Genomic DNA, 144,179 nt, shown 5'->3' on the forward strand with positions numbered 1-144,179 from the left:
ATTTAGAATACAGCTGAAATTGGGCACAGTACACATGGTGAATATAGACTTACTCCCTAAATAAGAAAGCAGAAACATTGGTGTGATTTTTGGCAAATAATTCTAATCCTATCAAATTTATTCTCCACTTTTATCCTTATTATGTCTAGTTTGTATGATGGTTGTGACATTTTATATTTTTTCTTTTTACAGAAAGCTTATTAACTGAAAGTCCTGTCCTCTGAAATAGTAATAATAATATTAGCACCTAGTACATAGTATACTTAAAACTTTTCATCTATAATCTCAATCAGGAGTCACAGCTCAGGAATTTGATGAAAGATATGCTAAAATGTAAGCCTCTAGTATTTAAACAACATGATTTATCACCCGGCATCTGTCAGTGACTCAACCAGCATTTAAAATCAAAATTCATATTCTGAAAAGGTAAAAGATGCTGCTTTTCTTCCAATGGTGCAAGCTTTTAAATGCAAAAAGGGCCACTTATTTTTTAGGAAAAGCTGGATGTTTTGTGCTTTTCCCTTTATTAGTCACACTGTGCTGTTGAGACAATCTTTTCTGAACTGGGTTGACTCTAAAAGAGCTTAAATTACTGAACTACAGACAAGTCTCATCTTGCTTTTTGAGTAACAAGAAAACTACAAAGAACTATATCTCATCATATTTTGATCTATTCTTGATAGTGTTCCAGTTACTCCTGAGAGATGTAAAGCTGTTTCCCCACCTTTCAGAAAGATGCTTCCTTAAATAACTGTCATTAAGGATTCAAAAACGCCTTGGAACCCCAAACCAAAACACTTTTTAAAGTAGACTAACATCCTCATATATTTCACCATTTTTTTGGAAAAGGTAGTGGAATAATGTTATATAATTATGTTTAATTTTTACTGACTCCTGGTTTCAAATCTCTAATCACAAAGACTTCCAGCCTTCTGCGTTGTGTGTCATTCTTCAGTTCTTCCTGAGTCCTGATTTTGCATTTCTAATGAAGCTGAACTGACAAAGCGTGAAAGTGGTCGAAAGGGGAAAAACAAAGAAAGCAACCCTGTTTTTACTGTGCCAAGACTAATCAATATTCCAGAAGCTCAGCTATTTTCCCCCCCTTCAGTTGTGTTTTTTATTTTTTTCCAGAGTTGGATTAATAGTCTCCTCCCCTTTTCTTAAGTTGCAGTGATAGTAAGTTGGTGTATCCGGAGCACATGCATATTGTCAGTCTTCTCCTTCTCTTGCTCACTGAATTTTTCATCTCTGTTGTACCTACTGGGAAATTTACCTTGTTGCTTGTCTTTTGTGCTTGGAACATTGCAGAATTTAAAAAGGTGAGTTTGTTTACTTTGTTGGTGTTTTTCGCTTTTCATTCTCTTCCTTTGTAAAATACTTTTCTAGGTCATTTGATATAATGATGCTTTGGGGGTATACTGAATTTTCTTTCTTCTTAATCTTACTTATAAAGTGTAGATTGGGATGATATTGTGTTAAATGATCATGGAGGGAAAAGGGGGCTGGGTGAATCTATAAGCTTGTTACAAAATACTGCAAACTAATTTTCTGAAGAAAACTCTTTCAGAGACACACACAGCAGTCACACCTCCAAGATCAAAAATACCATACACAATACATTTAGCTCAGCCTAAGAATTTTTCCCCACTCTGCAGCCAATTAAGAAAAGACTAATTACCTATTATAGCTTTTTCCAATTTAAAATATACATTTGTTAAAAAAAAGGAGTGAGGTGAGACAGGAAAGGGGGAATGGGAGATGTGTGTGTGTGTGTGTGTGTATAGACAATCTTCTTTAAAAAACATATTACAATGTGTTAAAATGCAGGGGAAATAGTATATTAGCATACTAGTTTTAAACATATATTTAACTCCAAAAGCAAGACCAAATCCCATCAAAAACATTTTCTTACCTTTTTAAATAACATGATAGCCCCCCTTCAATCATCCCTCTTCTAAAATTTGAACTTTCTAAATGCTTTCTGCAAAGCTAATTAGGCAATAGATGTAGCAAGGCAGAAAGATATAAATGATCTATATAATTGAGAATGGATTTCAGTGCTGAAGCCAGCTATATCCATTCATGAATTTGTGACCCTACCAGAGAAATATTGAAGTAGGTAGCAGGCATAGTTGTGTTATCCAACATTGTGGAAAAGCAGATTCCCACTTTGCAAAATAGTTTTGTGCAGATTTAATTACAGAATAAATTAATTTCAAGCAGTCAAAAAAATTAGTGTGTTTGAAATAAAAAGTAGATTATCTTGCGAACATATCCCAACTATTTTAATGAAAGCTTTTAAAAAAAAAAACTTAAAGCCAAATCTGTAGTGTGATAATTATCAAATCATATCAATGCTTTGCCAGGCAATGCAAAGCATTATCTTGTAGTGTGAACTTGTAACAAACATGAAGTAACAAGCTAACTGGGTTACATCTTCTGATGTTTTACAGATGTGTCAGAGTAGCTTACACACTTCAAAGATGAATGTTACTATCAAAGGCATACCTCCTGAGTAGTAAGTAAAGAGATAAACTATTCCTGCTGTGTTTTGCCATATAACAGGAGAGAAATCAATGCAGGACAAAGCATTAAAATGATCTAAAAACATCTGAAATACATAGTATTCTGAATACTATGATTTAAAAAGATATTATTTATCAGAAGTTTCATTTAGAAGGTGGGATAGGCAGATTCTGTTCAGATAAATATGTGCCTGCTAAATAGATGAAAATGATCAATAGGCTTGATCAATAGTTATAGATATTCAGCATCTGATTCTCCTGTGACATTCATTTTACATTATTGTAACTCCATTGACTGCAGTGAAGTTACTCCTCATTTATACCAGTGTGAAAGAAGAATCAGGCCCATTCCCTGCAGACCGAAAAATACAGATCTGAACAAAATCTGTACTTTAAACTCAGGTTTCCACCAAACGTTGCAGTTATTTACCACATACTGCAATCAATTAATTAATCTAAATAATCCAAGTCTGATTGTTATATGATGAGTATTTGCCTGCATGTGCAGATATTGATCATTCCTCTGAAGTTTAACTTATTGTGACATTTGATATATCTTGTCTTCTAGCTTCCTCCTGCACTTCCCAAGGAAGAAGGTCTTCTGTCTTTCTGGGGAGATTTTAACAGCAGTAAATTATAAAAGAAGAAATCACTTTTCAAAATATAAATGACTAAAAGTAACGGAGAAGATCCAAGATCTGGAAATAGGATGGAGCGCTTTCAGCAAGGAGTCCGGAAACGTACACTACTGGCAAAAAAGAAGGTGCAGAGCATAACTAAGGATGATGTTAAAAGTTACCTAGTGAGGAATGCCTTTGTGCTCTTCACCATCATTGCTGTCATTGTTGGTGAGTAATTTGATCAATAGGGATATTCTGTTTCTCCATTGCATTTGACAGCCTTAGAAAATGTCACTTGGCCTCAGCAATTAGCATTCTGAAAGAGATCCCAAATTCTTCTCCACTGATAATAACTTGCTGGCTTGCAGCATTTTTGGCTATGAAAGTTGTATGTTGAAGTTTTGGAGAAAGTATAATTTTAGTTATTCTAATATTCAAAGAGGTGAATCATTTTGGTGAAGGACATTAAGTCAGCTGTTTTATTAACTCCTCTATTTAAGAATCAACCCTGCTATAACAGAATCAAAAGGAATGAATAATCAAACAAAATCTGTTTCTGCCAAAAAGCAGTTGCAATACAATGCCACAGAATACAATACAACTTTCCACTAACCCATGCAATTAACATGTTGAAATGAGAGAGAGAAGTCCCCAATATTAATTATAGGATCATTTACTTCTCAGACAAGCCAAATATCAGAGATCAGATCCCAGAGTCTAAACCTTTTGTGTTTTCCCTTGGCGAATATAAAATAAAACACAAACCTAAATCCAAGGTCGTGCTTTCTCAATAACTCTTATTCTTACACTTGCATCTTTCAGATACAATCTGGGAGACAATGAGAGTTCTACTTGCTCACGGACTGCAGGATGGTGCCTGATTAGACATTTTTTTATACATGGTGGAAATTCAGTAGATCAAACAGCATGCCCGAACTTTTCAGCTTCCATTGACTTCAATGGGAGTGGGTCTGGCCTGCAAAATGAGCATTGCTGGATTTAGAATGTGTCAAAATTTTAAAATATTCTTTTAAACTATTTTTAGCTACATAAAAGATTGGTTTGACGGAAAGACTTTTTATCTGAAGACAATGAATTTTCACCAAAAAGTGCTCTATATAGAAATATTTTATCGTTATTCATAATTGTTATTTTTCTTAACTGAAACTTCGCTATCTAAACAATATAATTTTGCACTGAATAAAACAATTCCTTCTATTGTAGAGCAAGTAGATTTTGGTTCTGTAATAAAAAAAAACTGTGATCAGATTAATTTCAAGCCTAAACATATTAACCCGCCCACCCAAATGCCAAATTTTAGAGTTTACAAATGAGGCCAAATCATGCTTGGGTGAGCAGTCCCATTAACACCTTGTAGAAACTGCTGTAATGATGCTTTCTTATGTGGATTTGATTGCTTCATTTCCTAAGCTGCCTTAGGAATCAGACGTCATTGTTGCTTTTAAAGGTCCTCATATCTGTAGGATTATTTGTAAGAATTCCCATTTTACTGGTGGTAATTGGTTAACAGTGTTTTGATTTCTAAGTAAGAATTTGCCACAGTCAACAAAAAAATTAACTAATATCAGTAACATAAAACAAAGTGTTTTTAACTGGTTGTCCCCTGAGAAAGGTGCATTATAGGATCTAAAGTTAAAAAATATGATCTAATTCTAAAGCAATCTAATTCTTAGACTGTAATCTGCTCACAGCAGGGAATCTGATTAAGTCTACACTGAGGCACTAGCAATTCTCCCAGTGTTGGTCTAGCAGCTCCTCCAGCACTACCAATGGTGGGAACACTAATATAGGCTCTCATGTTCACTAGGGCATCCACCATTGCTAGCACTGGTGGAGCAGCAGTGGTGCTAGAACTGCTGAAAATTCCCAGTGTAGAAAAGGTCATTGTGACAAATTATGACTACACGTACACTGGTATATCTGGAGTACCTCTCACTCCAGCAGCTTCAGAAGAGTTACTTTGGATACACTAGTGCAATGGAGAGCAGAATTTGCCTATGTTTGTAAAATGATATGTAAACTTACAGTATATGCATGAATAAAGGGGAGGCATATCTATGGCTCTCAATAAAAGAGCAACTTCACTCTTTAGTGGTTATAAATAAGTAGACCTCCTATTACTGGTATGCTGAGGTAGAAATATATATTAATAAGGGACTGGATGGCTTAAGAGTATGGACATCTCTAAATTGTCACTCTGAATCTGGCTCAGGTTGGTAACGACTAAATTTTGTTACCATCCATCAGTTGTTTGACAATCTACATAAAATCAGATGGTGGGCTTGGTTTAGTTCCTAGTGGACAATAGTCCACATCACAAAACTAATCACTGTTAGCATGAATTGACAACCTTGTTAGCTGTCTCAGTAAAAGGACCAAGGTTTGAATGAACATGAAAACTGAACTGCGTTTTTCTGCCATGGTAGGGTTGAAACATCACCAAGGGGTAGCAGGCAGAGCACATTTGAGGAAGCTTTCATTGCTGACAGCCCAGGCTCTAACAATTAGATAAATAAACCAAGGGCTTTAGTTTCCAGGGCTGTCAGTACAGCAGCTTTCACAAGGTCTGAATTCACTAATAGTAAAATCAAAGGTTAAAAAAGAAAGTATGAATGTTGGTGTACCAACACTTTCCTGCAGGCCTTTTTTGTCAAGGTGAGAAAACATGTTTAATATGGCGCTTCCCAGTTCATTTGCTAAGCGGGACTGATTCTGGTAGAGGTTAAATTGGTAGGATCATAGGTCTTAGCCCACAATTTCAGGACCATAGTTTCAAATGGCCTTCTGAGTTCGTGTAATAATTGTTATGAATGCATAGATATATATTTGCTCATACCAAGTGGATACACATTTATCTGATTTGTGCACATATATTTTGTTGACTTAACTGACATTACCTAGCACTCACCTATAAGCAAGAGCATAGTGTACAGGGAAACAGCATCATGATCCTCACAAGATAAGGCGAAGTGTATCTATTACCTCTAACTTCAGGTGCTACTGCAATGAAAATTGAAGAGAATGAACAGAATTGATTAAAAAGGATGGGTGTATACATGCTATTGCAAAGCATGAAATATGAGAGAAGGCAATGCAAAGTGCCAACTATCTTTGAGGGGGAAGCACAGAATCAATGGCTAGGGTACAGATAAAAGGCTTCCATAGCTGCTGAAATAAAAGCAAATTAAAGTAAAAAAATTTTGGCATCAAATTCTGCATGTATGGTCTGTGGCCAGGAGATCATTATTACTATTATATTTTTATAAAATTGGAGCTGATTTCAAACAAGCTATCTTTGAGAAATATGATGTGGAAAAAAATAGGTCATTCTAAATTTTTGAAAACTCCTGGAAGTTTTTTTTTGTCTGCAAAATGAGTTGTCTAGAAACTTTAAATGAGCTTTTCAGTGGATCTTGGCAAGATCTAGGGTACAGGACCTATTCTGAGATGGAGAAAGGCATATTTGGGAAGTTGTTCACTAGTGAATTGAATATGACAAAATGACCAGTAACACTTCTAAGGTGTGCTGCAGGTCCTGATGGCTTTTGGAAAGTTTGCAGGAGGTGTTACAGATTTTGAAATGTTCACCAAAAACTCTGGCATAATCTCAACGGCTGTTCCATTCCCCATGCTTCCCTCCTTGTATAGTCTCTCCTGATTCCTGCTGTCCATCACCCAGTTTCCAAAAGTCCACAGGAGTCCAGATTTTTTCCAGAAGAACTCCGAAACCACACAGGAACTCCCATGGAGTTTGGTGGCTACACAAGGGAAAAGCTCAAGTCACACAGAGGTTATGAGTAGAACTCTTGTGAAGCTGGTCACCGGGGAGCACTATTAAAACTGAGAGGTCCAGTGGTGCTAAAGGAGAGTGGGGAGTACATAAGATCAGCAATAGTTCCTGCATATTTTGTGAGGTGATCATGACCCTAATGAACTCTCTAGCTAAAATCTTTTCACAGTGCTCAGCCTAACTAATCTGGCTGTGCATTGGGATACTCCATGGGGGAAAGGGAAGGAATCCACTCCTCAGTCCAGGGAGTGAAAGCGGTGCTGCTTTGTGACTGCTAATTGAGCCTAATGGCTGGAATAGGTGAAGGACCAGAGCATGTGCACAGCAGAAGATTCTCCTGCCTCACCCCACAAAAGAGTAGAACACAGGTGATGTGCACCCCAGCATGGTGTACCCAAATTTTACCTCCCTGGTGTGGTGAAGCTGCTCCTCAAGGGGCCTCTGTATCCCAGGAAGAGGGGTATAATTTTCCCCATGTAAGATGCACATGACCCAAATAGACACTTTGTAAGTGCCTGAGATAGAGCTCTTAAAATTCACATGGGACCAAGACATCAGGCTACGATAGTAAGGAACCCAACAAGGTGTGGTTTTAGGTGAGCAGGCATGAGCACCTCACATAGGGCACAAAGGGTTCACCTGGAAGCAAGCAAAAGGGACAGAGACACATAAGAAGATGGCAGTGGTCTATGAAGAACTGAGATCCACTCATGCAGAATTCAGAAGCAGTAGAGCAGTCTCTGTGCAGTTCCAGTGTTCTGCTGAAGAAACTGCACAGTTCACAAGCTCCTCACTGACTCCTCTCACTGAGTAATTCCAAACTTTTCAAAAACACTTCAAGCATATTCCCAGGCAAACACTTAAATTGGAGTTAAGATTGAAAAAAAAAATCACTATGGGAAAAAAATGTAAAAGATCACTTTAATTTTCTTACAACAGAACAAAACCTGAAAGTTCAAATGTACCAAGTTTGATTTATCAGTTACTTCTTTTTACAATACTACCATAACTTTAATTTTGCAGTTATTGCACACTCATCTTTTGAAATGAAACAGCATCCAAAAATTCAAATGACTACTATTTTATTTAAAGCCACATGCAGTACAGAGAAATCACATACTTGGTCAATTTGGGAATCAAAAATGTACATATTGGGGACAGATCAACCAAGGTACAATTGCTCTTAGATACATAACTATATGTACAAACTTCCTATGCGCCAAACCCTGGAACTATCATAGGGTAGAATAGTGCTGAAAAATAACATTTTGGAGCTGTCACAAAATCTGTGTGCGGAAGTACATATTTACTGCACTCTACATACAAATTATGCTACTATCATAACTTTTTCTAAATAGAAGATGTCAGAGAGCTGCTAAAAACTCAGTCTAAGTTGTTTTAAGCTGATTGAAGACTACTTACAGACTAGATTTGAAGGCTGTGTTGCATGGAACGTGAGAGGTTGGCATGAGCACAGTGTTAAAGATGTTTGTGTGGCTTTAACCATGATTTCAATAAGAAATTCTCTATGTGAAAAGATAGCAGGACAGGGCAAAGGCTCTATGAAAAAAAATATGTTAATAGATGTTCCGGTCACCCATTCTTTTGTCTGAAGGTCATTTTATGGGCTGCATATTTGCATGACACTCAGCATATGCCTAAAGGGGATTAAAAACACTATTTTAGCAGGAGCTATTGTAAAAACTACTGTTAAGGTTGCTTGACCCTTTCTAATCTATGATTCAGTTGCTTACAAATTTCTGAAACTTTCATTTTTCAGGCTGAAATTTTCACTATCATTTCTTTAACATAACCTGGAATCTAAAAGATTATATGAATATTTAAACCGTATTTCAGGGTAATTCCAAAGACACCATGATATGGCAGATTAAATAGTGTTTTATATGTAGCTATTATGTTTACAGATGAATTGGGGGAGAAAGTATTTTGGAAAGTAAATAAAGGCCTCCTGGTTTTAAGGATTTTAGTATGAATCATGAAAAAAAGGAAAAAGAAAATTGTTAGATTTCTGGGACTATCTAGTATATCCTTGGCTACATAAGATACACTGAGAGACAGCCAGTGATAGCGAACCAATAGTAAAAAGATGTCCAAAATAATTGCATTTTGAGGAAATTTTTGAAAGACGTGATTTGGGGCAAAGGAAGAGGTGATAGTTCTAGGTGAAAAGTACACCTGGAAAGAGTTGCAGGGTTGTAAGTAGGAGAAGAGATAAAGGAAATTGGAGGTAGTTCAAACAATTAACATTAAATCTTCATGTATAGAAGAAGTAGGTGTGTTTTCTATGCATTTTCTTGTTTGATTTTTTTACAAATCTGGAGATTGGCTATTGGGATGGGTTCTAGGTCATAAATAGAAATCAGTCAGATGGTCTTATCCTTATTCTCAGTAGATATTGGCATGGTTTCCGCATTTCTTTGCAAAATGGCAGAACTGACACAATGGTTGTTCAAGAAAGGTATAAGATTGAATAAGAGATGCGTTGTGCATCCTGGTTGATATGCCTTAGGTGACATACTGTATACAGAGAAAGTTAAGGTGTCTACTTATACCGCTAACTGCATCTAGTTCATTATATCTGTTCCTCAATTTCATGAGGACCAACTTTACAAACAAAAAACCCCAAAAAATGCCATACACCTCTCTGGGTATCAATCTATCAAGATGCTACTTAATCAGATATTATTGGAAGTACTGAAAAGGCAACTCACATATGACACTGTCTAGTGCACAGATTTTGGTGTTTCTTACAATTATTTTCACCTAACCTTTTTTGCCATTAGGGTAGCCTTTAGGATGAGTGAGTTGTAGCCCTTTCTGAAAAATGTTTAACAGATCAGGAGATTTATTTGCAGATGCCATATCTGCAGGTAATGTGAATATACATTCATTAATCCTGTATGCAACAGGATTATAGGATCATGATTCATGGACCACCCTTCCTAGAGGTGTGATCCTTCAAGAGGTTGAGCACTAAAGAGAATGTTGGGAAGATACAGATGAGAGACTCTGAGGTTGAAGTGTCAACAGAAGTGCTGTAACAAATAGATACATTAAACAGACTGTACTGTCAGTAATACTGGACAGTATTCATCCAAGAATTGTTAAGGAATTTAAGAATGAAGTGGCTTAGCAAAAATATGCAACTTATTAAACATCAGTTACTACACCAGAGGGCTAGAAGGTTGCAAGCGTTGTACAGGAACCTACCTATCTTTTAATAAGTTGCTAGAGGTGATCTTGTGAATTACAGATCAGAAAGTCTTACTGTACTTCAATACCAGGAGATATGATTGTAATGATCATTAAAAATTATAAAAACACTTAATAAGCACAATATAATATATAATAAGGACAAACCAGCCTGACTTTTGTGAAGGGAAATCCTTGCTCTAACCTACTCAGGTTATTTGTGTGTGTCAAGAAATGTTGGATAAAAGAGAACTTGGAAATATAACTGAACTGGATTTTCAAAAATCCTTTGACAATGTCCCTCACAAGAGTCTATGTTGCATGAAATGAAACATCTTTACTCCCTAATATTTACAGGCATAAAATACTTTTGGCACAAGCAGAGTTGGATTCAACAAACATTTGTTTAGCACTGTGACAGACACCTCAATTACACAATTAGACTACCCAAGTACTAGATTTCATACATTAATGGGTAGTCATTGCAGGAATCAGGAGTTATGGTAGGTCTCTACAGAGATCATGTATTCTGGATGTTAAAGTGCTATGCATATTGCAAGAGCAAACAGGAACTAATTAAAATAATGAGCATATTATTTATAAATGGGATTGTGACATGGTGCCTATGACTTCCTCCCAATAGAGTTAGAGGGAGTGAGTGATAGGAATTAGAGTATGATATGAAGCTTGATGTCATATGAAGCTAAAGCAATATTGGAACTAGTAGCAATTATATTTGAGATAACTGAGGATTGGAGAAGGGCAAACATAGTACTTATCTTTAAAAAGTGGAACAAAGAGGACCTAGGGACTGGTCTGCTAACTTTGATAACTAGAAAGATACTGGCATAAATTATTAAACAATAATTTTATAAGCACCTAGATGATAATAAGGTTATAAGTAATAGCCAACATGGATTTGTCAAGGACCAATCTAAATTTCCTTCTTTGACAGAGTAATGTGTAACTGACATGGAAAACTGTCCCTCTACCTCAAAACAGATTTTAAAAATAGGACAGTATTATTCTGCACTTCTAAATAACTTCCATCTGAGGATCTCAATGCATATTAATGAACTATGTTTTATAGCAGCCCTGAGAGTTCTGACAGAATTATTCAGTTCATCAAAATTGAAACATCCTGTGAAGATTATTCTATTTCAACAAAATTCCAATGGCATTCTGCCTGCCAGGCAACTTTTGAAACGTCTGGTTTCCTGCCAGCTTGCTTCTCAGTCCCAGGGATTCCAGGGTCCACAGCCTTGGGGCAGCCAGCCAGAAAACCTGCTCCAGAGTTGGGGTCCCAGGATCCATGGCTCAGAGGAAGCCAGACAAGTGAACTGCCCCTGAGTCAGGGACCCCAGGTCTTCTACGGTCTGCAGTTCTGAGGAAGTGAGCCAGGTGGACTGGTCTGGAGACACAGACTCCAGGACTTTCCTTTACACAGATTTTCAAAATTTTTAGTTTTCATTCCTAATCGGAACAAAATCAAATTTCAAAATATTGAAATCCCCAGTGAAACGGAATTACCTTTCTCCACACAAGTCTATTGGCTAGGTACAGTTACTGCATTATTATCCCTATTTTGCAGATGAGGAAACTAAGATACAAAGAAGTCATGTGACTCACAAGAAATCTGTAACAGTCCCAGGAATGGAAGCCACATCTGCAGATTCCCAGTCCTATGCTTTAGCCACATGACTCTCTTTCCTTGCAGTTCATGTAAAGGAGAAATCATTGGTGAGGAACCAATGTAAGAAGGATTAATGGAAGAAGAGGGTTTTTAGGAGAAACTTGAAGAATGATAGAGAAAGCATTTGGTGGCTAAGAAGCAAGAGAGTATACAGGTTCTAGGTATATAGGGTACCCTAAAAGAAGTACTGAAGCCAAAAAGTAAGGAGAGTGAGGTGGATGAGAGATCTGAGAATAAACAAATGTACAGCACAACTCAGCAGGTAAGGAACGTCTGAAGGTAGCAAAGGGTTGACTACAGTGATTGTTTTTAAAATGTTTATAGTTGCAGCTTGCAAGTAATTAGCCTTATCATGGCACTTGCAATATCACCCAATACAAATAGAATTGGCCAATACATGAGTTCAGGTTCACAGGAAATTTTGCTATTTTAAAATTTCCTGAAAACCAAAATTCCAAGAATATTTTGTTTCAGAAACACCAAGACATGGTGTTTCTGAAACTAAATTTGCTCCCAAGGACCCTGACAGCCGCTGAGTGAAATTGATGTCCTTGACAGTTTCACTCAGCAGCTGCCTGGAGCTCCCAGGGTCTGTGGCTCTGGGGAAACCTCGACATGTGGGCTGCCCCAGACCAAAGACACTAGGGCTTCCAGACTCCCAGGCCAGCTGGCAGCCTGAATCATCAGTAAGCCTGAGGGTCTTAGGCGGTCCACATGGCAGGTACCCGGGGACTCAGTAGCACATTTCTGGACTCCCAGGCTCCCAGCTCCATGCAGGGCAGTCCACGCAGTGAGGCTGCCTCAGAGCCACAGATCCTGGAATGGAAAGAATCAAATTTTGATAATTTGAGATCACCCATTTGATATTAAGGAAGATTTCAAATATACCGATGTTATTAGAAAGCATCCAGGTGATTCTGGGAGCACAGAAATGCAGGAGGTCAAACAGTATTGAGAGTAGACGTGTTTGGGGGGTTTATTGTTTGTTTGTTTGTTTTGGTTTATTTACTGTGGGAAGAGTCTCTGATTAAATCAGGAATTAAAGGTCATATCTGTGATAGCTGATGTCCTGCGAGATAGTTTCATTTTTTGGAACCTGAACCTCTAGTGATTTTTACACCCTCATCATGGAGGAATCTGCAAAAGATGAGACATGCTCTTGGTCTCAGATGAGACATACTCACATGTAGAGAGAAAAGGAGTACTTGTGGCACCTTAGAGACTAACAAATTTATTTGAGCATAAGCTTTCGTGAGCTACAGCTTACTTCATCAAGAAAGGGGAAAGGAACAAGTAAAGGAAGTAAGGATGTCATATAAATGAGTAACCAACCAATCCCACAGCAATAAACACTAAATGTCCACAAACTAAGTAAAAATAACAAAAATGCCCCCATAGTCTCCCCATAGGCTATAGTTGGTTGGTTGGAGATCAATGAGAACTAAAAGGCTGCTGGTGTCTCTAGCTCTTCCTTCTGGCTGGAGAGGGTCCCTGGTGGCCACAAGCCTTGGCCATCCCTGGTTTCTAGTGCAGGGGAAACTTATCAGGCTTGGGGGGCAGGCAGTCCTCACAGGCACAGTGGAGTGAGAGGATTCAGTCTCTTCCCTGTGGAACTGTGGGCTTTGAGTCAGTCTCAGGTCCTCTGGCTGAAAGAAACAAAACAGCATCTTACCCTTGGGTTGCTTCCCCTCCGACTGCTGTAACTTGTCACTTTGCAGCCAGTTCTATCCCCACAAACTGTTCCTGCTTGTTCTCAGCTCACAGGTGGGGAAGTCCTAACCATGTGCAGGCTATCTGGGGCCTGCAATTCGGTGCCTGGCTTGTTCATAGGGTGGCTGGTCTGGCCCCCAAGCTGTTTCTGTCTCTCAAGCAGAGGGGAAGCAAGCAGTCCCTGTTTCAATTCCCTCAGTTTCTGCTCTGTGCCGCTGTCTGTAAGAAGTGCTGGGAGCCACTTCTATCAAGCCCCCAACTGGTAAGGGACTACACCCAGATAAATTAGGAGGATTATACTACCAAGAAAATATATTGGGTGATATTCTGTGCTGCATCTTTAAAAGAAAATGCACAGATCTCTTAGCCTAAGAGAACGGGAATTAAAGTGGCTTTAAACTATCTTAACACTCTCCCAATTCTGGGCTGCTCCAGGGGCTGACATAACCCCCACATAACTTAGCCCTGGGGGCTTGTCTGAATTACTGCAGTAGGTCCCTGGCTGCCTACAGGCATCAGTGCAAACACTATGTCCTACAGTCCTACCCCTGACAATCCCCTCCTGCTCCTAGCCAGTCCCTGGCATGCCTCATACTCCAGAGCTTCCAGCAGACAGCTTGTAGAAGGAAGACAGCATCCTCCTGCACTAAGGGAATACTCCCCTGGCTAGAACAAGGACATTTAGAACCTATTTAGGCTATTTCACCCCTTTTACCTGAAATTAAGGGGCTGAAGATGGGGTTAGAATCTCCCGCACTGAGCACACACTATGAACGGAAATCAAAGAGGCATAATAAAGCAGTAATAATGGGTGATTTCATACCCACATATAAAGTGGTCATATGTCACAGTGGAACAAGGTTTAGAGAATCAATTTCTCCACAATTTAAATGATTGCATGATGGAACAATTAGTTCTCATGCGCACAAGAGGCAAGACTATACTCAACTGAGTCCTAAGGAAAACTAGAGTTGGTTTAAGAAGTAACTATAGTCGAGCCACTGAGCAATACTGATAACAATATGATCAAGTTAATCTGGAGGTGAGAATCTAGTCAAAAAGTTCCTAAAGTAAAGAGTATATTAAAATCCTTAGGTTCATCATGCCATTTACTTAAGTATATCATAATGGAGTCACAGAAAGTATGCTGACCCCTAAATAACAAAGGAAACAAGAAGGCAAGAAAAATAGTAATGGGGTTAAATGGCAATGTACAGGAGGTCATTTCAGATGAAAAATCAAGCCTATATGAAGCCAATAGAAAGGAACATAAACTAGGGCAGATAACATGTAAGATGGAAATAAAAAGGGTAAATAAATCAAAGTCTTTATATGCAGTGTTGTTGTAGCCATCTTGGTCCCAGGGACAAGGTGAGTGAGGTAATATCTTTTATTGGACCAACTTCTGTTGGTGACAGACACAAGCTTTTGAGCTTACACAGAATTCTTCTTCAGGTCTGGGAAATGGACTCAGAGAGTCACAACTAAATACAAGATGGAATAGATTGTTTAGCATAAGTAGTTAATACATATTTCAAGGAACCATTCAAGGTGAAGTAGCCTATTAACGCTTCTCCAGTCATAAGGGAGAAAAGGGGGAGGGAGCTGTGAGGAGGGTTTAAGTGGGTCATAGATTGTTGTAATAAGCCATAAATCTATTCAGACCATGATTTTTAGTATCTAGCAAATTTATGAATTTAAGCTCCAAGACTCATCTTTTGAAGGGGTTGTACAGGTTTCCTTTGAGGATGAGGACTGAGAGGTCAGACTGTGATCACTTTGTGAAACATGTTCACCCACAGGTGATATAATGGTTTTGTCTTTTATCATTTTTCTGTGTGAGTTCATTTGAGAGCATAGCAACCATCTCATTTCACACACCTAGTTGTTATTGGGCCATTTAGTGGACAGGATGAGTTACACCACATGTGGTGATAGGCATGTGTAGGACCCATGGATCTCAAAAGGTGTGTTGTGGGGGGTGCTGATCATCATAACAATGGGAGCTAGGTCCACACATTTTATATTTGTTGTTCTGGCAGTGTCTGGTGCCATTTTGAATTGGTATGCCCTGGTCTGTGGGGAGCTAGCTTCTGATGATGAGCTCGGCAAGGTTGGGGGGTTAATTGAAGATCTGAAGAGGGGGTCCAGGAAAGATTTCTTTCAGGATGTGGCCCCTATTGAGTATAAGTTGTAATTGTTTGATGATACCCAGTATGGGTTCCAGTGTGGGGTGGTAGATGACAACCAGAAGTGTGCAGTTGAAGGAAGTTTTATTTCTATATCAACACAGGTTCTATCAGGGCATTAGGGTGGTCCATTCCATGATGCAATCTACTTCTCTCATGGAGCGTTGTTTAGTGAAGTTGGTTTTAAGTGTGTTAAGGTATATATCCTGGAATTTCTCCTCAGATCATATTCTGTGGTATCTGAGTGCCTGGCTGTAGATAACAGGTTTCCTGGCATGGTTGAGGTGGTTCCTGGATCTGTGAAGGTAAGGATGGTAATTCGTGGGTTTCTTGTATATAGTTGTCTGTAGGGTTCCATTGCTGAAGCTGATTGTGGTGTATGGGAAGTTGGTGGGAGTGTTCTAGAGAGGGATTAATGGATGGGTGGTGGCCACTGAAGTTGTGGCGGAAATCTACGAGGGAGCTTAGGTCATCTGTCCAGAAGATGAAAATACCATAGATGTTTCTCAGATATATCATTGGTTATGTGGTGCATTTGTCCAGAAATTCTTCTTCAAGGAGGCACATGAAGAGGTTGGCATATTGGGGAACCATCCTAGTATCCATGGCTGTTCCCATGGTTTGTTGTTGAATGTAAAATTTGTATAGGTAAGGATGAAATGGATGAGTTTGGCAATGTGTTTGGGGCAGATGTCTGAAGGTTGTCCATTATCTTGTAAATATTTGAGGCAGGCAGCAATGCTGTCATAGTGAGGCATATTGTTATATAGGCAGGTGACTTCCATGGTGGCAAGGATGGTGTTCTGAGAGAGGTTGTTAATGTTGCAGAGTTTCTGGAGGAAACTGGTTGTGTCCTGGAAGAAGCTGGGCCTTTCTGCTGTGAGTGGTTGGTGGATGGTTTCTAGGACTCCTGATATTCTTTCATTAAGAATACGGTGGCCAGTTGTGATGGGTCTGCCTGGCTCCTCTTGTTTGTGTATCTTGGGGAGCATGTAGGAGGTCCCTCAGATGGGTTCATAGGGAATGAGGTTGTAGAGCTTTCGTGAACATTGCATGGAAAGTAAAGTTAAGTGGGTGCATTGACCCAAAAGATGCCTACACATATGACATTGTGTATCACATTGAATCCTACACCAAGAATGTATGTAATGGGTTGTGTCAAACGGTAAAAAGTAACAGAAACAAATACCCATTTTTCTACTGCACCACAGCTGAAATCATTAATTGCCTTGAAAAGGCTCAAATGGATGGGGAAGTGGTGTCAATAGCTGATGCAGAAGCTAAGTACAGAGAAGAATGTGCTTTGAATGGCACTGAAGACAAACAAATGCTTACAAGAAAGGCTCTTAGAGCATTTATTGAAGGTGAACTGTGGGATAGGGACGTATTTTTTAGCAATCCTATCTGCAGAAATGAATCACAATGCATATCCTTAAAAGCTGCAAAAGATGTGGCTCTATCAAAAGTGGCAGAAAGCACTGATGTCAACAGTAATATGAAGACTGTTTGCAGCTGCTAAATTTTTGTGGAAAAGCTTTTTGTCCTGCAGTATGTGGGAGTTTCAGGGATCAAAACCTGATGCCAAACCTGAAAAATAATACCATATGACATGTACTACTTCTTGAAGTGGTGCACTGGTGATTGCAGTGACTTCAGTACCAATGAGAATGAAAGTAAGCAAGTGGAAAACAAGGCCGCCATTTTATCAGAAAGCCTCTGTCATAAATATAAAGGGAAGGGTAACAACCTTTCTGTATACAGAACTATAAAATCCCTCCTGGCCAGAGGCAAAACCCTTTCACCTGTAAAGGGTTAAGAAGCTAAGATAACCTCGCTGGCACCTGACCAAAATGACCAATGAGGAGACAAGATACTTTCAAAGCTGGGGGGGGGGGGGTTGGGGAGGGGAACAAAGGGTCTGCCTGTCTGTGTGATGCTTTTGCCAGGACCAGATCAGGAATGCTCTTCAGAACTCCTGTAAAAAGTTAGTAAGCAATCTAGCTAGAAATGCGTTAGATTTCCTTCTGTTAAATGGCTGGTAAAATAGGTTGTGCTGAATGGAATGTATATTCCTGTTTTTGTGTCTTTTTGTAACTTAAGGTTTTGCCTAGAGGGATTCTCTATGTTTTGAATCTGATTACACTGTAAGGTATTTACCATCCTGATTTTACAGAGGTGATTCTTTTACTTTTTCTTTAATTAAAATTCTTCTTTTAAGATCCTGATTGCTTTTTCACTGTTCTTAAGATCCAAGGTTTGGGTCTGTGTTCACCTATGCAAATTGGTGAGGATTTTTATCAAGCCTTCTCCAGGAAAGGGGGTGTAGGGCTTGGGGAGATATTTTTGGGGGAAGACGTCTCCAAGTGGGCTCTTTCCCTGTTCTTTGTTTAACACGCTTGGTGGTGGCAGCATAGGGTTCAAGGACAAGGCAAAGTTTGTACCTTGAGGAAGTTTTTAACCTAAGCTGGTAAGAATAAGCTTAGGGGGTCTTTCATGCAGGTCTCCACATCTGTACCCTAGAGTTCAGAGTGGGGAAGAAACCTTGACAGCCTCATATACAAGTGCTTCAATGCAAGGCAGGTTTCCAACACATACATAACTGCGCATCATATGTATAGTCTACCATGACAAGTAGCTGTTGGTTTGAGAGAGAGAGAGATCTATCAGTGTTACATATGCAGAGCATTGGCTTCTCCATTGACTGTAACAAAGTATTCTACCTGGAGACTGCAATTGCAAACAAAGTTCTTTGCTGCGTGGAACTGAATGAAGGTTGTCCATTCCCCCAGACCTCATCAAGGGTAAGTTTATATTTTGTGCTGCCGATAACTTAGACTTCCTTGAAGATACAACTGATGGCAACGGTACTCTTTATGCTACTGTTATGGTCAGGAGTATATTAATGGGAACCAGTCTCAACCTCAAGTGTTGTAGGGACTATCAAAGAACAATTCCTTGAAGGAGCTTCCTGACTTAATGACTCACTTTCCTACTAAGGTCCAAAAAATCTGAAGCCAAGAAGTCCAGTTTTCAGTGAAGCAGCAGTTAAATTGACTGTAATAGAGTTTTCTATATTCACTATCTTTGATCTCACTTGGTTATTGTGCAAAACTGGGATGCACTCCAGAGGTTAAAAATCATTGGGTATGGCTTCAGATGAAGAGACAGAAGACATACCATCAAATGATCTAGACACCCAGGACATATCATACCAAACCATTTAAGGAGAAAGGTACATTCCAACCTGGTCAGCCTTTAATTCAGCACCATATGAGGTACTGGAGCAAATGACCTGTGTATGCATCCTGCCAATCATACCTGTTAGCCCCATTGATCGTTCAGTTCACTCAGCAAAATTGCCACCAAGAAGGGATGCATTTATACCTGCTTCAAGGGAGCAAATTATCAAGCAATGGAATGGCTCCAGGATGATCGAGTTCATCCAAAACTACCCTCCCCTATCAGGCATGGATGGGTCTTGAAAGATGGACCAATGACACCAGTTATGTGTGAAATACCATGTGCTTCCAAATCAATCCTGCAGCTAATCAAATCCAAATGCTCACCATGCAGCAAATGTTTAGCCAGCAGCCTACCTTGTATGGACCTGTGTGAGTGTAGCGTAGACAAGGATTAGTGTGACAATGTGTCTAGCAGTGATGTCCTAGACAGAGATGACATTGAAGATGATGTTAATGAATAAATGTTTTCAGTCCTACTTGTCAAGGCTAACTTCTCTAGGATTCCCAAAGACCTTTTTTTTAATGTAAGCAATACAACCCTGTGTTAAAGTACAATTTTTAAAAGTTGATGTTTAAATATTTTCTCAAATATATCTACATAATTCTTTTAGATTTGTCATGTTTGGTACTACTGTGTTCATGTGAGAAAAGACTTTCAAATGATACCAAATTCAACCCATTTCCAAAGACTCTATTATCAAAATGTCTATGAACTGGAGGACTTGGAGCTGGGAGCCGGAGGTGCAGGATAGGGGGAGGCAGCAAGCCCTCCCTGCCACGCCCTAGACAGTGACACCATTGAAATTATGATTCTGTAGAAGCTAACAAATCAAATGACACTTCCCTTAGCCTTCTATTAATAACTTGCCCATGGAATGAGATTTTGCTACATTATTCTCCCAGACTACAAACATGACAGGACAGGGACAAACTAGCATAGCTTTAGTAAAGGAAAATCAACTAGAAAACCTTACACATGCTAAAAGAGGGGAAATAGCACGTATAATTCATCTGACCTTTCAAAACCTTTGAGTAAGAATAATTGGTCAATTTTCAGTAAAGTAACAGATTAACAGCAGGGTGCCCCAATATCTTGTACTGGGGCTGGTGTACTATACTTTTTAATGATCTGGAAAAGGAAGTAAACTACAACATATCAGATAGTCAGACCTAGAGAAAACTGTGAGGGTTTCAAAAAGACTTAACAAAATCTTGGTGAATGAACAATATGATGGCATATGAAATTTAGGTGCTGACAAATGCAAAGTAATTGGAAAGAATAATGTGAACTATTCATTGCTAGTTCTAAATTCAGTGTAAACCCCAAGGGGAAAGGTCTAGCGGTGAATGTGGACAGCTAATGTGAAAGCTTTGCTCAGGTCACAGAAATAGTAAAATATATATAGAAAGGGTCTATAAAAATTATTTAGAGGCATGGAGATTTTCAAACACTAGTGTGTAGTTCAGAGAGGAAATGAGTAAGAGAGAGAGGACAGGGTAGAGGTATATAAAATGATGAATAGTGTAGGGAAAATAATCAAATGCTTCTAATGCTGTTGATCAAGCGCTCCTATTTGTCTTCTTGTAACACAAGAACAAGGGAATATTCAACAAAAATGAAACACATTAAAATTATTAATAGAAACACTTTTTATGAAATACATAATCCATGTACAGAATTCACTGCTACAAGATATCATTAGATCCATGAGGTTAATGGAAGTCAAAAAAAGGATTACACATTTATATGGATTGTGGAAACATCCACAGTCATATAAAATATAGAAATTCTCAAGCTTCAGGGCATAAACCGATCACTAACTTTTTAGAGTGAGAAAGAGGTTTATTGCATTCCATATATGTCTCTAATTGAGAACTTGCACCATCCTCAGCAACTGCTTCTGGTCATTGTGAGAAACAAAGTACTAGACAAGTGCTCAGATCTGACCTGGCAGGTTCCGTTACTACCCATGTAAATCAGTGGCATGCAGTTGTTCATTATGTCTTATTTGAAACAGAACATTATTCCCAGAATTGATGCTAAATCAGCATTAACAGCCACCCTCAGTTTGGTGCGTTATTTTTACCTAGTAGAAGAGTAAGAACGTCTGTCTCAGTTAGGTGTCAGGTTTTGGTGTCTTCTGTTTGCACCAGGAAGGAAAATTCAGATCTTGTACCTTGTAATGGAAGCACTGTCTAGTAATTTTCTTGCGGAATACATGTTGATGTTTTCAGTTTAAAACAGCTAGGTCTGGCTTTTGATCATGTCAAAAATAAAAATCATTTATTTTTATATTTTGTTCTGAAATATTCCACAAAGAAAGTTTATTTAAGAAATGTGCACTGTAAATAAATCTACAGTCCTTTATGTCCACAACTGCATGCTTCTGAAATAGAGAAACAGGTTAGGGATTCACTATTACTTTTAAAAACTGGAAACTCAATGGTTTTACAAAACTGAGTTCCTGTTAATGTTCATTTCAAAATTGTTTGTCTTTTTATCTTTGAGAATTTCTGTGCTAGTTTCAATATTTCAATTATTTCAGGGGAAGAAATCTATTGAAGCTACAAGACTTAGTGAAGGACCCAGCCACAAAGTTCAGATATCAAGGTGATGAGCTCAGGAAAAAACCCAGCATTAGAGAGAAGATTAGATTTAAATTTCCCTAGAATTCAGAAGTGCTTCGTACTGGGTTAGGGTCGACCTCTAATTTTCTAACTGTGACCAGATGGTTCTACTGATGTAGAAACTAAATCCTGTTTGAAGGTGTGTGGCCTGCCATCCATCCCATCTATACAACACTATGAGCCAGGTGCTGAAACAGTTTTCTACCATTTCAAGACCAAGCCCACACTGAAGTATAGAAAGGACTATAAGAAGTTCTTTATCTGCTCGATAAGGGGATTTTTATGTTCCTTTTAAAATTCATTTTACAAAATGATGCATAAATTTTGTCTTTCAAAATAAACTGCTGGTGCTTAGATTCCTCTCGTAGAATCTCGGAAGACTCCTTTTGTTTTGCCCACATAGAAAAATATATCCGTTATATTCACTGTTACTCAAAGGAAAAAGAATAAGAATCATTTTAATAAATAAATTATTCTCAAAAATGCATTAGTTAAAATGTATTAATTTTAATTAATTAATTGGTCTCCCTTCTAACAGAAAGTTTAGTTGTAGCACACTAAATTACTCTCCACCTGGTGTTTATACCTTTTGGATAATTATAGATAATTGTCACGTTTCCTAGCCACTAGAGAAACAGGTATAGTTTCTAAGATATGAATAGGGGAAAATGGGCACTCTAAATTTGTTACATCTTCTTGGTGCGAAAGTGTCTAGAATTGAATGCAATATTCCAATTTTAGTTTCACCAGAGTCATGCTTCTCCCTGTCCTATGATATCATGGCTCTGTATAAGCAGCCCCAAAGCACGTTTGCCTTTTTTTGATGCCATTTGTATTATAAGATCACATCTAACTTGTTTACCCACTTTCATCCCTATGCCACAGTCAGCCTTATTAATTTTTTCTTTCTATGAATAATTTGTGTTTTGGACCATTTTGTCCATTGTGTTTAAACATGCTGAATCTCATTTGAATATAATCACTAAAAAAAACTGCAATAAAATATTCCCAAGGCTTGGTCTAGGATTTTGTAAGCCCCACGTTCTTCATGGCAGATTTACTCTCCTTCCTCCCCTCCCAACCATGTTTTCATCTTGTATCTCCTTTCTTCAAATTTACTCTTCCTCATGTGTCCCAGGGGAAATTGGGGCACAGCATCAAATTCCCTCCATCCCCACATTCTAGTCAAATAAAGGAAGAAGTTCTAGCAGCTGGGTGTTTTCTCACAGTTGGCCAACAGAGATCACACTGTCCTCCGCACTTTTAGCACTGTCTATTGCTAGGCCATTAGTAAAATGTCAACTAATGCAGAAAGACAGCAAAAGACTCCACCATTGGGACTGTCCCACAAGCTGGGAGTTTTCCAGGAATTCAGTTGCATCTGTGACGGGTACATCCTAAAACCCGTCTCTGATTATTCCTAACCTCAGTTCTTTCTGTTTACAAGAATAACTGTACAATTCAACCAAGGGTCTGGTTTTGTTGTAGTACTATAGTTACCTTTTAAAATTCCACTCACTGACTTTAACAAACAGTATTGATTTTTGTCTTGAAGAAGCCAAAAGATTCTGTTACTAAATGGTTCTCCACTACAATGCAGAAGTGGTGCACCATTTTACCATTCAGAAAGTTGGGCTTCTGATATCATAGATTGCTTGTTCTTTACTTATATAAAAGGTAGAGGAAAAACCTGTGCAACAGGTTGCAGGAACGTTTTATGTGAGGCTTTGTTTCAGTACAATGTTCAGACGGAATCAGAAACCTGAAACTCTTACTGAAAAAGGCTAGCTCCAGCATTCAGCCTCTTCAAGCCTGATCCTGCAGGGTACTAGAAACTGCTAAGAGGTGTTAAGCACCCTGCTTCACAGCAACACTGGATCAGGCCCTGCTTCCTGATTTGATTTTGATAGATAGCCTTATCACTATACTTTATCTTTAAAGGTCCACTACATCGATAAGCTGCTTTGTCTCATTGTTTAAGACTTTTAAAAGATAGCACTACAGACTGAATTGAAACAAGTTAAGAAAATTTGCCATATCCTTTTCAGACTTATTAGTCACTTTAAAAAAACATTGTAAATATGTTCTATAGCAAGGATATAAAATGTGGTATTTAAATATTTAAAATCACTACTAAGTTCATGTTAAATATCTTTTTTATTTTTCATAGATTTTAAGGTCAGATGGGATTATTATGATCATCCTGGACTGACCTTCTACACAGCAGAGTCCATAAAATTTCACCCTAGTGACTCCTGCACTGCAGGGAATTATTCTTTTAAATACTTTCCTGCACTGCTAATAACATTATCTGACCATAATTAATCCTCAAAACAAACCTTTGCAGCATGTACATTATGTATCATTATACCAGTTTTACAAGAGGGGAAACTGAGATCCAGAGAGGTTAAATGACTTGCCTCAGCCATACATGATGTCATTGGCAAAGCAAAGATTAGAGCTCATCTCATAGCTCCCAGGCCTCTGCTCAGCCCTAGATCATTCTCTGCATCTCAGAAGTTCTGATTCCTTCTACTATGTAATGCTGGACAACCACTGTAATATTGCATACAGTGGTTTACAGAACAGCATAATAAATAACACAGAAAAATCAGCAGAAATTCTTGGCATCTCAAAAAGAAAAGGAGTACTTGTGGCACCTTAGAGACTAACAAATTTATTTGAACATAAGCTTTCATGAGCTACAGCTCACTGCATCCGATGCATGCAGTGGATGCATCCAATGAAGTGAGCTGTAGTTCACGAAAGCTTATGCTCAAATAAATTTGTTAGTTTCTAAGGTGCCACAAGTACTCCTTTTCTTTTTGCGGATACAGACTAACACGGCTGCCACTCTGAAACTTGGCATCTCAAGTTTCAGGAGCTGCAGTAACTGCTTTCACATTCAGATAATATTCATAGAACTATTCACTGAAGCAGGCTCATAGTGGGGCCCCAAGTCTCCACTATGTGCAAAAAATGGCCTTAGTGGACCAGAAAATATAGCCCTTATAACACTGTATAAGGTTTGGATCCTGACATGCTCACAGACCCTTCCTTACTGATTTCTGTGGGGCAAAAGGAGGCCTCCATCTGAAGATAATTACAGGATCAGAGCCTAAGTAAGAAGCCCGTCTATTCTACTTGCTTATTATTCAGTACGGTGCTTATTAAGTGTAGAAATGAAGTGTCCACATACATTACTCCAATAGATTCTTTATGCACAAGAATTGTGTTTTCCATACAAAGAAGAGAACCATAGACAACTCATGCCTCTCCATACTGGGGGGTGGGGGAGCACAATCTAAAGGGGAGAATACATGACTGCTCCATGTGTCTCCTCTGCGCAGCGACACCCCCCGCACCCTAAGCCCAACCCAGGCCGCTGTGTTCTCCCTGCCCCACATTACCTGTGGGGGAGAGGGCTCTGTCCTTCTCTCCCCGCGCTTCACCCTGGCACATTTGGCCGCTCTCCCTGGCAGCCGGGCGGGGAGCAGGATAGAGCTGCTTCTGCCTGAGAGAGCCTGGCTGGGAGGCAGCAGGGATCCCCCAACCCGCCCCGGCATGCTTGTCCCTTGTCCTCAGCAGACGAGCCTGGGTAGGGTGTGGGCTGCCACTGCCTCCCAGCCAGGCTCTCTCAGGGCGAAGCAGCTCCATACCGCCCCCCACGCGGCTGCCAAGGAGAGTAGCCAAACATGCCAGGGAGGGAAGCACAGAGAGAGAACAACAGAGCCCTTTTCCTCCCCACCCCCAGCAGGCTAATCTGAGGCGGCACTTGACCCACATGTACCCCCCCCAGACACATCGCCTCTGAAGAGAACAATCACAATCATATTGCAGGAGAATTTAAGGACAGCTCCATCCACAGAGCAAGGTGCCGACTCTACAACATGCTTTGTGACCAGGTAACCTCATAGATTCCTTCTCTCCCCAGGCCATATGACCTACTATTCAGTGCATTACTGTTTTTTATTTGAAATTGTATATTTTAATATTGTAAAGGGACCTGGAGCATTAACTGGGCACCTAATGACTGAATAATATTTTCTATAAATCTAATAAATAAATAAAATTATAGTGCAAGCAATAAGCCACCTTCCGATACTCTTACTCATGTTCAGAAGCAATTCCATTGACCTCAATGGGACTACTCATTGTGAGTAAGGATATGAGAATCTGGTCCATAATAAACTCTGTATGTTCTACTGAGACACCTAATGGCAACTACTGCACACACATTTATGTTCAGATTATGTTACTAGTGCTTAACCTAGAAAAGTAAGTCATGCTTTTTGTTTCCCTCAGGCATAATCCTTGGATTTTGTCTCCGACCATACAAAATGAGCTACCGGGAAGTCAAGTACTTTTCCTTTCCAGGAGAACTACTGATGAGAATGTTGCAGATGTTGGTCTTACCACTCATCGTATCCAGTTTAGTTACAGGTACAAAAGCCTAATCAACTTTTTAAAAGTTTTCTCTCTTCTCCATGAATTTGTTAAAGATAAAATCATGAAGTCATAAAAAAATGTGCACTCCATAATCTAGACAGACATGACATTGCAAAGCTATACAATAAATTATACTAACCTGCAACATGAGGTATTGCTCACAAAAAGGTAGATCAACACTCAAAAAACAGCCAAATGATCCAAAAGCTGGATTTTTCAAATGCCAAAGTCATTGTAACTACACAAAACAACATATCTACTATCAAGTTGCAGTTGGCTGTACTCTTCTTCCTTGCCCTTACATCCTGCCCAGAAACTGTCTTCCACAACATCCTACTGCCATCAAGGGCAAGAGAATAGTCTATATTCCACTGTTGTTCCAAGACTCGGTGGAGATTTAAATTACTCTGTGCTGAGTTTGGGCAGGTACCTCTGCCACTCCCCTCTCACATACTTGTCTATCTCCAGTCTGTTCAGTGGCAGGATGGAGGCCAGGAAAATATGTATCTGTTGTGCAAGAGACTTCAGCCTCCATTCCATCACTTGTGGAACTTCCTCCTCAGTTCTGGTTTCCCTTTTCCACCCAATAGGCTCTTCTAAGCCTCAAGACCCCATTATTAACTTGCTCCTGGTATTAGTCAAGCTAGTGATGATGAAGTTGCAGATAAGGAGAATAATAAAAATAAATAATGCATTGTCCATTTCTAGTGACTTTCTTACAAAGTTGAATGTTAATTAATTAAGGCTCACAACATATATGTGAGGTAGGAAAGTATTATTATCCCTATTTAATAGAAGAAGAAACTGGGGAATAGAGAGATTTACGATTTCTAATGTTACACCACAACTCAGTGACACAGCTAGGAATAGAACCCAGAACATATGACTCCATTTTATGATCTAAGCACAAGGCCACACTAGCTTTACTGGTATAAGATCCATAAATAGGGTGACCATATTTCCCTATGCTGAATACAGGACACCTGGTAAAATTACTCATTTTCAAGCGAGTTCAAAGGAAATCAATCAGAAGTATGCAGTACAAATGTTCAAATTAACATCAAGTTGATTGAGCCCTTGTTAAAAAGAAATACTGTGGAATTGGATTCTTTTTATTTACCTTCTTATCTTTAAGGTTCACACAGGGAGAGGTAACAAACACACTCTCCCATACACCTCTCTCGCACAGGGCAGGTAACTGACCAACCTGACCCTCCCTGCCCTGCACTCTCTGCTCTCCATGCCTGGCTGAGCCCCTGGGACACACCTGCCTCTCCTGGTACCTGGCCCCACATCTTCCTGAGGCAACTCATGGGGGGAGGGGCATGCAGGGTCACATGCCTCCCTCTCCAGATTTCTGCCAGGGTTCACACCAGAATGTGGCCAGCGGCAGCCTTTCAGATGCTTCCAGCCGCAGGGGTGAGGAGTGGGGAAGGGATGACCTGGCCCATATCTTTGCAGAGCTCATCTCTTCCCACCCCTCCACCCCACTCCCCTGTTTCCCTGTGACTGGAAGGAGCTTGTCCTTTCCTGCCCGCACAGTGTCAAAAGGCAGCTAACACCTCCAGGCTGCTGCTGGCCACTGACATAACCGAGCTGCCTCCTGTCCCCCGGCTACAGCACGGGCAGGAAGAGGTTAAGCCCTAAGGATGAATTGTGCACCTGGACCCAGGGAACCTGACTACTGGGGCTTCAGCGAACCCAGCCAGAGAGGTGGCTCAGCAGGGACAGGTGCCTAGGGGACCGAGCAGCCCATCATTCCCTGGGGGGCAGGACCTAGGACGGGGTGGAGGGGCGGGTGAAGAGGGTGCTAAGCCCCTGCCCAGGGCACTTCTGTGGAACCTGCAGGGTCGGGGCACGAACAGGCTGGAAATTGCTTCCCCCCATCCCCCCACCACTCCAGAGCTTAGCTGAGGGGTGCCAGCGCTGTGCAGGACTTTGTCACATCCAGGGTTCGGTTCTTCCTGGCCAGTGCCCTGGGCCGGAGGGTCTTGGGCTTTCCTGGGGCGCCAGCCCAGCCAGAGGCAGTGAAGGAAGGAAGAAGCCTGCCAGCCAGGCTGCTGGTACGCTGAGCACTCCGACCAGGGGCTGGTTCTCTGCACAGCGCTGGGAGCAGGACGTGCCCCGCCGAGAGGGATATGGAGGAGCAGCGGGGTTGGGGGGTAAAGGGGCAAAGCAGGGAGAGGACAGCAAGAGGGAGAACATGTAAAGGGCTGATGGGTGGGAGCCAGAGGCAACACATAACGAGCTGCTGCCTGGCTCCTGCCCACACTCACCAGCCACCACAGCTCGCAGTGCAGTGCCAGCCAGAAACAGGATGGGGGACAGGACTCTGGTGACCAAGAGCCAGTCTGCAGAGGGGGCTGCACAGACGGACCAACAAGGGGAGCGTCCGACCCCACACGCAGCAGCTTTACTCTGCCACCAGCCTTGCAAACCCTCCCCCATTGTCGGCCACTGGACCTCCCCTCCCCCCCCCACTCACCGCTGGTGGGCAGGCAGCTGGCAAGCAGGGATCCGGCCAGCAGCAGGACCTGCTAGTTCTGATGAGGGGGAGACAGAAAATACGGGACAATTTGCCTGTTTTTAAGAAAAAGTTGGGACGCCTCCAGGAGGGCTTAAATATGGGATTGTTCCTTTTAAAACCGGATGTCTGGTCACCCTATCCATACACTGAGTACAGCAATCTTCTGTTCTAGTGGTTCTTAAACTTTTTACCATGAAGACCCACTTTTCTGAAAGCAAATGAGCACAGACTCCACCTTCACAAGTGCTAGAGAATTATGGGTTCTTTTTGCTATGGGGCAAAGGGGGAATTGCACCCCTTCCTGACTTTGCATAGCTCCTCGCCAGCTGGCACTGTGGTATCTCCCCCCCCCCGGCCCATGAGAGCTGCTGTGGGACAGGCCAGACCAGAGGCCAAATCTCCACGATGTCAGTATCACCCCACGGTCCCCATTAGCCAGACAGGAAGCAGCAGCGGTGGCCTGGGCTGGAGCTGAGCAGAGAGTGACCCAGGCCCCGATCCCTGCCATGGAACAGCCATCAATGAGACACCCTCCCAGCCCTTCACCCCCTGGGATAGGACAGGGACGCCACCTCCACCCACCTCCAGGTTGGGAATGGCCTGCTAACTCTCTACAATGAGCCATAGCCTCAGTGGAGAGGTAGAAGTAGGGATGCTGACACAACTTTGCACTCCTTGAATTTTTCTGAAATAATGCCCAGGAGACAATATTCATATATATCAGCTGTTAATGAAAAACTAGATTGCTAAAGTATGTAGTGTTATAATAGTGTTTATTTTGACAAATGTTAGTGAGATAGAGGAGTTTGTTTCTATGTACATAGGTTATACAGATGTGGAAAGTCTAACCCAAAGTGAAACTAGAAACTGAGTTGTACATCTCCCTACGGGAACAGGGATCCTGTTTCCTTTGATTCCCGTTTCTCCCAACCTGCCCTCCATCCTTCTGTTGCCCCTCAAACTCTGTCCCTTTCACCTCCTCCCACCAGCATGGGAAGGCACTGAAAGCAGAAGAGGAGAGTCAATCTCCCTGCCCTCAGTGCTGAGACCACTGCCACCCCCAGTGACTTGGATGAATCACTGCAGGAATAAAAATCCTGCTCAGTCCCTGTATCCCTTCGTCCCTGCTGGGTGAGTGAGAGAGACTCTAATTGGAGCTGGAACAGCAGAGCAAGACATTTGGAAGAAAGCCCATATAGTGATTTGCATTGTCTTATTTTCAAATGTGTAAATAAAAAAGAAAGAAGACAGATTGAGAGAGCCTGTTCTGCACAACGTCCATGGCCTCAGTAGAGGCTTTTGTGAAACAACAGTCTTTAAATGGGTTCTCAGCCCAGTGTCTTCTGAAAGAACCTTACATCACCTGATATGAGCAACTCCTAGTTTTATAGATCTTCATGGCTGATATTTTTCCTGTTACACTCCTCTGAGCCTTGTACTTTTTTTAGTCTTCTCCTTTTCATGAGAGGCATTAATATTACCACATTTAAAGGTTTTGGCTAAAACTGACAAGCTATCCATCCATCTAAGGTATTTATATGGTCGCCATCACTATAGGAGCTAAGTGCCTCAATGTATTTATCCTCACAGCACTCCTGCGAGGTAGGGCTAATCCATGCTCTATGCTTTGAACATAAACTAAATATATAATATAATTAATATAATATATAATAAAACCCCACTGTACCTCAACCAGGGTCGGGAGAAGAGCAGAATACTCCATGCAGGCCACAAGGGACAGATTTGATTCTCCAAGGAAGTGCTTATATATTTTTATTTTTTAATAAATTCATTGGATAATATCAGTGTTTATATTTACGCATTTTTTCAATTTTTATCAATTTAAACCAGTGGTTCTCAACTATTTACCATTGTGGGCCACATATGCAGCTCTCTATGGTTATGTGGGCTGCATCCACACGATATATATACTCCCCGTATGGCTCTGAGAATGTCACATAGGCTGCAGCTGTGTGCTGACTGGGCCGCAAGCAGCCCCCCGGTTGAGAACCATTGATTTAAACTTTCGCAGTGATACTACTTGGTGCTCTATTGCTACAAATAACAATATACATAGATATTTGGTGCAACATTATCTAAACTGATAGCTCTGCAAATTGTTTGCATAGAGGTTTTATAAACATATACACATGGGGATTTGGTGCAGAGTTAGACTCAGGTAAGTATGCAGTATTTAATTTATAAATGATAGATTATCATCTTTCTAGATATAGTATGATGTAATTTTTAATTAAATTCATATTTTGTGTATTATAAGTAACTCACTAGCTAAAAGCCTAATGCTTCTCAAACCAGACTTGGTATCATATAATCCAAGCTGTTATTGTTAGTATTTTGAATATATACCTTTGCTCTTTGTAGATTTGGGACAGAGTCTCACAGAACATAATGCTCTGGGTTTCTGCAAACTTTTATGTATGTGTGACCAAAATATTTGGATGTGTGGACAATCCCAGGAGGTGAATATGGTGACATAGAATCATAGAATCATAGAATATCGGGGTTGGAAGGGACCTCAGGAGGTCATCTAGTCCAACCCCCTGCTCAAAGCAGGACCAATCCCCAATTAAATCATCCCAGACAGGGCTTTGTCAAGCCTGACCTTAAAAACTTCTAAGGAAGGAGATTCTACCACCTCCCTAGGTAACGCATTCCAGTGTTTCACCACCCTCCTAGTGAAAAAGTTTTTCCTAATATCCAACCTAAACCTCCCCCACTGCAACTTGAGACCATTACTCCTTGTCCTGTCCTTTTCTACCACTGAGAATAGTCTAGAACCATCCTCTCTGGAACCACCTCTCAGGTAGTTGAAAGCAGCTATCAAATCCCCCCTCATTCTTCTCCTCTGCAGACTAAACAATCCCAGTTCCCTCAGCCTCTCCTCATAAGTCATGTGTTCCAGACCCCTAATCATTTTTGTTGCCCTTCGCTGGACTCTCTCCAATTTATCCACATCCTTCTTGTAGTGCGGGGCCCAAAACTGGACACAGTACTTCAGATGAGGCCTCACCAATGTCGAATAGAGGGGAACAATCACGTCCCTCGATCTGCAGGCTATGCCCCTACTTATACATCCCAAAATGCCATTGGCCTTCTTGGCAACAAGGGCACACTGTTAACTCATATCCAGCTTCTCGTCCACTGTAACCCCTAGGTCCTTTTCCGCAGAACTGCTGCCTAGCCATTCGGTCCCTAATCTGTAGCGGTGCATTGGGTTCTTCCGTCCTAAGTGCAGGACCCTGCACTTATCCTTGTTGAACCTCATCAGATTTCTTTTGGCCCAATCCTCCAATTTGTCTAGGTCTCTCTGTATCCTATCCCTGCCCTCCAGCGTATCTACCACTCCTCCTAGTTTAGTATCATCCGCAAATTTGCTGAGAGTGCAATCCACACCATCCTCCAGATCATTTATGAAGATATTGAACAAAACCGGCCCCAGGACCGACCCTTGGGGAAGTCCACTTGATACCGGCTGCCAACTAGACATGGAGCCATTGATCACTACCCGTTGAGCCCAACAATCTAGCCAACTTTCTACCCACCTTATAGTGCATTCATCCAGCCCATACTTCTTTAACTTGCTGACAAGAATACTGTGGGAGACCGTGTCAAAAGCTTTGCCCATATAGTATAAAATAGATTGGGGCTGTTTAATTTTGTTGAGGATTACTGAGGTGTAGAAGAAGTTACAAGAGTGTAAAACTGAGTCATAATTACACAATAGTTTCTGGCTGTTACACAGGTAATAGATGAATTCAGAAATTGAAGGGTTCTAATCTTCCGTCAATACATCTACATAATTCTGAAAGTTATACACATAAATTCATGGGAGAATAAACTTCAAAGGCTGAAGACAACATATTGGCTGTACATTCACATCCCAAGACTATTTTGGTCTTTTTCCAAAAGAAACAATTCAGAACCTCCTTTCTTTGGCTATTGTAATATTTAACAGAAATAAGCATATATGGATTTATTAAAAGCAATTTTATTGACCATATACTTTGCAAGGGTCATTAGTCTTGCAATACTTTTTATGAGGATTATGTACCAACATTTTTGAGACATTACATCAGGATCACCATGCAATTAAAATGCCTACATTGAAATATAAAGCTTTAAACTTTGCCCTACAAGATTTGTCTGAGTATTTCAAACAGGGAGACAATTATTCAATGTGCAATGGTGTCATAGTGAGGTATGGTTTAATGTCTAAGCCACACATTTCTGAGTGAAAATTCACCCAAATTATTCATGAGCAGTCTTTTTAAAGAACATAGTCTCTATGCAGAGTCGGAGACAAAATTTGAAATCCAAGGAGTTTTGTGAAAATTTCACTGCAAACTTTTGCAAAGCTCTAAACGTATCCCAGACTGGTGGAGCCTCTGGAACTCTTTCCCTTATATTTTTGTAGTAGTTTGGGATTTAGTTATACAGACATCATTGATTTTTAAAAGTGTTTTTTGTGACTAAATCCTTGTAACAAAAAAGGCCTTTTCCCCTGCTCACTGCCATGCCCACAGTTTCTGTCCAGATTGTTTTACTGTCCAAACTTAGATCAAATCAACAAAAACACAGTTCCTCAGCCCACTCTGGGCTACATCTCCCAAGGGTGTTTCCCTCTTTAGTTCTCAGATTCCTTCTGCCTTGTTAAGTCCTGGGGACTTCAACAGATCGGCTGCTTCTGCTTCCCAGCCTTCCCTCCCAAGGGACTCTGACAGTCCTGCTGCTCTTCAAGACTCCCTATTCCCAAAGAGCAGGCAGTGAAGGCCATGTCTGCTCTCTGCACCCCTTTCTTGACTGTCTCTCAGGCTCCCCTTCATTAGATTTTTCTCTCTCTCTCTCTCTAAGCCCAGGTGCTCTCTTTTAAAGCTCACCTGGGGGTCAGTTGGCCAGTCACAGGTGAGGAGCAGGGCCAAAGGGCCGTTGCCACCCTTGTGACAAATCTGTGCAGCTCCCTAAACTTATTTAGGGATTATCAAAAGTGATATAAAATACTAAAAAAGCACTAAGAAAAAAAATTAGTTTTTTTCTAAAGGTAACAATTCTAGATTCTGCAAAAGCTCCACAGGCCTACACGCTTTGGATTTGCTCCAAATCCTACGGAGACTATTACTGACATCAGTGAGCTTTAGATCAGGCTTTTACGGTATTGTAGACCTTAATCTTGAAGATTCTAGAAAATGGAATCAGGAATCAAAATAATGTCCCTATCTGCTGCAGCACTTCAAAGAGTACTGTAGAACTGACAGGCTCAGCAAACATATGGGGAAGGTTACTAACACCAGATGACACAATTATTTCATGATCACAACACTGTGTTCAGCATTGTACAAACATACTTGTGATTGAACTGAACGTGTACTTCTAAGAAAACCCAGGATGTCAACACCACTGCAGTCATTTGCCCTTAATGAGCCACATACAATTTCCTATAATTACATCTAAAGGCTCTGCTAACAAGCATTTCAAAATTCTGGACTGTGATGGTCAGAACTGTGTCCTTCCCTTCCTCACCCTCCCAAGACACTTTAAGTGTATCTTGACCTCTCTTCTATTTGCCCCACAAAATCACAGCATGAGGAAAGAATTAGACAGAATGAACATGTACAAACATTATTTTTCCTTTCTCCAACTGTGAAAGAACATCCAACAAAAAGCAATCAAGACAAATCAGGTTATGACGCTTTGGCTGTTTGGTAACTTCAAAGCAAGTTCACAAGTAGTATTTTGGGAATTGGTCCTCTGCTACCATGGGCTTCCAAGCATCTTCTTCATAGATTTCCCTGTCCTCCCGTGTTGAAATATCCTATCTTGGACACAAGGGTGGCAATGAGTGGGCCCAGTAAGGTGACCAGATGTCCCGATTTTATAGAGACAGTTCTGATATTCAGGGCTTTGTCTTATATAGGCACCTGTTGTCCCCATTTCCCTGCCCAATTTTTTACACTTTCTATCTGGTTACCCTAGTGTCCAGATACAAGGAGACATGCAATAGTAATATGGCTGTCTAAAGAAGGAATGACACTTGTAGATTTAAACAGCATGCCTAACTCTTCACAATCTTTCACTAACACTTAGTATTATTTATATGTGTGTTATAGTAGAGCTAAGGAGCCGCAATCAAAACCGGGGCCTCATTGTGCTAGGCATTGCACAAACAAGTACTGAAGGACAGTCCTGCCCCAAAAAACTTACCATCTAAATAAATAAGACAAACACATGTGGAGTTGTGACAGAGGTACAGAGAGGTGAAGTGACTACCTGACATTACACAGCAGGTCAATGGCAAAACTGAAAATAGAACCAAATCTCCTGACTCCCAGTCCCACTGCCCTCTCCACAAGATCAAAATATTTCTCCAAATGCTATAGAATTCTCTTAACCCAAAGATACTTATGTAACAATGCAGTGTAGAAGATTGGGTATGGAAGGGTTATCCAAGCATACATAATCATCTTGATTGCTGTTAGCTGTACCCAAATTCCAAAACAAATGGACTATCTGAACAAATGTGATGAGCAAACAGGTAGAATGCTCTCAAATGGTTTGGCACATAAGATCATATATGTTCATATTATTCAAGTAAAAAAAAGGGAACATTCACATTTCACTCTGTACAGTAGACAACAATTCATACATCAGTATGTGGTGTAGTTTTGGTTTTGCAGTTTACTGGTATAATTTTTAAGGCTCCTAGTTCTGTGCTCAGGAGCTATCTCATTCCGCATTTACTCAAATAATCTAGAGTTGATGGGCTATTTTCTATGCTGGTGTAAGCGAACAAAACTCCATGGACATCAATGGAGTTATACCTATTTATGACAGAGAATTTGTCCTGGTGTATCTTAGTACCAGGTCTGCTGCATCTCTGTCCAAATTGGTTTCTTTTACTAATTCCATTTGTCTAAGGACATTATTCTAAAAAGGAGCCATCAGACAATCATGCATCATATGTATTAATTTAGTTTTGATAACATTACCTTTGGCATCAGGCAATAAATATGCCTCTAAGGCTTAACTGGATGAAACTCCACTCCAGTAGGTTCTATGGATGACACCTGTCCTGGGCACTATCAGCAGCACCCTGATCACTGACATTGCTTAAAGAAAGCTGCAGGCCCAGTTGGAGGCAATTATACACTTTCTGTTGGGGGATTGTGAGCACCTGGATGGAAATCACCAAGATAATTGGGAGAATATAAGTGGAAGAAACAGGAAGCAAGGGGCAGCTCAGAAGGAGACTCAGAGGGTTAGCCTGGGCTGAGGAGTGAGGGTTGTAGGGAAGCCTACCCTTGCTGTAAGCCTATTGTGGGGACCTGCACGAAGACAAGAGATCCGGGCACCATGAACAAGATACTGCACTGGCTAGTGGAACAACAAAAGGAGATGCAGCGGACCAGCAGGTGGAGAGGCAAGCACTTCTGAGTTGGCAGGCAGAGCAGCAGCGAACGTTGCAAGAATTAATCAAGGAGCAGGCTGAGGTACAGCAACTGCTCCTGCAGGGGCTGGTTAGGGTAACCAGATGTCCTGATTTTTCACACTTGCTGTCTGGTCACCCTAGTTCCAGTGAAGGAACTGGAGATTGAATGGTTAGCCTGTGATTATGTAAGGTGAATGGGGAACGGCCCCAACACCTTTTTATTAACCTTTGAGTGGGTAGCTACTAGCGCCAGAATGGACAAGGGTATATGGACACTTTGGCTAGCCTCTTATCTGGCCAGCGAGGCTCAGGAAACCTATGTGGTCCTGAGCAAACACCAGGCCAAAGACTATGATACACTGAAGGCTGCTATTTTGAACAGGATTGGCCTGTCAGCTGAGAAATACGACCAAAAATTCAGGACAGCCAGATGGAACAGCAGGATACATCCCAGGGCCTTTGTGCAGAAATTGTCAGCAGGGGCCACACAGTGGTTGCAGCCGGATAAACAGGACACTGAGGCCCTAATTGACTCCATTATTCTGGAGCAGTTTACACAGAGCCTACTCAAGATGGGTTCAGGCACCAGCCAGAATCATTAGAGGTGGTGGTGAAATTAACAGAGTATGTGGAAGTGGACTTTTCATAAAAGAGCTGGGTACCCCGATGACCAAGGGCAGGGAAAAGAAGGCGGAAGAATCTCATACAGTGAAGCACAAGAAGGGAATGCGGGGAGCAAATGATGGTGCCTCAGATGCCCACGCAGTAGTCTGCTACCAGTGTGGGGACAAAGGACACATAAAGAGTGACTGTCCCTACATGGACTACAGGTTCTAAGAGTGGACAGGTGTCAAAAGGGGACTTGGGATAAGAACGATTTCTATCAAAGTAGGCAGAAGAACAACAAGGGGTGTTGTGGATTCAGCGGCAGCATGTTCCCTTGTATGGAGTGCCCTGGTAAGGCAGCAGTGATGACAGGAGGGGGCGATCATAATGATCTATTGTATACATGGGGAAAAGAGCATTTATCCCGTGGCCTTAATCCCCTTGGAAGTAGCGGGGACGTTTAGATGGCAGGAAGTAGGGATAGTAAAGTCATTGTCTAACACAGTAATGCTAGGAACTGACTAGACCCAATTCCTCTTATGTAGAAAGTGGGAGAAGGGACCCTAACTGATGGGTCAGCATGAAAAGCTCACGAGTGGACACCCTCCAGGGAGTCCTCCAGGTCCAGTGTGTGATAACCCTAGATGTAAGAAAACAGACTCAGAAAGACGTATTACACTGGAGGACTCGGGGGGAGGAGAAAAATGTGAGAGGACAGTGAAGCCGGGATGACAAAGCAGTGACACCTAGAGGACAAAGAGGGTGGAGGCTCAGCTAACCCGCCCCCCCCCCCCCCCCCGAAGAACAAGCTGAATTGAGGGAAGGTGGGTTCCTGACAAGGAAGCCTTAGTGGGCCAACCCACCCTGGCAGTCCCAAACCAGGGGAAAGATAAGGCAGGGGAAGAGAGGGATCCCAAAATTATGGCCCTAGAGGGACAGTTCATGTGAGTAGATATAAGCCCAGAGCCAAGTAAACTGGAGCAAACACTTGTGGGATGTGACTGGTGCAATAACCTATGGGCTGAGGTGGAGCTGTAGGGATAACCTCCATTGTCAAAGTGTATTTTTTGCGAATGGAAGGCAGGAGACCCTCACTGGTAGTCCATGAAGGGCTATCCCCAAAGGGCACTGACACCCCCAGTACAATCCTAATCCCATAAAGACGGTAGTGCATGGGCAGCAAAGAGGACCTCTTTCAGAGGCAAGAAAAGACCTCACGTGAAATAAGGGGGGAGGTGTGTGACAGGGCCCTATCGGCAGCACCCTGACACTGACATTGCTGCAGTCTGAAGAAGGCTGCAGGCCCAGCTGGAATTAGTTATAGGCTTTCTGTTGGGGGATTGAGAGTTCTTGGGTGGCAATCACTGAGCTAACAAGGTAATTGGGGGAATGTAAGTGGATGAAACAGGAAGCAAGGGGCAGCTCAGAAGGAGGCTGAGAGAGTGAGCCAGGGCTGAGGCATGAGGGCTGCAGGGAAGCCTACCCTTGCTGTAAATCTGCATTGCAGTGTGTTACTTTGTAAGAAAAAAACCCAGTGTGTGTTTGTGACTGTGAAACTACCTGAACTGGCCAGGAAGTGTGGTTCACCAGCTAGCGACGGAGGTGCCCTGTGACAGTCCTCTAGTAATTTTTTATAATTCTGACAGTCATAAATATCCTTTTCTAACACAGGGACATGAGTATTAGTAGACAACATAAAGGAACAGATTCCCCCCTCCTAAGCAGTAACATCCTTGAGTGCTAAAGAAGGCAAAAAACTCCAGGATGTTCACCTTGTGATGTTTTCTAGGAATCAATCCATCAAACAAGGAAGGCAGGGAATCTTCCTTCTACCCCCAGATCTGTAGAGACTGGAGCTATGCTGCATGAGTTTCTACCCTTTTATGTAGCTCTGATGGTTTTATCTCCACCTGGCAACAAGTCTCCTTGGAGAAATCATGCTACTATTTGCTAAGGCCCGCTGCATCTGCTTAATCTCAGTCAAAACAGTTAATGCTGCTTTAAAACAGATTTTAACTCCCTCCTTGATTTCCATATATAAATCCACAGATTGAACAGAATAGAGCTTGTTTAGCCTAACCAAAAGAAGGCTGAGGGGAGATATGATTGTTCTCTATCAATATATAAGAGGGATAAATACCAGGGCGTGGGAGGAATTATTTAAGCTCAGTACCAATATAGACACAAGAACAAATGGATATAAACTGGCCATCAGGAAGTTAAGACTTGAAATTAAATGAAGGTTTCTAACCATCAGAGGAGTGAAGTTCTGGAACAGCCTTCCAAGGGGAGCAGTGGAGGCCAAAGACATATCTGGCTTCAAGACTAAACTTGATAACTTTATGGAGGGGATGATATGATGGGATAGCCTAATTTTGGCAATTAATTGATCTTTGACTATTAGTGGTAAATATGCCCAATGGCCTGTGATGGGACACTAGATAGAGTGGGATCTGAGTTACTACAGAGAATTCTTTCCTGGGTGTCTGGCTGGTGAGTCTTGCCCACATGCTCAGGGTTTAACTGATCACCATATCTGGGGTTGGGAAGGAGTTTTCCTCCAGGGCAGATTGGCAGAGGCCCTGGGGTTTTTCACCTTCCTCTGCAGCGTGGGGCAGGGTCACTTGCTGGAGGATTCTCTGCACCTTGAAGTCTTTAAACCACGATTTGAGGACTTCAGTAGCTCAGACATAGGTCAGGGGTTTGTTACAGGAGTGGGTGGGTGAGATTCTGTGGCCTGCGTTGTGCAGGTGGTCAGACTAGATGATCATAATGGTCCCTTCTGACCTTAAAGTCTATGGGTGCCTGCTCCAAAACTCCATAAACATCCAGTCCCAGGAGCACTAGTGGAATGGCATCCACAGGGTTTCAGGGAGGGAGATCCAGGGCCATGCAGCCAATATTCCTCCTCTTACATGAAGGAAGGAGGCGTTGCACTGCAATAAAGTTCCTTCCATGCATATTTGTGGAGGAGACCATTGGCTCTGTATGCTGCATGTGTAACAGTTTGGGTATTGAGAACAGAGATGGAAGCTAAATATATTGGAGCACCACTCTGTCCTTGCCTTCTGTGTTTCAGGTTAAGAGAAGCTAACATTCCTACTCCAGCTCATATAGTACATATATGAAAACTGAGAAACACCTGGGTAATATCTTGCCCTGTACAGTAGGTCATAAGAGTGATATATGTTTCACAGACTTCTCACATATTTCTTTTATAGGCTCTGAAAAAACTCCCTAAAAAAATATCTAAGTGTAGAGTCAACTGAGAAATAAAATACCTGGTAGAGAAATCCAATTGTTTACTTATCAGAATAATATAAGAGCTGTTTATTTTGTTTGTTTTTTGCTTCAGCTTCAGCATGTGGAGTGTTTGCCAGTTCTACTGAAAAGAATTCTCTTTGAAATTAATATGGTTTTATGATCTACATACTGGTCCCATCTAGGAAGAGGAAAGACAAAATCCCATAATTTGGAGCCTTCTGGAATGTTATAGGCTTTAGAATTTACAATATTGGGTCAGATTCTGACCCCAGCTAAAGCCCTTTGTACTGTGCTGCTCATATAAAAAGTTGGCTTTATCAACCAGCTGAGAATTCCCAGGGTGTAGGAATACCTGAGTTGTGTAGAATCTCCCCCAATATGTACACTTATCAACATCAAGATTCTGGACATCTGAATCTTGGTGCTAATCTATACACTTGTATGATTATTTGAATAATTTGATTTCTTTCATTCAGAATCAGAGAATACAAAACATAATTTTCTCTACTTCAAAGCCCTTCAAAACTCTACCTCTGCCTGCATCTCTACTCTCAATCATCTGCAATCCCAGCTGCCAAACTGCTGCCTCAGAAGTCCCAGTTACAGTCATTCCACTATTGAATCCTGCCTCACTTCTCACTGTTTTGTTATTTCACTCTTATCTTTGTTTTTTTAGCATGCCATCCCCAGTGCTCTTCCAATCTTCTTTCAGAGTGGTAGCCGTGTTAGTCTGTATCAGCAAAAAAAGCAAGGCGTACTTGTGGCACTTTAGAGACTAACAAATTTATTTGGGCATAATCTTTCATGGGCTAAAACCCACTTCATCGGATGCATGCAGTGGAAAATACAGGAGGAAGATATACACACACACACACAGAGAATATGAAAAAATGGGTGTTGCCATACCAACTGTAATGAGACTAATCAATTAAGGTGGGCTATTATCAGCAGGAGAAAAAAACCTGTAGTGATAATCAGAATGGCCCATTTCAAACACCAACCGTAACAAGACTAATCAATTAAGGTGGGCTATTATCAGCAGGAGAAAAAAACCTTTTGTAGTGATAATCAGGATGGCCCATTTTTTTTGCCAATCTTCTTTAATATCCTTCCACAACGCCCATTAATACTAATCTTGTGACCCATTATAGGTAAGAAGGGAGTGAAAGCAGAAAAAAATTCCCTTTTTTGAGTCAAATTCTGATTTTAGTTAATGCCTTTACCAGATCTACTCCAGATTTACAGTAGTGTCTTAGGGCCTGAAACTCCTGGGAGGCTTTCTGCTGGGTTTTTAAGAGCAGGATCTCTAAGAGCAGGATCTGACCCTATAACTAACCCTTCCTTTGGGTCTCCCAATGTGTTTTGTGTTGTCTGCCTACTTTATAAAGTAAGCTTAATCAGCCCACTGACAGCACAAGTAATCAGTGACATGATAAGGTCTGAGACTATAGCAGACACACAAGCCTACAGTCTATTCAACCACACTAGATGTCAGTATCCACAAAAATTGTCCAACTTAGAGTGTATTCATTTTTTAACACATTGTAAATTAATTAATATACAACAAAGTGTTTTAAAATGTGTCTTGAGAAAACAAAAACATAAGGTATTTAATATACTTTTAACTTCCGCCTACCCCACCGCTACAATATCAGTATATTCTCAAGTATTCCATAGCTGTAGAAACCAAATTGTCAGGCAGCTTCTGTTTTGTGTCGTTGTACATTTTAGGGGCATATACATTTCTGTATGTGCACAAGCATTTACTCATGCAGTTTGCATAACTGGACAATTGTACTATTTGATCTGATTGTCCAAATGCTTGTTTGTGCACACACAGAAATGCCTGCATTTGCACAAAATTGAAGCCAGGTAAAAATCTGGCCATACAAATCTTTTTGTTTGTAAAGGACCCACTCCCAATCTTTCTTTAAATGGGACTATTTGTGGGAATAAGAACATGTGAAGAAAGGTTGCTAGGACTGAGTCCATACTCTGTAGCAATTTCTTTGCAAACTAGCACTTTTATAGCAGCTTTGACTTGACAGTAAGGAGCTGAAATCTACCAACAAGACTTCTTATGCTCAGCTGCTAGGCTGCCTGCCTGCTGGGTATAAGCAACCTTTTGGACCTCATTTCCATGGAAACAGAAGTCAGACGGATAAAACTCCATGGGCAAAATTACACAAGAACACAGGGTTTGCAATACCTGTTTAGACCAATAGTTGCATCAAGTCTGGTAGTCTCCACCAATGATTTGATGTTTCAGAAACAGGCAACAACCCCAACATTCTACAATGCACCTCTTGACGTGTGCAGTACTGTGCATGGTGTGGGAGTGCTGAACTCTAATGATGATGTAATGAAAATCCCAAGATGTACCCTAATTTGTCACAAGTGTTTCACTCAGTGTGCTGCTTGACAGTGGTAGAAAATGGCAAGATAAAAGCGTTGGGGAATTTAAAAAGGAGTCCAAGAAGCACTAGTATTAAAATATTTGGAAATTAACAAACAGCTCAAGATCTCAGTCAAAGCAAGCTGGCATGAGTGGGGGGCTGTCCCATCACTCAGTGGCCATATACTTCCAAAGCGCTGACTTAAAATACAACAGAATTACAGGCAGATTGAAAGAAATGCTGGAAAATTATTTGCTTATGGGCACTTTCTTGAATATGTTTAGGGGGCAAAATTGACGAAGGTGGAAAAAGTATATACCATTGAAAGCCATATTACAGAAATCATTATGTCCTGGTGTTGAGTGGAGAAGAAAGGAAGGAGAAAAGGAGATGATCAGGTCAGGGACACCTGAACTTCAAAAAAAAAAAAAAAAAAAAAAAAAAAAAAGGAGGAGATTTGATGGGATTTGAAATGTACTCAAGGGCCATCAGCATTTGGGATTTGAATTGCAGGGCCATCACTAGCGAAAGACTTCCAAAATGGGCAGGGAGGAGTAGGATAGGGCACAACTTTAGCTATGGCTAGAATTCTGTGTCAAATTTCTACTGAGGAATATCAAACCCCAGAACGATGGAGGGATATGACAATATTTTGCCAGAGTTTCTGAAACATCTTGGCACCAATGCCTGTCCATGGTTGTTAATGAGGGTGGCCTGCCAAGCATGGGTGCTGCGTGACTCCTCCATATGGGGAGGCTGCATACTCCTGAACCATGGCCCTGCCCATGCCCGGCCTCCTCCCTCCAAAGCTGAGCCCATGCTCCACCCCCAGCCCTGTTTGGCCCCTTCCCTCGAGGCCCCCCCAGCCCGCTGCTCATGCCTCTTTGCCGCCTCCCTCAGGGTCCCCCACTTGTCAGCCAGCCACTCATCGTGCGCCTCTTCGCCCCGTCCCCCAAGCTCCTGCCAGCTGGCCGGCTGCTCACCACTCACATGCAACTCTTCACCCCCTCCTATGAGGCTGCCATGTGGGTGGAGTGGGGATGGGAAGAGGCAAAGGGAGGGCAGGATCTCTGGGGGGAAAGAGGATGGATGGGAGCAGGGCCTTGGGGCAGAGCCCAGGCAGGACCACAGTCAGAGCTCCCTTTCGCCAGTGCGTTCCAAAGGTGGCGGGCCAGCTGTTTGGGGAGGCTTAGCTACTGACCAATCTCTCTGCTATCTTTCGTCTTTAAAGTCCTATAGTGGCTTATCCTCCAGCTTATATCTCCAGAGGTGAGGACAATTCTCAGTGTCAATCAAGCTGGCTTCCAGAAGGGTCAAAGTGTATGCGACCAAGTCCTAGTCCTCACTACATATATAGAAAATGGGTTTCAATAGAACTCGAAGACAGGAGCTGTTTTCTTGGATCTGACAATGGCCTACGATACAGTATGGCACACTAGTCTTCTGGTAAAATGTCAAGAGCTCTCCCAGCATAGGTGGTGGTCATAGTTGAACTTCTACTTCATGACAGGCATTTTCATGTATCTATGGGTGATAGAATAGGTGCATGAAGAAGACAATCCAATTCCTTACCCCAAGACTCTGTGCTTGTGCCTGTCTGTTCAATATGTACACAAATGGCCTGCCACTGACTCAGTCATGCAAGTTTATTTATGTAGATGACATCTGCTGCAATATCTAGTAGCACTCTTTCACCAAACTGGAGAACATCTTGAATGCTGACCTGACCAAGATGGGAGCCTACTCTAACAATTAGCTCCTCCAACCAAGTGTGACCAAGACAGTTTCAGGCATCTTCCACCTCCACAATACAAGCATGAATTAGACATCTTCCTCAACAGAAAATGACTGAAACAAGAGGCAAAACCGGTCTACCTTGGTGTCACACTGGACTGCTCTTTGACTTTCCACTACCATCTAAAAAAGACTGTTGCCAAAGTCAGGACCGGGAATAATCTAATCAGCAAATTAGCCAGTTCAACATGGGGTGCAAGCACATAGACACTTCACATATCTGCTCTAGCACAGTGCTATTCTTCAGTGGAAAACTGTGCCCCTGTGTGGCATCATTCACCTTACACTAAATTGTAGACGTTGAATTGAACTCAATCATACATGTTATCAAAGGCACTCGTGCCCCACTCCTATCCCATGGCTACCAATTCTGAGCGACAAAGCTTCTCCACACATTCATCACAGAGCGTCTATAGCCAGACTAGTAGAAAACTTGTGCCAATCCAGGTCTTTCACTGTACACGGACATTTTCAGTCACTGCAGAGCATGACTTACATTGAGGTGTCCATTGTGGTCTCAACTGCCAAACCGGAATCTGTCAGCAGCAACCATATGGCATGATGAGTGGTTGGCTAAAGACCTTTGGAATGTTTCCTTGTCGCTGATCCAACCATTTGGCTGCCAGGATTTGACCTGCCACATCACCTTTGGACTCTGCTGAACAGGTTCTGAACTTGCCAAGGAATATGCACAGCTAATCTCAATGTATATGGTCTGTGCAACAACCCACTTAGTCAATGGTGCACACTATTGACGAGTGTTGACTGACTAGATTTCATGGTGGTCTTAGGGCTCTTCATACTGCTGATGAAGGTGCTGTCGGGTGACTCAGCAAGCATTGCAAATGCTAGAAGAAAAAGAATGCCAGTTTTGCACCACTGTTACCCCATTTACTTCAGTAGAGTTATTCTTCAGCTATATGGTTGTGACTGAGTGCAGGAAGAGGCTCAGTATGTTTCTTATTCTGCTTGAGATCAAGCAGAGTGAAAGAAGCCCAAACAAACATGGATTTGATAGAGCTGCTTGTGGTACATGAAAAAGCCACATATATGTGCCTCTAGGAGGGCCACTGGTTAAAGAAACACTTAAAGAGTCACCAAACTAAATGCTAATTATCTGGAAAAAAGTGTTCCAGTGATTTTTTTGGACACTTGAATTCAGCAATGGTAAAGAGTATTTCACAGGTCTGTTCTCATTGATATATGAAACAGGATGTGTGATTATACTGTATTATATATGTTTGCAATATTTTTTAATTTTATGGTCTATCCCAGGCCATGATCCTGAAAACACTTACAGGTATGTTAACTTGAAGCACATGAGTAAATGTTTGCAGATTCAGGGCCCTATCTTATCGTAATCCCACAGACAATTGTGGTTATGTGCTCAGATTTCTCCAGAGTGGGAGGTAATAGTTGGTTATCCAATATCACCACTTTTCACTGGTGCTAGTTTAAAAAAGGCTGTGATGCCATCACTTTGGGCACCAATACTTATCTTTCCCCTATTGAAACACCACAATTAATAAAGCAAAATTCAATAATTACATTATTAAAGCCATTTCACCCACCTACTCCTAGTGTACATGCAAATATTTTGATAGTATCAGGGATTCTCCAATGAAAAGAGACTCTTTTCAGAGCTAGAATAAAGTAGGTTTTGGTCAAAAGTTCACTTAATGAATGGCCATTTTATTAACAAAATGTTCTTACTCCAGTAGTCTACTTTATTTCATATTCACAACTGCAGTGAGTTTAACCCTTAAATCACTCAAAACAACTGATTTGGAGAATTCTCAGCTGACTAAATGTAGCCCATATCTGCCCTTTTGCACTGTACAAGTGATGCAAAGGGAGTGGATTTGGGGAGAGAATCAGGCCCTCAAAATCAAGATAGGATGTTTAAATATTGCTTTTTAATGTTCAATATCTTGAAATATGCGAAGAGTCTTCCTATCTGCTCTGCATAACTTCAGAAGTCTAATAATAATATTGTTCTAAAAATATATTCTCTTTCATCTGTTTTCCTCAAAAATCACCAACTTTTGGGGGGACCTCAGACCCCCTAGAACATCTGATCCTTTACCCTGGCCTTAACTGGGTCCTGCATACATGGCAACATGAACTGTGTAAGCCAAAACATATTTTTCAGCCCTATTTAGCAACATCAGGACCTGGAGAGAAGCTGAATAATACCGTTAAAAAGCACTGAATGCTACTGTCATGCATTCTGGAGGAAATCTCATTTCTTCCCATTGCCTCCTACAAGCATGTGCAGAAAGATAAAGCAAAAATGTAGGTCTTTGATCATGTAAGGCTTTGACTGCATTAGTGACCTGAAGTTCAAGGGTCACTAAAACAAAGAATAGGGGAAAATGAAAACAAAAGCCCATTCACAGAAATGTCAAGCTTGCACTTTTGTAATGAGTTCTGCTAACAGTATAAACAACATTACTGAGTTACAAAATAACTGAAGTATAAGTGCTGTTAGAAAAGTAATGAGCTAAAACAATGTGACACCTTAGTATTACTGTGGCACATTGTCAGACGATCTTAACCACAGAAATAAGAAACAATTTTCTTCTAAATCCCATTTGATCATTATCAGTTGAAAATACAGTGGGGTTGTATTTGTAATTTACTTATGTGGGCTGACGGGCGTGGGGGGGGAAGGAAAAAAGAAAAAATGAGTTAGGTGCAGGACATCTTGGTTATTTACTACTAAGAACAGCCACTCGGGAATCTGAACTAGTGTTTTGTTATCCGACTGTCTTTGGTAATAAACTTTAAAGTACATAAGTCTTCTCTACAGTACATTTTTTTCTTCAAATGTCACACCATTTCACTGAGGACTAGGGCAGCTTGAAGCTTAGAGTTTTATAACTTGACAAGTGGATTTTAACCAATGCACCAGGCAAATGAAGCAAAAGAAAAGTAACACCCTTAAAGATAGGGCGCTGGACAATGTTCCCTCTAATTTTTGACAGGCTGTGTGCACAAAAAATTTCTTCTGTGCAAATTTTTGACAGGCCGTGTGCACAAAAATTTCTTCTATGCAAATTGTTGTGCTTCTGTGCAAATTTTTGTGCACACGGTGTTTCGCCGTGTGCGCAGGGTTTAGGATCTGTGTGTGGATTGTCTGAGGACCTCCAACAAATCATGATGCACATAAAACTGCCGTGATCAATGATGAGCTGAAATGACACAATGTGGATATTGCATCCCTCCAAGAAACATGGGTAGCATCAAGTGGATCTCTCAGGCAAAAAGACTACACATTTTTCTGGCAGGAGAAAATTGCTGAAAAAACACAAGAGCATGGAGTGGGATTTGCCATCAAGAACTCACTTCTGGGGATGACTGAGCCACCTACAAATGGATCAGAGAGAATTCTGGCACTCTGCTTGTTCACATCTGAGGGCCCAGTCAACCTTGTGAGTGTTTATGCCCCAACACTCTCCTCGTCTTCTGAAATCAAAGATCAGTTCTGAGACCAGTTGAACACCACTATAAGCATGATTCCAAAACATAAATATGTTTTCCTGCTAGAGGACTTCAATGCAAGGGTGGGAGCTGATCATGAAGCATGGACTGTCTTGGTCAACACGGAACGGATAAGATGAATGTAAACAGTCGGAGACTGCTAGAATGTTGTTCTTATTATGACCTCTGTGTAACAAACTCATTCTTCCAGACAAAGCCACAACACAAAGTGTGTTGGAAACATCCCAGATCTGGCCACTAGCACAAACTGGATCTTATCATCACAAGGCATAACAACCTTAACAGCATCCTCATTACCCACAGTTATCAAAGTGCTGATTGTGACACAGACCACTCTCTGGTATGCAGCAAAGTTAGACTTAAACCAAAGAAAATACAGAGATCTAAAGCAAAAGGATGTCCTCATATTAATATCAATAACATAGTGGACCAAGAAAAGTCACAGCAGTATAAGAACATACTACAACAAACCCTTGATTCCAGATTGTGCCACAAGCGCCCAGCAGAAATGGGAGCAACTAAAAAACACAATCTAAGATGCAGCTCTGTCAGTCTTTGGGAAGAAGGAAAACAAGACTAATGATTGGTTTGACGCATATTCCAGTGAGATGACAACAGGCATAGAGGCCAAACACACCGCCCAAACCAACTACAAGAGAGACCCAAATGAAAAAACCTTACAGCCATTGAGAGTGGCAAGAACCAAGGTAAAATAAACTGCTCAATGTTGCGCAAATGACTATTGGCTGCACTTATGCAAAAGAATCCAAGTAGCAACCAATACAGGCAACATCAGAGACAAATATGCTGGGATCAAGAAAACCTTGGGTCAACTTCAAAGAAGACAGCCCCATTGAAATCAACAACAGGGGAAACAATCAATGACCGCACCAAGCAGATGGATCACTGGGTAGAACACTACTGTGAGCTTTACTCTCATGAAAATATCGTTACAGACGCAGACATCATCACCATCGAAAGCCTGCCTGTTATGAACCAACTCGATGATGAACAAACAGTCAAGGAGCTTAGCCTTGCCATAGATCGCCCCCCCAATGGAAAGAACCCAAGAAAAGACTGCATACTGTCAGAGGTCATAAAATGCAGAAAACCTATCCTACTGCAACACCTTCACGAGTTGTTCTACCTGTGCTGGAAAGAAGGTGAAGTACCACAAGAAATGGGAGACACTCTGTATAAAAACAAGGGTGACAGGAACAATTGTAACAACTATCATGGCATTTCCCTTCTTAGTATCATGGGAAAAGCCTTTGCCCGAGCCATCCTGAACAGACTTCAGACCCTTGCAGACAGAATCTATCCTAAATCACAGCACAGCTTCAGAGCCGAAAGGTCTACTATCAGCATGATCTTCTTGCTGAGACAACTACAAGAGAAATGCAGAGATCAAAAAAAGCCCCTTTACGTAGCCTTCATCCCTCTCACAAAAGCTTTTCACCTTCTAAGGCAGTAGAAGTGAACTATTTGCGCTTCTAGTAAAGATTGGATGTCTCACCAAGCTCTTAAGCATGATTTAGTCCTTCCATGAAAACATGTATGGCACAGTCCAATATGATGGCTCAGTTTCCAAGGCTTTCCAGATTCGTAGTGGGGTCAAGCAAGGGGGTGTACTTGCCCCAACTCTATTGGGGATCTTCTTCTCCTTGCTACTGAAACAAGCTTTTGGTTTCTCAACTGTGGGAACCTACTTGCACACAAGATCTGATGGAAAGCTGTTCAATCTGAAGACTCAGATCTAAAACCAAGACTCGGAAGGCCCTCATCCAACACCACCTCTTCACTGACGATGCAGCAGTGACAACCCACACAGAAGCCAATCTCCAAAACCTCATGGACAGTTTTTCCAAAGCCTGCCAAGACTTCGGGCTTATCATAACCCTAAAAAAGATAAACATAATGTGCCAGGGAGCTGAAGAACCACCCTCCATCAGAATCAACACTTATGAACCTGAAGTGATGAACAAGTTCACATACCTGTGGTCCACTATCGCAGGCAACCTCTCACTTAAAATGGAACTCAACATCCGCATCGGAAAAGCTGCCACAACAACATCTAAACTGAGCAAGAGGGTATGGCCAAACAAACAACTGACAGAGCACACAAAGATCTGCGTGTATCGTGCATGTTATCAGCACACTTTTGTATGGGAGTGAGTCATGGACTGTATACTCTCATCAGGAAAACAGGCTCAACAGCTTTCATACATGTTGCCTTCATCAAATCTTTGGAATCTCCTGGAGGGACAGAGTCACCAACACCGAGGTGCTCAAGCGGGCCAGTATATCCAGCATGCAAACACTCCTCAAACAGAGATGCCTCCGCTGGTATGGGCATGTGTGCCAAATGAATGATGGGCGTATCCCAAAGGACATCCTCTACAGCGAACTGGCATCTGAAAAAAGACCCAAAGGATGTCCAAAATTGCATTTCAAAGATGTGTGCAAGTGAGACCTCAAAGAAATGGACATGGATGTGGATAACTGGCAAGATCACACTCAGGTCCGCAGCCTTTGGAAACAAAAGCTTAACAAAGGTCTCTGGATTTACAAGAGGAAGCTGTCCAGCTTAGCAGAGGAGAAAAGAGCTTGCAGAAGGCAGAGCCCAAAGGGTCAAAACACCACCTTTAAATGTGACAGATGCAGCAGACGTTGTCTCTCTCGAGTGGATCTCTTCAGCCACAGCTATGGTTGCCATAAAAACAACTGAGTAAATTCTTGACCTCTCAGGGGCAGATATCCATGGTCTCTTGAGACTAAAGGATGCCTACTACTACTGTTGCTACTACTAGAGTAGCTCAACTGGTGGCAACAATGTATCCTAGTGCAGACAAGGCAGCAGCAGCCACTGTCATTTTAACAATTGTGTCATCTAGAACAACTGTAAATGTGTATTTATATTCCCCTTTTTCATTACGGACCTGTTCCAAAGCTTACTGAAGTCAATGGAAAGACTCCGTTAAGGCTGCCTCCTGAGGTGCCCAGTGCAAGTGCCAGGATGGGAGGGGCACGTTGACATAGGGCTGCAGCATGCAGCCCATAGAACAGTGCAGGGAGACTGCTGTAACTCAGGACCCCAGAGCTGTCGAAGTTATGCTAGTGGCCTCTCCAGCCTCCGGAGCAGCCCAGGATTGAGAGGACACAAAGGGTTAAGGCATAAACCCACTTTAGCCCCTCCTCCTCAAGAGCTGCAAGTTCTGTGCTGCGCCCCTTAAGATAGAAAGATTTGAAGGTGCAAATGGGAGGAGGAAACAAAGGGAACAAGATATAAGGAGTGGGCAGAGTACAGGAGGTAACATGGGGAGAAGCAGCATATAAGAGATGATGTACTCAGATGCTGAGCTGTGCACAGACCTAAAATGAGGATAAGGAATTTGTATAGAATTTAGAAAATCACAGAAAGTCAGTGCAGGGACTTGAAGTGGGCAGAATGACATGCTGAGAACAGTAAAAGAGGAACTTTATTCTGGCTGCTGAATGTTGAAGAGGAGAGAGCTAGCCAGGTCAGAGTTATAAATGTCCAGGAGAGAGAGAACCAGGTCGTAAACCAGGGTTTCAAAAGAGGGATGAGGAAGAGGTGGATTTTTAAAGTTATAGAGAGGGAGAAGCAACAAGACTTCACGAGAGACTAAGCCTGAGGACAGAATGAAAGAGAAGAGACAAATATAACCCTAAGAATTTACATAACATAACATGAGGTCAAGTTAACAAAACCCAAGGAATGGGATAGCATACGTTCACGTATTAACAAATCCTGTACTGATGAGAAACTACAATTACACCATTAAAAATCTTTATGTTATATTTGATTCCCCACTGAGTGGTAATTACTAGAATCCAAGACTCAAGTCTGTTGGATTTAATAAAGACATTTTCACAAGAAAACATGGGTTAGGGATTCACTATACATAATTAAACACCACCCTTGGGAGAAAATGTAGTTGGGAGAATACGTGTACAATTCTCAGCACCACACTTTTTTCAGGTCATCTTAATATTGTTAAATTACAGAAGAAAGGTGACATCTTAGAGCTTTATTAGTTTCATCAAGAATTAAACTCTGGAAGTAGAAATCCTATGGCCAAATTGTAATCACAGTTACACCAGCTTTACACCAACACATATTAGATCATTTCAGTGGATTTATTCCTGGTTTACAGCAGGATAAGTGACATCAGAATCTGACCCAATATAGAAGATTCAGAATTACTTCGCTTCCGGGTGAAGAGTCTACTTTTTGGACGGTAAAATTGTCCTTTGTGTAAACTCAGAACCAATGTCATGGTTGACATTAATTAGCTTAAAAGGGAAAAATGGCTCTGCATTTGATAATGAGATACAGACCCTTCCTGCTCTAGTTGTTCAAATCCTGATTAAGTCACTTGTGACTGAGCAAAAGATCCAATCTATGGCTGTTCCGTGAACTATGTAAAATGAGTTTTAGTGGTGTCAGTCCAGTTCCCAGTGGACAAGCAGCCTCGCCAAGGAAACTGTCACTACAACTGGAAGATGCAGCAAAGGAGACTTGACAACGAGACTGAACTAGCTTCTCAGCCCTAAAGTGGTCCCTCAGGTCAGAGCTGAGGCGAATTAGGATAGAGTATAGGAAATTTTGTATGCCTGTACCCCACATACATATCTTTTCTTTAGAAAGAGAATCTCAGTTTCCTTTCAATCAGCACCTTTCTGAGAAGCACTGAATTCATTTCATTTTTAAAGTAATTTAACATAAATGTATGCTAATATATGTATCACAAAATAAAGATCTAAAAGCAAATACACTTTTATATTATAAACATACAGTAGGTACTATTAATTTAGGAATACATTAAGCTCACAATTGTATTAGAAATGTCACATTTTGTGATTTCATCATGAGTTATCTAGTCAGATAACCTTTGCACTGTCTATTCCTAGAATGTCATGCTTCATATGTTCAAAATGTATTGTGTATCATATGTGTTTAATTTTCCTTGCAAAATAAGTTTTTTCTTCACACTTTCAGGTTCAGCTGTTGAAATCCAAATTCAATGGGACTACATGCATACTTAAAGTTAAGCTCATGCATATGTCTTTGAAGGATCAGGGCCTTAATTTGCCAGAATCCAGATCAAAGTCTTAATAGATTAAATCTAATACCTTGAACTGCATTTAGAAGCCAGTGGAGCTTGTGGAACACAGGTGGAATATGCTTAACACAGCTGGGAAAACAAGTTGCCTACATCTTCTTGAACAGTAGTATCTTGCCAGAATATAAATGCGTTATTTTTGGCAATGATTTACAGAATAAATGGAAGGCAATATTTTTCATTTGGTTATTTTTCATACTTCAGATGTTTCTTACATTACTGGGATATTTATTTTTGTCTTATAACTACAAACTTTGTGGGTTTCAAATTATGTTAATGTGCTTCGCCTTGCCAGTTACTACTATGAACTTACTTCTAATTAAACTGAAGTAATTTACCATGTTACATCATGCTTATTTAACATTAGTAGAGCCAAACAAATCATCAACTGGCAATCCTTTTTCTGAAGCAAATGTTCTCTGGTTGATTTTTTGCCACTGTTCTAGTGAAAGGGAAGCTTTAAACCTAAACAGAAAAATCACATTTCTAGGAGAACATACTAGTCTTGTCTTTAATGCTTTTTAGAACTGCACTACGCAGGTAGCAGCAGTGTTTTGTTACCAACAAATATTTTGAGCAGCTATTTTCTGTGTTCCTGGGTTTCTGATTCTTGGCACTGGGACAGTCAGTCCTTTGTACTCTGTTATTACAATGAAGTAACCAAAGTAAAAAAGAGTCTTGGTCTGAGATTGTCAGCTGTTACTAATCACTGCTTCATGGCTTGCTGTGAATCCCCACTTGCTTCTCCCTCCTGCTCTGCTTAGCACACATAAAGAAGATAAATTACTCCCTAGTTTCCCTTCAAAAACCATATTGTTTGGCACATTCCAATACTGTGAGCAAAGGACGGAATAATGCAAAGAGTTAAATGGGTATCTAAACAGCCCCACAGCCGGGCCCTGTTCTGGCAGATGTGGGTTTCAGGAAATGTACTTCAGCATTTGGTTATCCAAAAGTTTTCTGTTACCTTGCAGCACTTCGAAGTAAATCATTTCTGGTCTGCAAAACACTACAATATATTCCTGCAACAGTTGCACTGCAGTTTCCTGCAGTAACACGAACATCAGTTACATACAATGAGATGCAGCATTTGAGAGCACTGTATATACAGTATACCCTTCATTTAACTGAGAGGTAGAGTACTCTAGTTTCAGATTAATTACTTCATAATACCGGTCATTCCCTGGATAGGTTTATTTAACTTTCCCCTGCCTTCATTAATAGATTCTGTCCTGATGAACATATAACAAAGAACTTAAAAAAATAGTTCCTTATTTATTTTATGTACAGCATGCACAACTCATGCAGGAAAAATAGAAAGAATATTTAATTAAGAAGCTGCAATATTCAAACTGAAACCATTTCCAAGCAAATCATGCACTATTGTCATTGTAAATTACTATATTAAATGAACAGGAGTACTTGTGGCACCTTAGAGACTAACAAATTTATTTGAGCATAAGCTTTCGTGGGCTAAAACCCACTTCATCGGATGCATGCAGTAGAAAATACAGTAGGAAGATATATATATACACAGAGAACATGAAACCATGGGTGTTCTCACACACACTATAACGAGAGTGATCAGTTAAGGTGAGCTATTACCAGCAGGAGAGAAAAAAAAACCTTTTGTAGTGATAATCAAGATGGGCCATTTCCAGCAGTTGACAAATTGATTGTTTTCTTGCGTTGACACCAAACATGGTTTTATAAGATTTACAGTCCAAAAAGAAAGTAATAACGATGTTAAATGTTAATGGTCAACAACAACAACAAAAATACTTTTATTGCATTTAATTTTGGTGTGGTATAAAGTATCAAAAGGCAAAAAGCAGCATAAAACCACTTGAGATTTTTTTTAGTGCCTACAGTGTACATTCAGTCACTCATGTCTTGCCAATATTTTAAGAAGAGGCTACCACACAAGTGTTCCTTCCTGTGATAAAATTCTGTGTAACCAGGAGTGCATGTGTTTGCAGACATGAGGGATGGAGGACTGGGAAATCTATTCAGATGTTTAGCCATTTAAACATTTTCTCATAGCAATAACCAACGAGGGATGGATGAAACGCCACTTGGCAAACCACTCTATATTAGGCATACTTGCTACTGCAGCAGTACTTTTATTGTCTGACAAAAAATACTGAACCTATTAATAGCAGAGCAAATGTTCTTCCTACTTGTGTCATGTGAGATGGTGTGTGTGTGCGCGTGCGCACATGCGTACACTTTGCAGAAATATCCAGAGATATCCATTGCTGGCAAAAATATCTGGCATTTAGTGCAATCTGGTGCATTTAAAAGGAGTTATTCAAAAGTACTTGTACAATCATCAGGGATTAGTCATCTCTGCGAGGGATGATTTAGCAGCCTCCAGAGAGGGGGTCACTCCATCATATGCAGGGAATCATCCCAATGATCCCTTTAGTTTGGTGGTGGAAGGGACTGAGAGAGTCACTTAGCGCACATCACTCTACTTGGCTGCTCATCTGGGCTTTTCCACACCATGTCAATTCCCATGGTTTTCTTACGGTCTTTTCTTTCTTTGTCTCATGGAATGGGACTTCTTCTTACATGCCGTGGGATTTTCACTGGCAACCCCTGCACACAGTTATTAGGTGGGCAGCTGAATTAGTCACAACCATGTTGTGTGGATTGAATTTACTTACATTACTTTAATACTATTTTTTCGTGAGGCTTTTTCTTATCCAGTGTTTGAATAAAGCTGGCAAAACCTATTGAAATGTGTAATCTGATTATTAAAACTTCTAGCTACGTAAAGATAAGGGGAATTGAGAAATTCAAGGGTCCTGTCAACATCTCTCATCATGAAGCAGATCCACACAGCAAAAATCACACAGTGCTGCATTTTAGACACATCTTTTATGTGAAATTCAGGTTGTCATCAACTGTATTAATTTTCACACTGCTGAGTTAATGTGAAGCTACAGTATTAAGTATCTGCAAACATTAACAATGTTGTACTTCTTTGCTATTTCATTATTTCCTTCTATGTTGATTAATTAGTTTTCTTAAGTCTGGAGTGTAGTTGTGTCTAACTCTGTATTAATTTAGGGCCTGATCCTGCAAGGTGCTCAGCACCCTCCACTCCCATTGTCTTCAGTGGGAGTGAGGGGTGGTCAGTACCTCCCAGGAGACACTCAGTGGCACTGAGGATCAGGCTTTCTGAGCCCAAGCATGTTGATTACAGTCAGACAAAAATTCCCACTGGTTTCAACTAACTAATGACTTTGCTTTAGAACTTTTCCAGGCAGATACTTGCTCTGATCTTGTTATTCATTCCGCATATCGTCATCATCACCCACAGTGGGAATCATTCTTATAGTGTGAAGATGTCAGCTTACTCATCCTGCAGTGCTCAGAAGGATGTGAGGGTTAGAGAGTGGTTTACATGTAAAATTTAGGCTAACATAGCTATGGTGGCATTTAGGAGTGCAAAAAATCCACACCCCTCAGTGCTAAACTAACCCCCAAGCGTAGAGGCAACTAGGTCAACACAAGAAATGTTTCTGTCAACCTATCTTCCAGTACTCAAGAGGTTGTGTTCCTACAACAACAGAAAAACCGTATGACAGACTGACAATATCCTGTAATAACCTGAACAAACCTTACAGAATTAAGATAAACTTCACTGAACTCATTTAAACCTTATTGAATTAGGGTTAATACCTTTGGGGTACATTGTATTAAACATGTAGTTGTGTGCGTGTTATTGTCGGATTGTATGTATGCACCTTCTGTAAGAGACTGACTAACGCTATTTCTGGAAGGTATTAGGAATTTCAGAAGACTTTGGAACAATACCTGTGAAATGGATTTCCTAGGAAGTACCTGGGGAATGCAAATGACCCACTTTGAATCCACCCTTTTGAAGCTAAGCTCTGGGGAGGAAAATGTATTATCTTCTAATGACCTGCTCCTGACAACTTTAGATCAACCCCCCCCCCCCCCCGAACTGTATAAAGGGAAAACTAAACCTATTATGAGGGTGCTGTGATGAACTTGTAACCACAAGGAATCCTCTGGGGTGGGGATTTGAAGGACTGCTCTCCCAGAAGCCATCTTAGAATGGGGGTGGGGGGGAAAGAATTCCTCTGATAAGAGCATTAGCATGTGTGTAGGTTCTTTCATTGCTTTGGTATGTTTTCTCTGTTAATATTTATTATGTGTTCTCTTTTTACCTCAGGACTAAAGTAGGCTTGCTCAGAAAGACCTGTGTGGTAACTATAATTGTGGGTGTCACACTGTTACCCATTTCTGAAGAGGAAGCAAACAGGTGCCCTTCAGCAACCTGTCTGTGCTGTGAATAACATAGTGAGGGCAGGGAATTGTGCAGCCTGGAAATACCCCAGTCACAAGGGAGAGAGATGCATGTGTCCATTCTGGGAAGCTGGAAGCCTGTGAGTGGGTGCCCTTGCTAGACCACTGAGGGGAAATATAGGAGCAGTTGCCTTGAAGTGTGACAAACCCCTTCTGTCACTGTCTACTGTGTCTACATTAAGGGGTTAAGCCAGCATAGCTATCATGCCACAGCTTTACTGATACAGTCCCTGCATGGTAGATGAGGCCTAAGACTGCTTTTTAGGGAAAGACAACTTTAAAAAAAACAAAATTAGGGCCACATTCATGAATCAACAGTTGGCTTTACCACTGTTCTACCATAGAACAGTTTACCTAGCAACTACAGCCTCATAATGAAGAGTCTGTAAAAGGATAAACAGGAAAATAATTAGCAACAAAAAGATTCTGTTTTCCATGTCATGTTTTGAAAAACTGAGACTGTGGAGACAGTATTAATTTAAAATAGCCCCTAGACATCACTTTCTATTTATCTACCATATTAAATATTCATGAAAAATATAAATGACTTTGCTCTATTACCAGTCATCAGTTGGATAATAGTTTGTAATTTTAAAAATTAAACACAGATCCTGTCAAGTGCTTTATAATTATACATCAAAACTATGTTATTACAACAGCTTTACCTTTTTTTTAAAGCAAAAAGTTTTAAAAGGTTTGGGGCAAAATCTTTGCTGTGTTTTGTCTCAGATGATATTTATTTATTGTAGAAGAGCAAAGAAGTAAGTCTCTTATTTTCACCAATAGGTTCTGTTAGAGAGAGGCAGAAAAACTCTGAAAGTGTGATTTAACAGGTGACATTAGGAGCTGAGGATTACCCCAAATTCCCAAATTAAAGTTGAAAAGTAATTATACCAAGGGCACAATGCTTCTTCCACTGACATCATATGGCAAAACCCAAGTAAGGAAGCTACTTACATAAGAACAAGAATGGTCGCCCTGGGCCAGACCAATGGTCCATCTAGCCCAGTATCCTGTATTCTGACAGTGGCCAATGCCAGAGCATCAAAGGGAATGAACAGAACAGGACAATTATCCAGCGATCCATCCCCTGTTGTCCAATCACAACATCTGGCAATCAGAGGCCTAGGGACACCCAGAGCATGGGCTTGCATCTCTGACCATCTTGGCTAAGAGCCATTGATGAACCAATCCTCCATGAACTTATCTAATTCTTTTTTGAATCCAGTTCTAGTTTTGGTCTTCACAACATCCCCTGGCAATGACTTCCACAGGTTGACTGTACATTGTGTGAAAAATTACTTCCTTTTGTTTGTTTTAAACCTGATGCCTATTAATTTCATCAGATGACCCCTGGTTCTTGTATTACATGAAAGGGTAAATAACACTTCTTTGTTCACTTTCTCCACACCATTCATGATTTTATAGACCTCTATCATATTCCCCCTTACTCATCTCTTTTCCAAGTTTAATAGTCCCAGTCTTTTTAATCTTTCCTCATACAGAAGCTGTTCCATAACCTTAATCATTTTTGTTGCCCTTCTCTGTACCTTTTCCATTTCTAATATATATTTTTAAGATGGGGTGACCAGAATTGCATGCAGTATTCAGGTGTGGGCATATCAAGGATTTATATAGTGGCATTACAATATTTTCTGTCTTACGATCTTTTCCTTTCCTAAGGGTTCCTAACATTCTGATAGCTTTTTGACTGCTGCTGCACATTGATTGGATGTTTTCAGAGAATTATTCACAATGACTCCAGGATCTCTTTCTAAAGTGGTAACTGCTAATTTAGACCCCATCATTTTGTACGTATAGTTGGGATTATGTTTTCCAATGTGCATTACTTAGTATTTATCAACACTGAATTTTATCTGCCATTTTGTTTCCCAGCCACCTAGTTCTGTGAGATCCCCAACTCTCTGTAGTCTGCTTTGGAGTTAACTATTCTGAGTAATTTAGTAACATCTGCAAACTTTGCCACCATACTATTTACTCTTTTTTTCCAGATCATTTATGAATATGTTGAACAGCACTTGTTCAAATACAGATCCCTGGGGGACACCACTATTTACCTCTCTCCATTTTCAAATCTGACCATTTATTCCTACCCTTTGTTTCCTGTCTTTTAAGCAATTACTAATCCACAAGGGGACCTTCCCTCTTATCCCATGACTGCTTACTTTGCTTAAGAGCCTTTGGACTGCTTTGAGCCTTAAGAGGGACCTTATCAAAGGCTTTCCACAAATCCAGATACACTACATCTATAGGATCACCCTTCTCCACATGCTTGTTGACTACCTCAAAAAATTCTAATGGATTGCTGGGGGCATGATTTCCCTTTATAAAAGTTCTGTTGACTCTTCCCCAACAAATCGTGTGCATCTACGTGTCTAATATGTCTGTTCTTTAGTATAGTTTTAACCAATTTGCCTGGTACTGAAGTTAGGCTTATCAGCCGTAATTGATAGGATTGCCTCTGGAGTCTTTTTTTTTAAATTGGCGTCACATTAGCTATCCTCCAGTCATCTGGTACAAAAGCTGATTTTAGTGATAGGTTATATACTACACTTAGTAGTTCTGCAATTTCATATTTGAGTTCCTTAAAACCTCCTGTACTGACACCTCAATCTGGGATTGTTCCTCAGGTTTGTCACCTAAAAAGAATGGCTGAAGTGTGGCTATCTCCCTCACATCCTCTGCAGTGAAGACCACAGCAAAGAATTCGTTTAACTTCTCTTTAATAGCCTTACCTTCTTTTGGCGCTCCTTGAGCACCTCAATCGTCCTTTGTTTGAAAAACTTCCTGCTTCTCATGTACTTAAAAAAAATTCTGTTAGTTTTTGAGTCCTTTGCTAGTTGCTCTTCAGATTCTTTTTTGGTCTGCCTACTTATACTTTTACATTTGACTTGGCACATTTTATGCTCCTTTCTACTTTCCACAGTAGGATCTGACTTCAAGTTTTTAAACGATGATTTTTTGCATCTAACCACTTCTTTTACTGTAGTTTAGCAGAGGTGGCTTTATTTAATTTATTTATTTATTTATTTTTGGTCCTTTTACTATTCTTTTTAATTTGGGGTCTACATTTAATTTGATCCTCTATTAGGGTCTTTTTAAAAAGTTTCCATGCAGCTTGCAGGCATTTCATTCTTGTGGCTGTTCCTATTCATTTCCATTTAACTAGCTTTCCCTTTTTTGTGTAGTTCATCTTTCTGAAGTTAAATGCTACTGTGGTGGGTTTCTTTGGCATTTTACCACCCAGAAGAATGTTAATTTAATTACATTATGGTCACTATTACTGATATTCACCTCTTGGACCAGATCCCTTGCTTCACTTAGGACTAAATCAAGAATTCCCTCTCCCCCTGTGCATTCCAGGACAAGCTTCTCCAAAAAGCAATCATTAATGGTGTCTAGAAACTTTATTTCTGCATCCTGTTCTGAGGTGACATGTACCCAGTCAATATGGAGATAGTTGAAATCCACCATTATTATTGAGTTTTCTATAACAGAGTTCAAAAAAGAACTAGATAAATTCATGGAGGATAGGTCCATCGATGGCTATTAGCCAGGATGGGCAGGGATGGTGTCCCTAGCCTCTGTTTGCCAAAAGCTGGGAATGGGTGACAGCGAATGGATCACTTCATGATTACCTGTTCTGTTCATTCCCTCTGAAGCACCTGGCACTGGCCACTGTTGAAAGACAGGATACTGGGCTAGATAGACCTTTGATCTGACCCAGTATGACCATTCTTATATATATAGCCTATATATATAGCCTCTCTAATCTCCCTGAGCATTTCACAATCACCATCACCATCCTGGTCAGGTGGTCAGTAACATATTCTTACTGTTATGCTCTTATTAGTCAAATATGGAATTTCTATCCATAGTGATTCTATGGTACAGTTTGACTCATTTAAGATTATTACTATATTTGATACTATGCTTTCTTTCACATATAGTGCCACACACTCACCAGCACAACCTATTCTGTCACTCCTATGTATCTTGTACCCTAGTAGTCCAAGATACTAGTACCTATATATCTTGTACCCTAGTATTCCAAGTCATTGATTTCCACCAAGTTTCTGTGATGCCTATTATATCAATATGCTCACTTAGTACCAGGCACTCAAGTTCACCCATTTTACTCTTTAGACTTCTAGCATAAGTATACAAGTATTTATAATTTTCACTTTTTAGTTTTCTGCTTTCATGTGATGTAACTGAATTGGACTCTTTCATTTGACTGTTCCTCTTCAGTTCCTAAGTGTACTTTATCAACTTCTATCCTCTCCTCTTTACTAGAATATAGAGAGTCCCCAGTAGTAGATCCTCCCCATGTGTTGTCTCTTTCTGAACTCCTCTGCAGCTGTCAGCTTTCCTCTAGCTCTTGGTTTAAAAACTCCTTTAAGACCTTTTTAATTTTCCATGCCAGCAATCTCGTTTCATTTTGGTTTCGGTGGAGCCCATCCTTCCTTATAGGCTCCTCCTTTCCCAAATAATATACCTAAGACCCTCCTCCCTACACCATTGTCTCATCCACACACTGAGACCCTGCAGTTCTGCATGTCTAATTGGCCCTGTGCATGGAACTGGACGCATTTCAGAGAATGGTATCCTGGCGGTCCTGGACCTTAATCTCTTATCTAGCAGCATGAATTTGGTCTCCAGAACCTCTCTCCTACCTTTTCCCATGTCATTGTTACCATGACCACCTCCTCCCCAGCACTGCACATAAGTCTGTCAAGATGTCTCGAGAGATCTGCAACCTTTGCACCTTGCAGGCAATTCACCATGCAGATCTCCCAGTTATCACAAACCCAGCTATCTATATTTTTAATAGTCAAATCCCCCATTACTATTACCTGTTGCTTCCTAATAACTGGGTTCCCTCCCCTTGAGAAGTATCCTCACTGTGAGATGATACCATGACATCATCTGAAAGGAGGGTCCCAACTATGGGATCATTTCCCTCTATTCCAGTTTGATGTTTTCCTTGCCCGAGACTTTCATCCTCCTCAACGGCACATAGGCTGTCAGACTGGGGTGGGACCGGTCAATTGTGTCCCAGAAAGTCTCATCTGTGTATCTCTCTGTCTCCTTAGCTCCTCCAATTCAGCCACTCTGTTCTCAAGAGCCCATACTCGGTCTCTGAGAGCCTTTTTCCCTTGGACCGAATGCAAACCATATGCCACCTGCTTACAAGGCTTACAAGGCAGGTAATCATACCTGCTGTATTCAGCGCAGTCTCTGGTTAGTTCTTTACCTTATCACAACACAAAACTACAAATTAGCTTACACCCATCTCAGAACAACTTTACTGAGCCCTGTTTGCAATGATTAAGAAAATAAAATAATAAAAATGATAAATAATAATAATCCAACTGGGTTCAAGAAAATCACCAAAGCACAGTCCTAGGCTAATTTGTATGGCTGTGATCTGGATGGGAAGGAATAAAATAGTGGCTGGTAGTCAACCATTTTTGGTAAGATGCAGTCTGTAATTACTGTATGCCCATAATTAACTGCAACTCTTTGCACTCTCTCTCAATTACCATACTTGTTGCTACCTTTCCTAGTTCTCAAAACATTTTGTTCAATTTCCTCTCTAGCACCTTTGTTAGGGAGTGATGTACTGCTTTGCCCTTTGTTCCAAGCACTCTGGAGAACTGCGTGTTATGTCTTTATTTCAGCCACAGTATGACTGATTCACACTCATTTCAGGAGAAAAGGGGCAGAGAGTATGTGAAGTGGGGGGCAGGAATTTGGGTTTGTTTTGAATCTTAGAAACCTCTTTTCCCCCAAACATGATTTCCATTCAGCCTGTGAGTGTGTGGATACAAAAATTACAGGCACTCTGCTCACGGTTGCCTTGACAACATCAAGGCATTCTTGTTTATGGTGACCAGTGGGCCTGCAAGTTTCCCAGGCCCATGGGGAAGGGGAGGGCATACGAAGAAGAAGAAGATGGAGCAGAGATGAATGAGATGGCAGAGTAGTTGAGAGCCAGCAGCCATGTGGGAGAGCGAGCTGCGAGCAGGATTAAAGGGGCACATACATCTCCACAGAACAATGGGAGCTTTTGCTGGCTTTCTATGGAAGAAAAGAATATGTACACAATGGCCTGTGACACATAAAAGCCTCAGAGCTAACTTTATTGCTTCTCCATTAAGGACTTTGCCAGAGACCCATTCAGCCCTAAGAAGCTTCATCAACCCTTAAAAATAATTAAGAAAATAAAACCTTTCATTCTTTCTTGCTTTAAAAAATCTGAATTATTTTGGATAATTTTTTTAGTGTTGACGCGATGAAAGCTATTGAAAACTTTGGGCTCAATCCTGCAAAGTGCCAGCAGCTTCTCATGAGGTGCTGAGTGCCCTTTGCTCCCAATGACTTCAGTAAGAGGTGAGGATACTCAGCACCGCCCAGGAGGCGCTGTGAGGTGGAAATTTGCCTTCTCCTCATATAGCGAAACATGATCGTTTGTTAATATTTGTCTCTCAACACTCCATCTTGAACATTTATTTTAGTACTCTTAAAGGTCAAAAACAGGGGGCAGAGCAGTCAGTCCCTCCTTGCCTCAAACTCGAAAATCCTTTGTCTGAAGAAGAAGAGCAGGAATAAGACCAGAACAACTGAAATACAAGGCAACATCACAGCATGATCGCAGAAGAGGAAGCCAAGTTGGAAAGCAGCTTAGTAAGAAAAGAGTATGACTCCTGGTACCTACTCAGGGTCTCATCCAAAACCCACTGAAGCCAATGGAAAAAAACTCCCATTGACTTCACTGGGCTCTGGATCAGCCCCTTAGGGTATGTCCATTCTAATAAAAGACCCAGGGCTGACCTAGGTCAGCAGACTCATGTTCAAAGAGCTTGGACTACAAGGCTATAAAATTGCAGTGTAGACATTTGCAAAAAGAAAAGGAATACTTGTGGCACCTTTTCTTTTTGCGAATACAGACTAACACGGCTGTTACTCTGAAACCTGTCAATGTAGACATTCAGGCTTGAGTTGGAACCTGGGCTCTGAGTACCTGCAAGGGGAGCATTTCAGAACTCAGGCTCCAGCCCAAGCCCAAACATCTACACTGCAATTTTATAGCCCAGCAGCCCAAACTCCATGAGCCAGAGTCGGCTGACCTGGTCCAGCTGCAGCTGAGCCACAGGTCTTTTATTGTAGTGTAGACGCACTGTAAGACAACAAATCCAGCTCATCACACTACCCCCATGCCAGTCCAACAATGAAATATGATCATAGGGTCTGATTCTGCAAAAGTGCTAATCACCTCCAGAAAGGTGTTGAGTAGCCCCAATTCCCACAGACTTTGGGAGCTGAGGCCACTCAGTCCCGGGGTATCTGGCCAGTGGTACAAGGAGATGGTAAAACCTATAAAAGCATCAAGAGGCCCAACCTACAAAATCTCCGGGAGTTGAATGCACTCAGCATTAGCCTCCAAGTCACCTGGCAAGAGCAGGACAGTATCTCCTGACAGAGGATATAACAAAGACTATACCTGATCTTAGCTAAAATGCAGAGGAAAAAAATACACAGCATACTGTTACTTGTTTTGTAATATAGTACAAGGGGAATAAGAACATATGATCATTTAAACTCAAAATACATAAGCAAAGTTTTGAACAAATTGACTTAAAAAGTGAATATAAATTTATTCTTGATTTTGTTAATCTCACATTTTCTTTCTATCTTTGTTAATTATACATTTTTTTATCACACTGAAGAACTAAAAATAACATAATCCTAACAAATCCCATCTGGTATAAAAATTGCACATGTGCATTATGGAACCAGAAAGGGACAACAATTACTAAGTTTGTGTTTAGACATGTTAGTAAAGTAGGGTGAATATTTGAATTCTTTTGTGGAACTTTGCGGGGGGTGGGGGGTAGGGGGGGGAAGCAATCCCCATTCCTAGATAAAAGGGTTTTTATGATTTACTTCCTGTTTAAAACAACAATACTACTACTTTGAACTCACTAGTATATAACATACAAGGATCTCAAAGCACATAACAAATATGGAATTAGATTTCACAACATCACAGTGAGGTACCATAGGGCAAGTATTATTACCCCATTTTACCCCATTATTACCCCAAATTATCTGAGGCACAGAGGAGTGACAAGCCATATATTCCAAAGGTTGGATTCCCATTTGACAATGCAATTTGTGCCTGTAAAATTTTGTCCTTGCATTAGAAGTATAATGCAGGCAGTTAAAGATGTCAGTATAGCAATCTGCTTCTGCATCATTTTGTGGGTGCAATTTTTACATAAAAAAGGGAGTGCAAATGAAAGGTGACATGATCAAATTTACACCAGAAGTCTGTGGCAGAGCCAGGAATGGAACCCAGATCTCTCTTTTGATCTTAGTTACATCAGTGTACATCTAGGGTAATTCCCTTGTAACTCCAAACAGTGCATATTTACAGCAATTATAATGTATAATAAATTTTACAAAAACTAATCAGTTTAACTAGGTTATGATTCTTGTTTTAGGTTTGCATATTATTTATGTTCAGATTCTTTATATTCATGGCAGTCCCTTTTTTATATGTTGCATGTTTTACCTATGAGATAGGTTCTCTGAGCACAAAATGGGTGCCTTTCACTGTACTTCATAAATTCAAAGACAGATATAAATGAAGAGACAATGCTCAGATACTATGGTGATTGGTATCAATGTAAGAATCTAGAAAGGCAGACAGACAGAAACAGTAGATACCCTAGGCTAGATAGTGCCCAACACTATGTGAGTCCATAAGGAGGAAATGGAGAGGGTATAGAGATCCTTGCCCATCCCTTGCATCATTCCACAGGTGGTAGGTACAAATTCAATGGAAGCATTATTACTGATTTTAAATAGCTGCGTTAGCATCCCAAATGCAGACTGGGAAGGCGTTTCACCCCTTAAAGTGGTTACAGGAGGAGCAGTAACCATATCTGTTGAAAGAGTGATGGATCAACCACCCCAACTGTGCACTTCCTAGGATCCTTGGGAAATTCTTACTTAGGGAGCCACAGTTCCTCTTGGGCCTCCTACTACAGAAAGGCTCCTCCACTTGAAAACCACAATCTGACCCTGTTTGTGCAACCCAGTCAACAGATGATTAAGTAGATGCCACATTGGGCACCCTGGTATCCACATTAAATCAGAATTGCACTAAGATCAGCCAAGTGTTAGGATTAATATCTCAAACTTTTGGGATGCCTACAAAAGACTCCAAATGTTTAATTCATACAATCGCAAGGATTTTCTGAATTAAACTAATGTCACTTAATCTATTTGAATCTCCCATGGCTTGGGCCAGAGGTAAACCCAGGTCATTGTACTAAACATTTAAGAACGGCACTCCATGCACACACACTTCTATAAACACATCAGGTAGCCAGTATTGTCTGAAGATACTCTGTGATTTCTTCCCTGCCATTCCAGATTAAGTGCAGCAGATTTCTATGAAGCATTTTTGGATTATGCTTAATCTGATAACCAAAACTCAATGTATTATCTCTGTGGTACAAAGGAATTGCCACATCGAATCAGACCAATGGTCACTCTAGTTCCCTATCCTGATTCCAACAGTTGCTAAAACCAGATAATTCAGAGGAGAGTTAAGCTCTCCTAACAGATAATTATGTAATAACAAGCATGGGGGGCGGGGGATGTAACAATAGCAGCACTACCTGTGAAGAGGAACAGAGTAGTTTTACTAGGCCAGTATAACTTGGGTTGCTTTAAATGTACTTGTTATCAGAACTCCTCTCACAAAGCCTCAGGTTGCTGAGTTTACAATCTTCATGCACAGTTTTATGAGGTGAATGTCCTTGTGCTTAAATTTATTAGGAACGGCTGCCCTGGATAGTAAAGCATCAGGGAAGATGGGAATGCGAGCAATAGTCTACTACATGAGTACTACGATCATTGCTGTAATAATTGGCATAATCATTGTGGTCATCATCCACCCTGGGAAAGGTACAAAGGAAAATATGCACAGAGAAGGCAAAATTATGCAAGTGACAGCAGCAGATGCCTTTCTTGACTTAATCAGGTACGGCTATTATATTGTACATCTTCTGTAGCAATGGCAACAACAGCAATATTTAGATGTACATCACAAGGAAAATTAACATAGAAAATCTGGGACTGTGACTAGCTAAACTAGCCAAACTTCATTTGAAGCTGGTGATGCCAACAGTGTCATTACAAAATACAGAACTAGCACAGTAAGTACTTTCAAATAAGCAGCCGAACAAAGTGGCAAGGAAAGAAACTGCTTTTAAAATTCAAAGCAACGTTGTGCTCAGAAACCTGCTTTACTGCCTCCACAAGTTCCTCTCCTTGCCCCCATACTACAACTTCTAACACCAAGTTCCTCTCCTCTCCTTTACCCCCTTCTCCAACAAGAATCTCATTCCACCTGAATCTATTCAGTTAGTCATTCATCTTCCTTTACATGGCGGCCCCTGCTTTGGGGCCATATGGTTACCTTTGCTCAATTTGCATGGAGAAGAGAGAGAAACTAGGGAAAAGTAGATAAAATGCATGGAAGAATGGAGCAGAAGCAATGTAGCCTGTTTTCTCCAAGCTTAAAGAAACTCTGCAGTGCCATTTCTGTCCAACCGATGTTCCACAGGTGTGCCAGGAAGTGTGGAAGCAGATAATGAATGTGAACCCAATGGCTTTACCACCAAGAAATTCAGAAGAAGTTCATGCTCTGTTAACTCCAGCGGAGAGGGTCACAGAGCACAGACATGGATGGAGGCCTCCAAGAGCCAGGCTGCCAGGAAGGGGGTCTCCAGAATGGAGCAAGAAGAGGCTTTCACTCACCAAGATAATTAAATTTCAGCATTGTGGAAAAAAACACTTGTAATACGTATAAAATATTACTCTAAAATACTGTATGCCATGTCAAATGTACTTTAAACATTAGAAAGAGAGCTGTATGAACGGATTTTTCAGTTTGCTGGCAATTTCAAAAAATAATAAAAAAATTGTTTTGTATCAAATGAAAACTAAAATTTTTCAAAATGTTAGGCAAACTGAAAACTGAAAAAAAAATTGCTTTGTGTCAAACAAAATGAAACATTTTTGTTCACTTTTGAACATTAATGTTTTTTAATTTAAAAAAGTAAAATAAAAGGAACTTTCAAAACAAAAAGTCATTACAGATCAAAAAATTGAAACACTTTGTTTGGAAAGTGTCAAAACAAAATGTTTCAGTATTTTGGGGGGAATTTTGTTAGGTTGGTTTTTTTTTTACTGAAACAATTTGGCAAAATTGACGTGAATGTGTGAAATGTTTAAGTGTCACTGAATCTGCATCATTTGCTGAAAAAAATGTTTTGGTCAAAAAATTTCATCCAGCTCTAATTAGGAAAACATATTGACTATTCCCTTTTAGTAATCACAATACCCTAGATTGTGTGACTGTCAAAATGTCAGCAGTTTTCATTTGAAAAGAAGTGGAGTTGCATTACATATTGAGCAAAGTTAATCTGTATCCAGATCATTTTAATAAATACCTATACCAAAAAAGAGTCAGTACAGACCCTCTAATCGTGTTCATTTGGCAAACCCACCAACATTCTGTTATGTAGGATTTGAAACACAGTTCTTTACTCGCTCGCCCAAACCATCCAAAATTTTGTCCTGAAAAGGTAATAAGGTAATACTATAAATGAGGCCCTATTCACTATAACATATACACATGTATTTTTTCATCTTAGTGATCCTTCAGTAATCAGTTTATCCCCATCAGCTGAGCTACTGGTTAATATGTTGCTAGAATGTGGTTAATATTTCTGACATTTTATCTCCTTTTCACAGAAACATGTTCCCTCCAAACTTGGTGGAAGCCTGCTTTAAACAGGTAAAAATGTGCTGTTATTTCTAATTGAAGCTCCAGTGTGGTATCTTTCATGTAGTAAATTAAAGACTGAAATGTTATTAATGTATTTTTAAGGAACAGCCAATGATTTTGCTTGTCCTTACAGCAGTCATGGATCTTACATGTACTATTATTTTTCAGCTAAAGAAAATGAACTAAAATGGGTGTTTGTTCTTGTTCATTTGTACAGTGGTACTTGTTGTGAGAACTGGGAAAACCCACCTGGGCCAGCAAGCTCAAAAATTAAAACTTCTCCAGATTTGCGTGATTCATGAGCCAAAGGCAAGCTTAATGAAAATCAATGGAGAATTTTCTTTTCAAAGACAATATTGGGCTCAGGGGGATGAAGAGATGGTGAATAATCAATGTACTATTAGTACAAAGGCTGGAACACATCCAGGAATATCACATGGGAAGTCTGCAAAGAACACAGGTTGGAAGTAGAGGAGCCAACTCTGCACACTTCAAAAGCAAAGCATATAGGTCAAATTAATATAAAGCATTGCTTGTACTTCTCACTTACTGCCTGATGATAAGGCAGGAATGCCACTTAATTGTTACTTATTGTGTTCCTCCACCTGTAGTCTAGCCCTAACCAACATTCCTGTTAAAAGGGAAAAATAAAAGAGACTAGTGAGATTTTTAAATTCCCTTAAAAAACTTTGGAGGGCAATACATGAATATAGTGAGCTTTCTACATATATATATATTGCCATGAATATGATTATTTCTTTCTGATACTGTAGTTTCTCATCTTTAGCTGATGCTATACACCATTCATTAGTGCAGTGGTTCTCAAACTTTTGTACTGGTGACCCCTTCACATAACAAGCCTCTGAGTGCAACCCCCCTTATAAATTAAAAACACTTTTAAATATATTGCATACCTTAGAAATGCTGGATGAAAAGCGGGGTTTGGGGTGGAGGCTGACAGCTCGTGACCCCCCATGTAATAACCTCACAATCCCCTGAGGAGTCCCAACCCCCAGCCTGAGAACCCCTCATTATGTATCAGAAATTTTGCCTGGAGCCATAGCTGTATCTTGAGGCTTCTCTATGCCTTACAATATCTTTAAAATGTCTCATTTTCATGTGCTCAGCACTCAAGGGGTCTAGTCTTATTAAATAGTCTCAGTAACACTCCAGGCTACCGTGGAAAAGAGTTCTGAACAAACACCTCAATGAGGCCAGTTTAAATGACTGATAGCAGTGAACAGCAAAGTAGTTCATATTAGTTGTTTTAAACCCAATATATGCAAGGAGATTTTACCTTAAGTATGAGAGTTAAATTTTTATTTAAATGCACAATTTCCACTCTATACAATGCAAGAACTGCTATGCAAATAAAAATTTTCTGTAGGTTTTGTTGACAAACATACCATGCGTCACAATTTACTTACAGTATAGAAGAGTTGCCAGAAATAGCTGAATAAATAGGAGATATTTAAGGACAATTATTTCTGGCTGGTCCCTTTCATCATTAGACTGTGCTTACTGAGAAAGCATCTCTTTAAATCTGTCCATATCGGCATTATTAATATTTAAATCATACCCTTGAACTTCGAATCAAGTAAGATAGATACAATACAATGCAACTTTTAGAAACTAGAAATTATTTTATCATCAAATCTGTAATATAAAATATCAATCCATTTCACAGCAGAAGTAATTATGGACCAGATTTACAAAGGTATTTAGATATCAAAATACAGTGGCTCTATAGACTTCTTTTCAAAAACTTACCTTAAGGGTTTTTGGTGTGTTTCTCAGAAGACTTGTGAAGAAGGTATTATTTAACTTGCATAGTCCGGGTCACTAACATTCTAAGTATTGGCATAAAGACTGAAAATTCTGACACATATATTTCATAATCCTTTGCTCCCAAGAGATTACAATGATGTGTGGCTGCAGAAATATGGAAACCATAATTGCCAACAACTCAATATCCAAACTGGCATCAAATCTGCATCAAAATCAAGCAGTTCTGATAATCTTTTGAAAAATAAGATTATGTGGTGAATTCTGTGGTCACACGGTTCTCAGCTCTGTTGTCTCCTTCAAAAATGAATGTATTTGCTTGAAGAGATTTGCCGAATATGCACTAGAGCCTTTTCTTTCTTTATCTTGCTAGTCCACACAGGAAATAATGTAATGAAATATACTGAGGTTTTATCCCCCTGCCTTACATAGAAGTACTGTATAATGATTCTGCTTGAATCATTGGGGTTTGAATCTATGACCTTCAGCACTGGAAACATGAGCCTTTACCTTTGAATTAAAAGAGTAGCTCTATTAAGCAGCAGTGGAGCAGACCAGTTATTTCCAAATGTTGTACTCCGTCCTCTCATGGGCTACAGCCCATGCTCACATATATATCAACTATTAATGGTATGCTACAATACTGTGATATACGACATTATATTGTCCTTACTGTGACTCATTTCCTTGAGGTGGACGCTTGTTTTCTATTTGCATGACTGAGGAAAGCAGGAGAAAGGGGAACGTAATGCAGGAACGTAATCCCCATTCTGCTCTTGCTTCCGCTTCCCTTTCCACCCTTCAGCCCTTTGACCACCCCCACCTCCTATTCTGTCCCCCTCCCTGCTCTATCAGCAAAACCCCGAGGCAACAAGCTGCTGCCTCCTCTCCCTGCACTCCCCCTCTCTGCTGGAAGGTATCTCCACAAGAGCTGCACCAGCAAGAGGAGTGGTGGAGCAGACAGTCTCTCTGCACTCAGCGCCAGCACCACAGCAGCCACTGGTGGGCAGGGGGAGTCACTACAGGGCAAAAAAGCCCTCCTCAGTCCCTCTTGGGTGCATGCGTGGGATGTTCGTCAGAGCTGGGAAAACCCTGCCAACAAATTCCCAGAAAAAATGTAGCACAAGGTTGTCAGGCCCCCACCACTGGGCTCTAGCCCCACAGTCTGAGGGAGCCTATAGTGGACTTTTGTGTGGACCAGGCACTAGAAAGGGACAAAGACTCACACTGCCCTGGTGTGTCAAGCTGGAAAGAAAGGTGCTGACACATAGATTTTGTCAGGAAATTTAAAGTGCTCTCCCCCTCCCCAATAAATCAGTTTTACTACCTCTGGCCCCCTGCTTTTCCTCAGGCAGTTCATCATCACTACCAACCTCCTATTCTAATCTAGGCAATACACTTCCCTAGATGTTTGGGAATTGCCTAGGTCACTGTTTTTTGTGTTACTCTCTTCTCCCACTGTGGAAGAACACATATACTACTACCTCCCTGTCTCTCTCAGCATCTCTTCCAGTGCATCAATAACAGGTTCAGATCACTGCTAGCCCCATAGGGTTAAACCAAATGCTGTGAGTCTTTACACCAGTTGTGTACATCCATGTGATAAGTGTCAGTCTTCATTCCACTGTACATTGACAACTTGTTTTTGCGGTTTCTACTAGCAGTGGATGAATCTCAAAAGATTCAGTTCCAGTCAGTATCCAGATAGCTCGGGTGCTTACCTGAAGCTTAGACGAATTTATTCAAACTCTTCTCCATTCATAATCCCCATATTCTCTCTCACTCATGACATTCTAATAGATCCCTGGCACTGCCTTCTATCTCTGACCCTGATCCCTTCATTTCTTTTCCTCCCCTAAATTTGAAGAGCCTATGGTATGACCCAGAAGAATTAGCAACCTGCAGCTGGGGTTCACATTCTGAGGCTATGTCACAGGGGCGAGGGAGACCAAGATGAACTGGATGGCCATGGGGAAGGAAAGGAAGCACAAGAGCCTGTGGGATGGTCAGCATTTTGGCAGTTTTCACTTGAAAATAAGTGGAACCTGAAGCCTATTAAAGTATCACAAAGAGAAATTTGTGGCACCTAATGTTGGAAATCAAGAAAGTCTGACATAAGAGAATGGCAAGGTTCATCCTGCTAACTGTATTTTTTCTGAACCTGTTCATCCATTTATTATTATTCTTTCCTACAAGTCCCTGCACAATGGAACAGAAGTGTTAAACATACAAGAAGACACATTAAGTATATCAATATGATGCTAGCTATTGTGTGCACTTATAATAGCTGGTTGGGATATATTGCAGCTACTGTTAAGATGCTTCATTGATGATTCATTAATGCTTCCATAAATAATTTAGTATGATTAAAATGTGCATCACACTAGTCTGCATGAAATTAATAGAAATGCTGAATCATGAATCTGAGGTACCATTTTTCTTATGTTTCTCATTTTTGCTCTTATAGCGTATTTCACGTTGGTAGTGGCAGGCTAGGAGGTTTGAGCTGGTACAATGGTCACCATTAAAAAATATTTCACCAAAAGTTATACCACGTATCCGAGTCACCAAATTTACATTATATTCTAATTGCATTATCTCACATACCATGGTGTTATCTCTGTTGGTAAAAACTGAATTTTAACAGTAACCATTTTATGTCACTATCTTTTTTGCAAGCTAATTACTGAAGTGTTCGACTACACTAGTATGAGGTTGCTAATTTAAATGTCATGCAGTAAATACAAATCAAATTGCTTTCAATGGTTTGTATCATCAAATGCAGTGATGATTCATTTTAGTATGTAAGGCAATCAATACTGTTTGTTTTCATACTAGGATAATTTAATTAAAATTCATCTTGAAATATATTATTCATTACTGAAATAACACCATAGTTTGCAAAAGTCCAATAATGCCATTATTTTAATCTCTATAATGCTATCAAGGGAAAAAAGGCTCTACCTTGAAATGAAGGGGCCATATCCGCCGCTGGTATAAATTAGCATAGCTCCATTGGCTTGTGAGGATCTCTGGCACATCATGTATTGGTAACTTGGACCTGGTGTATTACTGCCAAAAATATAACAACCTTGTTTTCCTGATACCCCAGTCCTGCAATGCCTTTCTTACATGAATAGCCTTAACTCTCATAAGTAGTCCCATTTTAAAAATAGTCAAAAGAATAAAGACTCGCAGTATCAGGAAGTAAGATATTAAAATGTCACTTTGATCGAACTGAACTCTACTAGAGTTCAGTTTAACACTGTAATTTATAGAAATATCCTCACCCAGCCCCCAATATATAGCTTGTGCCTTTCCCTTCACATAAGGGCCCACACAGATAACCTAGTCGTCCTCCCACTGAGATGCAGTAGCTGTCTACTTAAAAGTGACCATCTTCTGGTTCCCAGCTTGGACTGATAAGGACTGGGATTTATTAGCAGTTCAGGCACTGCATCTCAGTTAAGGAGACTGTGATTTGTTGTATAAACCCCACACTGGAACTAAAGGGGTTAAAGAGCAACTCAGGGCCCAGGTGACTCTATCCAGCCTCACCTGCAAAGCATGTGCCAGCTGGAAGTGGAGCAGAAGGGACCTGATAGGGCAGGGAGAAAAAGCTATCTTGAGAGCTCCTGAAGAAGGGGTCTGCAGAAACCTTTTCCCTGAGGGAAAGAGCCTGCCTTCAGAGCCCAGAGGGGCTGAAGGTTCAATTATTCTCTTCTTCTTTCACTACTCTGAGGCAAACTGCAAGGCTTTGGTGAGAGAGTGGGTGGTAGGAAGTGGTCTGGGGAGACAGCTTAAAAGCAGTCCTGGGTGCTGGACATTGGTGCCTCTTACAAGACCCTGGGCCACAGACTAGTGGAGTAGGGGGCCTGGGTTCCCTTCCGAATCCCCCTTGTTAAGAAGGGCATGAAAATCCTCACTTCCAGACTCTCCCTCGGGGAAGGAAGCAGAGGTATAGACCTTTAGAATCCTGCAGCAGGGATTAGACACCCACAGGGATCAATAGATAGACTAAAGGTTCCCCCACCCCCAATCCTGAGGGTGGGGGTCACCATGTCTTCCTTAGGACTCTATCAACCTGCAAATAAATAAGACTGATGGGTGACTTGACTGAAGGATCGTGACTGTAGCCAAGGGGAAATATTGGAGGTGGGGCAAGCAGAGGCCTAGCCCCCTAACCACTAGGTGATGCCACCAATGAACACAGTCCATCACAGAGACTTCAAAGCAGTTGCTCCTGGAAATGTTGCTGCCGTTGGTACTCCTACATAAATGGCAGCAAGACTTGTTGAACAGCAGCCTGGGGTTGATGCTGATGACTCAGCAATTCCATCATCGATTTCAAGACCTCCTACATTTACTCCCTTTGTGAAGAAGCTGTTTCATCTTGCCCTGACACTATCTGTATGTAGGTGGAGTTCCCACCCTGCTCCTAACACAATACACTCATTGGCTGCAGGCCAAACTTACCCTCTTCTTGGGGTTTCCTTGATTGTAACCTAAAAGGCAACAATAAAATATAAACCTCAGCCTATATTTTCTCCTGAGACCAACTAGAATTCTTCCCTGCACTAATACTGTGTCTTACACCCTAGTTTTCTGTGCCTCAGAATGACACCCATTATCCACTCAGACCCTTTCATATCCTGGTCTGGCATTAAAAGGATGACATAATCTGGCTGACAGGGTGAGTCAGCAGAAAAGCTCTACATCTGTGCAGGGTTCTAGCACCTGACATCTGAATCAGCAGAAGAGTTCTGAATCTCTCTGTACGGTCCTTGAACTTGATACCCTATTTCATGCCCTTAAAGATAATATTATCTAATAAAGGATCAAGTGTTTCCCTCTATTGAAATGGAATTTGAGAAATGGTGCAAGGTGGAAGACATTAACTCAGTGTCTCCTAAATCTAATTTAAAAAAAATGATTGTGTAATTTACATACCCACCGCTCCTGCACATTCACCGCTTGCAGACCTGTTGCTTTCATAAAGCCTCCTGGGTACTTTTTTCCCCTTAAAAGCAAGAATACAAATATATAAGTCACAATTACCATTGCTAGGTGCATGGAAAAAGAGTTGGAAATGTTTGAAGTACCACATTAGATGGTACCTGGCGAGATATTACTGAGTCAAATAAATAATATTCCTTTAATTATAAATTCCAGGTAATTTCCATTTCTCAGATTACATGATTAGTGATTAGTGGTTTCTTTACAAATTTGATTTAAAACCCTTGAGTATCTGGCTATTTTGACAAATGTGTCCTTGTATAAAAGGTTTCCACTAAATCTTCAGAAAGGTACTTCCGCTGGGAGTTAAGGACTGAATCCACCTTCATGACTGCAATGGTTGAGCAGTGCATCAAGATCGTGTGTCTGATGTATGGAATCTAACCATACCTCAGACCAGTTGACTCTTTTCTTCCCCTACACTCAGGTTGCTGTTCTTAGTCACAAGAATGCCAACTATGCATTCATTTCACTTAAAAACTTCCAAAGTCTTGCAATAGTTTTGAACTATTAGTAATAATACTGAACTCCTTGGGCCTGATCCTCATTATCAGTGGGTAGGTGTAATGGGGTAAAATTATCAACATCGCCTAAGTGACTTAGATGCCTAAGTACCATTGGGTGCAATGAGATAAAAGTTCCTGAGTCACTTAGGTGCTTTTAAAAAATGTTACCCAGAGAGGTGTAAAGATGCCTTTATGTAAATGAGAATTAGGTTCCTTGTGTTTAGACAGGATAGGGCTGTGATTTGTTTTCTGGTACAGATATAAATATGCAGGATATGAAATTATCCTGGGAAAAATAGAAATGAATACATTGTGAAATATTGTTTTTAAAGCAAAGATTTGGAGAATGCTGAGAACTTGAATCTCATTTGTCCACCTGATGTCAGTGGTCACACGAAACAGAATTAGTTTGTAAACAAAGAGGTAAATCAATAACAAATGGTTAAAAAGAGAGAGAAAAATTCATGGCTTTGTTAGGGAAAAAATATGTAAAAGTCCTAATTTCAGTATTTAAAAAAGGAAAAGTCATGATACTTATATCATCCTTACATTTATTTTTCCAGTAGAAAAGTAGGAAATATCTGTAATCAATAGTTTAAAAGCATATAAAGAGCCAAAAAAGGCCAATTCATGGAAGTCTTGCTGAGTAGTAGGCAAACTCAGTGAAAAAATCATGACTCATTATAAAAACACAAACTAAAAGACACAGTTTTGTCACAAAAATCATATCTCTGACAAACATAGAGCTTTGATCAAACATACAGCTTTGATCAAAGCTGTATGTTTGAAATATTAATCTGAGCACATGAATTCTTGAAAATAAGGGTGAAATGCTGGCTCCATTGAAGCCAATGTGAGGTTTTCCATTTACTTCAGGAGATCCAGAATTTCACCCTAAAACTTTATTTTACCCCTAAATATGACACAAACTAATAACTCAAAAGACATTTTAAAATTGGGAAGTAATACTGCTAGTTTCACAAAAGTGTACTCATCTGTTTTTGCAGTAAGTCACTCTGTTTTCTGTCTTTTCTTCTTTTTTTTTAAGTTCAAAACAAACTATGACAAGAGAATATTTAGAGTAGCAATTCCACCCAATGAAACATCCGTGGTGGCTTCCGTAATAAACAATGTATCAGAAGCAATGGAAACCCTAACTCGAATGAAAGAGGAGGTGATCCCTGTTCCAGGTGCCGTAAATGGAGTGAATGCACTGGGACTGGTGGTCTTCTCAATAAGCTTCGGATTGGTGATTGGGAACATGAAGGAGCAAGGGCAGCCATTAAGACACTTCTTTGATAGCCTTAATGAAGCTATCATGAGATTGGTAGCTCTAATCATGTGGTAAGTGCCTCTGTTAAGTGCTATGTTAAATTATTATGTCAAAATGTTTTGAACATTCAGCACTAGCATGTGCTGGATACTGAGGACCTGTGTTTTGCAGGAGGTCAGATTAGAAATTCATTGTTCAGCTTTGCTGGAAGGAGGACAGGAGAGACTGGCTGTGATTTAATTAGGCCACACGTTTATTCCTAAATGTCAGTGAGTACCTGGCAGATAAAAGTGTACAATGCAGGTAATTCCATAATCGTTTACATATACCTGGGGGGGAGGCGCTGCTATCAGCCCTCCCCCTTTACCCATCCTGGTCCCCAGCCAACCAGCTGCTGGGATCTCACCACCTCCCCCGCTCAAATGTAGATTAAGGGGGGCTATAAAAGAGGTGGGGTTGGCTCCCTGCTGTGCCAGTCATAGGAGCCCTGAAGCCCCCCTTCTCTTCATTTAAAGAATATCGCCTTTAAATCCTTTACCAATCCATTTTATATGATCACTGTATCCCTTCCCTACTGAGTACCTGCACTAGATATCCACCCACATTTACATAATGAGTCGAGACATTGTAACCTAACCGTCATTTCATGTTTGCCCCAACTAAGCCCCCAACCCACTGTAGGGAAGGTGAAAAAACCCACCTTGCCTTGGCCAATCTGGTGGTATGGGAAAAATGCCTTCCCAGACCCCTGAGAAAGGAGCAACTGGCGTCATCCGCACAGCGGATCATGAAAAACCTGGTATTTAACTATTTCTTGTGGGTGGGAGGATTGGTGTTGCTCTACCTGATCCAGGTAAAAAGAGGGCTTTTCCTGCATCAGCACGGACCTAAATAGTCTCCCCTCTCTTCCAGTCACTGGGGGCAGGGGATGGGTCAGCATCCGCACACTGACCTGGTCTGAAGCTACTGCAGCAAGTCACTCTCACACTCAGCAGTCTTTCCAAGGGGGCAGCCTTTCCAGCCTAAAAAGGGCCACACATCTTTTCCTTCAAGCCAAACAATGCCCCCACAGCTTAATGTACAGTGAGGTCATCATGGTCTCTTCTGGCCTTAAAAATCTATGAATCTAAGAATCTTCTGCTGCTGAAAATTGGTATAGCTCCATTGACTTCACTAGACCTACCCCAACTGACAGCTGCTGAGGATCCAGTCCTGAAGGATAATACCTGTTTAGCTATTTATAACTAAACATAATGTTGTAAAATTGAGTTCTGCACACTGATCATCTGAAAAGGATCTAAATATTTTAATGTATATTCATCTCTTGATGCATGTAAGTAATTCCTATTGTCATTACCATTAAGAGGTAAATATACTCTTTAGAGTCCATGACAGAGTTTGCTTGGCATATAAAGATTCTCTTACCATACCCTAACTCTTATTACTCCTTCCCTCTAACTCGAGATAGGCACCTTGTCACAATCCCATTCATCAACAATATGCCCATTATTTTCATTAGTTCAGAACACTATTTGCATTTGCAATGTGCATAGCATAGTAATATGTCACTGCTATTCACAAATGTTCATTCTCCTGTGAATTGCTGTTAGTTTTTATATGGTATTCTACAGACAAATAAAAATGAAATCCCTGTTCAGAAGGGTTACCATAAAATCTTCACAAAGTCTAAGATGCAACATTTCTCAGTCAGAGGCCAAACACAACAATTCATTTATGAAATGACATCTTCCCTCATTTGCTACAGCAGATCGTCTTACACACATATACATCTCCAGTGTCATGGAAACTCCTTAAGTAATGGATGCAAAGCTATAAAGTTTATTTTTTATAAAAATTTCTAATATTTTTTCATACATTTTGTCCTTTACAATCACATCTCTAAACATTATTAATTATTATGATTATACTGGAAATGTTTGAGAATTTAAAATATGGGGAGAGAATTATTACATTGGGAAAACTTCAAGGTGGGTTTGATGGCTGCTGAGAGTAATGGTATAATGAATGTAATAATCAAGTTATGTTATTTTACATGAGTGTAGTAAAATGACAGGTAACAACTTTGTAAATAAGACCCTGTGAAAAGTCCAGCTGCAGTTAAGATTATCTTTTATATACCTTAACTAGCAGGTTGCCATATTGAGCGTTAGAGCCCGACCTCAGCTCTGGCTGAGTAGTATTTGGCACAGCTGAGGAAAGTGGTTTAAGCTACTTTTGCAAAGCCCCAACCGTGTGCACAGTCTCCATCATAAAATCAGCCTCCAGGTGGCTCTACCTATCCTATGCCCAGCTGCCTATGGACTGAAGCAGCCTGGCATCAGCCAAACCTAATAGCTTTCTGGCTGTACCTCTTTCCCCAACCACATTCAGCACTGAGAACCAGGAGGCAGGTAGCAAAGGAGCCACTACCCCAGCCCTACACAACCCAGCCATTCCCCCACAGGGGGAATCCTCAGGGAATTGTTTAAAGTGGCTTTTAAATGGTAGTCAGGACTCCACAGGAGTCCACCAGCTGTCAATGGCTGGGAGATGGACTGACTGCATTCTGTTCCTGACCTCCTCTTTGCTGACCCTGACCCCAGCAGAGCCATGCAAGTGTTGCAGCCACTTTCACTGCTGTAGCCTCCACCAGGTTGACTTGCCACTGCCCAGGATCTTGAATTGGGTCCAGGATGTTTATGGTCATTATATCAGTATAACTTTGTAAACAAACAAACATCTATTTGTTCAGCACATATTGATTTGCTTACTTATTTGTAGGTATGCCCCACTCGGTATCATGTTCTTGATTGCTGGGAAAATTGTTGAGATGGAAGATATGGGTGTGATTGGTGGACAGCTTGCCATGTACACTGTAACAGTTATCATTGGTTTGCTCATTCATGCTATTATTGTTCTACCACTACTCTACTTCCTGGTTGTTCGTAAGAACCCTTGGGTATTTATTGGAGGACTTCTGCAGGCATTGATCACAGCTTTGGGAACATCTTCAAGGTACGCTATGAAATTTTAAATCCCAATTATAAATAAAATCTGACCAAAATGTTTCCAATCCTGCAGTCCATATGCAAATCTCCAATGGATGTCAATGAGAGGGCCTTAGTCTACACAAATACCATGAAGCATTAGAAAAGATGGTTTTCTGCCATGAAGAAATTTACAAATATCACTGGAGGTACTGCTGTAATTACTAGGCCCACAAAGTTAAAACAATATCTACGTCTGAGAAATCTATGCTATAATATTATTGGTATGATGAACAACATAGGCTGATATAGCTGAATAAATTCATTGTCATAGACTAATTTTTTATGCTTTTGGACACTATTTCAGGCCTACTCCTCTCTAGTATAGAAGATTATTATATAAATGAGTATGTATATTGTCTTTTTTTTCTTGTTTTAGTTCTGCCACCCTACCCATAACATTTAAATGTCTAGAAGAGAATAATGGAGTGGACAAGCGTATTACAAGATTTGTGCTCCCAGTGGGTGCTACAATTAACATGGATGGGACTGCTTTATATGAGGCTTTGGCTGCAATTTTCATCGCACAGGTTAACAACTTTGAACTGAACTTTGGGCAGATTATCACAATCAGGTATAGAAGCCATTATCTATATACTTTGATTCAACGTGCCTTTAAATAACAATGGTGTGAACAACTGATCATTGCATTTAAGAGGGTCAGCAACAGCCATCATTTTAAAAGTATTTTACTTTAGATAGCTTAAGTATCTGTGCTTAAGAGCTGTAGGTTTATATTCTGCACAGTGCTGTCCAGTGGGTGCATACTCCAGTTGCAATTTGTGTTAGAGTAAGTTATTACTATGAAGAATGCTAGGAGCAGAAAAGGTGTTACTGAGACATAGCAAAGTACTGTAGTTGGTGTTGTCTAATTGTCTCTTTCTATTTGTGATTCAGCTGCATGTGAAGTATGCACCATAAGCAATCAACACAGTAACATGCTACAATACTAATGCTAAGGGAATACAAATGAATTGGAGAAATCTCAGATTTTGTTCATTATGAACTTTGTGCTGTAAGAAGCATGTCTAGTTTTAAAAATGGTCATCCTAGTTCAATATTCAATCAAGACAAGGGAAAATTCTGCTTTCAGATCCTCATGACTCATTTTGATTCTGGATATCTGCTCTCCAGTACATATATGAAACTTGCCATGGATTATATGGATACTGTCTTTTAGATTAAGTTCTCTAGTATTACATAGGGATGATAAATGATGTGTTATCATTAGATCTGTGCTTTAAATCTTGATTCCTCCATAAGATACAGAAGATTATTTATCAAACAAGGATGAGATGAGACCAAGAAAATTCAGATCGAGATCCACATTTCTCTAAAGCCCAAAAGGTGCTTAGATCCAGGGTTTCAGCCATTATTAAGATAAGGGCTAACTATGAAGTTTGGATCCAGATCCACACTTTCATAAAGTTTGCATGTGTTCAGATTGGGGATTTAGTTCAGACCCGTCTCTAAAATAGGCATTTCTACTTAAAGACCCCTTAGGTCTCTGCACCATGTGTTTCTCCAACAATGTGAAATTGTATGAAAACTCAGAAAGAAAACTACCCACTCGAATGCCTGCCTTGATTCAGATTTTTCTCTAGAGCCCTTTATACAATTGGGAAAATTGTCTTTTCCTTTTTTGTTTGTACAGTGCCTAGTACAATGGTGTGCTGCTCCATCCCTGGGGCTGCTAGTTGTTATCATTATTATAACATGTATTCATCCTAAAATCAGTAATTTTCTTCATAACTTTTAAAATGTTTACTAAATAGTAAGGAGACTTCTTTTTGGAAACTGACTTATTTCTTCACTGTCATCTCTCTACACAGCATCACAGCTACAGCTGCCAGTATTGGGGCTGCAGGAATTCCTCAAGCCGGACTGGTCACCATGGTCATTGTGTTGACATCTGTTGGTTTGCCTACAGAGGACATCACTCTTATCATTGCAGTAGACTGGTTCTTGTGAGTATTTCTTACAGAGTCCTTAAAGGGCTATAGCATATTATAAAATACATTGGACAGGGACATTCTGATAATTTCTGATTTGTGATCATGTGATAAGTTGGCTTATTCCTTTACTGAAAATAGTTGAAAAATGTGGTTATTTTGAAGAATAAAATTTTATCCTACCGTGAAGGAGGCTCAAAGTCTGAAAATTCAGTGGATCAGTTTAGAGTTGATTTATCCCAACCCTTCTGGCTGTCCAGACCAGTGAAGATTTGTGTGCTTTCCCTAAGGATGGATGAATTGAATAGTTAGTCTTCTGAATAATATGCATATTAGCCTTATCAGCCATCTGAATATGGCCAGACATTTGGCTAATGTGGCTGACTCATTTGTTTCCCCACCTCTGTGTCTGCTAGAGAAGGGGTTCTTGACATTTTCTTTCTGAATGATGCTATAAAAACTCCAGGGCCAGAGAAAGGGAGTGGGGGGCTGGCTCAGGGCTCCAGGCTTCAGCTGCCATGGACCCTCAGTTGAGAACCACTGTGCTAAAGGAGGAGAACACTGAGCAACCTTCCTACATCTGTAAGTACCTGTGGAATCCCCTTAGGCCCAGCTGCATTTCTCTGTGCATGGTTATAGGGATAGAACAGCATCACTGTCAGCAGCAGAAGCCAGGAACCTTTCCATGTCTGCCAGTGCAAATAAGGGTGACAGACAGGCTGATCCACTTACCTGGAGATGCCTTTGTGGAGCTAGGGTAATTGAAGAGGTAGGTGTTCCTCCACTCCATGTCAATGTCTGTCAGGGAAGGATAGCAGCCATTTTCCCCCTTTTCTCCATCCCAGCTCTTCAGAGAGTATTTGTTTGGATCACTTGATAATTACCTTTTCTGTTCATTCCCTCTGAGGCACCGGGCATTGGCCACTGTTGGAAGACAGGATACTGGGCTAGATGGACCTTTGGTCTGACCCAGTATGGCCCTTCTTATGTTATGTCCTTTTCACAGTCCTACTTCTTATCTAGATAGAGTAAAGGGGAATGCTGCTAAAAGTGAGAAGGCAGGGGAGAGATGAAATGGCTGTTGTTCTCCCATGGAAGACATCCAGAGAGGTATGAGAGTTCACCTAACTGTTCATTCCTATTACCACCCCCACTTCCTGACAGCAGCTCAAAGTAAGTGTAGAGAAGCGTTTGAGCCCATTGAGAGGGAGTACAGGGAAATTCAGATGAAATATATGCGGGGTTAAACAGTTTCCCAATACTAGGGTCATTTGCCCATCCCTACGCTTTACGCTATTCCTCACAGGATTGCCTATGGATGGTGCTATTCTAGGACTGAAAATACAGCAGCACCGTAGCTCATGTTGTGATTCAGTGAGTACCAGAAAGAAAACTGATCTTTACCCCAACAGTAGTGTTACTTATGACAACAATGTTCAGTTTTTAAGGGTATCACTAACTCTGTGAGATTCTCACCATGTGCATAGATCCCAAACATTTAAGGTCTAGGCAGGTGGATGTGATGAGAAGGTGAAATCCAGCCCCAACCTGCCTCCAGGATTGCTGTGCATTCTTCCTCCCCTCCAGCTGTTATTCCAGCCTATGGGCTGTGTTGTGAGTTTAACATGTCTCAGTAGCTCCTCTGTGGACCTTCCTCCAGCCCTTTACCATTGGGTCCTTCTGTGCAACCCTTTCACAGCACGTAGGGGTTATATTTACACCCCTGAAGAGCTGGGTAAGATGCTGGGCTGTCCACTAGCCCAAGAAGAACTAATGTCACAACAGAGTATTGGCTGAACCAAACCTTAAGCAAAAATGTCAAAAATGATTTCCTGTGCCCACTATGGACTATAACTCCCAGACGCTTTTCCTTCACATCTCAGCCACTCCAGATCTTTCTCCTAACACAGGGACTCATACAGGAGAAATTCCTGCCATCCTACAGCTCAACTGATTTTTGCTGGCCTTTATATGGACCAGCACCCAGCTCCTCAAAAGTATTTAAGTGCCTAACTCCCTTTGAAATCACTCAAAACCTCAACTGGGATGCAGCTGATCAGTCACAGGCAGGGCTGGGCCCATCTGCCCTTAAAGGGGCTAGTCACACAGTGACAGGCTGCTTGCCTGCAGTCTCCATGTGCAATCATTGGGGGGTCTTAAGTGGTACAACGGCCCTTGCTCTGGACCTCTGCAGCACGCATGAATATCACCCTAGATTATTTACAATAGTTTATTTTCATTCTGGGAATGACAGCTAAGAAGGCAACATTCAGTCAATTCAGATATCAGGAGGTCATTACACCTGACTTATTGTAACATACTCACAAGCCCCCAAACATGAGCTGCCACAAGCCCACTCTGCTCAGATCACTTCATAACATAGCAATCATATCATCCTGTGAAATGGCTAGTAACATTATGTTTCAGGTCACTGCATTAGGCTTAGAATTCTGGTACAATTGTTAGTTTCCGCAAAGATGGAGTAATGCTATTAACATTTCTGATAGATGAATACACGTAGAAGTATTGGATCATCTCATGGTTATTTTCAAAAGCTATTTTACACAGAGACTCTGAATGTTTCACTTAAACAAGTGGGGAAAACAAGACTAACGCAACTATTTTCCACAGGGACCGTCTTCGTACCACTACAAATGTCTTGGGTGACTCCATTGGTGCAGGGATTGTTGAACATTTGTCACGGAATGAGCTGAAGAACAGGGATGCTGAGATGGGTAATTCCGTGATAGAAGAGAATGAAATGAAAAAACCATACCAACTGATCTCACAGGAAAATGAGAGCGAAAAACCATTAGACAGTGAAACCAAGATGTAGGATAGACCAGGCATGATTCCAACACCAGGAGTGTGGGAAACATACTTTCTACAACCATTTATATCTTGTTTTCAAGAAGTCCATTTATATCTTGCTTTCCCCCATATGATAGCATTGGAACAGAGTTGATCAAAAACATTCTGAATTAGCAGTGCCCAAGGTATGTGTTTGCATCCCACTTAAAAAAAAATTGGCGAGTTATCATACTGGTCCTGCTAGAGATGTGCTAACTGGAGGCGGGGGAGAGGGGGAAGAGGGAGAGTGTCTATTAAATCATTAAAAAACATACCAGTGTATATGTTACTCAGTCCTGTAAATGTGATCTCGTTTTTATAAGCTGGAAAGTCACAATAGATAATACAGCCTGAAAAGGGTTTTATTTTTTTAAATACCTATTGCCCATTTCTTAACATCAGTAAGCACACAAATCAACATTTTTAACTTGACAACTGCACCCAAACAAGGAAATTAACAGGATTTCTTTTTTTTCCCTTCTGGTGATATGTTATTTCTTTATCCTATTACTAGCAAGACAATAAAAAGGAGGACTTTTAAATTTAAAAAAAAGTAGAGATGTTCAGGTAAAAAAAATACCCACAATCAGCACTTTTATCAGCTGAGCTGAAATGTCATTTCTGAGGAGGTGATTTCATCTTAATAGGACACTTTAGGGTCAGTGAGGGCCAGTTCTTGACAAGTGCTTAGCACTTTCAGCTCCCACTGACCAGCAGACACTTATGCATATGTGTATTTTCACTCACCTGAGTAGTCCCCTTAACTTCAATGCCACTACTCACATGAGCAATGTTACACATATGCAGAGAAGTGCTTGAAGGATTGTATGCTTTTTGGGGTGGGAGGTGTACTTCATCTGTGCTCAGAAGGCACATAGCACACTGTGGGTGCATTCACAATCTAAATAATATGTAATAAAAATAGCAGAGAGGGCCAACACTTTGCAAGAGGTACTTCATACCTGGCAAGAGATGCTCCGAACCTAATTGGATGGGGCTCTAAACCTGTCTGTGTTGCTGAAATTGCATTGCTGGAAGACCTGTGACCAAGAGGTCACTTTCAAAAAATGGAAATATTGTCATCAGTTAGCCTGGTGTCATTCCATGAATAAGTAGTAAAACTATTAGCCAAATATTCCTTGTTTTACATAGGGGAGAGAACTCCCCATCTCACTGGGAGGTTCCCATATCTTTTTGGGTTTACCAGGAGCAACTCAAATATAAAAAATAAATTTTTAGAAAGCAAAACTAATGGGTGCTCTATTACTTACTAGGAAAAATATATATAAACTGAAGAATAGTAAATACATTTAATAAATGTTAAAAATATAATAAGAAAAGATTTTAAGAGTAATATTGTAGATCTCCTTCAAAACACAGAGAAGGAAACAAAAAAAGGGGGGGGAGGAGAAATACACTCCGAATCCTATGGCTTTTTTTTGTTCATTTCAAGATTATTCCCTGAAAAAACCCTTTTATGAAAAATATTAATTGTATATATTTTCCTTTTCCACTCCTTCTATTACTGTAGGAGTCAAACTGGAAAGATTTATGGTGCAGTTAGAGATAGGTAACTGAGGAATACGAATCCACAAGCACAAAACTAGTTGAGTGGTCTATTTTATGTTTGATTTGTTCTGAACTAAATGTTTGGATTTGAAAATGTTTGGATTTGGTCTGAACTAAGAGAGAGAGAGACAGAACTGAGACATTCCCACGTCATACCACAACTGCCACTTGCCAAACATTCAAAAACATCTGTAGCTTTTGTCTCCAGAAGACCATAAGAATTCATATGTAATGTCAATGTAACTGTGGTGAAAATATGAGTGTGATGATTGAAGGCAGTCTTTTCCCATTTTTAAAGCAACAAGGCAGGCTTCTTTTTCCAAGAGTGACAAATCCTACTCATTTTTAGCAGGCCAGCCAATGGTAGCAGGAACAACTCATGAGTGAAGTGAGCAGAATTTAGCCGAGAGTATTCAGCAGTCAGTGCTTTAATCACCTCAAAGCTCTAGATGAATCTCTGACTGAAAGTGATAAAATGTGAACTTTTTTTGCTAACAGAATGAAAACCTAGAATGCAGACAGGCATCTTCGGATATGTAATTAGAGATATTTTTATATAGATCCTGTATTCAGTGTGTGTTTATAAAAGTTAACTTTAGAATGTCTGGAGTAACAGTTTAATTTTTGTTGAGACTCTATTTGGAAATACCCTGCAAAGACATAATGTAAATGGTTGTCTTTCTATGACATAAGTTGAAAAAAATGAATTGTGTCACAAAGTTTGTGATTTTTTTTTTTACTAACTTTGTTTCTTATGGAAATCAATTACTATAGAAAGATTCCATTCCCCATCTCTCATTGGCTCTGCATTTAGATGCACCCAATGTGGATTGAGAAACATTACTTTGTAGATGTATTTTCAATAAAAATAGTTTTACATTATTCTGGTATTGTGTGATTTCTTTCAAATTCTCTGTAGTGGGGAAATCTTCAAACACACTCCAAATATTTGAACTCATATTGTACGGTTTCAGGAAATCCTGTACTTTTTACCCAGCAGGAGCTTATTAATGCATCAGTACTTCTCAAGAATTCAAATGCCCGTTTCTTAAACTCTCACATGAATAAAACGGTTAGCCTCCACAGAATGCAAAAGGCAATTAAAGGAAGAAAAATGTGACAAAGGAAAAAAAAGATGTAAAAACACCCAGAAAGAAATGTTAATTCAAGTTAAGTTTATTTTGGTTCAAATTCAAATTCATATAGATGTGTGAATCTGAAGATACAGTATAATGAGAGCTTTCATATGACTTGTAAATTGCATAGATCAATGCAGGGAAATCATTTAGAAAATATAATTCTAACACCGATTCCACCACAGCCTACAGATTTAATTAGGGTATCACCACAATGGAGCAAAGAAAAATAAAATCTGGAGGGGAAAAGAGTATGCTGTGGTGGTTAGAACTCAGTTCTGCCTTACAATCCCATCGAATTACAACATAATTGAGAAGTAGTTTAATTACACTTTCACTGATGGGTGTATTAGTTTTTTTTCAACAATTCTACTGTCTAGTGATTTAGTTTAGTTTTCATGACCTAAAATACAAAAATAGTTACTTCTTTTGGTGGGTCAAAGTAGGGAGTTTTTCTAGATGTAAAGCCACATGACTGGTCATTTGAACTATAACTAGAATTGTGCATGGAAAGTGTTTCCCTAAGTAGATTACCTCTAGTTTGCGGGTTTCAAAGACATCTTCTTAACTGGAGAATTCATCCACAGCCAAGGAGCTTCCATCATCCACTTTTTTAACTTATAACTGTTCAGAGCAGAATGGAAACTCCCTAGTCTCTCATGTATTGGTTGAAAAATGACCAGATGTCAAGGGTAGATCAAATTTAGGCTACTTATTTGCAGAACTGAAAAAGCAACAACACATTAACAAGAAAAAAATGAAACTAATATTTAATACACAAAATTACAAACGTACCCCTAACACAGTCTAAAGGACTACAAGAGGCAGGAGTAAAAGAAAAAGGAAGTCCACGTTGCCCTTTGTCCATAACAAGGCTCCCATTGACTTTAATAATGCAGGATCAGGATCTTCGACACCACTGAGTGGGCTTTGGGATGCTCTCATCCTTCCACCCAGATTTCAAATTTTAGATAATTCCTCCTTGATGTCTCTTTAGGAGTGATGAGTGGCTTAAAATCACTCCTCCTTCATGAAGTTTGTTCGGGTGTGGTGTTCTCCCACCCCATCTTGCCTCTAGGTCCTAAAACAAATATTCCACAATGACCTCTTAAGCTGTAGGCCATAATAAAAGGTCCTCAGAATTGTTTTCCTTCAACTGACTTTTCTTTGGTAATTTAAATCCAACAGAACCCAGAAGAATATTACTGTAGGTTACCTTTCCAATCCCACAATTGTCAGAATTTCCTTTTACAATGATGTCTGTGCTCATTTTCTTAGTATGCTATCCTGAATATTAACATGGTGAGATGCACTTGTCATTACGATAAGCTGTAAAATGGGTTTGAAATGTTAATTAAAATTTTAACTTCTGTGTTTGCTTCTGGAGAAGACAGTCTTGATGAAAAGTAACATAGCATCTGACATTATTAGCTGTACAGTATCTAATAGAAAAGACTGCAAACCAACAATCATACTCCTCTCATGCTGTTTAACAGACTTAAGGTGAATTCTTGCATGTGAACTTGAAAAACTGCTTCAGACATTTCAAACACTGATGCCTAGTTTGTAGTGGCAATAAATGCAGTGGCTCAGATCATCTCCTGTGCAGAGATCCACTGGGTACAGGTGAGGAGGTGGGGGCATTAAGGAGCTGGTTACAGCTTTCTGATTCTCCTGGTGCACATGAGCTGGCCTCACCACAGGTAAGAGCAGCAGCGAGGCTGATCCAACTACACCAGCTCAAAACAGTCCCCAATGGACAGAAGTAAACTGCACCAATGCAAGCCATTTTTTACACCATTGCAGCAAGTCTACACTAGAAATTTGCACCAGTGCAGCTGTATAATTTCCTACTGTAGTGGAAAAAGACACAGTAGTCAAACTCTCCCAACTTTTCCCAGCTTTCACACTCTGCTGCAAACTTTTCCCTAGATCCCATTGACATTAGCATATTACTGTCTAACAATGTAGCCCTGCCTATGCCCCTAATAGATTGGTATAAGAGTTGCTGTGCCACATAGGTACTCCCTTATGTAGGGTGAATTCTCAGCGAGCTCTCTAACTTAAGTTTGAGGCTGTTTGTAGCTCTGGAACATCACAAAGAAGCTGTAGCAGGGCCAGAGATCTGACCCAATGATGCTGACCAAAGCGCATGCAGTGGGGCGAGAAAACAAAGTTTCTCGGGCTATGTTAGAGCAGGGTTTCTCAACCTGTGGGTTGGGACCCAAAATTGGGTCACCAGAATGTTTCATGTGGCAGCTTCTGTGGTTCCGTCCCACGGGGCTGGCTGGGCTCACCTCCCTGCTCCAGGCACTGCAACCTCTGGGGTCCCAGTGCCACTCACGTTTGGCCCAACCATCATGATGACAGGAGTCTGAATAAGCCAAATTTGAGTGAGTGGCACTGCAACCCCATGAGCCAGGTCAGAACTCCACTCACACAAATTTGGTCCAGTCAGAGGGGCAGGGCCAAACCTGAGTGGCTCTGCAACCCCAGTGGTTGCAACACCTGGAGCGAAGAGCCAAGCCCAGCCAGCCCCACAGCACAGGAGCTGCAGGAGTCGTCACTGTGGGGTGAGTGCCTGCCCTCTGTGGGGCAAGATCTGACCAAAACCACTGCTGGGCCCTCACCTCCAGACTATTTACTGGGGCACAACAGGCCATAAACATTTACAAATAGTCCTGAGCCCAAAAAAGTTCAGAACCGCTGTGGTAGAGCGCACTGGATTCATCCTAAATATAGCTTTCACCTCCAGAAGACCCCTTGAGGATTGCATGCCTGAATTCCAACAGAGGGGGGAACCAGAGGATTTTCTACCTAAAACTATAATTGTGCCTCTTCCCTTTTTTGCTAAGAATTTTTTCTGTTAATGAAGGAATCATATGCACATCGATATTCTGGATACATTAATCATGGGAATGCCTTTGCTGTTGGAATGCTATTAGAAGAGGGATTGAGAGTCTGGGATAGTCCAGTTTCTATTCCCAGCCCTGCCACTGACTCGTGTGACACTGGCCAAGCCACTTACTTGCTCTGTACCTACTGAAGTTTGTCCATTGGTAAAATGGGTAGTGTTAATAGTAATAAATAATAATTACCTTGGGAGGGGTGTAGAACTTAATTTGACTGTAAAATACGTTCATTTTGGCTGAAAGGTATTAGGAAGTGCAAAATGTTTTGTATGAAATTTTGCAGAGCAATCATGTACATAAACTGAACCAGTGAGATTTCTCCAACTTTATGTAATAAACCATTATATTCCTGCTTACAGATTGATTAAAAGGCCTGTTATTTCTGGAGTTACTACCATCATTGGCACAGCTAAAGACAAGGGTTTAGTTTATCACTTGGCAGTCTTACCCACACAATTGCTCTACCTGTTAAACAGTGCCCCCTTCACCGGATAAAGGGCCTTGACATTCTACAGTTTTTCAATAGTGCTTTTATTTGGGAGTTGGGGTACATAATGAACACCCTATTCAGAGTTTATGTCTGTGAAGCAGCATGTGGGCAGCATAAAGGAAAATGATCATTCATGTAGAAAATCAATTATGGGCAGAGCAAAGTGCTTCTGTCTCCCGGTTTGAAGTACTGTACTCGCACAAATTCCACAGTGACATTTGTACTCCATTATGAGAAATGCCATTTTGTTCAATTAACACCATACCACATCCTTCATAAAATAGCAAGTTACACTGTGCCTGGTGCCAACCATCTATTCAGCAGCACACTTTACTTCCAGTGTGATCGAACTGCACTGTTTCCCAGTGTAGAATAAATGAGAGCTGGGTGGCTAAGCCCCTTGCAGCTCCTAATGGCATCACTCTATTGAAAGATCAGCATAAAGTGCAACTATGGATTAACAAATGGAGAGAAAGAGAAAGCAGGACACATGGTGTGTAGCATCATGTAACACCAGAAACACAGACTTGCAACAAAAAATAGGACATCAGCAAATGCAGCAAGATTCACAGCCGTAACAGAGGAAACATTAGTCCCAATACACACAATTGGTGGACTGAGCCCTTACAAATAAATTTCCCAAATGCATCCATCAGAAGTGTGTGAAACTCCCAAAAATCACTGCAGGAACATTTGCCTCTGAAAACAGGCAATATGGCTCATTCATAGATATCATAGACTTTAAGGTCAGAAGGGACCATTATGATCCTCTAGTCTGACCTCCTGTACAGCGCAGGCCACAGAATCTCACCCACCAACTCCTGTAGCAAACCCCTAACTTATGTCTGAGCTATTGAAGTCCTCAAATCGTGGTTTAAAGACTTCAAGGAGCAGAGAATCCTCCAGCAAGTGATCCGTGCCCCACGCTGAAGAGGAAGGCAAAAAAACCCTGGGCCTCTGCCAATCTGCCCTGGAGGAAAATTCCTTCCCGACCCCAAATATGGCAATCAGCTAAACCCTGAGCATGTGGGCAAGACTCACCAGCCAGATACCCAGGAAAGAATTCTTTGTAGTAACTCAGATTCCACCCCATCTAACATCCCATCACAGGTCATTGGGCCTATTTACCACTAATAGTCCAAGATCAATTAATTGCCAAAATCATATTATCCCATCATACCATCTCCTCCATAAACGCATGAAGCATTGTCTTGAAGCCAGATATGTCATTTGCCCCCACTGCTTCCCTTGGAAGGCTGTTCCAGAACTTCACTCCTCTGATGGTTAGAAACCTTCGTCTAATTTCAAGTCTAAACTTCCTGATGGCCAGTTTATATCCATTTGTTCTTGTGTCCACATTGGTACTGAGCTTAAATCATTCTTCTCCCTCTGTGGTATTTATCCCTCTGATATATTTATAGATCGAAATCATATCTCCTCTCAGCCTTCTTTTAGTTAGGCTAAACAAGCCAAGCTCATTGAATCTCCTTTCATAAAACAGGTTTTCCATTCCTCGGATCATCCTAGTAGCCCTTCTCTGTACCTGTTCCAGTTTGAATTCAACCTTCTTAAACATGGGAGACCAGAACTGCACAGAGTATTCCAGATGAGGTCTCACCAGTGCCTTGTATAATGTTATTAACACCTCCTTATCTCTACTGGAAATACCTCACCTGATGCATCCCAAGACCGCATTAGCTTTTTTGACGGCCATATCACATTGGCGGCTCATAGTCATCCTGCAATCGACCAATACTCCGAGGTCCTTCTCCTCCTCTGTTACTTCCAAGTAATGCGTCCCCAGTTTATAACAGAAATTCTTGTTATTAATCCCTAAATGCATGACCTTGCACTTTTCACTATTCAATTTCATCCTATTACTATTACTCCAGTTTACAAGGTCATCCAGATCTTCCTGTATGATATCCCGGTCCTTCTCTGTATTGGCAATATCTCCCAGCTTTGTGTCATCCGCAAACTTTATTAGCACATTCCCGCTTTTTGTGCCAAGGTCAATAATAAAAAGATTAAATAAGATTGGTCCCAAAACCGATCCCTGAGGAACTCCACTAGTAACCTCCTTCCAGTCTGACAGTTCACCTTTCAGTGTGACCTGCTGTAGTCTCCCCTTTAACCAGTTCCTTATCCACCTTTCAGTTTTCATATTGACCCCCATCTTTTCCAATTTAGCTAATAATTCTCTATGTGGAACCGTATCAAATGCCTTACTGAAATCAAGGTAAATTAGATCTACTGCGTTCCCTTTGTCTAAAAAAATCTGTTACCTTCTCAAAGAAGGGGATCAGGTTGGTTTGACACGATCTACCTTTTGTAAAGCCATGTTGTATTTTGTACCAATTACCATTGACCTCAATTGTCCTTATCTACTTTCTCCTTCAAAATTTTTTTCCAAGACCTTGCATACTACAGATGTCAAACTAACAGGCCTGTAGTTACCTGGATCACTTTTTTTACCGTTCTTAAAAATAGGAAATATGTTAGCAATTCTCCAGTCATACGGTACAACCCCTGAGTTTACAGATCATTAAAAATTCTTGCTAACGGGCTTGCAATTTCATGTGCCAGTTCCTTTAATATTCTTGGATGAAGATTATCCGGGCCCCCCGATTTAGTCCCATTAAGCTGTTAGAATTTGGCTTCTACCTTGGAAGTGGTAATATCTACCTCCATATCCTCATTCCCATTTGTCATCCTACCATTATCCCTAAACTCCTCATTAGCCTCATTAAAGACTGAGGCAAAGAATTTGTTTAGATATCGAGCCATGCCTAGATTATCCTTAACCTCCACTCCATCCTCAGTGTTAAGTGGTCCCGCTTCTTCTTTCTTTGTTTTCTTCTTATTTATATGGCTATAAAACCTTTTACTATTGTTTTTAATTCCCTTTGCAAGGTCCAACTCTACATGGCTTTTTGGCCTTTCTCACTTTATCCCTACATGTTCTGACCTCAGTAAGGTAGCTTTCCTTGCTAACCCCTTCCATCTTCCACTCCTTGTAGGATTTCTGCTTTTTCTTAATCACCTCTCTGATGCATCCGATGAACTGAGCTGTAGCTCATGAAAGCTTATGCTCAAATAAATTTGTTAGTCTCTAAGGTGCCATAAGTACTCCTTTTCTTTTTGCGAATACAGACTAACACGGCTGCTACTCTGAAACCTCTCTGAGATACTTGCTCATCCAGCTTGGTCTACAGCTCTTGACTATGAATTTTTTCCCCTTCTTGGGATGCAGGCTTCTGATAGTTTCTGCAACTTTGACTTGAAGTCATTACACAACCTCTTTTCTCCAGACACCTTGTATTTCTGATTTCCCCACAGCTACTATTTCTTATTTCCTTTCTCTGTGTTGTCATTTGGTTTTTCAGTAGTTTCGCAAGACTCCTTTAAGAAATGGCAATAAATAACTTCCTGTTTTGCTGATATTCTCCCTGTTGTTAGCTAACTATTATTTATATGGCTACAAAAACTTATGTCCATTCCTCCATCATTTCCTTCTTCTCAATCCCTCTTTTATTTTCCTTGCCTCTCCATTACTCATATTCCCCTTTCCTTTTCCTGTTTTTTCTCTCTCCTCTTCTCTTCATTTCTCCAATTTCCCTCTCTTGCAAACTCCCTCACTATTGCCTCTCTTCTCTCATCAGAATAGCTCTAAGTCTTTGTTTCCCAAAGGGAAAAATCTCATCTCAATATAGTTTCTCCTTTAATTCTCCTAATTCCTCTGATATCCAAAACAAATGGAGTTACTCTGGATCTACATGCATGATACCAGAACTATTTCTGATTTTAAAAAGTTTGGCCATGTTTTGTTTCTTTGTGAAATTGGAGAAAGATACAAAATACAATTCTCCCTTCTTTAAAAATATGAACTTTCAAATGTACAAAGAACCTGTAAAGCGTGCAGGGAACATCTCCAGATAAGGACGTGTGTCCTCTTACACTGGAAACACAAACCCTCTTCAGGAATGAGAAATTGTTCTGCTGAGTTATGGCTGACTGGAGAGAGACATAGCAGTCCAAGAAGAAGATGAAGTAAGATGGAGAAAGGAAGAAGCATATTGTTGCTTGAGAGCATCCATTTTTTCTGTGCCAAATACTGGATTACATATGTAACTCTTCTTTGAACATACCATACAAGATAGAGTGTGACTTATAACTTTTTAATGACATAGAAGTTATTGTAATTAATGTCCTGCATTGAGAAGCCAACGGTTGACTTGGACATGGAGACAAGATGATCCACTGGTTATGGCACTCGAGTGTGACATGGTAAACTCATGTTCAATTCTTTTCACCACAAATTGCCTGTGTGACCTTGGGCAAGTCACTTAGCCTCTCTGTGCCTCAGTTTCCCATCTCTAAAATGAGGATAATAGTACTTCTTTGGCTCATAGGGATGTTGTGAGGATAAATACACTAAAGATTGTGTGGTATGCAGCTACTATGGTAATGAAAGAGATATAAATACCTACTTTGAGACTTGACTACCCTCTAAACCCTCCAGAGAGGTGGTGCCTCCAGCGCAGATGCTTAGGGGGCCTGACCTGCCATTGACTGTACTATTGGTACTCTGTGTATGAACAGCTAAACTAAGTTCACTTTAAAATAAATCTTAAATTAATTTGTTCCTTGCTGCTATGCATGAAAACAGAGCCAAATCCTACATTCCTTACTCAGATAAAACTTGCATTAATGTCAACTGGAGCGACAACAAAGCCAAGACCATTGGACTTGGCTCATAGAAGATAAACCAAAATGAAAGTGTTTTTAAAATTGAGAATGAACTTAGTACCAATAACGAAGAGTGCCTATCATTAGCTCAGTGTAAACAGGTGCTGTACAAGTTTCCCCATGCAGTTGTGCCAGTTCACCTTGCTCTTGACCTGTGGCACCCCGGCTATTCTAATCCTATTCCTCTCCCAAGCAGAGACTGCCAGCATTGCCAAATTGTGTGGCAGATTTTGTGATGTGCACACATGGGAACTAGGATGAGACCACCCAACTTGCCTTCATTTATGAGCTAAGCCAGGATGTAAACCCAGGTCTCCAGAAGAAAAAGACTATGGCATGAACCCACTGTGCCACTTAGCCCCCACAATGAGAAAAAGCTATTCAAATGCTGCCAGTGCTTCATTTTTTGATGTACTGTGGCTCTTTAACAATCAGCTTGCTAAAAGCTGTAAATGTTTCCCAGCAATGATAGCCAAATTTGGTCAGGGTGGATTCTGCTGCCATCATGTGGCAAAGATCATTTTTACAGTAAACGTTCCTTTTTCCAAAAAGAAAAGGAGTACTTGTGGCACCTTAGCGACTAACCAATTTATTTGAGCATAAGCTTTCGTGAGCTACAGCTCACTTCATCGAATGCATACTGTGGAAAGTAAAGAAGATCTTTTTATACACACAAAGCATGAAAAAATGGGTGTTTACCACTACAAAAGGTTTTCTCTCCCCCACCCCACTCTCCTGCTGGTAATAGCTTATCTAAAGTGATCACTCTCCTTACAATGTGTATGATAATCAAGGTGGGCCATTTCCAGCACAAATCCAGGGTTTAACAAGAACGTCTGGGGGGGGGGGGGTTAGGAAAAAGCAAGGGGAAATAGGTTACCTTGCATAATGACTTAGCCACTCCCAGTCTCTATTCAAGCCTAAGTTAATTGTATCCAATTTGCAAATGAATTCCAATTCAACAGTCTCTCGCTGGAGTCTGGTTTTGAAGTTTATTTATTGTAATATCGCAACTTTCATGTCTGTAATCACGTGACCAGAGAGATTGAAGTGTTCTCCGACTGGTTTATGAATGTTATAATTCTTGACGTCTGATTTGTGTCCATTTATTCTTTTACATAGAGACTGTCCAGTTTGACCAATGTACATGGCAGAGGGGCATTGCTGGCACATGATGGCATATATCACATTGGTGGATGTGCAGGTGAACGAGCCTCTGATAGTGTGGCTGATGTTATTAGGCCCTGTGATGGTGTCCCCTGAATAGATATGTGGGCACAGTTGGCAACGGGCTTTGTTGCAAGGATAGGTTCCTGGGTTAGTGGTTCTGTTGTGTGGTATGTGGTTGCTGGTGAGTATTTGCTTCAGGTTGGGGGGCTGTCTGTAGGCAAGGACTGGCCTGTCTCCCAAGATTTGTGAGAGTGTTTTGTCATCCTTCAGGATAGGTTGTAGATCCTTAATAATGCGTTGGAGGGGTTTTAGTTGGGGGCTGAAGGTGACGGCTAGTGGCGTTCTGTTATTTTCTTTGTTAGGCCTGTCCTGTAGTAGGTGACTTCTGGGAACGCTTCTGGCTCCATCAATCTGTTTCTTCACTTCCGCAGGTGGGTCCTGTAGTTGTAAGAATGCTTGATAGAGATCTTGTAGGTGTTTGTCTCTGTCTGAGGGGTTGGAGCAAATGCGGTTGTATTGCAGAGCTTGGCTGTAGACAATGGATCGTGTGGTGTGGTCAGGGTGAAAGCTGGAGGCATGTAGGTAGGAATAGCGGTCAGTAGGTTTCCGGTATAGGGTGGTGTTTATGTGACCATCGTTTATTAGCACTGTAGCGTCCAGGAAGTGGATCTCTTGTGTGGACTGGACCAGGCTGAGGTTGATGGTGGGATGGAAATTGTTGAAATCATGGTGGAATTCCTCAAGGGCTTCTTTTCCATGGGTCCAGATGATGAAGATGTCATCAATATAGCGCAAGTAGAGTAGGGGCGTTAGGGGGCGAGAGCTGAGGAAGCGTTGTTCTAAGTCAGCCATAAAAATGTTGGCATACTGTGGGGCCATGCGGGTACCCATAGCAGTGCCGCTGATTTGAAGGTATACATTGTCCCCAAATGTAAAATAGTTATGGGTAAGGACAAAGTCACAAAGTTCAGCCACCAGGTTAGCCGTGACATTATCGGGGATAGTGTTCTTGACGGCTTGTAGTCCATCTTTGTGTGGAATGTTGGTGTAGAGGGTTTCTACATCCATAGTGGCCAGGATGGTGTTATCAGGAAGATCACCGATGGATTGTAGTTTCCTCAGGAAGTCAGTGGTGTCTCGAAGGTAGCTGGGAGTGCTGGTAGCGTAGGGCCTGAGGAGGGAGTCTACATAGCCAGACAATCCTGCTGTCAGGGGGCCAATGCCTGAGATGATGGGGCGCCCAGGGTTTCCAGGTTTATGGATCTTGGGTAGTAGATAGAATATCCCAGGTCGGGGTTCCAGGGGTGTGTTTGTGCGGATTTGATCTTGTGCTTTTTCAGGGAGTTTCTTGAGCAAATGCTGTAGTTTCTTTTGGTAACTCTCAGTGGGATCAGAGGGTAATGGCTTGTAGAAAGTGGTGTTGGAGAGCTGCCGAGCAGCCTCTTGTTCATATTCCGACCTATTCATGATGACAACAGCACCTCCTTTGTCAGCCTTTTTGATTATGATGTCAGAGTTGTTTCTGAGGCTGTGGATGGCATTGTGTTCTGCACGGCTGAGGTTGTGGGGCAAGTGATGCTGCTTTTCCACAATTTCAGCCCGTGCACGTCGGCGGAAGCACTCTATGTAGAAGTCCAGTCTGCTGTCTCGACCTTCAGGAGGAGTCCACCTAGAATCCTTCTTTTTGTAGTGTTGGTAGGGAGGTCTCTGTGGATTAGTATGTTGTTCAGAGGTGTGTTGGAAATATTCCTTGAGTCGGAGACGTCTAAAATAGGATTCTAGGTCACCACAGAACTGTATCATGTTCGTGGGGGTGGAGGGGCAGAAGGAGAGGCCCCGAGATAGGACAGCTGCTTCTGCTGGGCTAAGAGTATAGTTGGATAGGTTAACAATATTGCTGGGTGGGTTGAGGGAACCATTGCTGTGGCCTCTTGTGGCATGTAGTAGTTTAGAAAGTTTAGTGTCCTTTTTCTTTTGTAGAGAAGCAAAGTGTGTGTTGTAAATGGCTTGTGTTGTAAATGGCATTTGCTCAAGAAACTCCCTGAAAAAGCACAAGATCAAATCCGCACAGACACACCCTTGGAACCCCGACCTGGGATATTCTCTCTACTACCCAAGATCCATAAACCTGGAAACCCTGGGCGCCCCATCATCTCAGGCATTGGCACCCTGACAGCAGGATTGTCTGGCTATGTAGACTCCCTCCTCAGGCCCTACGTTACCAGCACTCCCAGCTACCTTCGAGACACCACTGACTTCCTGAGGAAACTACAATCCATCGGTGATCTTCCTGATAACACCATCCTGGCCACTATGGATGTAGAAGCCCTCTACACCAACATTCCACACAAAGATGGACTACAAGCCGTCAAGAACACTATCCCCGATAATGTCACGGCTAACCTGGTGGCTGAACTTTGTGACTTTGTCCTTACCCATAACTATTTTACATTTGGGGACAATGTATACCTTCAAATCAGCGGCACTGCTATGGGTACCCGCATGGCCCCACAGTATGCCAACATTTTTATGGCTGACTTAGAACAACGCTTCCTCAGCTCTCGCCCCCTAACGCCCCTACTCTACTTGCGCTATATTGATGACATCTTCATCATCTGGACCCATGGAAAAGAAGCCCTTGAGGAATTCCACCATGATTTCAACAATTTCCATCCCACCATCAACCTCAGCCTGGTCCAGTCCACACAAGAGATCCACTTCCTGGACGCTACAGTGCTAATAAACGATGGTCACATAAACACCACCCTATACCGGAAACCTACTGACCGCTATTCCTACCTACATGCCTCCAGCTTTCACCCTGACCACACCACACGATCCATTGTCTACAGCCAAGCTCTGCAATACAACCGCATTTGCTCCAACCCCTCAGACAGAGACAAACACCTACAAGATCTCTATCAAGCATTCTTACAACTACAGGACCCACCTGCGGAAGTGAAGAAACAGATTGATGGAGCCAGAAGCGTTCCCAGAAGTCACCTACTACAGGACAGGCCTAACAAAGAAAATAACAGAACGCCACTAGCCGTCACCTTCAGCCCCCAACTAAAACCCCTCCAACGCATTATTAAGGATCTACAACCTATCCTGAAGGATGACAAAACACTCTCACAAATCTTGGGAGACAGGCCAGTCCTTGCCTACAGACAGCCCCCCAACCTGAAGCAAATACTCACCAGCAACCACATACCACACAACAGAACCACTAACCCAGGAACCTATCCTTGCAACAAAGCCCGTTGCCAACTGTGCCCACATATCTATTCAGGGGACACCATCACAGGGCCTAATAACATCAGCCACACTATCAGAGGCTCGTTCACCTGCACATCCACCAATGTGATATATGCCATCATGTGCCAGCAATGCCCCTCTGCCATGTACATTGGTCAAACTGGACAGTCTCTGTGTAAAAGAATAAATGGACACAAATCAGACGTCAAGAATTATAATATTCATAAACCAGTCGGAGAACACTTCAATCTCTCTGGTCACGCGATTACAGACATGAAAGTTGCGATATTACAACAAAAAAACTTCAAAACCAGACTCCAGCGAGAGACTGTTGAATTGGAATTCATTTGCAAATTGGATACAATTAACTTAGGCTTGAATAGAGACTGGGAGTGGCTAAGTCATTATGCAAGGTAACCTATTTCCCCTTGTTTTTTCCTAATCCCCCCCCCCTCAGATGTTCTTGTTAAACCCTGGATTTGTGCTGGAAATGGCCCACCTTGATTATCATACACATTGTAAGGAGAGTGATCACTTTAGATAAGCTATTACCAGCAGGAGAGTGGGGTGGGGGAGAGAAAACCTTTTGTAGTGGTAAACACCCATTTTTTCATGCTTTGTGTGTATAAAAAGATCTTCTATACTTTCCACAGTATGCATTCGATGAAGTGAGCTGTAGCGTACGAAAGCTTATGCTCAAATAAATTGGTTAGTCTCTAAGGTGCCACAAGTACTCCTTTTCTTTTTGCGAATACAGACTAACATGGCTGTTACTCTGAAACCTGTTTCTTTTTCCTTCCCTTCTCCCCGCCCCCCATTTGCAAAACTAAACAATCAAATGAACAACTTTGCATATTATTTAATGTGCTAGCTTCAAATGTAGCAAAATCAAGGGAGAGCACTTAATTAGTATTACTATTAATTATTAATTCTGAGGTAATTCTCAGAACTCCTGATCAGGCTGTGTTGTGATACACTTTGTGGACACACATTCTGGTTTTGTTGAGACATAAGCAAAAACACTTTCTTTCTCTGTGTATGTGTGTGTCCATTTTAGCTTGTTTCCTTTGAGCCTCTCTCAGAAGTGAATGAGGCCTTCAGGTGACAGTCTGAGAAACACTGAGTCAGATACTATGAAGAATGATTGCATATGGGAGGATTGCTATATGTAATAGCATTGAAAGCCAACACAATATAGCTGAGCATCCAGAGATGCTGGAACAATTTGTATAAGTTGGGGTGCGGAGAGCCATTGAACCAAACTGTAAGCCCTGTATGTGATGGAAACCACTTCAAGCTAGGAGATGCAACAACACTTATGTAAGCATCATTCAAAGCCTCCATTTTACTTTATAATGATCAAACAAGCTTGCTTTTGTCAGTCAATTGTTACTGAAGAGGCTAAATGAAAATTTTAGCACTGGAAACTTTCTGCATTTGGAATCCTGGTGTTTTAGAGACAGGGCCCGAACCTATTCTTATAGAAGGGGGAAAGCACCATTTGCTTTTCCATATACTTTTAGACAGAACAAACTTTATTTATATTAAGAGAACAAGAGAAGACTGAACAAGGATGATGTCTCCATTAGCAAGCATACAGTGTGTCTTTCTTCTGGAACAGGCTGAAATACACAAAGCAGAAGTTTGCAGCAGGCAGCACAGTCCTTACAGATGGAACGGGGCAGAACACTGAAATAAGGTGTAACAATTACACACTGCCTCCACAAGGAGCAGGAGCAAAGAAGCAGGAGGCTTGTGCTTGACCAACTGTAAAGATTTTTCAGAGAAATCCTCACATTAGGAATGAATCAATAGACTAAGATTCAGGTCTTTAGCTGAGGCCAAGGAACACTTAGGGCATCTGAAGAAGAGAAGCACAAAGGCCTTTTTCATTCCCCCAGTGCCTAAAGTAGTCTGAAAAAAATTGAGGTTTGTTTTTTTAAACACAGAAATGAAAACATCACCACATCTGTTTCGCGCTCCCCCCACCCCCCAGTCCTGCCCTCTCTGCTCAACTCTGTTCTTCCTGAAGCTATAGGAGCTCTTCACCTCCCTTCCCAGGCCTGGGGAGGGGAGGGCTGCAGTTGGGGGCTCTTCTCCCCCTTCGCAGGCTGAGTGTTGCAGGAAGGAGGAGCAGTCCCTTGCTTACAGGAGGGGAGGGAAGAGGGAGCAGTACTGCTCTGCATTGTTGGGCTCTTTAGCTCTCACAGCCCTCCTCCCCTTCTCTGAGAGTAGTTCTCCTGAGGGGAGGGAAGTGGGAGAGAGCACTGCCTGCTTGGCTGCTTATAACCCCAACAGGAGGGAAAAGGGGAAGCAGCCAATCAGAGAGGCTGAAACCTGCTCCCCTCACCTACCTGGCTTCAGCTGAAGATGTTTTATTTGCTTAGTCTTCAACTCCTTTCAACCAGCTTTAACTCTGCCAGGGGCTGGTCTGTGCCAGGCCAGTCCCCAAACACAGCTGCTCAAGCCTCCACCAGCTGCCAAGGGCCCCTGAAGGCAGCCAGGTATCCCCAGGCCATACGGAAGGCCCTGGTCACCACGCCTTCTCTCCGTCTGCAGCCCTCATGCTGGCAGCCAGGAGAGAAGTGACAAAGAAACTTAGGCCCACGTGAGAATTCTCCTGGGCAGGGGAGCTATTCTAGGGCTAGATCCATTGGCTATACCTTTGTGCTGGTGCAAAGTGGCCACTGCATAGTACAGGATCAAGGCCTGTGTTGGCTCCTCTTTCAGTGCTGCCAACTCTTATGGAAATAGGTGTTTGTACTTCAAACTCCCTGAGTCAAGTGACTGCAGGAGAATTTGTTTTTATTTTTTTTAAATGTTAGTTTCTAGCCCTCATGGTTGCAGAGAAGAGCCTGAAAATATAACTCAAGTGTAACCTAAAGGCTCAGAAATCACAAGGCAAAGAAGCAACAGCTCAAATTTACTATGTTTAAGCAAGCCTCAGGATTCTGGGAGGCCTGACTTACGAGTTTTGAAAACCTGTGGTTGGTGATACTGAACCACAATACATGGCCCATCAAAACCTGCTCAAGCAAATGGCACGTTTCTGAGGAAATAACACTGCATTAGGAGTTCGCCAGTTCTGGAGAGACCCCTCCAGCTGTGAACGAGGGATGTGCTCCCTACAGTTCTTCAGACTCCAACGAGAAACTGCTGAGCTTGAATTAATATGCAAACTAGATACCATTAACTTGGGTTTGAATAGGGACTGGGAGTGGCTGGGTCATTACACGTATTGAAAAGGAGTACTTGTGGCACCTTAAAGACTAACAAATTTATTTGACCATAAGCTTTCGTGAGCTACAGCTCAAATAAATTTGTTAGTCTCTGGGGTGCCACAAGTACTCCTTTTCTTTTTGCGGATACAGACTAACACGGCTGCTACTCTGAAACTACACATATTGAATCTATTTCCTTAAGTTAAGTATCCTCAAACCTTCTTGTCAACTGTCTAAATGGGCCATCTTGATTATCACTACAAAAGTTTTTTGTTTTTTTCTCCAGCTGATAATAGCTCATCTTAACTAATTAGCCTCTTGATGATCACTTTAGATAAGCTGTTAGCAGCAGGACAGTGGGGTGGGAGGAAGTTTTGTTTCATGGTCTCTGTGTGTATATAATGTCTTCTGCAGTTTCCACGATATGCTATGCATCCGATGAAGTGAGCTGTAGCTCACGAAAGCTCATGCTCAAATAAACTGGTTAGTCTCTAAGGTGCCACAAGTACTCCTTTTCTTTTTTCTTTTTATGAATACAGACTAACACGGCTGTTACTCTGAAACCTGTCAGTTTGTATGGCAACTTCCAACTTATCTGTATGTATATATATATAGCTTCTTACTATATGTTCCATTCTATGCATCCAATGAAGTGGACTGTAGCCCACGAAAGCTTATGCTCTAATAAATTTGTTAGTCTCTAAGGTCCCACAAGTACTCCTGCTCTTTTAACAGTTCTTCAGTGACCCCTTCTGTCGAGCCTTAGATGTACACTTAAAGTGTGGTGAGTGCTCCTTTAAAACCATCAAACTATATTAATTTTAAAAAACTGTTAAAAATAATTGAGGTGTTTGCACAAAATCTGTGTTTATGGAAATTTTTAAACTGATTTTACCACCTTTGGTTATTAACGCAGCCAAATTAAAGGAAACATTATTCCAAAGCTAGTTACTTAGAAAACTAAGTGGTGGGTCATATAAAAGTGCTACACTAAGATCTCTAAATATCCTCTGACCAAAACAATCTCCGGCAAGGTGCTGAGTGCTCTGCACTACCATCAACTTCTGTGGAAGTTGAAAGCTAAATTGCAAATCAGGCCTATAAGTTTGATTTGCATCTATGTGTATTTTGGGGAATACATGATGGAAAGGGGGAGGGATAGCTCAGTGGTTTGAGCATTGGCCTGCTAAACCCAGGGTTGTGAGTTCAATCCTTGAGGGGGCCATTTAGGGATCTGGGGCAAAAAAAATTGGGGATTGGTCCTGCTTTGAGCAGGGGGTTGGACTAGATGATCTCCTGAGGTCCCTTCCAACTCTGATATTCTATGATTCTGTGAAAGAAAGATCTTGAGCAGTAAAGCTCTGGCTACTATAGATAAGATATATCCCTGTCACAGGGTGCTCTATTCACCATTAGGCAGCACCACCTCCTGATTGTTCTGGGAATTAGCTCTGCCAGGCCAACACCCCTTCCTGCAGTTGTACTCTCTGATATGTCTACACTACGAAATTAGGTCGAATTTATAGAAGTCGGTTTTTTAGAAATCATTTTTATATAGTCAATAGTGTGTGTCCCCACACAAAATGCTCTAAGTGCATTAACTGCATTTACTCGGCGGAGTGATTACATAGTACCAAGGTTACTGTCGACTTCCGGAGCATTGCACTGTGGATAGCTATCCAACAGTTCCCGCAGTCTCCGCCGCCCATTGGAATTCTGGGTTGAGATCCCAATGCCTGATGGGGCAAAAACATTGTCGCGGGTGGTTCTGGGTACATGTCATCAGGCCCTCCCTCCCTCCATGAAAGCAATGGCAGACAATCGTTTCACGCTTTTTTTCCTGAGTTACCTGTGCAGACACCATACGACTGCAAGCATGGAGCCCGCTCCGCTCACTGTCACCCTACATCTCCTGGGTGCTGGCAGACGCAATACTGCATTGCTACACAGCAGCAGCTCATTGCCTTGTGGCAGCAGATGGTGCAACAGGCCTGATAACCATCATCATCATGTCCGAGGTGCTCCTGGCTGCCTCGGTAAGGTTGGTCAGGAGCGCCTGGGCAGACATGGGCGCAGGGACTGAAATAGGAGTGACTCGACCAGGTCATTCTCTTTAGTCCTGCTGGCAGTCCTCTTGCACTGACTTCTGGTGAGCAGCCAGGAGATGAGGATGGCTAGTAGTCCTACTGCACTGTCTTCTGCCGAGCAGACAGGAGATTAGGATGGCTAGCAGTCCAACTGCACCGTCTGCTGCCAGCCAAAGATGTAAAAGATAGATAGAGTGGATCAAAACAAGAAATAGACCAGATTTGTTTTGTATTCATTTGCTCCCCCCTCTTTCCCTCCCTATGTGAAATCAATGGCCGACAATTGTTTCGGTGAGGTCTGTCAGGAGCACCTTGAAAAGTTTAATTCAGTCTTGCCTGAAATACTTGGGGGAGGGATAGCTCAGTGGGTTGAGCATTCGGTTGAGCATTAGCCTGCTTTTCCCATGGCTTTGAGTTCAATCCTTGAGGGGGCCATTCCATGTGACAGTTGTTGTTTTTTTTCTCCTTGATGTAAAGCCACTCCCTTTGTTGATTTTAATTCCCTGTAAGCCAACCCTGTCAGCCATGTCATCAGTCGCCCCTCCCTCCGTCAGAGCAATAGCAGACAATCGTTCCGCGCTTTTTTTTTGTGCAGACACCATACCATGGCAAGCATGGAGACCGCTCAGATCACTTTGGCAATTAGGAGCACATTAAACACCATGCGCATTATCCAGCAGTATATGCGGCACCAGGACCTGGCAAAGTGAAAGTGGGCGAGTAGGCGACATCAGCGCGGTGATGAGAGTGATGAGGACATGGACACAGACTTCTCGCAAAGCACAGGCACTAGCAATGTGGGCATCATGATGCTAATGGGGCAGGTTCATGCCGTGGAAGGCCGATTCTGGGCTTGGGAAACAAGCACAGACTGGTGGGACCTCATAGTGTTGCGGGTCTGGGACGATTCCCAGTGGCTGCGAAACTTTCGCATGCGTAAGGGCACTTTCATGGAACTTTGTGACTTGCTTTCCCCTGCCTTGAGGCGCAAGAATACCAAGATGCGAGCAGCCCTCACAGTTGAGAAGCGAGTGGCAATAGCCCTGTGGAAGCCTGCAACACCAGACAGCTACCGGTCAGTTGGGAATCAATTTGGAGTGGGCAAATCTACTGTGGGGGCTGCTGTGATGCAAGTAGCCACCGCAATCAAAGATCTGCTGATATCAAGGGTAGTGACCCTGGGAAATGTGCAGGTCATAGTGGATGGCTTTGCTGCAATGGAATTCCCTAACTGTGGTGGGGCCACAGACAGAACCCATATCCCTATCTTGGCACCGGAGCACCAAGCCGGCTAGTACATAAACTGCAAGGGGTACTTTTCGATAGTTCTGCAAGCACTGGTGGATCACAAGGGACGTTTCACCAACATCAACGTGGGATGGCTAGGAAAGGTACATGATGCTCGCATCTTCAAGAACTCTGTTCTGTTTCAAAAGCTGCAGGAAGGGACTTTCTTCCCAGACTGGAAAATAACCGTTGGGGCTGTTGAAATGCCTATAGTTATCTTTGGGGACCCAGCCTACCCCTTAATGCCATGGCTCATGAAGCCAGACACAGGCAGCCTGGACAGTAGTCAGGAGCTGTTCAACTACAGGCTGAGCAAGTGCAGAACGGTGGTAAAATGTGCATTTGGATGTTTAAAAGCGTGCTGGCGCAGTTTACTGACTCGCTTAGACCTCAGCGAAACCAATATTCCCATTGTTATTACTGCTTGCTGTGCACACCACAATATCTGTGAGAGTAAGGAGGAGTGGTGATAGGTTGAGGCAAATCACCTGGCCACTGGTTATGCGCAGCCAGACACCAAGGCAGTTAGAAGAGCACAGGAGGGCGTGGTGCACATCAGAGAAGCTTTGAAAAGCAGTTTCGTGACTGGCCAGGCTACGGTGTGAAAGTTCTGTTTGTTTCTCCTTGATGAACCCGCCCCCCTTGGTTCACTCTACTTCCCTGTAAGCTAAGCACCCTCCCCTCCTCCCTTCGATCACTGCTTGCAGAGGCAATAAAGTCATTGTTGCTTCACTTTCATGCATTCTTTATTAATTCATCACACAAATAGGGGGATAACTGCCAAGGTAGCCTGGGAGGGTAGTGGAGGAGGGAAGGATAAGCTACACAACACTTTAAAAGTTTAAAACTTTAAAACTTATTGAATGCCAGCCTTCTGTTGCTTGGGCAATCCTCTGGGATGGAGTTGCTGGGTGGCCAGAGGCTATGGAACTTGGGGAGGAGGGCGGTTGGTTACACAGGGGCTGTAGCAGCAGTCTGTGCTCCTGCTGCCTTTCCTGCAGCTCAACCATATGCTGGAGCATATTAGTTTGATCCTCCAGCAGCCTCAGCATTGAATCCTGACTCCTCTCATGACGCTGCTGCCACCTATCAGCTTCAGCCCTCTCTTCAGCCCGCTACCTCTCCTCCCAGTCATTTTGTGCTTTCCTGCACTCTGACATTGTCTGCCTCCATGCATTCGTCTGTGCTCTGTCAGTGTGGGAGGACAGCATGAGGTCAGAGAACATTTCATCACGAGTGCGTTTTTTTCGCCTTCTAATCTTCGCTAGCCTCTGGGAAGGAGAAGATCCTGTGACCCTTGAAACACATGCAGCTGGTGGAGGAAAAAAAAAAAGGGATAGTGGTATTTAAAAAGACACATCTTATAGAACAATGGGTACTCTTTCATAGTAAACCTTGCTGTTAACATTATATACATAGCACATGTGCTTTCGTTACAAGGTCACATTTTGCCTCCCCCCACCGCGTGGCTAACCCCTCACCCCTTCCCACTCCCCGTGGCTAACAGCGGGGAACATTTCTGTTCAGCCACAGACAAACAGCCCAGCAGGAACGGGCACCTCTGAATGTCCCCTTAAGAAAAGCACCCTATTTCAACCAGGTGACCATGAATGATATCACTCTCCTGAGGATAACACAGAGAGATAAAGAACGGATGTTGTTTGAATGCCAGCAAACATACGCTGCAATGCTTTGTTCTGCAATGATTCCCGACTACGTGCGACTGGCCTGGCTTGGTAAAGTGTCCTACCATGGTGGACGGAATAAGGCTGCCCTCCCCAGAAACCTTCTGTGGAGATGTCCCTGGAGGATTTCCGCTCCATCCCCAGACACGTTAACAGACTTTTCCAGTAGCTGTACTGGCCACGAATGCCAGGGCAAATTAATCATTAAACACGCTTGCTTTTAAACCATGAATAGTATTTAAAAAGGTACACTCACCAGAGGTCCCTTCTCCACCTGGCGGGTCTGGGAGGCAGCCTTGGGTGGGTTCGGGGGGTACTGGCTCCAGGTCCAGGGTGAGAAACAGTTCCTGGCTGTCGGAAAAACCGGTTTCTCCGCTTGCTTGCTGTGAGCTATCTACAACCTCATCATCATCATCACCTTCCTCGTTCCCCAAACCTGCTTCAATGTTGCCTCCCTCTCCATTGAAGGAGTCAAAGCACACGGTTGGGGCAGTGGTGGCTGAACCCCCTAAAATGGCATGCAGCTCATCATAGAAGCGCCATGTTTGGGGCTCTGACCCGGAGCGGCCGTTTGCCTCTCTGGTTTTCTGGTAGGCTTGCCTCAGCTCCTTAATTTTCACACGGCACTGCTTCAGGTCCCTGTTATGGCCTCTGTCCTTCATGCCCTGGGATATTTTGACAAATGTTTTGGCATTTTGAAAACTGGAACAGAGTTCTGATAGCATGGATTCCTCTCCCCATACAGCGATCAGATCCCGTACCTCCCGTTTGGTCCATGCTGGAGCTCTTTTGTGATTCTGGGACTCCATCATGGTCACCTCTGCTGATGAGCTCTGCATGGTCACATCTGCTGATGAGCTCTGCACTCACCTGCAGCTTGCCACTCTGGCCAAACAGGAAATGAAATTCAAAAGTTCACGGGCCTTTTCCTGTCTACCTGGCCAGTGCATCTGAGTTGAGAGTGCTGTCCAGAGCGGTCACAATGGAGTACTCTGGGATAGCTCCTGGAGGCCAATACCGTCTAATTGCATCCACAGTACCCCAAATTTGACCCGGCAAGGCTGATTTAAGCGCTAATCCACTTGTTGGGGGTGGAGTAAAGAAATCAATTTTAAGACCCCTTTAAGTCAAAAAAATGGGCTTCGTCGTGTGGACGGGTGCAGGGTTAAATCGATTTAATGCTACTAAATTCAATCTCAACTCCTACTTTAGACCAGGGCTCACTCTCTCTCACTCACTCACTCTGCAGCCACTCTCTCACTCTAGGAGCTGCAGCTTCTTCTTCATGACTCAGCCCTCTGGCCAGGTCACTAGGTGGTTTCCCCTTCCAGGCTATAGAGTCTCACTGGAGCTAATGTCAGGGCAATGCCACTCCATCAGTGGCTGGTAGGGGAACCCAGACCCACGCACTATCCTGGGTTCCAACCCAGGGACCCTACAGCATGCAGCCAAGGTCTGCTCAGTCCCCAGCCTTGCTGCTCTCTCCCTGGCCTGCTTCCTACTCGCCTCCCCACAAGCTCTCTTCTCCACCCTTGTCTCGTCAGGGTACTTCCTTTCCTCAGGGCCAGGTTCCTAGGGTCCTATTCTTTTCCTAGACTACCTCCTTCCCTCTCTAGTACACAGAGGATGGCTGCAGACTTCTTCAATCCAGCCATTTCTGTTTCCAGCTCCCTGGCTTTATACTAGCCTGCCAAAACCTGCTCAGCTGAGCTCCATCTTCCAATCAGGGGTTGCTTCCCCAGCCTAATCCCCTCATGTGTAGCTGTCTCACTAACTAGCCCTTTCTCAGCTTCCTTAACCCTTTCAGGGCTAGTGTGGGGTGCTCACCCCATCACAATCAAAATCAAATAAGGCCATGACACACACGAGCACCCATTCACCTTATGTGGGTCAGGATTACAAAAGGCTAATAGTCTGGTTACAAGGCAGAGATCAACATGCAGTGACTCCAATGCCTATTATTTCACCCACAAGCATTCTTTTGGCTGGCCAAATAGAATAATGCCATGTATATATTGCAAATTGTAAAGGGTAGTAACCAAGTGTGCTTAAGGCTAAGGAATTAATTAATTAATTGTATCACTCACAAGTTGTGGTGACAGTTACTGTCTTGGTGGGCAGAAGATTTATGAAGAGAACGCCCTTTTACATTAACAGAAGTTATATATATAAATCCTTCAAGTATCAAGTCGATAATAGACCCTTTGTTCCCTTCAGTGAATTCCTGGAAGAAATTAGATTAGAAACGTAGCATTTCCCACACCACATCAGACCATTAGTCCCTCACCAACATCACACCTGTGGCCCATTTCCTAGTCCCTACACCAAACCTGAGTAAAGAGGTTGGTACAGGAAGGTTCTGTGTTGGACAGGGAGAATGGAATCCTTCCTCTAGGCCTCTTTGAGGACAATAGTACAGCCTCAGGGTTGCAATAGCCTCCATGATAGACTGCTGCTTCCATGAGTGGGATTGATTGATTGATTGATGAAGCTGTATAGAAACAGATCCCTAAGTGATCATGCCTGCCTTAGCCCCATGCTATCCTGACCAGCCTGCTCTAACCCATCCTAAAACGGTGCTAAGTAATATAGATGAACTCCTGTAAAGCAAAACTTTGACATATAGAGGGATTTTGGACCTGCTGCATGGGCTCCACTCATCTCCTTCTTGCCCCTGCACAGTGAACGCACATTGATTCTGCTGCCTGTCAGGCCTTCTGCACTCTTGGAGGGATGACGTGTCTGTCCTGATGGTTGAGCAGAAAATGAAACATTTTCATGCTGCACCTAGCCAATACTGTATGTGGGGGGAAGGAGGAGATTCCTTCCCAGCTCCTGCTGTGACCAGTCTCAGTGACTTGTTTATACCCTGAAGCATGGGGTTTTTTTGTTGTTAATTTAGCCTTGTTACAGTGATGTCATTCCGAAATACATTTGAACTGTTTGTGATAAATGTGACAGGATGTGAAAAGTTCCGAGGGTGTTCTTTATGACATGTAAATTATGGCACCAGTGTAAGTCAAGGAATAGTTGAACCTGCTGTTTTCTATGATCACAAAATAATTCTGCCCTCTAGGGTGACCAGATGTCCCAATTTTATGGGGACAGTCCTGATATTTAGGGCCTTTTCTTATATAGGCTCCTATTTCCCCCCACCCCCGTCCCGATTTTTCACACTTGCTGTCTGGTCACCCTACTGCCCTCTGATGAAGATTTTACACAATCAACTTTAGAGTTATCAACTCCTGTGATCTAGCCCAAGTCTCTCAATATTTAGTGATTTTCTGAAAGCCTCAGCTCCTGGAAAGAAAGAAAGAAAGAAAGAAAGAAAGAAAGAAAGAAAGAAAGAAAGAAAGAAAGAAAGAAAGAAAAATCTTCCTCCCGACACTCCCCCCCCCAACCAGTCTCAGGATTTTTTGAGACTCAGACTTGGCAATATTGCATTTTACAATGGAATCATTTGCTAGGGTGCAGATTAGAAAGTCTTACTACCTGGCACAATGAGGCTCTGATCTTTTACTGATGTTCCTAAGAATACCTTTTGTAAAACAAATATAATAATTATTACTATTATCATTGATAATAAAGTGGAACTCCATATTGACCACTGAAATATTGGATGTGTTTGGGGGAGATGTGGCACTTGTTCCTTATGAGTGAATTGGATCCCTGTGCAGAAGGCCAATCAAATGATTTAAGGTCTACACTGTGGGTGCTACAGTAGCACAGCTACAGCTCTATAGCTATGCCACTGTAGTGGTATAGTACAGATAATTCCTACAGTGATAGAAAGGGTTTCTCCATCACTGAAGGAACTGCATCTCCCCGAGCAATGGGAGCTAGCTCAACAGAAACATTCTTCCATCTATCTACACTGGGAATTAGGTCAGCACACCCCTGAGCACTAGAGCTACGTAGACCTACTGTGTAGACCATGCCCTTATCTCCCTCTTTATGTTTAAGAGGGTTCACAGGCCTTGCACCAACCCAGTAGATAGGGATTAAGTCCACCCTAACTCATGAAGTGCTAATTCTTTGTTTACACTGACATCTAGTGGACATGAGTAGAAAGCTGTTTTAAACAAATCAAATTATTTTTGTTTCAAGTTTTACCCATGTTTAAAGTACAGGTTTATAGGAAAGTTTCCTACAGATTTCATTAAATTGTACATAGGGAATAAGGATTGATCAAGTGAGGAAATTCAGTGATGTGGTGATTCAGATCTGTGCAAAGCCTTCATAATTAAACCTAGAAATCAGGAGACATTGGGCTTGCACTGAGTTTCACATGAACTTGTGTTAAGTTATAGTTTTAGTCTGAAACCACTTGAAACTTGGTGGTTTTTCATATTTTTGCCCCAGCTCAGGCAAAACAGCATTTTGGTCTGAATCTCACTTAGAATTCAAAGGAAGCCAAAAACTCAGACTAAAACTCAGGGGAATGCAAATCCATGCAAAACAGAAACAAGGTACACATGCACGTAAATGGAAACCGAAGCAGCTCTGGATACATGAAAAGTGAAATAATATCTATCCATACTGTATTGTGACAAAGTCAAACCTGACAGCTCTGGAAGAGTGATTGAAACCGGTATATCAGTCTTAGAATGGTTAAAGCTCTTTTTCCTATAAACTGAAAGAGATTACTTCAAGTTAATTATGGACATTTGCGTCAAATCAAGGGCAGCCTGTAACCTTTAAAAACCTCTTCAATGAGACAGAAAAGAGAGGAGGGATGGGAAGCAAGTGTAGAAGGCTCATGTGAAGTGAGAGAAAAGGCTGCTTCTTAGGTAAAGAGCTGTTTTCTCCTGTAAAGAGAAATATTGTGTTTATTTCTCTTTGGGGAGAGGCCCAGCATAGGTTAGAGAGAATGGCTGGGGACTGGTAGCCAGCATAAGAAGAGGAGGTACTCCAGTGGAAGTTGGAAATGTAATGTTTTGGGTTTTGTTTAAAGAAGCCCTCGGGCCACCCCTAAGGCTTACCCTGTAAAACACTGTAAATAAACCAATGTGAAATACTAAGCCTCTGGAGTGGGACTGAGTTGCCCCAGGTCTTCTCAACACCCATTGGAGAAAAGCTGAGTCCTGAAATGATGAAAGAGGTGCATTGTCACAGTATCCGTATTTGAAAACAAGTCAGGATACAGATTTTCTTGTATAACAATACTGCCTTATGCCATTTTAACACACATAAGATGTACAACCTTTTATCTTGGCATTTCCAGGCTTTCATGTGTCTAACCTTGCAACTTTAATTTTCTTAATGACATTTTAGTGTCCACCTCAAAAAAGAGACAGAGGCATCATTGTGGATGCTGAAAACGGTTGCTGAATGTGCCAAATCAGGCTAAAAAGCAAACAGGTCAAGATACATAAGTAATAGATGGGATGATACTAGAGAAAATAGTGAAAGACTGTTAAATAGTAAATGGTATCCCATCACCTGCAATACTGTGTTTGTATCTGGTCACCCATAAAGGCCATAAGGGCATTCAAAGAGAGACAACAAAAGTGATTAGAGGCATGAAAAGAGATTGAAAAGACTGTTTAGAAAGGATATGAAGAAATGTGATAGAGGTATGCAATATAGAGAGTAAATGGTAAGGAGAAGGCAAATTGGGCACTCCTATTTACCCACCTCACAATAGGAACACAAGGGTGCATTGGATGAAACAGAAAGACATCAGATTTCCATAATGCATAATTAGCCCGTGGAAAACATTGCCACAGTATCATTGGTTCAGCAGATTTAAAAACAAAGACTGGATGTTTATACGGACAATAAAAACATCCATAGGTACATTAGATAGGCTTATTTACAAAAAAGGTTTGGAAAAAGGTATAAATCCTCGGGTCTCAGAGCATAAGCCAACCTCTAACTCAGGAGTGGCCAACCTGTGGCTCCTGAGCCACATGAGGCTCTTCAGAGGTTAATAGGCGGCTCCTTACCTAGGCACAGATTCCGGGGCTGGAGCTATAGATGCTAACTTTCCAATGTGCTGGGGGGTGCTCACTGCTCAACCCCCTGCTCTGCCCCAAGCCCTGTCCCCACTCCACCCCTTCCACCAAGGCCCCTGCCCCTTCCCCTGAGCCTGCCGTGCCCTCGCTCCTCCCCTCCCCCATAGCCTCCTGTGCACATGAAACAGCTGATTGCGGTGGGTTGGGGGAGGGGGGAAGTAGGCGCTGATTGGTGGGGGCTGCCGGCAGGCGGGAGGCTCTGGGGGCTGGGGAGCGGATGGGGGGCTGCTGACATATTACTGTGGCTCTTTGGCAATGTACATTGGTAAATTCTGGCTCCTTCTCAGGTTGGCCACCCCTGATCTAACTGAAGCAGGTTGGAAGAAATTTTTCTTTTGGGTGTGTTCTTCCCTGACTACCTACTTCAGGATTCTTGTATCTTCCTCTAAAGCAGCTGGTACTGGCCAGAGACAGGATGCAGAACTAAATGGATCACTGATCTGATCTGATCCAGTCCGGTAATTCCTATGTTCCTAAGTTTGCCAGCTGCATACAAAAGAGTGCTAAGGAACAGGAAATATGAATGCACACTACATTCATCTCAAATGCACCTGTGCAATTATGTATTAAGTTACATTTTAATGGCAACTTTTAAAATATTTAAGCTGTTTGTCCTAACCTAGTATTATTATTTACAGTATACTCTTGACAGACCTGTTATTCCTGTTCCACATATGAATAATTCCATGATACCCCATATAGCCATTGTTTCCTTAAGCAATACACACACACACTCTGCCTATTTGAGATATTTATAATGTTCATATCACCTTTGTATCTAAAACTCTGATCCTACTGAGCACATGAGCTACTTACTCACATAAGTAGAATGTTTGAATTCACTGGGACCACTCAGATGAATAAAGTTACCCACATGCATAAATCTATACTAGAAAAAGGAATATATGGAGCTGTCCAAATCATTTATTAAGTACATTTAGCATTTTATCCTCTTCTACATTTGTCCATGAATGGGCTGACATTTTTACCAATATATTCGCTGTTTAGAATTGTTCAGTGAATGTTTATGTGAAAAAATTCCAGCCAATAGACTGTGCATAACTGTTCATTGCAAGGTTTGAGTTTTGTTATTGTTATTGTTGGGTTTTTTTGAGAATTCAAAATTCATCATTTATAGACCTCTGCAATATCCCCTTAGTTATCTCTTTTCCAAACTGAACAGACCCAGTTTTTTTAATCACTCTTCATATGGAAACTGTTCCATACTCCTAATCATTTTTGTTGCCCTTGTGTGTACCTCTTCCAATTCTAATAGATCTTTCTTGAGATGGGGTGATCAGAACTGCACACAGTAGTCCAGGTGGGTGCGTACCGTGGATTTATATAGTTGCATTTTGATATTTACTCTCTTATTATTTACCCCTTTCATAACAGCTCCTAACATTGTGAGGTTTTTTTGAACATGACATTAGCTTTTTTTTCTTTTCTTTTTTAATACAGTCCCAGCTCCTGGTATCTAGTGAGAATCTCAGCTTTTGTTTTCAAAAAGTAAGTTTCTAGACCTCATGAATGCAAATAAAAAATTGAAAATGTGACCAGAGTGCACCCTAAAGATGCAGAAAGCAAATAAAAAGAACCTCACATTTATAATTTACTTTTTTTAAAGAACCCTCATGATTTTTAAGCAAATATCATGATTTTTTGAGACTGGACCCATGATTTTTAAGTCCTTGGGAGTTGGCCATATTGTCTTTTGCATGATTAATATTTGAAAATATACTTTCATTTGATTTAATATCTCTTAATAACTGCCAATTGGGAACTGGTTGCTGTACAATAGGCACCAAATGTCCCTTAAAATACAGCAAAGATGGTCACTCTACACACACTGGAGCAACTCCCTTTTCTTAGGGAAAGGAAGATAATTTCTGAGGAGTTGCACAGGTGTCAGCAAAAGCAGAGTGTGAGCACTTCTGGGCTCAAGACCAACCACCGCCAGGCCCCTGGTTGGGTTTAAGGAAAAGATATTTTAGCTAGCTGTTGCCCCCTTCAGGCAGAGTACCACCTGCATGCAGCAGACTTACTCAGTGTGAGTGGGTAGGTCACTGGTAACAAATCAAGCTGTAATCCCACTCGGGCCTATTTTTCCTCAGGGAGGCTCTGGCAGTCAGCAGTCTCTCAAGTTGTTCCTAGCCACAGTCAGGTCTCCCTCACAAGTAAGAGTTAGAAATATGGCCCCCTTCCCAGTCAGACCCAATGAAGCTGGGCTCTCCCTTTATAAGCCATCCCTGTAAGCCTGATACCAACCGCAGGTTTAGCAGAGCGGGGCTGATTGAGCCCACATCAACTCATTAACACTTTCCTTTCCAGTGTGGGGTTTGAATACCCCATCATGCACCCTCCCAGGGTACTGTCAGCAGGTGTCAACTTCCCCCTCTTCCCCAAGAAAAGAAATCTTCATTTTGGTGTGATTTTCCCACACTGTGTTGTACTTTGAGTATGGCTGGAGGGATAAGGTAAGATATGAGATTCCATGTATGGATAGTCTCAGCAAAGATGATTAGGGTGCCCCTGAAAAGCAGATGATGGACGAGAACAGAGTCTGGCCCAATGCTTTTGGCTGATCTTTCCCCATAAGGCAAACCCCACTCTCCGTCCTGAGATCTTCTGGGGTATTTTGAGGGTGGCAGATTCATGCCTTGGGTCCTGAGATGCCAGTCTTCCTGCTGGTCTTCCCTTTCGCTTGAGCTGGCCTCTTGGCCTCAAGCAGGCTCTCCCTACCCTTGGTGGCTGTGACACTTCCCAGGAGTATCCAGGGTTGTGAGGCACCTTGCTACCTACCACCTGCCCTTACTGTGAGAAAGTCTTGTCTGCATAGACACCAACTTCTGCTGGTGCTGGTGCTGGTGCCGGTGGGTGCTCGACCCCCATCTGCCCCCAGCCCCACCCCAACTCCACCCCTGCCCTGCTCCCTCTCGCCCCTGCCCCGCCTCCATTCCAATCCCTTCCCCAAAGTCCCTGCCCCAACTCTGCCCCCTCCCTGCCCCTATTCTAACCCCTTCCCCAAATCCGCGCCCCAGCCCCGCCTGTTCCGCACCTCCTCCCCTGAGTGCGCCACGTTCCTACTCCTTCCCCCTCCCTCCCAGAGCTTGTCATGCTGCAAAACAGCTGTTTTCCAGCAGCAACCGCTGGGAGGTAGGCGGAGAAGTGGGGACGGGGCATGCTCAGGGGAGGAGGCGGAGGCTGAGGTGAGGTGAGATGAGGTGGGGAGGGGAGCTTGGCTGCCGGTGGGTGCAGAGCACCTACCAGTTTTTCCCCATGGGTGCTCCAGCCCTGGAGCACCCATGGAGTCAGTACCTATGCTTGTCTGTGCCTGCTATGGATTAGCTCCCTGATTACACCAGCCTCTGGCAACACAAGCACTGCCTTCCAGGCCTCTGCAGGCCTTGCTCTATCTGTACAGGTTAGGGATAGGCATGCACCAAGCTCCGAGTCTTCCGAGCATCCCTCTGGAGTGCCCAGCCCCTGCTCCCCTGAACATTCACAGACCTTTCAGATTCACTACTCCTAAAGGAATCTTACACACCAGTTTATCAGAGTCACCTCAGAAACACCACTCTACTTAACACAAGTACTTAGATATCTATCAAGTGAAAACAAGAATAAGTTTATTGTCAAAGAACAGAGATTCAAGTAATAGAAAGTAAGAATATTGGAAACAAATGGTTAAATATAAAACAAAATGATGACATAGACTCATAGACCTTAAGGTCAGAAGGGACCATTATGATCATCTAGTCTGACCTCCTGCACAATGCAGGCCACAGAATCTCACCCACCCACTCCTGCAATAAACCTCTCACCCATGTCTGAGCTATTGAAGTCCTCAAATCATGGTTTAAAGACTTCAAGGTGCAGAGAATCCTCCAACAAGTGACCCATACCCCACGCTGCAGGGGAAGGTGAAAAACCCCCAGGGCCTCTGCCAATCTGCCCTGGAGGAAAATTCCTTCCCGACCCCAAATATGGCAATCAGCTAAACCCTGAGCATGTGGGCAAGACTCACCAGCCAGATACCCAGGAAAGAATTCTTTGTAGTAACTCAGATTCCACCCCATCTAACATCCCATCACAGGCCATTGGGCCTATTTACCACTAATAGTCCAAGATCAATTAATTGCCAAAATCATGTTATCCCATCATACCATCTCCTCCATAAACTTATCGAGCTTAATCTTGAAGCCAGATAGGTCTTTTGCCCGCACGGGTTCCATGTTTCTAGAGCCCGAACTTAACTCACAAGGCATTCCCCTATCGCCTACAAGATAGCTTACCCCAAGTCCTTTCCCCAGCATTTTCAACTAGATTCAGAGCATAGAAATACACATAGATATTTCTAAGAATACAGACCCATTAAAACGTTTCATGGGAACTTGTGCTCTATTCCAATATCTCACTTGTTGTTTAAAGATCCAAGTGTAAGCTTTTCCCGTGCCGATGCTTTATTAAAGTAGCCAGACTTTCTAGATGTTATTGTACTCATTTTAAAGATCAATTAGTGTATCATTTTGACAGAAGACATTTTCACAATTCTGTCACTTTATCTCACATTTACTTTGAAGTATTAGCTGATTTACATCAGGAGATCTGCTTCTTCATTTTTTATTTCAGAGCCTAAAGGATATTTTGTTTATAAATTTTCCTTTCAGTCCTTTCTGTCACAGGGGTAACTAACTAACTCCCTTGCTACCAGCTCCATAAGTACTATTGCATCAGTTTGCAAGCTTGGATTCCAATCTTATTGTCAGAACAGTGTGATGAAAGAGTCTAACTATCTGATGCAAGAACGTAGTCCTCGAGCGGCTGATCAAGTTGATTCACCATGTCTTAGTGCAAACCTGTTTGTACCAGAGTATGCTGCAAACTCTTTGGGATATACATTATTCTGAGTTTGGCACTAGTATTTTCAGTGACCGGTTATAATCTTACCTTCCTTCTGTTGCATGGTACAGCAAAATAACAAGCTGGAAAAGCACAAGTATTACATCCACAGGTCTGCGTCCAGTGGTAATCACAGATTTACATAGTGTGGATGCATTCAGTCCCAGATACCTTTCTGAATTTCTGGTTCCTTGCTATATGGTGCTTTATTATAACCTGCTATATGATGTCTTGAGGGAATGACACTGCAGGAGTCTGGACTTGCAAGGGCATGAGGGAGGGATACTTTCTCTATCTTTGCCTCTGTAGCTAAAGGGCTGTGAAATCCCCTCCTTTCTGTCATGAGACGAGCCCTGTTTGAAAATGCCTTTTTTTCAGCTCAGCACCCAGTTCTGGCCTGGCTTTATTCATTCATGATTTTATTGAATTTAATTGCTATTTTAATCATGTTTGATTAATGTCATTTAGTGCCAAATTCTACTCTCAGTTACACCTGTGTGACCACATTGACTTTAATAGGATTGTACAGGTATAATGGGGAGCCCAGTTTGCACTTTAATCCATGTTTGTTTTCCAAGCAAGTATTTCTTTTATGGATAGATCTGCACTGCTCATAGGGAACTAAGTAGGTGGAACTGGAGAGGAGGTTGCAGAATGGAAACAGTTGTCAAGTGCCTGCCCAGCCCTGAACAAGCCCCTGTGTGTGCTGTGTAGGAGGGAGCCATACTAAAGTGGTGAGGGAGCCATGCTAAGGAGTGAGACTTATTCTCTGCTGTACAGATCCCATATCCATGGGATTTCAGCACATTTTCTCCATGGAACCTAAGGCTGTGATGGAGTCCTAGGTCACCTCTCCCCAGGGCCAGGTTATGCATCCTTCCCTCATGCAAGGACAACAGGAAAGAAATTCCAAGAGGTGAGCCTCACACAATGCTCTATGGGCCTTTCCCCCACAGGAAGGGAAGATCCTCCTCCAGATAAACAACATTACATTAGTAGAGATTAACTGATCTTATTAATCATTTCAAACATGGATTTTGCTACCCAAATATATTGTCTTAAAAACTATTATTCTACACAAACTTCCAAGCACCACCTCCCCTGTAACATCTCCCTTAACCTCCTCCTTTATGCCTTGTTTCTGCTTCATTCAAACAGTACATTTTAGGTTTTTCCTAATGGGAAGCAAACAGTTACAATTCAATTTGAAATAACAGTTCCCAGAAGTTTAATTTACCTCCAGTAATTACTGCTCAGGGGGAAAAAAGCAATTCTTAAATCCCCATAGTTTGCCTGGTAGTTCCTCTTTGAAGCTGACATCATATTTACTGGTTTCAGAGTAACAGCCGTGTTAGTCTGTATTCGTAAAAAGAAAAAAGAAAAGGAGTACTTGTGGCACCTTAGAGACTAACCAGTTTATTTGAGCATGAGCTTTCGTGAGCTACAGCTCACTTCATCAGATGCATAGCATATCGTGGAAACTGCAGAAGACATTATATACACACAGAGACCATGAAACAAAACTTCCTCCCACCCCACTGTCCTGCTGCTAACAGCTTATCTAAAGTGATCATCAAGTGATCATCAAGGAAGGCCATTTCCAGCACAAATCAAGGTTTTCTCACTCTTCCCCCCCCCCCCCCCACACACACAGACACACATACAAACTCACTCTCCTGCTGGTAATAGCCCATCCCTCTTTGAAACCTCTCTTTATAATGCGCATGATAATCAAGGTGGGTCATTTCCAGCACTAATCCAGGTTTTCTCACCCCCCCCCCACACACCCCCCCCCTCCAAAAACCACACACACAAACTCACTCTCCTGCTGGCAATAGCTCATCTTACAATGTGCACAGCAATAATCCAAGTTTAACCAGAACGTCTTGGGGGGGGGGGGTTTGTAGGAAAAAAACAAGGGGAGATAGGCTACCTTGCATAATGACTTAGCCACTCCCAGTCTCTATTCAAGCCCAAATTAATAGTATCCAATTTGCAAATGAATTCCAATTCAGCAGTTTCTCGCTGGAGTCTGGATTTGAAGTTTTTTTGCTGTAAGATAGCGACCCTCATGTCTGTGATTGCGTGACCAGAGAGATTGAAGTGTTCTCCGACTGGTTTATGAATGTTATAATTCTTAACATCTGATTTGTGTCCATTTATTCTTTTACGTAGAGACTGTCCAGTTTGACCAATGTACATGGCAGAGGGGCATTGCTGGCACATGATGGCATATATCACATTGGTGGATGTGCAGGTGAACGAGCCTCTGATAGTGTGGCTGATGTTGTTAGGCCCTGTGATGGTGTTCTCTGAATAGATATGTGGGCACAGTTGGCAACGGGCTTTGTTGCAAGGATAGGTTCCTGGGTTAGTGGTTCTGTTGTGTGGTATGTGGTTGTTGGTGAGTATTCGCTTCAGGTTGGGGGGCTGTCTGTAGGCAAGGACTGGCCTTTCTCCCAAGATTTGTGAGAGTGTTGGGTCATCCTTCAGGATAGGTTGTAGATCCTTAATAATGCGTTGGAGGGGTTTTAGTTGGGGGCTGAAGGTGACGGCTAGTGGCGTTCTGTTATTTTCTTTGTTAGGCCTGTCCTGTAGTAGGTGACTTCTGGGAACTCTTCTGGCTCTATCAATCTGTTTCTTCACTTCCGCAGGTGGGTATTGTAGTTGTAAGAATGCTTGATAGAGATCTTGTAGGTGTTTGTCTCTGTCTGAGGGGTTGGAGCAAATGCGGTTGTATTGCAGAGCTTGGCTGTAGACGATGGATCGTGTGGTGTGGTCAGGGTGAAAGCTGGAGGCATGTAGGTAGGAATAGCGGTCAGTAGGTTTCCGGTATAGGGTGGTGTTGATGTGACCATCGTTTATTAGCACTGTAGTGTCCAGGAAGTGGATCTCATGTGTGGACTGGACCAGGCTGAGGTTGATGGTGGGATGGAAATTGTTGAAATCATGGTGGAATTCCTCAAGGGCTTCTTTTCCATGGGTCCAGATGATGAAGATGTCATCAATATAGCGCAAGTAAAGTAGGGGCGTTAGGGGACGAGAGCTGAGGAAGCGTTGTTCTAAATCAGCCATAAAAATGTTGGCATACTGTGGGGCCATGCGGGTACCCATAGCAGTGCCGCTGATCTGAAGGTATACATTGTCCCCAAATGTAAAATAGTTATGGGTAAGGACAAAGTCACAAAGTTCAGCCACCAGGTTAGCCGTGACATTATCGGGGATAGTGTTCTTGATGGCTTGTAGTCCATCTTTGTGTGGAATGTTGGTGTAGAGGGCTTCTACATCCATAGTGGCCAGGATGGTGTTATCAGGAAGATCACCATCATAATCAAAAAGGCTGACAAAGGAGGTGCTGTTGTCATCATGAATAGGTCGGAATATGAACAAGAGGCTGCTCGGCAGCTCTCCAACACCACTTTCTACAAGCCATTACCCTCTGATCCCACTGAGAGTTACCAAAAGCATCTACAGCATTTGCTCAAGAAACTTCCTGAAAAAGCGCAAGATCAAATCCGCACAGACACACCCCTGGAACCCCGACCTGGGATATTCTATCTACTACCCAAGATCCATAAACCTGGAAATCCTGGATGCCCCATCATCTCAGGCATTGGCACCCTGACAGCAGGATTGTCCGGCTATGTAGACTCACTCCTCAGGCCCTACGCTACCAGCACTCCCAGCTACCTTCGAGACACCACTGACTTCCTGAGGAAACTACAATCCATTGGTGATCTTCCTGATAACACCATCCTGGCCACTATGGATGTAGAAGCCCTCTACACCAACATTCCACACAAAGATGGACCGCTATTCCTACCTACATGCCTCCAGCTTTCACCCTGACCACACCACACGATCCATCGTCTACAGCCAAGCTCTGCGATACAACCGCATTTGCTCCAACCCCTCAGACAGAGACAAACACCTACAAGATCTCTATCAAGCATTCTTACAACTACAATACCCACCTGCGGAAGTGAAGAAACAGATTGATAGAGCCAGAAGAGTTCCCAGAAGTCACCTACTACAGGACAGGCCTAACAAAGAAAATAACAGAACGCCACTAGCCGTCACCTTCAGCCCCCAACTAAAACCCCTCCAACGCATTATTAAGGATCTACAACCTATCCTGAAGGATGACCCAACACTCTCACAAATCTTGGGAGAAAGGCCAGTCCTTGCCTACAGACAGCCCCCCAACCTGAAGCGAATACTCACCAACAACCACATACCACACAACAGAACCACTAACCCAGGAACCTATCCTTGCAACAAAGCCCGTTGCCAACTGTGCCCACATATCTATTCAGAGAACACCATCACAGGGCCTAACAACATCAGCCACACTATCAGAGGCTCGTTCACCTGCACATCCACCAATGTGATATATGCCATCATGTGCCAGCAATGCCCCTCTGCCATGTACATTGGTCAAACTGGACAGTCTCTACGTAAAAGAATAAATGGACACAAATCAGATGTTAAGAATTATAACATTCATAAACCAGTCGGAGAACACTTCAATCTCTCTGGTCACGCAATCACAGACATGAGGGTCGCTATCTTACAGCAAAAAAACTTCAAATCCAGACTCCAGCGAGAAACTGCTGAATTGGAATTCATTTGCAAATTGGATACTATTAATTTGGGCTTGAATAGAGACTGGGAGTGGCTAAGTCATTATGCAAGGTAGCCTATCTCCCCTTGTTTTTTTCCTACAAACCCCCCCCCCCCCCAAGACGTTCTGGTTAAACTTGGATTATTGCTGTGCACATTGTAAGATGAGCTATTGCCAGCAGGAGAGTGAGTTTGTGTGTGTGGTTTTTGGAGGGGGGGGGTGTGTGGGGGGGGGGGTGAGAAAACCTGGATTAGTGCTGGAAATGACCCACCTTGATTATCATGCGCATTATAAAGAGAGGTTTCAAAGAGGGATGGGCTATTACCAGCAGGAGAGTGAGTTTGTATGTGTGTCTGTGTGTGTGGGGGGGGGGGGGAAGAGTGAGAAAACCTTGATTTGTGCTGGAAATGGCCTTCCTTGATGATCACTTGATGATCACTTTAGATAAGCTGTTAGCAGCAGGACAGTGGGGTGGGAGGAAGTTTTGTTTCATGGTCTCTGTGTGTATATAATGTCTTCTGCAGTTTCCACGATATGCTATGCATCTGATGAAGTGAGCTGTAGCTCACGAAAGCTCATGCTCAAATAAACTGGTTAGTCTCTAAGGTGCCACAAGTAATCATATTTACTGATATATTTTAAGTCAAGCATGAAAAATTAGTCAAATACCAATAACTTTGTTATCCAGAGTGCTGACAAAGGAAATGATGCAGCAATTAAACACCATATTGGGTTCATTAAACAAATATAGCTGCCATTCTACTGGTAGCAGCGTATTTATGAAAGCTGGGTTCAGTATCAAGCGGAGAAGGGTGGTAGAAGAGAGATGGGGTATACAAATATTTTCAGGACACTCTGCAGCCTGGGAAAAGTACAAAATATTGAAATACTTTTTATTTGGGCTTTTACAGCAAGGCCATCTCCAAAAATGGACTACATGGAATTCCCTTCACATAATCAAATGCTTGGTCACAATTCAAAAAGTGAGTAGTATTTACAGGGAACAAATAAACTTGATTCTGCAATGAGCTAAGCACCTCATCCAAAGGTGCCCAGTGTCCTTATCTCCTTTTGACATTCATAGTCGTTGAAGGTGCTCAGCCCCTCACAGGATTGGCCTGTTAGTCCCCACTGAAGTTAGTGGGACAACTCACCTGCTTAAAGTTAGACGTGATCTTAAGTATCTTACTAAAATGGGGTATAAATGGCAACATGCCCTCATAATTCCTCATATTTATGCTGGAGATCAGAAATGCCCGTTTCTGTCAGTGAGTGTTATGTAGCATTACAACAGTTATTTATTTTTCTAAGTAGATTTCTGAGGTCCTCAGTGAAGCATTTGTTGGCTTACCCAGAAATAACTGTCTGGCTGTTTGAACAGGTTGTTTGCTCATTTCAGAGCTCTTCCCTTTTTTCCCCTTGAAGTAAGTGGCATTCATTACAGACGATATCAAGTGAAGAATATCCTCTGTCTGAATCCACAAACAGATGTCTAACAATGATTGGATACTTCTGGGTAATCTATTTTTGCAAACAATGGAAAACCTCTTTGAGTCTGAGCCTACAGACCTCACACAAGTAAATATCTAATTGGCTTTAAAGGAAATTGTGCCTAAGGACAGCAGGAGTGAGCCCTTTCCATGGCTGTTTTCAAGCCAGCTGCTTCCATTGCTGGCCTGGGAAATCCTGCCAAGAATCCAACTCCTGACACCAAGAAGTTTATTATTGTCGTACCATGTGATGTGGGGATCACATGACACAAAGTAACCTCCCTCCTGCCCACCCTTCCCTGAACACTCACAGCATCCGATGCTAATTTAAAGAAAGAAAGCTCTGCTACACACTGTTTGGCACAATTTTAATATCAACGGAACTGGGATAAATATTCAACTAGTATAAAAATGCATGAGTCAGAATTTAAAAAGCAATGTTTCAATAAGCAGGCCCAACAGGGCAGCAGCAGCTCTGTGCACTGTGATTCAGGAGGGCCAGGCTTTGGTGAGGGGTTGGGATTTCTACTCCTAAACAGGTGGATGCTGAACATGTCATGCCTGGGATGGGGCAGTTAAAGTTAGATACATATAATAGCAATAATACTTACTGGTGTTCGTCTTTGAAAAGTTTTACAAACATTGATTAAGACTGTTCTGCTCCCTTCTGCTGTGAGATGTGGATGGGAGTAAATAAAAATCAAATAGGGCAGAAAAGCCCTTGAATCAGCAGGAAGGGAGAGTAGAGACAATGCAGCATGCTTCCCCACTGAAATTACTTTGGCATGTTCAGGGCCAAGAGAGCAGCTGGGAGTGAGAGGGGCCTTTGGGTAGACGGAACAGCCACATTCCTCAGCATGCTTCCCCGGCACCCAAGGGAAACAAATGATCCTAGCACCATTAACTTCTATTCCCCAGGGACAAGGAGCCAGTTATTTGCTAGAAAATTAAATGTTAAGAAACTTTAAATGAACGTGTCTCTGGAAACAGCACGGTTCATATTATTCAGTTGTCCTGCATCCTACTGCTCTCCAGCTGTGAGATCCTAGTTATCCCCTAGGATAAATCTCTACTTCATAAATATACACAGAGCCAAATTCATCCCTGTGATAAATCCATTGATTTCAATAAACCCCAGGGTACAGCACACCAGTTTCCCCAGTGCACGAGGAATTCCCAGGTGGTGTTGACCTAACATAGTTATTCTGGACAACCACATTTTGGACCCTCCAGATTAGTGGGTGTGTCCTGGGGGAAAGGAGGATTGGCCAGAGTTCAGAGGGGTTGTGACTATGTCTGACTGTCAGAACATCCCTTGGGGCCATAAGCCAAGCAACGTGATGGGCCATGAAAAAGGCTAATGTGATGCTAGAATTTATCAGGCAAGGTATTTGCATTAGAGATAGGAAAGTATGGTTATCAGAGAGGCACAGACGTCTTCAAGGCATCAGCAGATTGGAGAGAAGGGTTGACACAATAAGAGACAATAGCAAGTAATTAGAGATGTGATGAATTGCAAAGGGTATTGAATATGACGTCCGGAAGCTTAAAGTCTTCGTGGAGGAAAATAAGAAACAAGTGGATAGATTCACAGGGAGGGGAGGGTATGATGTGACCTGAAACCCAGGCAAGAAAGGTGACCCTCGTAGTTGTATTTTCAATGGACTGCAGATGGCCAACATGGATGTAGGGGAGGCCACATGCAAGGCGATTGCAGTAATCAAGACAGGAGATGATGAGGGCCTGTGTGAGAGTTTTAGCTATTTGGACATAAAGAAAAGGACAGCACTTTGAGACACTATGGAGGAAGAAACTGCAAGATTTGGATACAGCATGGATGTATGGGGTAAGGGAAAGAAAGGAGTCAGAGATGACTCAGGTGGGAGAATGGTGGAGTTGTTAATGACAGAAAATATGGAGAGTGGAGAGGGCCTGGGAGGAAAGATAAAGAGTTCAGGGTTGGCCATGTTACATTTAAGTTCATGGCAAAACGTAAAAGAAATAAACTGATATGGGATTGCATGGAGGCATATGGATCGGGAGTGGGCAGGTAGATTTGTGAGCCATGGGAATAAAAGCCCTGTCAGCAAACGAGGCACCCAAGGATGAAATTATGGAGTCTAAAGTTAAAAGAGCTCCTTGCAATATTCTAATCATTCAATTACAAGTATAGAATGTTAAATTCATTGGGAGGGTATAGTATTCTAAATCAACATTTATGGCCAGTAGTAATTTCAGTGGGATTGCAGTATATATTCTGCCTGTTGAGAGGAGTTTGAAGCACCTCTCTGGTTTAAATAATGAGATAAGCGCCTTTCTGCACCCTGCAGTCAAACCACTGAACAGGACTCTGGAAGCAGGTGGAGTTCCCAATGTGCTCCTAACAGAATGGACACAGTATATGTCACCCAAATATACACTCTACCTGGGGTTTGGCTTTACTGGGTTGCTCATATAATAATAATCAAATATAAACCTCCAACTTTCCTGTTCCCAGTATGCATCTGCCATAATTACTCTACATTTTTATGTCTATCTATCTAGTTATCTATGTGCCCCCACACACAAAAAATATACCTTGCCTAAAGGCCTTTACTTTGGCATTGTGCAGGGGAACAGAGTTCACCCCTTTACACCTAAATGAGTGCTATAATAGTGTAAGCAGAGTCAGAATGAGCTCTACCCTGACATCTGGTGGTGAGCTGTGGAAAAGGACTTCAGGGGCTGATCTCGTTTGCATGGGCACACCCACCCTGCCTAACATGATGGACTGCCTGCCCAAATGGTCACTTTGGCTGCTGTGGGATCCCCAGTCTTTTGTTATTGGGGCAGGAGTAATAAAGAGTTGTTATGCTGGTTATGTGAATCAAGGACAAGTAGAACTGTACTTGGCATTTTATGATGGAGGGACTTGCCCTAATCTAAGCAGCACTCGCTAGGCAAGGGACATGGGTTCCAAAATCCAGTGAATTGTGGGAGGTGGTAGGTATGTGTATCTGATAGTGTAGGCCTCCTTCTGAGGGTCTGAAGTGCTACTTTGACTTCTCTACTGTGTAATAACAGAACTAATTTTGACTCTCTTAGGAGTCTTGTTACATGCTGCTGAGCTGAAATCACTGATACCTAAGTCTAAGCATCCTACTTTGGGCTAGTGGTGCACCAGCACTCAGGCTCCCCTACTACCAGCTAAACTCACTGAGAGCTGAAGTCACTAAAGAGCTAAAGTTACTGAGAGCTGTGTAAAGTAGCGGTGGGGCCTGAAGACAAGTTGGTTAGCGGCTAGCGGGACGGCTAGCGGAGAGGTGTGAAGCAGACAGCAGGACGGCTAGTGGAGAGGTGTGGAGAGTGGAGCGTAGCAGAGCAGATAGCACAGGAGTTGGTGGAGAGGAGCGGACAGTGGGACTGCTGGCAGAGAGGTGCAGCTGGTGGTAAAGATTGCAGCAAAACCCCATGGAGAGGTGTGGCACTTGGCCATCGACCTGAGTCGTGGAGCATGTAAGATGCTGCCTGTACCTCCCTCCACTTCCACCCAGGCTGGGAGGTAAACTCTGCAGATGAACTTCTGAACTCTGGGGGCTGCACTGACCAAGGTCAGAAACTGTGGGTGGGGTGACTGTTGGGTTGCTGGACTTAAGACCCTGAGGGGAAAAGGACACTGCCAAACTTACTTGGGTTTTTGCTCATGTTTTGTGTTATGAATCCTGTTTGTGGTGTTTCCCCAACATAATGCTGCATTGTTTACCTCCTTTATGAAAAGGCTTTTGCTACACTCAGACTCTGTGCTTGCGAGAGGGGAAGTATTGCCTCTTAGAGGTGCCCAGGGGGGTGGTATGTAATTGTCCCAGGTCACTGGGTGGCGGCTCGAGACAGTTTTGCATTGTGTTATTGAAACGGAACCCCTAGATACTGAACCCGGCCCTTGTTGCTGCCAGCTCTGACAGGCAGAAGGGTTACAATAAAATGGTCTTTAAGTAGGTGGCAACTACTAGATGCAATAGAGTTCAAACACACTAGAAAAGACAGATTACAAGGTTTGCAAATTACTGAACCTGAGCTGACATAAAATAGGATGAATAAACCCTGTCACCCTAAAGCATCCCCAGTTCAGCTCCAAAGGAGATTTTGATGGCTTTGTATTGTTGCTACTTGTATATATTGTCCCCCTACTCTCCAAAGCAGTGCCCAAGAAGTGGTTTATGGTGGGTGCAACTTCCAGAAGGTCTGGTTTAGCACAGCAAGGTGCAAGTTGCCTGGCAGCAGCAGGAGTGACAATGCTGAGACTGCTCTTCCTAAAAGAGACAAACTCATAGTACTCTGCACTGGTCACTACATTGCTTCTTCCAAAAATAAGCATTTTGAGCTCAAAACTTAAATTCTTGTTTTCACAGTAGCAAGTTACTTTAAAATTACTTGTTCACTTTAAAAGGTTGCACCTGGGACTAAAACAGTAATGTGTAGCTGTCATATTCTCTTTGCTTCACGGATTGTATGTTCTCACTTCACCCCTCTCTCCACCCACTTTTGTTTTTCCATTTTCAAGAAAATACAAAACAGAGCAGTAGGAACCTCAGTCTGATCATGTACAAGCAACACGACAAGCAGAGCAGACTGTAAGCTCTTTGGGGAGTTAGAGTTGACTGGGATTCCTTGGCATCTCCACAAATACTAATAGCCGTACAACATAGACAGAGAAAAGAGAGCTCCATAAATTACATGTGCAACATAGAGTCAAAGGGCCTGATTCTCATTTATAACAACTCTAGCAATGTAAAAGGAGAATAAGTTCCTACGTGTACTTTAAATCAAAATAAAGGATTTGTGTGTGTCATATCTCATTCTTTTTGTTGTTGTGTCATTCTGATTAAATTCCAGGAACAATAGCTGCAAAGAATAAACACTGCTTTTCCTTGATTTTGTTTACAGTGTGCTCTATGTCAACTTGTTCAGTTATGTCTGGGATTCTCTGTTTCCAGTATAAAGCCAGACCCTGATGCTGCAAGGTGCTGAGAACTCCCAGCTGAAACTAAAGTCAGCAGGAGTTGTAAGCAGTCAGCATTCACAAGATCCAGAATCCATTCCATCACTGATCTCTTTCATGGAGAAGGTCTGAATGCTCCTTTATCTGTGCATCTAGAGAAAGAAATCAATGTGCTCTCCAGTGACATTGACTCCATCATCCCTCACTTTGACATAGAATAGTTGTGGATTGTGGTGGTGAAGGCCTGTTTATCTGAATCTTGTGTGAGTACCTACTCCAAAAGCCCCAATAATTTAGAAAATCGCCCGTTTGGTTTATTGATCGTTCCAGTTCCAGGTAGTTAGCCAAATAACTATTACAATGATTTTGGACACACTGCTTATCACAGAACATTCAACTGCCTAAAATCCTTCCTCTCATTAACAAAATCAGTTTTATGCTGTAGTAAATCATGGTTCTCTCCAGTGCTGTCTAGACACAGGGTTATTTTAACTGTTAATATTAAAGGGTCAGAATCAGGCCAGCTTGTACTAGGAGTGCTTTAGGAACTATTGTCTTGCAGGCCAGGCCAGGGTCAGCCTCTGCTGCTCTGTAGTCAGTGAAGCTTAGAGTGTTCAGTAAGCAAAGCAAAACTCATTAAAAATAAGGGGGAGGCAAGTTGGAAGAATGTAGCCGATTCCAGTACAACAGAATTTTCATCCTGGCTTCAAGCCCAATAGCAGTCAGGGTGGTGAGGTTACAGAGTGGAGGGGTCAGAGATGGGATAGGGAAGGGGGAGGCTTGTTAGACAAAATGTAACAAACGGCATGAACAGAAACATTTATTTTGGTCTATTTTGTGCCTTTATTTCCTTTTAAAAATACTCTTATTTGCAAACTACATCATTCTGCTGTTTGGCACGTTCTGCTTTTCCAGTAGAAGGAATCAGATATCTTGACTGAGGGGCTGACCCTGCAAGGTTCTGAGTGAGAGCCAATATTCTTGTTACAGAGCTTCTCCTCCAAAACAATCAGCTTCATAGTAAATATGGCACCAAATTCTAGTCCAGTTGCACCTGTGGCAACCCCACTGTATTTCTTTTCCTGCCTCAAGCCCTTAAATCTGCAATGTAATTTCGCACCAACCTCCATAGGTGAAACCTCTAAGGGGGAGAAGGGAGACAAGTCCAGGTCTCATATTTTCACTCCTGGCTGCACGACTGTCATATTCAACTCCACAGTTATGCCTATCAACTGTACAGCAACAGATAGAAGGAAATGGATTTGCAGACATGAAACAATTACAAGAGATGTAAATATATGGCCTCACCAAATGCCTGGATACTATTTTGTGGTTATTTTAAGTATCTTCATTGTTTTAGTATTTTGCTAGCTATTTTTTAGTAAGAATGCTGGAAATACTTAGTACTAGATCCTTGCCCCTGGTCCAGCTTCTTTTCAAAGCTATAAAACCAGCAGATCCAGCATCCTGAGGATTCTTCCTGTGTGGGAAAATTCTTGGTCCATGAGGAGCTTCAGTAACAGCAACTATGTCCTCCACTTGCCCCCAGCATAGAATGTGTGACTAGGAGCAAAGTAGCACAATTAGGGCAATTCCATAAAACCCTGGAACGGCCATCAGGGCCTACTGACAGCCAGCACAATGTAAAGCAACCAGAGGCAGCTCTGCTTTACACCAGCAGCTAGCTGGCCCCGCGATCAGGGGGAGGAGTGCCAGTGTGGCTGAAAGTCATCTTTGCCCACTTTCCTGAGCTGTGTTGAGCCCAGCTCGGAAACACACTATGAAGTAGGCTTTGGATTTTTTTTTGTTAAGTGCCACATACTAAAGGGCCTTATGTATATGATCATAAAAGAAGAAATGACTAAAAGATATTCTGTTACAATTTACCAAATAAAAAAAAAAAAAAACTTTGTGTTACCAGAGCAGATGTTTTCACCTTCTGTGATAACACAGAAAATGTTTTTATTTCATTTGGGGGAGGGGGGGAAATAGCTTGCTGGGTTCTGTAATACAACATTCTGAGTACATATAAAACTTATATAAAGTTTGATCAGAGGTAGATCAATGTCAGCTCTGTCTGGTTCCTTTGAGGGTTTCACTTTCACTCCTACCTAACCAGAGGTTTTTTGGTTGAGTTTTTTGTTTTGTTTCTTCTTTAAATTCTAGATGTCTTGAAACAGTTCCACATTCATTATACAGTTCATGGATCATCTTGCTGAAGAAAAAGATTAAACCACTGCCAAAAGCAACAAAAGTCTCAAAATGCCCTACAAATGTCCAGTTTGTTTTAAGTTCCATAAAGGTTCAAGGTATTATAACAGTGTTAAGAGTCAATAAAATTGGCTGAATATTGTTATATATTTTAGAAGATTGAATATTTTTTAAATGTAGACCAGATCATCCATGACACCAGTTACAGCTGCATCTGGTGTAACTGGAAGAGGAAGGGTAAGGGCAGGGGAAGAACAAAGATTGCTGTAATGCCATCTTTATGTTCTCAGTGATACTGGGGCTAGCTGGGTGTCAGTTCAGATCCATGCCCAACTTAGAGCAGCCTTATGTGGCTACAACAGCTCTCAACAGGCCATTTTAAGTGTCAGGGATAGCTAGATTGCATCAGTGGTCAAGCCATGCCTCCTTTCTCATGGCCACACTCTCAATATACCTCTTATGGCAGGGCCAGCTGGGGATTTTCCTATACTGGGGAAATCAACATACAGCTGGCTAAGGTGACTTTCTGGAGCACCACAAAGGAGGAATGGGGGCCAAGATCTGGCCTACTGTGTATATACTCTATATATCCATCGGCACAGAAAAAATATGTATATTTATCTTTATGTGTAATATATAAACCTATATTATAGGCAGACCAGTAGTGACTCCTATATTTGAGTCTGCCTAACACTCTCCTAGGTATCATATTAAGCATGTGCATAAAGTTAAGTACTTGCATAAGGGATTGAAAGTTCAGGGCTTATATTGGCTATCCACTTGTTTTCATTCCAGCAATGTAATTCCACTGTATAGAATGAGAAGACAGTATGACTGATTCTTTTCTCCCATATGCTGGTGTATATTACAAGTAACTGCACAGAAGTCAGTTCATGAACACTGATAGAAAAGCAGTGTAAGTGAGAGAATCATTGAAAATATATTTGTACAATAAAATCATGTTTAATTTTGAACAATATCAAATGTTAGCAAATAATTCCCTTTCAATTTGATCATCAGATAAGGAATTTGATAATAGTTTATACAAACTTCTTAATTATAAACTCTTTGAGGCAGGGATTGAGTCTTCCTATACATCTGTGCACCAGCTAACACATTTTGGGCACTACTGCAATATATTAATAAAATAATCTTTCATACTTCCCCTAATACTATCATTGGTTATTTATTATTTCTTGTGTGTACATGATTTTTTTCCATATCTACATTTTTAAAGCTACTTATAATACTGGCCGTGTAATCATAAAGCTGATTAACAATATAGTCTTGCAACCTAGTCCCACAATCAGTTCTGCCTTGGTGGAGATATTTGCCTGCATAAGATTCACTGCAGAATCAGGGCCTTTATACTAACTGTTTAAATCTCTTCTAGTAAAGTTTAATATTTCCTGACAAGGATGCATTTTGTAATATTCTGCCCTGGAGCATAAGAACTCTTCTGAAACAATTACTTTGGCCTTTTAAATAAAGTCATGCCCTTAAAATCTTCATCATATTACAAAAGCAAAATTTAGGGCATTACCAAAATGGCAAACAACTTATCACAATTTTTTAAAATTATTTTTGTAATGGAGTTCAGTTGAACAGAATCTTGATTTAGCTGCATGGTTATTTCCTTCAGAGAAAGAGCAGCAAATCCTAATTAGCTAATCTCATGCTGAAGGGGAACTGTAATATCCTTGACTGATTAACTGAATTTTCTCCTATGAATTCCTTACTCTGCTTTACAAGCAAATATTTTCCAGTTACATTGAAACTATTTCAAATTACCAAGAAACACCACCAGAGGGCAATGAAATAAGGTTGATTTACAAAACTTTGCTACAACATGATCAAGTTTACTCCAGGAAAAAAAAATCGTGCATATTTAAAAATACTTTTTCCTCAAGTCTATCCAACATGCTCTGCATTCTAACTATGACGAAAGAGAACAAGAAATGGGCTTGACAGGGCATTTTAGAAGGTGAATATACTTTATACAAAAGTAAAAATACAAAGGACTGAGAGGAGTATTTTAAAGATGACATTCAAGGCTCTCAAGGATATGACAAAAACAGGGCATCTGCAACAATTCCTGCTGATGACCAATTGCTGATTTTGTATCCTGAAGAGATAATCGGGGGATGAAAGTAGTAAGTAACTGAGTCTGGGAGGCATAGGAGTCCCATTGAGGAGAGTTGTGACACCTGCATCCATAGGGAGAGGTGGTTATTTGCAGTGAGATTTCTTGGGAAACATTTTCCCCTCCCAAACACTTCTAGAATATCCTGTCTCTTTCTGTCACCTTTCCTTCTGCTTCTTTTAATCTGACTCTGTGATTGCCCCATCTCCTCTTATTTTTTCTATTTGCCTCTTCTTCCAGTATCTCCCTTTTCCTGTTTTCCTTACCCCTTTTGCTTTCAGATAAGTTTCTTCCTGTTTATATATTTCTTTTATTGCTGTTATGGCTCTTTTAAATATGCACTCCCTTCAGTGTGCTTAACTTTCCAGAGGGTCTATGAAGATATTTAGAGAGATCAATTACTGCCCACTCCCCAGGCTATGCTCCCACTAGACATAAGATATTCTTCTTCAGGACCAAATTTGCCCTCAATTATAAATCAAGAGTAACTCTATTGATCTCATAGACTCATAGGTATTAAGGTCAGAAGGGACCATTATGATCATCATCTGACCTGCACAATGCAGGCCACAGAATCTCACCCACCCACTCCTGCAATAAACCTTTCACCCATGTCTGAGCTATTGAAGTCCTCAAATCATGGTTTAAAGACTTCAAGGAGCAGAGAATCCTCCAGCAAGTGACCCATACCCCATGCTGCAGAGGAAGGCGAAAAACCCCCAGGGCCTCTACCAATCTGCCCTGGAGGAAAATTCCTTCCCGACCCCAAATATGGCAATCAGCTGACCCCTGAGCATGTGAGCAAGATTCACCAGCCAGATACCCAGGAAAGAATTCTCAGTGGCGTTACTCGGAGACACCAGTGTAACTGATGGCAAAATGTAATCTTTAATTTCTAACTTTTATTGATCTGCAACAATCAAATACAGAAGCATGTGATGCCTTTGCTGCCTCTGTAAAGATACTTATATCCAGAGATAATCTCAACCAGTGTGCACCCAAACACTATCTTGCAGAACAAATCTTGGAGCAATATGTTGATTGCAGAGATGACTGTTCAGATGTGAGCAGGGAAATTGATGCTGTGTAAGGAAAGAAAGAGATGGACTAGAATTGGGAAACTTGGGGCCTAAAAAAGTGCAGTGAATTTTTTGGGTTTTATTTTTTACAAAAAATAGAAAAATATGCATTGGCCATTGCTGCTGATTTAAATCATCACTTTATTTCTCTTGTATGCAGTGACTAGTTTGATTTCCATTTTAGGCCCTAGAAAGACTGAGGGCTTGTCTATACAGTGGGGTAATGTGTTCTACTGGGGTGTGATTCTAAAGCACACTAACGTGCATTAATTGGTCTGTGTAGACTCTGCTGGTGTGCACTAAATATTCTCTAGTGTGCTTTAATGATGTACTGTTTCAAACAGCTCTATGTTAAAGGACATAAAGGACATCAGCAAGGTCTACATGGACCAATTAATGCGCAACACGTTAGTGCACTTTAGAAATCGCTCCCCAATAGAGCACATTACCTTACTGTGAAGATAAACCCTGAGATTGCATTATTAAGAAATGCCATTTAGAGAGGGCTGAAGAGATGGCACTCAGATTCTTCCTAGAAAAGAATGCTGGGGTTAGAGGAAGGTGCAAGTCACCATAATCAAGAAAGCAGGATGGGCTGCAGAACCAGTATTTACATAGATTTGATATTCATTTTACATCATGACAGGTTTCAGAGTAACAGCCGTGTTAGTCTGTATTCGTAAAAAGAAAAAAGAAAAGGAGTACTTGTGGCACCTTAGAGACTAACCAGTTTATTTGAGCATGAGCTTTCGTGAGCTACAGCTCACTTCATCGGATGCATAGCATATCGTGGAAACTGCAGAAGACATTATATACACACAGAGACCATGAAACAAAACTTCCTCCCACCCCACTCTCCTGCTGCTAACAGCTTATCTAAAGTGATCATCAAGGAAGGCCATTTCCAGCACAAATCCAGGTTTTCTCACCCTCCCCCCCCCCCCCCCACAGACATGTGTGTCTGTGGGGGGGGGGGGGGGGGAAGGGTGAGAAAACCTGGATTTGTGCTGGAAATGGCCTTCCTTGATGATCACTTTAGATAAGCTGTTAGCAGCAGGACAGTGGGGTGGGAAGAAGTTTTGTTTCATGGTCTCTGTGTGTATATAATGTCTTCTGCAGTTTCCACGATATGCTATGCATCCGATGAAGTGAGCTGTAGCTCACGAAAGCTCATGCTCAAATAAACTGGTTAGTCTCTAAGGTGCCACAAGTACTCCTTTTCTTTTTTCATTTTACATCATGCAGCTCAACTGGGGCCAGAAATTCACTTAAGACTAATCACTCTGACAGGTTCTAGGCTTCTTGGCTACAGAAGCCCAGGCTACAGTATCAAGTTTTAGATCCACACTTCAAAATCTCCAAAATTTGAGAGTGTTTGGATCCCAGGGGATCTGATTCAGCTCTTGCTTACACCAGTTTAATATAAGTGTAATTTATCATCTTCAGTAGAGTTACTCCTGGTTTATACCAGTGTGAATGAGGAGAATTAGGCCCAAGGATTTAGTTGAAGTCCATGTGAGACATGAGAGTTGTATTAAGGGAATAACGTTGGAGGGGAACAATGTGAGACGTAGGAATATCTTATCCGTCAGAATGGAAGACACTCTCTATTGATGGGTATGCAGGGTTCCCAATGCCTGATTAAATCAACTACATTTTATAAACATCAGGTATAACTGCTTATTTTGTGCAGATATGTAATATCTGTATTAGTACTAATATATGTAGGAGTATTATAAAATGGCTTGTCAACCAAGGAGAAAGAGAGAGAAATAATGAATATCATTGCAGGCTTTGCACAGTGGAAGTAACAAAGACTGAGGTCATCAGTGAGAATCAGAAGAGAAATATCTCAGAATACATTAGAACTGCAGTAATGTAGGAATTAAGACTATCAATTAATCGCAGTTAACACAAAAAATTAATCATGGTTAAAAAAATTGTGATTAATCGCACTGTTAAACAATAGAATACCAACTGAAATTTAATAAATATTTTGGGGTGTTTTTCTACATTTTCAAATTTATGGATTTCAGTTACAACTCATAATACAAAGTGTACAGTGCTCACTTTATACTATTTTTGATTACAAATATTTGCACTGTAAAAATGATAAAATGTAAAAATGATTTTTCAATTCACCTCATACAAGTACTGTAGTGCAATCTCTTTATCATGAAAGTTGAACTTACAAATGTAGAACTATGTACCAAAAAACCCTGCATTCAAAAATAAAAGAATGTAAAACTCTAGAGCCTAAGTCCAATCAGTCCTACTTCTTGTTCAGCCAATCACTCAGCGAAACAAGATTTTTTACATTTGCAGAAGATAATGCTGCCTGCTTCTTGTTTACAATGTCATCTGAAAGTGAGAACAGGCGTTTACATGGCCCTGTTGTAGCCAGCGTTGCAAAATATTTACATGTCAGATGCACTAAAAATTCATATGCCCAACCACCATTCCAGAGGACATGCGTCTACGCTGATGACAGGTTCTGCTCAATAACAATCCAAAGCAGTGCAGACCAACGCATGTTCATTTTCATCATCTGAGTCAGATGCCACCGGCAGAAGGTTGATTTTCTTTTTTGGTGGTTTGGGTTCTGTAGTTTACGCATCAGAGTGTTGCTCTTTTAAAAGGTATGTCTACACTACCCACCAGATCGGCATGCAGCGATCGATCCAGCGGGGGGTCGATTTATCACGTCAGTCTAGACGCGATAAATCGACCCCCGAGCGCTCTCCCATTAACTCCTGTACTCCACTGCTGCAAGAGGTGCAGGCGGAGTCAATGGGGGAGCAGCAGCAGTCGACTCACTGCGGTGAAGACACCACGGTAAGTTGATCTAAGTACGTCGACTTCAGTTATGTTATTCACGTAGCTGAAGTTGCATAACTTAGATCGATCCGCCCCCCACTCCCCCCAAGTGTAGACCAGGACTAAGACTTCTGAAAGCATGCGCCCTCTCAGATTTTGAAAGGCACTTCAGATTCTTAAATCTTGGGTCAAGTGCTGTAGCTATCTTTAGAAATTTCACATGAGTATCTTCTTTGCATTTTGTCAAATTTGCAGCGAAAGTGTTTTTAAAATGAACAACATGTGCTGGGTCATCATCTGAGACTGCTATAACATGAAATATATGGCAGAATGCAGGTAAAACAGAGCAGGAGACATGCAATTCTCCCCCAAGGAGTTCAGTCACAAATTTAATTTACGCAGTATTTTTTCAATGAGAGTTATCAGTATGGAAGCATGTCCTCTGGAACAATGGCCGAAGCATGAAGAGGCATATGAATCTTTAGCGCATCTGGCACAAAAATATCTTGCAATGCCAGCTACAACAGTGCCATGCAAACACCTGTTCTCACTTTCAGGTAACATTGTAATTAAGAAGTGGGCAGCATTATCTCCCAAATATGTAAACAAACTTGTTTCTCTTAGCGATTGGCTGAACAAGAAGTAGGACTGAGTGGACTTGTAGACACTAAAGTTTTACACTGTTTTGTTTTTCAGTGCAGTTCTGTAACAAAAAAAACCCACATTTGTAAGTTGCAATTTCATGATAAAGACATTACCTCATACAAGTACTGTAGTGCAAATTCAAAAATACTATTTTTTTACAGTGCAAATATTTGTAATAAAAATAAAGTGAGCACTGTACACTTTGTATTCTGAGTTGTAATTGAAATCAACATTTGAAAATGTAGAAAACATCCACAAATATTTAAATAAATGGTATTCTATTATTAACAGAGCAATTAATCACGATTAATGTTTTAATCGCTTGACAGCCCTAGTGGTAATCATAGAAATGTAGGGTTGGAAGGGACCTCAAAAGGTCATCAATTCCAGCCCCTGCGCTGAAGCATGGGCAAGTAAACCTAGACCATCCCTGAGAGGTGTTTGTCCAACCTGTTCTTAAAAACCTTCAGTGATGTGGATTCCACAACCTCCCTTGGAAGCCTTGTCCAGAACTTAACTACCACAAAGTTAGAAAGTTTTTCCCTAATACAGTAGATGCTCGTTAGTAGCAACATATCAGTGTCCTTTTACTATGTTGCTCCTAAGTGGCTGTTGCTGTTATGGGAAGTGTTATCTGACCGAAGGCAGCCTGCTTTTTCTGATTCATAAAACAGCTACAGTACATGCTAACAATCTATAATTGTAAAAATGCAATGTATGTTTATTATTGCTACAGTATTACATTAGTATGTACTGTACATTTTACACATGTGCTCTGTTCTGCATTTGTAGCCTACTACTATCAAGAAAGCAGTATTTATTGAGTTAACCTTATAAAAGTTTTATTTTTATGTTTTAAGAACAAACAAACACACACAACCTTTTGCTCTTACAGTTAAATGTGAGTACAAAAAATGTTTACAAATAATACTTTGTACACACTAAGTCAACCTGGATAAAGGCATCTAAGCAAATAATACTGTAATGACAAAGTATTATTCCACATTAAAGTGTATTATATTTATACAGTATCAATTTGTAAATTAAGGATAAATTCACTCATTTCAGGTGAAATAACTGTTAATTTGCTCTGCTTCTTCTCAATCATAATTTCAAGATGGCATACAATGTCCCAAAAGAGACCTGTGGACCCTGTCACCAAGTCCCTCTAGCTGTGAAAAGTGCCAAAAAGTGTGTTCAAAGTCTTCAACAGCTCAGAGTTTGTCAGAGGTGGAACTTCATCAAAATCATCCTCACTCTCGATTATGTTATGTTTCATCAACACAAGTTCATTTCTCTGCCCTTGCAACAGCTGCAGCACTTAGTAATTTTTCATCAGTGAGCTCTCCGAATGTGAGCAAATCTTCATGTACAGCAGCTACTAAGTCCTCTTTTTCCATGTTGACTGGAAGTGGAACATCGTTCAGGGGGTCGTCAAACTCTTCAATATCCTTCTCTTGCACACCTTTCACTGGCACAACAAATTTGCCTTTCCTGAAACAGTTGGAAATTGTTGCCAGCTTTACATCTTGCCATGCCTCAGCAACAAGATAAATGCACTCGAGCAAATTTATAGTTTTCAGGACTGTCTGAACATCAGCACTGGAGGCCACATCAAGAGCAACAATACTGATCAAAAATTGCAAACTGGATTAATGTCCCTTGAGGTTCTTAATCACACCTTGATCCATAGATCACATCAAAGATATAGTGTTGGGGGGTAAGAATTCAAGCTGAATGTTCATGAGAACCACTCCTTGGAGTGGAGCAGTTATCCAATCAGAGGTATATCTTATGGCTCTCCAAGTGAAGCTGATGTTCCCACTTTTTTAGCCAGTTGATGAAAATCTCACCTGTCACCCAGGCAGTCGCTAGACTGACATAACTGAGGGGAAGTTTACTGAAATCCTTCAGAAAGCATCTAGGTCATTTTAACTTCCCAGTCGTGAACAGTGGGCATTTGTCACTCCCATCCATGTTGGCACAGACAAGCACAGTTACCCTGTCCTTAGAAGCTTTCCCTCCTTCTTGCTTTTCATTTTTTTCTACATGTCCTTTGTCACAGAGCCTTTTAGATAAAGTCCTGTTTCCTCAGCACTGTAGATGTCAGTGGGAAAAACCTTTCAAGAATGTGAGGAATTTTTTGCACTGCTGCTGCTAAGCTGATGGTTTGTCCCCTGACTGGTTTTGCCATACTCTTTTTTGAAAGTGACATTGAAGCATTTCTTCCATCTGGTAAACCAACCCGTCATTTGCCTTAAAATCGTTCAATGCAAGTGAAGCAACAAGCTGAAGGGCTTTTTCCTTGATTGTAGGTCCAGCAAGCAGTGTTCCCCGTGCCCTCTTCTCCTTGAGCTATACAAAGAGAGCCTGGTGGACATGAGGGGCTTTTTCTTCATGCCCACTCTTACAGCAGCTATTCAACTGTCTTCGTATTTAGCCAAAAGCTTATCCTTCTGCTTCCACATACTGCACACAACCACCCTGTGCAACTTCCACTTGACTGGATCTTGGTTTTGATTAGGCCCCAGAGTTTGACAGTCTCAGATAATCTGTACTTTTTCTTTCAGGAGATACTTCTTGGCTTTTGGTTTTTTTTTTGGGGGGGGGGGGAGGCAAAAAGATGCAAGTAAGCATAGGGTGTGATGTTACAATGTCACAAATATTGCTCTAATGCAGCTCTATTGATGTTACCGAGTGGACAATTCAAGGTAGGGAAAGTTTTCCCAGGGAAATATTGCTCGTAAGCGGCAGTTGATCTTACAAGGTGTGGCTGCAAACAAGCATCTTCTGTACCTAAACTAAATCTCCCTTGCTGCAGATTAAATCCATTACTTCTTTTCCTACCATCAATGGACAAGGAGGACAATTGATCACTGCTCTCTTTATAACAGCCCTTAACATATTTGAAGATTTATCAGATCTGTGATGGAATGTACCAACCCTGCACTGGGCCAAACAGGGACGGACCAATTACTGTGGTCCCAGGAGGCCATGCCCCCTTTCCCCTGCTGTGCATGCTGCAGATGGAAGAGCCAGATAAAAGGAGACAGCCCAGCTCAGTCGAGGCTGGTTGTGGAGGAGGAAGGACGTGTACTGCAGGGTCCTCCAAAGGTGCTGGTGATGCTCCAGGCAACAGAACCCATGTACCCAGACTATGCTGTGGATGACTCACCAACAGTGGAGACTGACGGGGACACCAAGCCGCCGCCAGTCGAGGAGATGCCTGGGACGCAATTTGTGGTAGGAAGTGACCCCGCGGATGCAGCAGAAGCTGATGCCTAAACACTTAATGGGGAAGTCCCTGGCTTCATAGGGCCCTGGGTTGGAACCCGGTGGAGCGGGAAGGGCTGGGTTCCCCTACCATAACCCACGGGCCACTAGGCATGGCCGCTGTTTGCTCTCAGTCCCAGCCAGGAGGCTTAGGGGGCTATAGACTGCTCATTTGTTCTGCCCCACCCAGGGGCTACAGACGAATTGCAGTTCTGCTCTGCCCAAGGGGCTGATTCCCCAGTTGCTACTGTCTGCACCAGCCTGGAGGCTTATGGGCCATAGACTGTTTGCCCAGCCCAGTGCAGGGGCTACAGGCTGATCATTGTCCTGCCCTGCCCAGAGGGCCAGAACTCCAATTGTTGTCGTGGGTCCTCGCCCGAAGGCTCAGGGACTACAGACTGATTGTTTACGTGGCCCCACCAGGGGTCCAGAGCGCACCTTGCTGCAATCACCTGATCTAACAGGGAATCCTGACAAGTGGGTGGTGGAGCGTACCAACCCCGCACTGGGGCAACCTGGCTCAACAAACAGGGCCCCTGCCACAAGGTCACCTCTCTTATCTTTTCCTCAAGATTAAACATGCTCGGGTTTTTTAACCTTTCCTCATAGGACAGTTTTCTAAACTTTTTATCATTTTATTGTTCACCGTTCTTGCTCTCTCCAATTTATCCACATCTTTCCTAAAGTGTGGTGCCCAGAACTGGACACAATAATCCAGCTGAAGCCTCACCAGTGCCCAGTAGAGCAGAGGAATTGCCTTCTGGGTCTTACATAAAACACTCCTGTTAATAGACCCAAGAATATTAGTCTTTTCCACAAGTGCATCACACTGATCCACTATAAACCCCAGATCCTTTTTCTGTGGTACCATTTGATTTTTCCTGCCTACATGAAGTACTTTGCACTTGTCTTTATTGAATTTCATCTTGTTGATTTCAGTCCAATTCTCGAATTTGTCTTGGTCATTTGAATGCTAATCCTGTCCTCCGAAGTGCTTGCAATCCCTCCCAT

The 144,179-nt window shown here is 41.8% G+C and overlaps 1 protein-coding gene across 1 annotated transcript; it reads left to right on the plus strand.

Moving 5' to 3' along the window:
• The first annotated feature begins 1,150 nt into the window (after positions 1–1,150).
• On the plus strand, positions 1,151–87,371 carry SLC1A3 (solute carrier family 1 member 3). The gene is made up of 10 exons (XM_074952485.1): positions 1,151–1,319; positions 3,094–3,373; positions 25,937–26,074; positions 66,980–67,184; positions 68,963–69,005; positions 77,352–77,647; positions 80,358–80,591; positions 81,003–81,197; positions 82,456–82,590; positions 85,207–87,371. Exons 2-10 carry the CDS (start codon positions 3,193–3,195, stop codon positions 85,409–85,411), a joined length of 1,632 nt encoding a protein of 543 aa, XP_074808586.1. The 5' UTR covers positions 1,151–1,319; positions 3,094–3,192; the 3' UTR covers positions 85,412–87,371.
• Positions 87,372–144,179: the final 56,808 nt, after the last annotated feature.

The sequence above is a fragment of the Natator depressus genome, chromosome 5, assembly GCF_965152275.1.
Source record: "Natator depressus isolate rNatDep1 chromosome 5, rNatDep2.hap1, whole genome shotgun sequence".
Classification (NCBI taxonomy): domain Eukaryota; kingdom Metazoa; phylum Chordata; order Testudines; family Cheloniidae; genus Natator; species Natator depressus.

Coding starts and splice junctions, on each gene's coding strand:
- SLC1A3 (XM_074952485.1), top strand. CDS start 3,193: ATGACTAAAAGTAACGGAGAAGATCCAAGATCTGGAAATAGGATGGAG. Junction 26,075..66,979: donor CGTATCCAGTTTAGTTACAG/GTACAAAAGCCT, acceptor TAAATTTATTAG/GAACGGCTGCCCTGGATAGT. Junction 80,592..81,002: donor GCTTTGGGAACATCTTCAAG/GTACGCTATGAA, acceptor TTCTTGTTTTAG/TTCTGCCACCCTACCCATAA.